We start from the raw sequence: 144,179 nt of genomic DNA, 5'->3' as shown, positions 1-144,179 counted from the left end.
TTTTTATCAATTTGTGCCCTGATCTTTATTCTCCCAGGGACCAAAATGATGGGGAAAATGCAACTGGGATTGTGTAGGGTATCTTTTCCCATCCCACCTTCTTTCTTAATCACCTAGTCCACATCTCACTTCCCCTCTCACACTATAATCTCACCTTGAATAATTTCATTCATTCCTAAAGGTTTACCTACTACCTACCTAAGGATTCCCAAGTGTGTATCTTCAGTTCTTTTTCATGACTGCCTGCTGCTCATCTCAACCTGGATCTCCGCAGACAACATACACAGCTTCACCAAAGTGGAACTTATCCTTCCCTTTCCAAGCCCTTAGGCTCCTGTATTCTTTATGGCAGTACATGTTAATCATTTCTTTTCTTTTTAAAAAAATTAATTTATTATTTTAATTGGAGGCTAATTACTTTACAATATCGTGGTGTTTTTTGCCATACATTGACATGAATCAGTCTCTCGAACCACCCTCCCACCTCCCTCCCCATCCCATCCCTCTGGGTTGTCCCAGTACACCAGCTTTGAGTGCCCTGTTTCATGTACCAAACTTAGACTGGTGATCTATTTCACATACGGTAATACACATATTTCAATGCTATTCTCTCAAATCATCCCACCCTCGCCTTCTCTAACAGAATCCAAAAGTCTATTCTTTATCTCTGTGTCTCTTTTGCTGTCTCGCATATAGGGTCATGGTTACCATCACTCTAAATTCCATATATTTGTGTTAATATACTGTATTGGTGTTTTTCTTTCTGACTTACCTGACTCTGTATAATGGGCTCCAGATTCATCCACCTCATTAGAACTAACTCAAATGTATTCTTTTTAATAGCTGAGTAATATTCCATTGTGTATATGTACCACGACTATCTTATCCAAGAGTCTGCTGATGGACATCTATGTTCCTTCCATGTCCTAGCTATTGTAAATAGTGCTGTGATGAACATTGGGGTACATGTGTCTCTTTCAATTCTGGTTTCCTCAGTGTGTATGCCCAGCAGTGGGATTGCTTTCATATGTCAGTTTGATTTCAAGTTTTTTAAGGAATCTCCACTCTGTTCTCCATAGCAGCTGTATTAGTTTGCATTCCCACCAACAGTGTAAGAGGGTTCCCTTTTCTCTACACCCTCTCCAGCTCTTATTGTTTGTAGAAGCTATTCTGACTGGCATGAGGTGGTACCTCATTGTGGATTTGATTTGCATTTCTCTGATAATGAATGATGTTGAGCATCTTTTCATGTGTTTGTTAGCCACCTGTATACCTTCTTTGGAAAAATGTCTGTTTAGTTCTTTGGCCCACTTTTTGATTGGGTCATTTATTTTTCTGGTATTGAGCTGCCTGAGCTGCTTGTATATTTTTGAGATTAATTCTTTGTCAGTTACTTCATTATTTTCTCCCATTCTGAAGACTCTTTTCACCTTGTTTATCGTTTCCTTCATTGTGCAAAAGCTTTTAAGTTTAATTAGGTCCCATTTGTTTATTTTTGCTTTTATTTCCATTACTCTCAGAGGTGGGTCATAGAGGATCTTGCTGTGATTTATCTCAGAGAGTATTCTGCCTATGTTTTCCTCTAGGAGTTTTATAGTTTCTGGTTTTACATTTAGATCTTTAATCCATTTTGAGTTTATTTTTGTGTATGGTGTTAGAAAGTGTTCTAGTTTCATTCTTTTACAGATGGTTGACCAGTTTTCCCAGCATCACTTGTTGAAGAGATTGTCTTTTCTCCATCATATATTTTTGCCTCCTTTGTCAAAGATAAGTTGTCCATAGGTGTGTGGATTTATTTCTGGGCTTTCTATTTTGTTCCATTGATCTATATTTCTGTCTTTGTGCCAGTACCATACTGTCTTAATGACTGTAGCTTTGTAATATAGTCTGAAGTCAGGCAGGTTGATTCCTCCAGTTCCAGTCTTCTTTCTCAAGATTGCTTTGGCTATTTGAGGTTTTTTTGTATTCCCATACAAATTATGAAATTATTTGTTCTAGTTCTGTGAAAAATACCTTTTGTGGCTTGACAGGGTTTGTATTTGGATGTATAAATTGCTTTGGGTAGTATACTCATTTTCATTATATTGATTCTTCTGATCCAGGAACATGGTATATTTCTCCGTCTATTTGTATTATCTTTGATTTCTTTCAACAGTGTTTTTTTTTAATTAATTTACTTATTTTAATTGGGGGCTAATTACAATATTGTAGTGGTTTTTGCCATACATTTACATGAATTAGCCGTGGGTGTACCTGTGGTCCCCATCCTGAACCCCACTCCCTCCCCATCCCATCCCTCTGGGTCATCCCAGTGCACCAGCCCTGAGCACCCTGTCTCATGCATCGAACCTGACTGGCAATCTGTTTCACATATGATAATATACATGTTTCAATGCTATTCTCTCAAATCATCGCACCCTCACCTTCTCCCACAGAGTCCAAAAGTCTGTTCTATACATCTGTGTCTCTTTTGCTGTCTCGCATATAGGGTCATCATTACCATCTTTCTAAATTCCATATATATGTGTTAGTATGCTATATTGGCGTTTTTCTTTCTGACTTACTTCACTTTGTATAATGGGCTCCAGTTTCATCCATCTCATTAGAACTGATTCAAATGCATTCTTTTTAATGGCTGAGTACTATTCCATTGCGTATATGTACGAGAGTCTTCTTATCCATTCATCAGCCAATGGACATCTAGGTTGCTTCCATATCCTGGCTATTGTAAACAGTGCTGTGATGAACATTGGGGTACACATGTCTCTTTCAGTTCTGGTTTCCCAAGTGTGTATGCCCAGCAGTGGGATTGCTGGGTCATATGGCAGTTCTCTTTCATCAGTGTTTTATAGTTTTCTACATATAGGTGTTTTGTTTCTTTAGGTAGACATATTCCTAAGTATTTTATTCTTTGTTTCACAATGGTGAATGGGATTGTTTCCTTAATTTTTCTTTCTGTCTTCTCATTGTTAGTGTATAGGAATGCAAGGGATTTCTGTGTATTAATTTTATATCCTGCAACTTTACTATATTAATTGATTAGCTCTAGTAATTTTCTGGTGGTATCTTTAGGGTTTTCTATATAGAGGATCATATCATCTGCAAACAGTGAAAGTTTTACTTCTTCTTTTCCAATCCGGACTCTTTTTTTTTTTTTTTTTTCTTTTCTGATTGCTGTGGCTAAAACTTCCAAAACTATGTTGCATAGTAGTGGTGAGAGTGGGCACCCTTGTCTTGTTCCTGACTTTAGGGGAAATGCTTTCAGTTTTTCACTATTGAAGATAATGTTTGCTGTGGATTAATCATGTATGACTTTTACTATGTTGAGGTATGTTCCTTCCTTGCCTGCTTTCTGGAGAATTTCTATCATAAATGGGTGTTGAATTTTGTCAAAGGCTTTCTCTGCATATATTGAGTTAGTCATATGGTTTTTATCTTTAATTTGTTAATGTGGTATATGACACTGATTGATTTGCGAATATAGAAGAATCCTTGCATCCCTGGGATAAAGCCCACTTGGTCATGATTTATGATCTTTTAAATATGTTGTTGGATTCTGTTTGCTGGAATTTTGTTGAGGATTTTTGCATTTATGTTCATCAGTGATATTGGCCTGTAATTTTCTTTTTTTGTGGCATCTTTGTCTGGTTTTGGTATTGGGGTGATGTTGGCCTCATAGAATGAGTTTGGCAGTTTACCTTCCTCTGCAATTTTCTGGAAGAGTTTGAGTAGGACAGGCATTAGCTCTTCTGTAAAGTTTTTATATAATTCAACTGTGAAGCCTGGGCTTTTGATTGTTGGAAGACTTTTTTTTATTACAGTTTTGATTTTTGTGCTAGTAATTGGTCTGTTAAGATTTTCTATTTCTTTCTGGTTCAGTTTTGGAAGGTTATACTTTTTTAAGAATTCATCCATTTCTTCCAAGTTGTCCATTTTATTGGCATATAGTTGTTGATAGTAGTCTCTTATGATCCTTTGTATTTCTGTGTTGTCTGTTGTGATTTCTCCATTTTCACCTCTAATTTTGTTGATTTGATTCTTCTCCATATTTTTCTTGATGAGTCTGGTTAATGGTTTGTCTCTTTTATTTATCTTCTCAAAGAATCAGCTTTTAGTTTTCTTGATTTTTGCTATAATCTCCTTTGTCTCTTTTTCATTTATTTCTCATCTTGTTTTTATGATTTCTTTTCCTTCTACTAACTTTGTGGCTCTTTATTTCTTCTTTTTCTAGCTGTTTTAGGTGTAAAGTTAGGTTATTTATTTGGATTTTCTCTTGTTTCTTGAGGTGATCTTGTACTGCTATGAACCTTCCTCTTAGGACTGCTTTCATTGAATCCCACAGGTTTTCAGTTGTAGTGTTTTCATTTTCATTTTTTCCATGCACATTTTTATTTCCTTTTTTACTTTTACTGTGATTTGTAGGTTATTCAGAAGCATGTTTTTTAGCCCTCATATGTTTGTATTTTTAATAGTTTTTTTTTTTTTTTTTGCCTGTAGTTGACATCTAATCTTACCACATTGTGATCAGAAAAAAACGCTTGAAATGATTTCAATTTTTTTGAATTTACCAAGGCTAGATTTATGGCCCAGGATGTGATCTACCCTGGAGAACATTCTGTGTGCACTTGAAAAAAAGGCATAATTCGTTGTTTTGGGGTGAAATGTCCCATAGATATCAATTAGGTCTAACTGGCCCATTGCAGCACTTAAAGCTTGTGTGTTTCCTTGCTAATTTTCTGTTTGGTTGATCTATCCATAGGTGTGAGTGGGGTATTAAAGTCTCCCATTATTATTGTGTTACTGTTAATTTCCCCTTTCATACTTGTTAGCATTTGCCTTACATATCACAGTGCTCCTATGTTGGGTGCATATATATATTTATAATTGTTATATCTTCTTGGATTGATCCTTTGATCATTATGTAGTGTCCATCTTTGTCTCTCTCCACAGTCTGTATTTCAAAGTCTATTTTATCTGATATGAGTATTGCTACTCCTACTTTCTTTTGATCTTCATTTGCATGAATTATCTTTTTCCAGCCCTTCATTTTTCAGTCTGTATTTGTCCCTTGGTTTGAGGTGGGTCTCTTGTAGACAACATATACAGGGGTCTTGTTTCATTATCCATGAATCCAGTCTTTGTCTTTTGGTTGGGACATTCAAACCACTTACATTTAAGGTAATTATTGATAAGTATGATCCTGTTGCCATTTACTTCATTGTTTTGTTTATAAAAGTTTATAAACTTTTTTTGTGTTTCCTATCTAGAGAAGATCCTTTAGCATTTGTTGAACAGCTGGTTTGGTAGTGCTAAATTTTTGCTTGTCTGTAAAGCTTTTGATTTATCCTTCATATTTAATGAGATCCTTGTTGGGTATAGTAATCTGGGTTGTAGGGTTTTCTCTTTCATCACTTTAAGTATCTCCTGCCATTCCCTTCTGGCCTGAAGAGCTTCTATTGAGAGATCAGCTGTTATCCTTATGGGAATCCCCTTATGAGTTATTTGTTGCTTTTCCTTTGCTGCTTTCAATATTTGTTCTTTGTGTTTGATCTTCATTAGTTTGATTAATATGTGTCTTGGGGTGTTTTGCCTTGGGTTTATCCTCTTGGGGACTCTCTGGGTTTCTTGGACTTGGGTGGCTATTTCCTTCCCCATTTTAGGGAAGTTTTCAGCTGTTATCTCCTGAAGTATTTTCTCATGCCCTTTCTTTTTGTCTTCTTCTTCTTGGATACCTATTATTCGAATGTTGGTGTGTTTAACATTGTCCCAGAGGTCTCTGAGATGTCCTTTTAAATCTTTTTTCCTCTCTGCTTCATTTATTTCCACCATTCTATCCTCCACCTCACTTATCCTCTCTTCTGCCTCAGTTATTCTACTGTTGGTTCCCTTCAGAGCACTTTTCTTCTCGGTTATTGCATTATTCATTATTGACTGACTCTTTTTTATTTCTTCTAGGTCCTTGTTAAACATTTCTTGCATCTTCTCAATCCTTGTCTCCAGTCTATTTATCTGTAACTCCATTTTGTTTTCAGGATTTTGGATCATCTTTGCTATCATTATTCTGAAATTTTTTTTCAGGTAGACTCCCTATCTCCTCCTCTTTTGTTTGGTTTGGTGAGTATTTATCATGTTCCTCTACCTGCTGAATATTTCTCTGCCTTTTCATTTTGTTTATATTGCTGTGTTTGGGGTGCCCTTTTTGTAGGCTGGAAGTTCATGGTTCCTCTTTATTGTGAAGACTGCTTCTTGTGGGTGGGGTTGGACTAGAGGCTTGTCAAGGTTTCCTGTTCGGGGAGCTTGCATCTGTGTTCCAGTGGATGGAGCTGGATCTCTTCTCTCTGGAGTGCAATGAAGTGTCCAGTAGTGCATTTTGGAGTTCTAGGTTTTTGGCATGGCTTTGGGCAGCCTGTCTTTTAATGCTCAGGGCTGTGTTCCTGCTTTGATGGAGAATTAGCATGGGATATCTTGCACTGGAACTTGTTGGCTCTTGGTTTCAGTGGAGCTTGGGTGGAGTTTTGTTTCAGTGTAGGTGTGGAGACTTTTGGGTGAGCTCTTGTCTATTAATGTTCCCTGAAATCAGGAGTTCTTGGATGCTCTCAAGTTTTGGAGTTAAGCCTCCTGCCTCTGGCTTTCAGTCCTTCTCTTACAGTAGCCTCAAGACGTCTCCATCCACACAGCACAGATGATGAAACATCTAAGTTAATGGCGAAACAATTCCCCACAGTGAGGGACACCCAGAGAGGTTCACAGAGTTACATGGAGAAGAGAAGAGGGAGGAGGGAGATAGATATGACCAGGAGGAGAAGAGAGGGACTCCAAAGGGGAGAGAGCAATCTAGCCAGTAATCAGTTCCCTAAGTGTTCTCCACAGTACGGAATACTGAGAGAGATTCACAGACTTAAGTAAAGAGAAGGGGAAGGAAGGAGAAAGAAGTGACTTGTGGGAGAAAAGGGAGGGTCAAAAGGGGAGAGAGCAATCAAGGCAATAACCACATCCCTAAGTGAAAATGGACACTGAAGATTAGATTCTTAAAGGTACAAAATTGATAACAAATACCAAAAAGCAAAGATTAAAAATCTAGTATAGAGGTTAGACTCTCAAAAACACAAAATAAAATCAATCACAAAAATTAAAAAATATGCATACATGAAATTTGCTTTAAAAATAGGGTCTTTTTTTTTTTTACAAGGTGATAGATTATAAAAATGAAAATTAAAGGAGTAATAAAGAACTTAAATTTTTTTAAAAAATTAAAAAGTGATAATAGTAAAAATATATCTAGGAATTTCTCTGGAGCTGCTTTGGGCAGTGTGGGGTCAGTTCAGTTTCAGATAATTCTTTGTATCTGCTTGTACTTGGTCTCAAGGTCTATAGGCCCCTCCAATGCATAGTCAATGTTAACCACAGGGTTTTAATCTGTTGCACCTGTCACTTCCAGAGTGGTTCCCTCTTCTTCGTTTATTTTGGCTTCCTGTGTTTGCAAGTCTCTTCAGTGTCTAATTTCTGCCTTGACACAAGGGGGCAAAGGTGGTCACTTATTTAGGCTCACTTGCTCAGTTGTGTTGTGGGGAGGGAGGGACACTGCAGACAAACATCACTGGTGTGTGTGGGGGGTCCTCGCAGTGTATGGACCGCACAGGATTTGCCCCCGCTCAAGGCGGCGTGTGCTTCCTGGGTCTACATGCTCAGGCTCCAGGGTGCTCTGCGAGGGCGTTGCCTGAAGCGGACCCTGCATTTCCTGCACTTCCCAGGTCTAAGCTGTTCAGGTTCTCGGGTACTCCCTAAGCTGTTCAGGTTCTCGGGTACTCCGCAAGGACACAGGCCAGGCTGGCTGTGCGTTTTGTGCCCTTCCCAGGTCTGAGCAGCTCAGGTGACCAGGTTCTTGGCAAGCTCGCCGTCCGAGGTGGGCAGTGCGTCTTATCACCTCCTGCATCCGGCCGCTTGGTTTCCCAGGTTCGCCGTGAGAGCACTGTCTCAGGTGTCCCGCGTCTCCTCTGGGGAGCTGATCTCAGGCTGTGACCCTCCTGGTGGATGTCAACCATCCAGGATCTCAGGAAGACGTGGTTAGCAACTGGGAGCCTGCTCACAGTTTGGTGGAAGACGCCATCTCTAGGGCCGAGATTAGAGCAGCCGCTTGCCTTCCAGCTCTGGCCTCTTTGCCTCCGAGGGGGTGGGGTGGGGGGAGGGCCTGTATGCAGCTGGCTAGCTCTCCTTTGGTGTTTATCCAATCCTTTGTTCTGTAAATGGCCAGGCTGTGCGTTAGGTTAGAGCCTTTCATGGGAAAGTTCTCCCTTTATTTTTCTCTCTGGCAATTCAACAGTCCAGGCTGCTATCTCCTGTTAGCTCCCTCAGATTGTCCTCAGGGCATTCAGGCCCCGTCCTTACCCTAAGCACCGATGATGCCACCCCCGCCTCTCTTCCCAGCCCCTGCTTGCTGGTGGTGGACTCAAGTGTCTGGGCTACTTCTCCGCTGGCGGTTTTGGTTAGGTGCATATTCCGTGGGGTTTTTTTCCTCCCAGTTATGTTGCCCTCTTAGATTCCAAAACTCCCCACAGACCCACCTGTGAGAGGGTTTCCTGCTGTTTGGAAACTTCTCCTACTTCATGACTCCCTCCCCACGATGGGTCTCCGTCCCTAACTCTTCTGTCTCTCTTTTCGTCTTTTGTATTCTGTCCTGCTTCCTTTCAAAGAGAATGGGCTGCCTCTCTGGGTGCCTGGTGTCCTCCGCCAGTGTTCAGAAGTTGTTTTGTGGAAGTTGCTCAGCATTCAGATGATCTTTTGATGAATTTGTGGGGGAGAAAGTGGTCTCCCCTTTCTATTCCTCCACCATCTTGGGACCACCCTCCTACATGTCAATCCTGATAGAAACTGGCATGTCACCCGCCACTCCTCCAAATCCTTCCTGCCACCCACAGCCATTCTCTGACTGAAACTTGTTGGCTTGACTCTTAATGTGTCTCATATCTGTCCACATACAAAGCTACAATAATAGGATAACCTGTGGGTTAGTGTATTAGTCGCTCAGTCACGTCCGATTCTCTGTGACCCCCATGGATTGTAGCCCACAAGGATGCTCTGTCCTTGCAATTCTCCAGGCAAGAATACTGGAGTGGGTAGCCATTTCCTTCTCCAGGGGATCTTCCTGACCCACGTATTGAACCTGTGTCTCCTGCATTGGCAGGAAGATTCTTTACTGTTTGAATCACCAAAGAAGTCCCACCTATGGGTACAGTTAGGCATTTAAAAAACAGGATGGCCAAGTCAGTCTGGGTTAAAAGGAGGTGAGTCACATCCTCATGGAGAGTCTTGCCTGGAAAATCCCATGGACGGAGAAGTCTGGTAGGCTGCGGTCCGTGGGGTCGCTAAGAGTCAGACATAACTGAGAGACTTCCCTTTCATTTTTCACTTTCATGCATTGGAGAAGGAAATGGCAACCCACTCCAGTGTTCTTGCCTGGAGAATCCCAGGGACAGGGGAGCCTGGTGGGCTGCCATCTATGGGGTCGCACAGAGTCGGACACGACTGAAGTGACTTAGCAGCAGCAGTAGCATAGAGAGAGGGATCTTTCGATTGGGACATAAAGGGAGGTAGATGTGGAGGCCATTCTAGCGGGGGTGGTAACATAGTCAAGGGCTGGACAAGACACAGTTGCAAGCATTTCAGCCTAGCTAGAACATAAAGCTGAATTAACGTTATGGTGAGAATTTGGCAAGTGAGGAAAGTAACTCAGTAGGCAGTGCCTTGGGAGCATGTGTTAGTTCACATAGGCAGTTGGGAGCCATTGCAGGGGACCTAAACAGAGGAAGGACAAGATCAGACTCGCCTGTTTGAAAGTCGTGCAGTTGGAGGGTGGATGAGCAAGGGGACAAGCTAGAAGAGGAGGCTGTTGCTATGACCCAGGTGCAGGGGAGGCCAGCTTGCACCAGGAGGGTAGCGTAGGGATGACAAGGGCAGAGGCAGGGGTGAGGAGGCAGGACCTGAGCTCCACTCTGGCTATAACTAGAGCAGACTTGCCATCCCTGGTATATAAAATAACCTTTTCACTTGAAGAAATGTTTCTGCAGTTTGAAAACCTCTGATCTGCAGGGTAACACATGGCTCATGGAGCCCTCAGTCTTGTGACTTCTGACAGGTTCCTCCCCTTCTTCTCTTTCCACTCTGCCTGGCCCTCCACCTCCGGCTGCAGGAACTGCTGGCGGCCTCTCCCGTGTACTGTGCATGCTCTTTCTTGTCTTCTCTGTTTGAGGTGTGCATGCCCTTCCCCCATTTTCTTTGCCCTAACTGTGTGGCCATCACCTCTCCTAAGAAGACTTCTCTGATACCCTCAAATCCTTAACTTCCATCCTGCACCAGCTCGTCCCACCACCTACATTCTTCAGGATCAGAATCTCCCTGATCCTCTCACTGCAGAGTGATCCTCTGAGCATTAATTGCACTGCCTTTCTAACCCAGTTACTCAATGCTTAACACAAATGGTCATTTCTTTTTAATGTACTTTTCATTTAAATGGTTTTCACTTCTTAGCTCCTCAAATAAATCCCAAACTTCTTAGAGCAAAATCAACGCCTTTCTCGTTTTTGTTTGTTTATTTTAAGGGAGGGAAGATATATCTTTTGTCACTCCTGGCTGTACACTGTACTCAGCAATTAGTTTTTAAATGCTTATTGATTTACTTATCTTCTCTTTCCATCCCTCTTTTCTCCCTCTCCTTCCTTCCATTCTCTCTCTCTCTCTCTCTCTCTCTCTCACAAACACATTTTAAACTCTCTTAATTATATTGAATACTTGATGTCTTTGTAATCCATGTCACAGGAGCAGATGACAAGCATGATGATGTCACAACGAATTTTTTCCCCATTCTTCCACTGAGAGATGTCCAAGATGCTGCACAAGGTTTACAATAGACATTTGCTACATTGCTATGGACTGAACTGTGTCTCTCCAAAATTCATATCTTGAAGCCCTAGGCTCTAATGTGACTTATTTGGAGGTGGGGCTTTCAGGAGGTAAATGAGATTAAATACGGCCATAAGGATGAGGTCCTAATCTGTCAGGACTGAAGGCATAAGAAGAAAAAGATCTTTTTCTCTCTCTTCCTCTGTCTCTCCACACACACACACTCACACGCACACACTCACACACACACACACACACACACACACCAAGGAAAGGCCATGCAAGGACACAGTGAGAAGGCGGAACTCTGCAGGTCAGGGAGAGGACTCTGGCCAGAACCTGACCGTACCAGCACACTGATCTCAGTCTTTCAGCCTCCAGAACTGTGACAGAATAAATTTCTGCTGTTTACAACCCAATCTATGATATTCTGTTATGGCAGCCCAAGTTAACGAAAACATACACCAAAGTCAGTGCCATGGGAAAACTTCAGAGTAAAGGATTTCAGACTGTGCACAGCTTTTGTCATGAGGGATCCATTTGGAATATAATCCTGGATGCTAAATGCCATCACGTTTTCTCAACCTGAAAATTCATACCTTATAAATTCACCATGGATAACAACAGATAATATGGTCTTAAGAAAAAGAATACTTTAATATATGAACTCTCAAATAGAAAATGAACATGCTTGAGGGGAAAAAAAAGAAAGTACTTGGGAAGACACTTAATTCAGATACCTTCTTTCTGTGAAGGTCAGACTGTAGCTCAGTCTTCCCAAATGACAGCAGTCAATTCCCAGTGGATAACGGGGCACTTTTAGATATGGGGAAAGAGGTTACAATTCTCATGTAATGGCATCATAGGTATCTAAGGCCACACACGAAACAAGCGATGTTGGAGAGTGGAAGCCCCATCTCAGCACAAACGAAAACCACTCTCCTGGGCACAGGCACAGGGGAGAAAAGAAAAGACATCTCAAAGTTTTCTTCTTGTGGACCAACTAAAATTTCTGTGTACTTGCAGAATTTCTAGCACAAAGGTCCTGCCACAGAGAGCAGAAATGCCTTCTAAATTACTCTTGACAGATAACGTAGCATCCTTCTCTTGAATATAAACTTTTTGTCTTCGAAGTCAGCCAATTCTATTGTTGAACAGTAAATCTTAGGGCCTGAGGTTTAACCAAAACATGTTTTAAAAAAACAATCTTCCTTTGATGATTCTGTGGTTGTTATATCCCCACAAATGTCCTTGAAATATTTTGAGTACAATCATGCCTAGTTAAACATAACCTATTCCTTCTGGTCTAAATCCTTTGCATACTCATTTATATTTTCTGAAATGTTTTATTTTATATAGGAGTATAGCTGATTAACAATAGATTCAGGTGGATAAGAAAGGGACTCAGCTATATATATATGTGTGTGTATATTCATTTATAATGGTAAACTTCTCAGTTTTATTACATTGGGAAGCAATTAAGCCTATGTATAATTATTTTAATAAATAAGACTATGAATGTGGTTAACAGCTTTTAAAATCATCAGCAGAGCTTGGCCTTTTCTTTATTTTAGTAAATTTGCAAAGAAAGGAATGAGAAATATGCAGTGGAGTAGTGGTGTAGCAAGGGAGCAGAGAGATTCTCACCTTCCCTTCTTCGCTGTTTTTTCCTTGATCATTAATTACTCAGACCAACTATTGAACAACTCAACACGGAGGGTGGGAGGAGGGGAAGAATCACAGATCTTCTGAAAAATGAACACATGAATTTATCATCCACTGGATTCTCAAAGAGATCCAAGAATTCAAAAAGGTTAAGAATCCCTGAGGGAAAAAGTCTTCAATAAATCTGAGACTCTAGAATCAAAAGGGTTAAATGTATTAACAGTCACCAAGTTGGTTTAGAGATAGAAATAAAGAGACTTCATTGGGCTTTCAACCTCTGTAGACAATGGAAGGTGTTTGTTCGGTTAACTTTTCCAAAAACGACTTCCTGCCAGGCAGTGGGCTGCAACGCTTGCTCACAATAGTCTGCACTTCCCACACAAGCCGCTGAGAAAACCCTGATTTCCGTGGACTGTTTCTGAGTGGTGCCATTATATCGCAGTCGAGAAAAGGAGTGGGAGGGAGGGGGGAAGCACTGCATTCAATTCTCATGCAATCTATTTTTAACATGCCTGAGAAGGTTTCCAGCCATTAATGTAATGAGGCTAGATTTAAAAACAAAAAGAGCAGTAGGGCAGCAAAGGCCCCCTGTGGAGAGAGCGGTCCTGACTCCTTAAGATGCTAGCGGCTCCTTTAGTGTCATGTACATGCTTACAGTGTCATCAACTTACCCCGAGTTAGAGGGTATCATGGTAAAAAAGCAAATGTGTAATATGAATGACTTAGCTTCTCCCTGATTTTGTTTCACTGTCTCACAACTCTCTGCAATCCATCTACTGAGTTTTATGTTTCACAGACTTACTAAGAGAAATTTCTGCAATCTTGCATCCTGGAATTGCTCTAGGTTCTTATATATATATAACAAATTTGATGACCATGGCTGGGATTCAGGACAGGTATTGATTGCTAAAACACTCAAAGAACAGTTTAGCTGGTATATCATCATTCAAGGTCAAGATGTACCAAGTTTTATGACACTGTGGTGACTACACAGTAATGCTCTGCTGTTAAACCTTGAAACAACACTGCAATCAAGAGTCACCACTTGTACAAAGCAGACATCTTAGGGGTATTACTTTTTAATCTTTCTTTTTTTCAAGTTCTCTCTCTCTTCCTCCTTCAGAAAACCAGCTTGTCGGCCTGACTGCTAGAGAACTAAGCAGGTATTAATTAAGAAAATTATCACAGTGGTCATAAGAGCAGCCAGAATTTGTTAAATGCTTGATAGTGATACTATACAACACTGAACATTTTACAAATGGCATCTCATTTAACCCTTGTTTCTCCCATTTACAGATGATAAAAGTGAGGTTCAGGAAAGTCAGTTACTTGACAAGGCAATACTGCTAGTAAATGGTAGAGCTGAAATTTAAATTAAATTGCATCTTTCTCCAAAGCCTCATGTTCTTAACCCCTATGCTATACAACCTCAACCACGAGAAACTTGTATCAGACAAGATAAGTCACTTACTTCTTAGAAAAATCTACCTGGCACTGAGACCCAGAAATCACAGCTCAGCCTCTCCAGTCTCCCAGTGGAGGTGAGGATGGGGGAAAAGAGGAGGTAGATGAATGGAGAAAACATGTCATCCAACACATCTCATGTTGCATAGCTGGCATCTTATCTTTGCTTGGCCATTTCAGTCATGTAACTAACATTCAACCTAGGAGAAGCAGCTTCATGCAATTACTCCAGTTTCTCTAAGTGGAGCTTAGTAATCTGCCAAATACAAAGCCATCCTACTCTTCTTATTGCTGTTACGGTATTCTGTGACTGGTATCCTACAGAATCAAAAATGACATTTCTTAACCAGGGAGCTATTTATGTTATTTAATGTTCCAAATGTCTTTTATTTTTCTATTCTTTTTATTATAAATGAAAAAGTACATAACTTGAATTGTCTTAAAGTTCAGGAATAATTGTTGTTGTTCAGTTGCTCAGTCATGTCCGACTCTTTGCAACCCCATGGACTATAGCATGCTAGGCTTCCCGGGCTTTCACCATTCTCCCGGAGCTTGCTCAAACTCATGTCCATTGAGTCAGTGATGCCATATAACCATCTTATCCTCTGTTGTCTCCTTCTCCTCCTGCCCTCAATCTTTCCCAGCATCATGGTCTTTTCCAATGATTCAGCTCTTTGCATTGGGTGGCCAAAGTATTGGAGCTTCAGCTTCAGCATCAGTCCTTCCAAAGGTTGATTTCCTTTAGGATGGACTGGTTGGATCTCCTTGCAATCCAAGGGACTCTCCAGAGTCTTCTCTAACACCACAGTTCAAAAGCATCAATTCTTTAGCTCTCAGCCTTCTTCATGGTCCACCTCTCAAATCTGTACATGATTGCTGGAGAAACCACAGCTTTGGCTATCTAGACATGATGTCTCTGCTCTTAAATACGTTGTCTAGGTTTGTCATAGCTTTTCTTCCAAGGAGCAAGCATCTTTTAATTTCATGGCTGCAGTCACCGTCTTCAGTGGTTTTGGAGACCAAGAAAATAAAGTCTGTCACTGTTTCCATTGTTTCCCCATCTACTTGCCATGAAAATACGGGACCAGATGCCTTGATCTTCGTTTTTTGAATGTTGAGCTTTAAGCCAGCTTTTTCACTCTCTTTTTTCACCTTCAAGAGGCTCTTGAGTTCCTCTTCTCTTTCTGCCATAAGGAATAATTAGAAATAGGAAAACTTGGCAACACTTCGGAGGCTGGAAAAAAAAAAGAAAATTGCCCATATTCCTACAGCGACTTATGGAACAGATTCTGGGATGTGATTCTCTTACTCAGTCCTCACAGCTCTCAGCTTCTCAGTTTTCTTTCCTTGACCCACTTGCCTTCTGTTTTGAGCCTCGTTCTACCCACAGATCCTTTTGCCACAATATAAGCTAGAGCAAAAATTATGCTTACTGATAGATAGACAACTTCAATAATATTAAAATAATAAGGAAAAGAATGCTGAAATTTCTGTGTGTAGTCAAAGCAATTTTAAAAGTTGTTTGTTTTCATTAAATACATCATATAATTTATTGTGAATAATTTAGAAAACAGAAAATATAAAGAAAACTGTCACTCATATTCACAAAAAGTGGAGACACACTATTCATATTTTCTGGACTTCTTTTTCATATTTATTGAAATATATATATATATTGATGAATTCACTCATCTAACAAAAATCGAGTAACCAATATGTGCCAGGCAATGTTTAGCTGTTGAGGATATAGCAGTAAACAGGCAAAAACTTCTTCCTAAAGGAGCTTATATTCTAATTGAGGAAGACAGATGATAACCCTCCCAAATGAGTCAGTTATATGGTATATTAGAAGATGGCAAGTTCTGTGGAGAAAAGTACAGTAAGGAAGAGGGATCAGGTATTCAGTTCAGTTCAGTTGCTCAGTCGTGTCCGACTCTTTGCAACCCCACAGACTGCAGCACACCAGGCTTCCCTGTCCATCACCAACTCCCAGAGCATACTCAAACTCATGTCCATTGCATTGGTGATGCCATCCAACCATCTCAGCCTCTGCTGTCCCCTTCTCCTCCTGCCTTCAATCTTTCCCAGCATCAGGGTCTTTTCAAATGAGTCAGTTCTTCGCATCAGGTGGCCAAAATATTGGAGTTTCAGCTTCAACATCAGTCCTTCCAATGAACATTCAGGACTGATTTCCTTTAGGATGGACTGGTTGGATCTCCTTGCAGTCCAAGGGACACTCAAGAGTTTTCTCCAACACCACAGTTGAAAAGCATCAGTTCTTTGGTGCTCAGCTTTCTTTATAGTCCAACTCTCACATCCATACATGACTACTGGAAAAACCACAGCTTTGACTAGACAGACCTTTGTTGGCAAAGTAATGTCTCTGCTTTTTAATATGCTGTCTAGGTTTGTCAAAGCTTTTCTTCCAAAGAGCAAGCATCTATTAATTTCATGGTTGCAGTCACCATCTGCAGTGATTTTGGGGACCCCAAAAATAAAATCTCTCACTGTTGGACTGGAATGAGGACTATCATTTTTAATTAGCATGAGTCAATCACTAAGAATGTGGCATTCTTAGCCAAACTTTGAAAGGGATAAGAGACAAATCCATAAATATATCTCACAGAACAACCTCAAACTAACATGGAAAATGCAACGAAGCATTGATTACTTGCTCAGCTTCACTGGTGACTTGGAGTAGCTTAGTCTCAGGTGGCAGTCACTGGCTCTCTTCTGCATGTCTCTTATCCTTTTCCTGAGACCAGGAGACAATCAGAGGCTTTTTCTTTCCATGACAATGGCAGGAGCACAAAAAGGCAAGAGCCACAACTCAAGCGATTTTGAAGCATTTGCTTGTACCACACTGAGCATTTTTGGCACTATACCATTTGCCAAAACAATCCATATGGCCAAGTTAAGGTCAAAGTGGAGAGAGATACTCTTTCACATGAAAAAGAGGTGAGAGAATAAAGTGAATATTTTCAACAATAGTCTAATCTATCAAAGACTGCCCTATTATTTATAGTCATATTCCTTTCATATGCAAAATATACTCACTCCCACCTCAAGTCACCCCTGCCAAATTTAATCTATTAGATAACAAGAGACTCAAAGTCCAGAATCAAGTCTATATGTACCTGCTCTTTTTCAGAGACTCATGATATAAATAAACAGACCATCTCTCTTATCTCATCCAAAATACAGTAATGGGATGAAGACAGGATGACCATAATAAACAATCCCATTTGAAAAAGGGAAGAATGAAAGACATCTGACAAGCCATGGTCCACTGCAATTCTGAAAGACCACTATATATGTGTTGCCATATTCTTCTCAGGGAAGAAAATGTTCCTTGATTTGGTCCAAGTTCTGATCCCTGAAAGTTTCTGCCCAATCTGTGATTCTCCAGAACTATTGACAAAGCCCTCCATGAGTGAGGTGGAGATCCTTCATTTTGGATTCTTTTCCTCGGCCTTCCAACAAGGAGTTTGGAAAATTTACCATCCTAGAATTCTGAGATTTCTCAGCCTGCTTCCTGCCACAGAATGTTAAGATGTCGTTTTTATAATTCATATAGCCTTAATTTCTTTTAGTCCAGCTGAGGTTAGTCCAACATAATATGCTCAGAGACTTTGGGGGTATTTCCATGTCTTTGGTTCCAATAGAAATTAATGCTCCAATCTTTTACCTGTAGCCTTTATTCTTAATAGATTCATATTGACAAACAGTCACTATCATCTTCTGTTTGGTCATACCTACCAACAGAAGAAGACTGAATGTGTACTATCCAAACTATTCATTTAAATCTGTTCTCATGGAGGTAATTTGTAAACTAGAGTTCAAGAATTTCCTTTTAAAATGATTTCTTACCACTAGTGAAAATGAAGTCTTCAATCACCAGAAGCCTAAATAAATCATGACTTTCAAAGTTTTTCTTCAAGTTTTACTTGCCTAAATCAATTGTTTTAAGCCCCATCTTATTTTTCTGTCACAGAATCCTTGCCAATTACCCCCAATAAGGAGGATACTTTTCAGAGTGTTACAAAGTATAGATGGACAAAGTACAAATCAAATCATCAACAGTTCATTTCTCCAAGAAAGTTAATATCAAGTTGGGAAAATAAAGTATATGTAGAAAATTATCTAGAAACTTCAATAATACAGTAGCATTATTAGTATAGTCACATCCCATGTGATTCAAAAAAGTAAGAAATCTCCCTCATGGAGCTCCCGGTCTCCCTCTGAATTATTCAGAGTCCTAGATGTTCACATGTGCAATAGGGTATCTGTGATCCACCTCCCAGATGGGAGAGGTGGTTTATATGTGCAATATATGCAGTGGCTATGATATGGTCTCCAGAGAGAGACTGCCTAGGTCTCAGTCTTTTAATTCTGGTTCTGTAACTTTCTAGACTGGGTAATTTATCACCTCTCTTGGCTTCACCTTACCTCACCTAAAAAATATGGAGTGAGACACTTGAGGTCTCAGGGCAACAAATGAACCCCAAACCTAAAGAAAGATAGGTGATAAGGAGAGCCCTTGCTTACCTAGGAAAGACACTGGGAAACATGTAAGATGATAAGAAGAAAGCAACTGAATTTTTTAACAAATGGCTGAAAGTCAAGCACAATGTTGTATGAGAATACAGAAACCCAGAGAACCACACAAAGAGATTTGCACCTGCTCACAGGCTCTCCTCCAGGAACCTCACCAAATACAAGAAGATTTGGGAAAAGTAAAGAGTTAGGAGAAAACCTTCCTTGTAGAGAAGACTGAGAAAGGGAAATATCTTCCATTAGAGCAAGGGATTCTGCTCCACTTCTTCAGGCAACAAAAGCCTTAAGCCACTGAGGAGAAATACAGGGAACTCTGTCACTCTTGGGCTGAATGTCAAGGCCTATTGCACCTAGAGAAAGCAAATATTCTTCTGTCCCTCCAGGAAGGGCAGGAAGTCCTCTGGGCTCAGTGGTTAGCTGTCTCCTACAAACAGAAGAAGGGAAGAATCACTTGAAAGTCCTACCCCCAGGGCTGAGGGACATAGTACTTACCGATGACTGAGGCTGAATTAGGACGACAGAGAATACCCTGATAACTAGCTTGAACAGCCAAGCTGGCAAGCACTGATTAAAAAGCCACAACAGTCCATTGCTGGGAGAAGGGCAAGAGATGGGAAAGAGACCCTGTCTGAGACACAGGCACAAAGAGAAGACCTAAAGCTGAAGCTGGAGCAGATATTGAGAAAAATTCTCCAAAAGGCTAATTACCGCCCTAAGGACAAGGAATTTAATGCCTGTGGTGTGCCAAGGGTCACAATAGCAATAAAACCATACCCAGGTCAACCCCTGATTAGATTAACTTGATATTTCTCCTCTCTCTCCAAAACCAAGCCAAAAAATGTGGACATTTCCAAACACAAATAATATTAATTTGTCTTTACTGTTTTACATCAAATGCCCAACATTCAAATAAAACATAAAACACACAAAGAAGTAAGGAAAAGTAACACTCTGCCAAAAGACAAAGCAAGCAACAGAACCAGACTCAAATATAATTTAGATTTGTAGGTATCAAAGAATTTAAAATATGATATGTTAAAGGCTCTAGTGGGAAAAAATGGACAATATGCATAAACAATTCAGGAATTTCGGTAGAAAGATGAAAAAATATAGCACTGAAATCAAATGTAAATGCTAGAAATGAAAAAAATAAAAAGGTAACAAAGATGAAGTATGCCTTTCGTGGGCTAATGAGCATATTTGAGGCAGCTGAGAAAAAAAATCAGTGAAATTAAAGAGTGGAAAGCTCTTAGAGAGATGGGAATACCAGACCATCTTACCTGTATCCTGAGAAACCTGTATGTAGGTCAAGAAGCAGCAATTAGAACACTGTATGAAACAACTGATTGGTTCAAGATTGAGAAAGGAGCACGGCAGGGCTGCCTGCTGTCGCCCTGTTTGTTTAACCTATACGCTGAGCACATCATGAGAAATGCCTGGCTGGGTGAGTTACAAGCTGGAATCAAGACAGGTGGGAGAAACATCAACAACCTCAGATATGCGGGTGATACCACTCTAACAGCAGAAAATGAAGAGGAAATAAAGAGCCTCTTGAAGAGGATGAAGGAGGAGAGTGAAAGCCAGCTCAAGACTAAATATTTTAAAAAGCTAAGATCATGTATCTGGCCCCCTTACTGCATGGCAAATAGAATTAGAAAAGGTGGAAGTAGTGACAGATTTCCTCTTCTGGGGCTCCAAAATCACTGCAGACAGTGACTGCAGCCATGAAATCAGAAGATGATTACTTCTTGGCAGGAAATTGATGACAAACCTAGACAGTGTGTTGAAAAACAGACAACTCTGCTGACAAAGGTCTGTAAAGTCAAGGCTACGGTCTCCCCAGTGGTCGGTCATGAACGGTGAGAGCTGGACCTTGAAGAAGGCAGAATGCCAAAGAATTGATGCCTTTGAACTGTGGTGCTGGAGAAGACTCCTTAAAGTCCCTTGGACAGCAAGGAGATCAAACCAGTCAATCTTAAGGGAGATCAACCTTGAATGTTCACTGGAAGGACTGATGCTGAAGCTGAAGCTCCAGTATTTTGGTCATCTGATGTGAACAGACGACTTATTGGAAAAGTCCCTGCTGCTGAGAAAGATCAAGGGGGAAAGGAGAAGAGAGCATCAGAGGATGAGGTGGCTGGAGGGGATCACCAACGCAATGGACATGAACTCGGGCAAACTCCAGGCAATGATGAGGGACAGGGAGCCCTGGCATGCTGCCGTCCATGTGGTCGTGGAGAGTCAGACACGACTGGGTGACTGAACAACAATAAAAATCACACACACACACACACACACACACACACACACACACACACAAATCCACAGAGAGAAAAAGTGTTTAAGAAAAAGGGAAAGAACAGAACAGAAAATCTGAGTTGTGCAATATTAAGCAGTCTAACTTTTACGTAATTGGAGTCCTAGGAGAAGAGAGAGAGAAAGAGGCAGAACAAATAAACTGTGGACTCTGGGTGATTATGATATGTCAATGCCAGTTCAGCAATTATAACAATGTACCCTCTGGTGGGGGATATTCATAATGAGGGAGCCTCTATATGTAGGTGGGGGGGATAGGTAGTATATGGGAAATCTCTGTACCTTCCCCTCAATTTAGCTGCGAAACTTAAACTGCTCTAAAAAATAAAGTCTCAGCAAAAAAATTTTTTTAACTTTACAGAGAAATAAACAAATTTACAGTTACACTTAAAAATATCAGTTCTCTCTTGGTGATTAACAGAATTAGTAAGCATAAAAATAGCTTTGTAGTAACTACTAGTAGTTTAATAGTAAACATGAAGTTGCTAACATACTAAATAGTGAAAGGCAGAGTGCTTTTCCCTAAGACTGGGAAAAAGACAAGCATGCCTACTTATACTACTCCTATTCAACATAATACTGGAGGTCCAAGGCAATGCAATAATACAAGATAAAAGATATAAAAGAGAAAAAAGGTATACAGACTAGAAAAGAAGAAATAAAACTCTATTTGAAGAAAACGTAATTGTCTATGTAGAATATTCCAAGGGATCTATCTACACATACACACACACACACATACTCACTCTACTAGAACTAGTAAGTGAGCTTAGCAAGAACACAGGATACAAGTTCAATATACAAAATGTATTGGATTTCTATATAGTACCAATGAACAATTGGAAATTACAATAAATAAATAAATTGGGAAAATAAAAAATGTCTTTTCCCAACAGATAGCTCTACTAATTAGAGTAAGAAGCTAGAATAATACTTAATATTTTAAATATATAGACAAAAAAAATCTTAAAGTTTGGAAAAGGTTACTTTCTCCCCTCAAGGTGAATTAAACTAGATTATTTGTGTTATTTTCACTTAATAAGCTAAAATAAAAGCAAACTTTCTGAAAAAAAAAAATTTGTTTCAAACTCAATATCTTGTATCAGCTAATGAAATAGAAAATGTATTTTTATCTATACTGTCTCATGTTCAACAGCATCTGTATTGATAATGTTCTTATCTTCATTTTCTACATTTCAAATTGTATAGTAACAAAATGCTTGATGAATGGACACTTTCAAACTCATATTTAAGGTGACTTGCCTCTTAAAAGAATCTACTGTTGTGTTGCCTACTGCATCGTAGACCACTGTGTACCAGTTACGATAAAACTTTCCCTGCCATGAGCATGGCAGGCATCATTAAACACGGCACCTTGGTCCTTTATCCTTTGACTAGGCTTAGAATCCTTCTCAATACAGCCACCACCTGACAGTTATTAACAATCAAACAAAGCTGGCACACAATTTGAAACCTATTTAATGCATCCTAGAGCTACAACTGGTAGAAGGCAATGGCAACCCACTCCAGTGCTCTTGCCTGGAGAATCCCATGGACGGAGGAGCCTGGTGGGCTGCAGTTCATGGAGTCGCTAAGAGTCAGACTCGACTGAGCGACTTCACTTTCACTTTTCACTTTCATGCACTGGAGAAGGAAACGGCAACCCACTCCAGTGTCCTTGCCTGGAGAATCCCAGGGACGGGGGAGCCTGGTGGGCTGCCGTCTATGGGATCGCACAGAGTCGGACACGACTGAAGCGACTCAGCAGCAGCAGCAGCAGCATCAGCATCAGCAGAGCTACGACATCATATCCAAATTCCTTTGGAAATTAAGCTTCCATAATTGATCACATCCTGATCTGCTTATCCGTCCAGTAACATTTTCTTTGGTCTTCTCTCTGTCTTTTCCAAATTTGCCTTTCTTCAAGGTGCAGCTCAGTCTCAATATCAACCATAAAGCTCTCCCCCAAATACTTAGGTTTACAATGAGTATTCACTTTGGTGAGCTCCTATCCCACACACAAGCAATACCACATTTTAATACTTAATCTGTCCTACGCTGGAGTCATGAGTTGCAACTTTGATTCCCCAAAGTGACAAGTGTTCTGTCCCATGATTATTGTATAGTTCACTCATCACAGAACTGAAGGCAATATAGAAACTCAACTACAGTAAGTAATTAGTTCTGTTAAAATGCTTAATAAAAGGACCCTGCTGATTCTGTGTAAACTGCTGCTGTTTTTCTCTAAACAATATACTCTAGAACTTGTTCGTAAAGTTCTAAATTGTTCATATCATTCTAATTCTGTTCATATAGCTCTAGATATTTTTTTCGAAGCTTTCCTAGAATTTCCACAGCTTCCAGATTTCTTCACAAACATCATTTTAATGGGTGCTCTGCTTCATTATATGCATATTGAGAGGGGGAAAAAAAAGATGGGAATAAAGTGAACCAAATTGTTGACAGTGATTAACTTTAAGTGGCAAACTTACTGTGACATTTATTTTCATCTTTATTTTTTGTGTTTTACAAGTTTTCAGCAGTTATAATATACTACTTCATACTTGGAAAAATAAACTATGTAATTTAAAAAAATATTCTCACTCCTCACTCTATGAGGCTGAGCTTCTTATCAGGAACAGGATCCCATTCTAGATCTCTGTAAGATTATTGAGGTTTCTGCAAAGCTTCTATTACTCCTTGTGGTAAGAATAAAGTGAAAGATGCTGGGCGTTTCACTGAAAGAACGTCTAGCACTTTAACAACATGTGCAGACACACACAGAAACCTAGACACACACAATAGCTTCTTCTTTAAGAATCAGAGTTTCTCTGTGGGACAATCACAAATCAAATATTTTCTAACCTCCCCTTTAACAAATTATATATGTTGCCTCTTTTCATTTTAAAACTTTTGCCTCTTCTCTCTCCTTTTATAAATTTCTAGTCACTTTTTCTCAGCTTACTCTTTGATGGCAAGGAAATATTACAATTAATATTCTAGGTTTATTTTGCCAAAATACAGTATTATAATGTGTTTATAGTCTCAGAAATTACAAAAGCAGATATATTTCCAATCTTTAAATTACACCAGGCAGAACTTGGATAGAGACAAAGATAAAAAGTAGGTAGGTACAGTGATAGGTAGACCTCTTATATCAGTCAGCAAGTTTCAGCTAATGAACCTAAAGAAAAGGGAATAAAATTAATTTTATCTTGGGAATATATAAAAGGAATATTCATAGAGCTTACTCTTTTATTTCTGTGAAGCTCAGAAATGATTATTCAAATGGTAGCACATAAATCCTAATTTTAAAAGCAGTATCTGTGATACCTTAAAATAGTGTCATAATTTTAGCTCATTCCTATTTTGTGCTAATTTTACTAATCAAGGGCTTCCCATGTGATGCTAGTGGTAAAGAACCTACCTGCCAATGCAGGAGACATAAGAAATGCAGGTTCAATCCCTGGGTCAAGAAGATCCCCTGGATAAGGGGACACCCACTCCAGTATTCTTGCCAGGAGAATCCCATTGGACAGAGGAGCCTGGTGGGCTACAGTCCATGGGGTCGCAAAGAGTTGGATACTGCTGAAGTGGCTTAGCATGAATGCATGATCTGTCTTTTAAACAATAACAGAAATCAAACAAAAAAAAGCTGAATTTTATTTCACCACATTGACTTTAACCTGTTATTTACATATATATGCGAACCCTAAGAACTGAGGCCAAATAAAAAGACATTAGGGCTTCCCTGGTGGTCCAGTGGCTAAGACTCGGAGGTCCTAACACAGGGGGCCTAGGTTCAATCTCTGGTCAGGAAATTAGATCCCACATGCTTCTACTAAGACCCAGCACAGTCAAATAAATAAAATTTTTAAAATATCTTAAGGTGAGGGTGGAATGATTTGAAAGAATAGCATTGAAATGTGTATATTATCTTATGTGAAACAGATCGGCAGCTCAGGTTCGTGTACAAGACAGGGTGCTCAGGGCTGATACACTGGGATGACTCTGAGGGATGGGATGGGGAGGGAGGTGGGAGGGGTGTTTAGGATGGGGAACACATGTACACCCATGGTTCATTCATGTCAATGTATGGCAAAAACCACTACAATATTGTAAAGTACTTAGCCTCCAATTAAAATAAATAAATAAATAAAAATATTTTAGAGATAAAAAAGAAGACACTGATATAAATTCTGTTGCCTGGTTGTCTGTTCAACAATTGAGTTAATTTAGTTTGTAATTTCTCTGTTCAGAGCAGAACTTGCAACTTTTTAAATGACCATAGTAATCCCCTAGAGCCATTGTTTCCAATGATCATTTTATTCACATGCTATCACTGAGGGAGTTTTCTTCTCTAGTACACTGAACTTTTGACAGTCCATATGGTTTTAATGAATTCCCCAGGTGCTATTCACCATCCAACCTGTATTTTTGGCAGCCTGCAGAGGTACTTAAGTCTGCCTCTGTCTTTCTTCCTAATGCTGCTTAAGATGTTTTTTAGAGGAGAAAGTTTGAAGTGGTTACTAGAAACAATTGTGTTTTGCATGCTTATATTTATCAACGCAAAAGTACTGTCAAGGAGGATTTACTCCTAAGAGAAGGAAACAAAGCATTCACTTAATAACTACAGAGAACTACGATTGGACTATGTGTCTGAGGTTATTCTTCATACTTTTAGCTTGAGTTTACTGCCTTTGTGGGCTTCCCTGGTGGCTCAGAGGTTAAAGCATCAGCCTGCAATGCGGGAGACCTGGGTTTGATCCCAGGGTCAGGAAGATCCCCTGGAGACAGAAATGGCAACCCACTCCAGTATTCTTGCTTGGAGAATCCCACAGACAGAGGAGCCTGGTGGGCTACAGTCCACGGGGTTGCAAAGAGTTGGACATGACTGAGCAACTTCTCTTTCACTTTCACTTTTCACTTTCACTGTCTTTAGTTCATTATAAAAAGCACTGCACAATATTTTCTTCCCCTAACTGATAAATCTCAGAAAGTTCAGGGTGAGCACAAAATCGGCCCAATCATCAGCCTTGTTTATTATAGGATTACAGATTAATTTTAGAATATCTGCATATATTATTGGCTAGCTGAATTGAAATAATAGCTAATAGTTAATGATAAAGGTGGATAGATAATATTAAGACTACTTAGAAAGGAAAAAATGTTTTAAAATCTTCAAACTATATTTAAAAGTTAATGTCTAAACCTATCTCTTTTATGTCTATTTTTAAAACCTCTACTTTACAAATGTTGCCCACAAAACCCTAGGAGGTAGGCATTATGAATACATTTACAGAGCAAAGACTAGAATTCTGTATTCTCTAACCCTGAAACCAGGCACTTAAGTACTTATGCTATTTTTGCTCAATCTGAAAAATATGTTGGTCATTATAGTGCACATTTTGACATTTTTAAATGGCTGATCAGAAAATGAACTCCCTGTCTGTGCTTTGGGTCCAACATTGTACAAGTCAGTCTCTGCAGGAGGCAGCTCTATCTTCCATTGCCAGCACCCAAGGTCCACACAGTCATGCTCCCAGATGCCTGGCAGCTCAGATTCAGACCCATGTGCTAGATTCAACATTCTGGCCTCTCAACCTAGGATTTTTAATCTGGCACAAAGATTGAAGGAAAGAGAGAGTTTAAAATTCATTTCTAGCCTTGGCAGCATCCAGGGATGATATTTCAGTTTCCAGTGTTGATATTCACAACAAAATCAAGAGTCTCACAGCCTAATCTAAGCCTCTAAGACTCAGATTAGTCACCAGTGGCATTATTATCAGAAGATCATTCCATGGTGTGATTCGCAAGTGCCTCTGGCTACACTGTCTTAAGCCTAGTTCTGTGCCTTGGTCTCCAAAATTTTCATCAGTTCTATGATGTCTAGCCAGTCAGTATCTTTTCAACCTCAATTAACTGTAATTGGTCTCTGTATCTTATGTCCTTACATGTTGCCAGAGCTAAAGGATAATCATCTGTTTATCCCTGTACCATGTTATTTCTCTACTCCCTCAGTTTTACCTGAAGTTATTATAGTATTATCCATTCTGTCTCAAAATACATCCCTCACTTTTCCCTTCAATTGTAAAGCCTTTGATTTTCAGCTAGACAGGTGGCCACCCAACCAAAGTCTACATTTCCCAAATTTCCTTGCATCCACATTGGTTCATGTGACTAAGTTCTGACTGGTGGGATGTGAGTGAAAATGAGTGGAATGACTTCTGCATCATGACACCGAAGGAAAGACGCATTCTCTCCACTTCTTTTTTCCTCGCAACTTACTAGAAGGCAGACATGATGGTGAAAGCTGAAGCAGCTATTTCAGACCCTAAGGTGAAAACCACAGGTTGAAAAGGCAGAGCAACAATGTAGAAGGAGTGTGGGTCATGGACAAAGTGTAGCCTTCAATCCTGGTCTGCTTACCCTTGAATTGTTACTCATAAAATAAATGAACTTCTATCTTTTTATAGGTCATTGCTATTTTGGACTTTGTTGAAGAGCCAAACTAATGCGACCATTAGCATTTTCTTTAAAAAAAAAAAAAACAAAACTCCATAGCCCCTTTTGGCCACATCATGCAGCATGTGGGATCTTATTTCCGTGACCAGGGATCAGACCTGTGGCCCCTGCAGTAGAAGCACAGAATCTTAACCACTGGACTGCCAGCCAAGTCCCTTGGCATTTTCAACAATATTCTATAACTTCTTGCCAGTTATCCTCTACCTCGGTCATACTGAAGCTTTGTCACGAGAAGAGGAACACTGCTTCATGTGCCTACCACTTGAAATTCATTTACGCTGTTAAATTTTCAGCAGTAACAGAAGGGAGAAGACACGACAGTGACCACTTCTGCCACAGTGGCAGAAACAGAAAACCCAGTGTAGCATGAAGACATGTAGCAAATTCTAATGAGCGTGGAAAGGTCAGGCATTAGTTTTACATGCTTCTTGAAAAGTGGTATGAGGCCCGTTAGCAGCTCTTAAATAATGTGACAGTATTGGTTTTCATCCTGAGGTTCGTGGCACACTACCTAAATAGAACAAATAAAAGAAAACAGCTGTGTTGTGGTTTATGATACTCATGTTTGCTATTGACAAAACTGCAGTTGAGGTTTTCTTTTAACTAATCACACTAAAGAAAGGCTCCAAAAGTAAGTCTCTCTTTTTCCAATTTAACATAATCTCTATGCCATAAATTAAAATTTAAAAAGTCAAATGCAAAGCAGTTCTGAAGAGCATCCTTTCTTTTCTAAGCTTACAGTTTGACCATTCCCACATGCATAAGATAAGAGAGTAGGGGAACAAGTAGCTTTGCTAAACATTTTGGTATGTGGAGAAACCACTTCAGCACTAATGCCATGGGACTGCAAAACAGTTCAGACACAAATGAAACCACCTACTGTAATAAATTACTGGGCGGGTTAGAGCCTTGATTTGACCCAAAATGCTTCACAATGGGTGTTTTACTGTGTCTAAGCCTCTACTTTCCTTGAGTTTAAAAAAACTGCATCTTTTCCCATCTGTGGTTCATGTTCTATAGCTAAGGGGAATAAAAAGAAACCCTATTTCTGTGCTGTTGGTGTCGCAAAAATGTAAAAGTTTACTGCTCCTAGGAAGTCAGATCAAGTCATTAGTAATCATAAGCACTAAAATTACTATCACTATTAATGTTCTTTGTATTTCCCTGATGGCTCAGAAGTTTTCTTTATCCACCTGAAATACAAGAACATTTTTAAGTACTGCTGAAATTGTCATTTAAACACACACACACACACACACACACACGACATATCATAAAATCATCTTCTTCAATCATTATCAACTTCCTTCCACACATATTAGAAATCCAAGAGATTCAATGACTTCTTCCCTCTATTCTGATACTTATCTGGACAAGTATCTCTTAATAGTATGAAGATGACCAGCTAAGAGCTCAGCTGCCAAAGAATACTACTTTAAAGTCCTTGTAATATCAGTCTAAGACAGCCCAAGAGATGAACAAGGAGATTAATCACAGACCTTTCAAAATGGGTAAGCAAACCACAGCCAAATGGATAATGTTTCACAAAGAACATGTAATCTTTGGATACTGGGGTTTATTTTACCACATGTATTCCATCAGGCTATGAAGTCTTCTACCACGAAATACCCACTGAGCTCTAAGCCAAGAGGAAAAATGAAATCCTGTCTATACAAAGTCAAGATAGCAACTGATTCAGTTTACTTCACCAAATATTTAATAGTACTTTTCATATGACAGGCATTAAGGGTAGGTGATAAGGATATAGCAGTGAATTAAACACAGCTCTGAAAAACCTTGCTGTTTTTTGTTCTGTTTGTTTGTTTGTTTTTGCATTTCTTGGGGATGGTCTTGATCCCTGTCTCCTGTACAACGTCATGAATCTCCATCCATAGTTAATCAGGCACTCTGTCTATCAGATCTAGTCCCTTAAATCTATTTCTCACTTCCACTGTATAGTCATAAGGAATTTGATTTAGGTTATACCTGAATGGTCTAGTGGTTTTCCCCACTTTCTTCAATTTAAGTCTGGATTTGGCAATTAGGAGTTCATGATCTGAGCCACAGTCAGCTCCTTGTCTTGTTTTGGCTGACTGTATAGAGCTTCTCCATCTTTGGTTGCAAAGAATATAATCAATCTGATTTTGGTGTTGACCATCTGGTGATGTCCATGTGTAGAGTCTTCTCTTGTGTTGCTGGAAGAGGGTGTTTGCTATGACTAGTGCATACTCTTGGCAAAACTCTATTAGCCTTTGCCCTGCTTCATTCTGTACACCAAGGCCAAATTTCCCTGTTACTCCAGATATTTCTTGGCTTCCTACTTTTGCATTCCAGTCCCCTATAATGAAAAAGACATCTTTTTGGGGTGTTAGTTCTAAAAAGTCTTGTAGGTCTTCATAGAACCGTTCAACTTCAGCTTCTTCAGCATTACTGGTCAGGGCATAGACTTGGATTACTGTGATATTGAATGGTTTGCCTTGGAAACGAACAGAGATCATTCTGTCGTTTTTGAGATTGCATCCAAGTACTGCATTTCAGACCCTTTTGTAGACTATGATGGCTACTCCATATCTTCTAAGGGATTCCTGCCCACAGTAGTAGATATAATGGTCATCTGAGTTAAATTCACCCATTCCAGTCCATCTTAGTTCGCTGATTCCTAAAATGTTGACATTCACTCTTGCCATCTCCTGTTTGACCACTTCCAATTTGCCTTGATTCAAGGACCTAACAATCTAGGTTCCTATGCAATATTGCTCTTTACAGCATCAGACCTTGCTTCTCTCACCAGTCACATCCACAACTGGGTGTTGTTTTTGCTTTGGTTCCATCCCTTCATTCTTTCTGGAGTTATTTCTTCACTGATCTCCAGTAGCATATTGGGCACCTACTGACCTGGAGAGTTCATCTTTCAGTGTCCTATCATTTTGCCTTCTCATACTGTTCATGGGGTTCTCAAGGCAAGAATACTGAAGTGGTTTGCCATTCCCTTCTCCAGTGTCCACATTCTGTCAGACCTCTCCAACATGACCTGTCTGTCTTGGGTGGCCCCACACGGTACGGCTTAGTTTCACTGAGTTAGACGAGGTTGTGTGATCAGATTGGCTAGTTGTCTGTGATTGTGGTATCAGTCTGTCTGCCCTCTGATGCCCTCTCTCAGTGCCTACCATCTTACTTAAATGCAAAAAAGAAAAATGGCTGTCTGCGGAGGCCTTACAAAGAGCTGTGAAAAGAAGAGAAGCAGAAAGCAAAGGAGAAAAGGAAACATATACCCATTTGAATGCAGAGTTCTGAAGAATAGTAAGGAGAGATAAGAAGCCTTCCTCAGTGATCAGTGCAAAAAAATAGAGGAAAACAACAGCGTGGGAAAGACTGGAGACCTCTTCATAAAAATTAGATATACCAAGGGAACATTTCATGCAAAGATGGGCTCAATAAAGGACAGAAATGGTATGGACATAACAGAAACAGAAGATATTAAGAAGAGGTGGCAAGAATACACAGAAGAACTATACAAAAAAGATCTTCATGACCCAGATAATCACGACGATGTGATCACTCACCTAAAGTCAGACATCCTGGAGTGTGATGTCAAGTGGGCCTTAGGAAGCATCACTACAAACAAAGCTAGTGGAGGTAACGGATTTCCAGTTGAGCTATTTCAAATCCTGAAAGATGACACTGTAAAAGTGCTGCTCTCAATATGCCAGCAAATTTGGAAAACTCAGCAGTGGCCACAAGATTGGAAAAGGTCAGTTTTCATTCCAATCCCAAAGAAAGGCAATGCCAAAGAATGATCAAACTATCGCATAATTGCACTCATCTCACACGCTAGTAAAGTAATGCTCAAAATTCTCCAAACCAGGCTTCAGATATATGTGAACTCTGAACTTCCAGATGTTCAAGCTGGTTTCAGAAAAGGCAGAGGAACCAGAGATCAAATTGCCAACATCCATTGGATCATCAAAAAAGCAAGAGAGTTCCAGATAAACATCAACTTCTGCTTTATTGACTATGTCAAAGCCTTTGACTGTGTGGATCACAATAAACTATGGAAAATTCTGAAAGAGTTGGGAATACCAGACCACCTGACCTGCCTCATGAGAAACCTGTATGCAGGTCAGGAAGCAACAGTTAGAACTGGACATGGAACGACAGACTGGTTCCAAATCAGGAAATGAGTACATCAAGGCTGTATGTTGTCACCCTCCCTATTTAACTTATATGCAGAGTACATCATGAGAAATGCTGGGCTGGAAGAAGCACAATCTAGAATCAAGATTGCCCAGAGAAATATCAATAACCTCAGATATGCAGATGACACCACCCTTATGGCAGAAAGTGAAGAAGAACTAAAGCATCTCTTGATGAAATTAAAAGAGGAGAGTGAAAATGTTGGGTTAAAGCTCAATGTTCAGAAAACAAAGATCATGGCATTTGGTCCCATCACTTCATGGAAAATAGAGAAACAGTGGAAACAGTGGTTGACTTTATTTTGTGGGGCTCCAAAATCACTGCAGATGGTGATTGCATCTATGAAATTAAAAAACGCTTCCTCCTTGGAAGGAAAGTTATGACCACTCTTGACAGCATATTAAAAAGCAGAGACATAACTTTGCCAACAAAGGTCTGTCTAGACAAAGCTATGGTTTTTCCAGTGGTCATGTATGGATGTGAGAGTTGGACTATAAAGAAAGCTGAGCACTGAAGAATTGATACCTTTGAACTGTGGTGTTGGAGAAGACTCTTGAGAGTCCCTTGGACTGCAAGGAGATCCAACCGGTCCATCCAAAAGGAGATCAGTCCTGGGTGTTCATTGGAAGGACTGATGCTGAAGTTGAGACTCCAGTACTTTGGCCAGCTGATGCAAAGAACTGACTCACTTGAAAAGACCCTGATGCTGGGAAAGATTGAAGGCTGGAGGAGAAGGGGATGACAGAGGATGAGATGGTTGGATGGCATCATCGACTCAGTGGACATGAGTTTGGGTAAACTCCGGGAGTTGTGTTGATGGACAGAGAGGCCTGGTGTGCTGCGGTTCACGGTGTCACAAAGAGTTGGACATGACTGAGCAACTGAACTGAACTGAACTAACAAACCTAGACAGTAGATTAAAAACCAGAGACATCACTTTACCAACAAAAGTCCAAATAGTCAAAGCTATGGTTTTTCCAGTAGTCATGTAAAGATGTAAGAACTGGAATTTAAAGAAGGCTGAGCACCAAAGAGCTGATGCTTTCAAACTGTGGTGCTGGAGAAGACTCTTGACAATCCCTTGGACTGCAAGATCAAATCAGTCAATCCTAAAGGAAATCAACCCTGAGTATTCATTGGAAGGACTGATGCTGAAGCTGAAGCTACAATACTTTGGCCACCTGATGAGAAGAACTGACTCATTGGAAAATACCCTGATGCTGGGAAAGATAGAAGGCAGGAACAGAAGGGGATGACAGAGGATGAGATGGTTGGATGGCATCACTGACTCAATGGACATGAGTTTGAGAAAACTTCAGAAGATGGTGAAGTACAGCAAAGCCTGGCATGCTGCAGTCCATGGATTCACAGAGAGTGGGACACAACTTAGTGATCAAACAAAATAACAATCCAAACTCTACATTCTTACAGGCTTGTGGTGACTACAGGCTCTGAAATAGATCACTTCAATGTGTAAAAAGTCCAGCTATCAGCACATAGACATGTAGTAAAAGTGTCTGGGTTCAAAATCTAACTCTACAGTGTACTTATATTTATTTGTTTGTACTTTTACATTACTTGAATTTTGATGCCTCAATTTCCTGATCTGTAAAATGGGAATAATAATTGTATGTGCCTTAAAGGACTGTGGTGAAAAGTAAATTAGAAATACATTTAAATCACTTAGAACAAACCCTAGTTAGAGTAAATCCTCATAAGTATGAGCCATGATATTTAAAGAGAAATGAAATCTCCAGGGAGACAAGAGAAGAGGGGTCTAGGATACAGCCATAAGGAGCTTCAGCATTTGAAAATTAGGAAGAGAAGGTGAAATCTTCAAAAGAAAATAAGTAGCCAAAGGTGCTAAGAAAGGAAGAGGGTGTCATAGGAATCAGGGGAAAAACATATTTATCAGGAAGAAGTTGGTAAAAACATACCAAAAACTAAAAAGAGCTCAAGGAAGGTGGGGATTGAATATTGTCCTTTGAAGTCTTTAGGTCCTTGGTGGTCTCGACAAGAACCAATCGATGAAATGATGTGAGAGTGGAAGTAAATGGTGCTCAATGAAGACCCTAGGGGAGACGAGGAGGTCTGGCTGTGATGGGCAGAAGCCTGCTGGGGAAGAGCTGAAAGGTCTTAGAGGACCCCAGGAAGACTTTTTTAGAGACTAAGAAGAGACTAGAGTATGTTCAAATGCCTGCAATCCATGTGTGCGTGCTAAGTTGCTTCAGTCGTGTCTGACTCTGTGCCACCCTATGGACTGCGGCCCGCCAGGCTCCACTGTCTATGGGATTCTTCAGGCAAGAATACTGGAGTGGGTTGCCTTGCCCTCCAACAGGGGTTCTTCTAGACCCAGGAATCAAACCTGCATCTCTTAAGTCTAACTTGCATTGGCAGGCGGGTTCTTTATCACTAATGCCTCTGGGGGAGCCCATGAAATCCATAAATGGGTGGCAAATGTTCGAATCCTGTCACAGCCTTCTCAACTTACAAGGAACAGAAAACTACTCTTACTTCTCCGGAACTCTTGCTGATAATCTAAGTGAAGTAATATACCCATAGAAAAATGCCTACAGACCTCTACTAAACCACGTATCATGCTGAAATTATACTTGGTATTTCACTCACTAAAACAGAATGCATTTCAGTGTAGGGATGGCTTATCTACTCCCATGTCTGGCATGTTCAATTCACTAGTCAAACAAGAAAGTCTAGCCCATGAATTAAATTAGTTCCATTTACTTGTTAAACACACTTGTCCAGTTCTCCTCATTTTCAAAAAAAATAGTCTGGCCAGAGAGAAAAACTACAAACTTTTTTTAAAGGCCTAGATAAAGAGATTTCTAACCTAGACTTGAACTTAACTTTTTAACATGTGTTAGAACAGATAAAGCTACACAGACTGTAAGATTCCCTCTCTAACTTTCCTGTAAGTACTGTATTTTATACATTTCTGTACCTTCCAGTGAGTCCAGCAAGGCACTAAACATAAAGAAAGAGGTTCAATAAATATTTATTGACTGATCTTTCTTTTACCTTCATGAAATTTTATATATATGAAGCAGAAACACAGCCACTGAATATTCTGATAAAACAGTAATTTCTTTTCAGTACTGGTCGAACAGCTTGTGTCTCTCAACCATTTTACAAAAGAATGTTCGCACAAAACAGCAGGTAAACGAATCATGGTTAAGACCGTTCATTTGCCACATAAAATAGATGCATTGGTCTCTATGCAATATGCAATCGTTTTAGCTGTCGGGTGATTAAATTGCAAGCTTAAGTTCTAATTGTTTACATTTGTTGTGTTGAAAATGGATAATAAAGTTAATCTGCTCTCAGAAACCCTCCTGATGGGCAGAGAAGTTGTCTAGCAGTATAAAAACAAGATCTTCTCAGTAAGAAACATTTACACAGTGACCAATCTATTGTTCTCTAGAATGAATCAGTACAGCGACATTTTCTCTCTGTGCAAAATATAGTTATTTTATAATATTTTGTTGCTTTTGCTCCTTCTGCCTCAGGCACAGATGCAGTAAGAGAACTAAAAAGTCAGAAAAACAGCTAGAACTCAAGTGTTCTGACATTCAATCTTTCTTGACTAAAGCAACTCAGCAAAGGATGTTATTTCCAGTCCCAGTACATCAGAAAAGTGTCACTAACTGCACATTTCTGTGGCAAAGGTCACTGATTCACCTCTATCTGTGTTTTCAGACGCAAAATAATATTTTCTGGAAGAAAAAAATTAATGGGGACATTTAAGCTGTGAATTCAGGAAAATACTTGGTTAAAAACATGGGCCCTGTCATTAGGTGAATGGTATTTTTAGGTCTGGGGCAGAAGAAAACCCTTCTCCCAGTCATTCTGGCATACCTGTGCTCCCAAAGAAAGTGCAGAATTGCATTCTTACTTAAAGCCATAAAATAAGCTGCTGTGCTAGACTAGGGCATTAAAGTCTATGTGACTTCTGGGAAAGATTATATAAACACATGAGTCTAGCTCTTCTTCCAGAATCCCACTGAAGTGACCCATGGAATATTCAAATAGAAATACTGCCTGAGCACCAGATGCTAGAAGAGATCTCCATTGCTCTATTCCAGAAATTTAAAAAAAAAAAAGATGGAAAGCTTCCATGTTAATCAAAATATTGGGTAATATGGGGACTTCCCTGTTGGTCCAGTGGTCAACAATCTGCCTTCCAATGCAAGAGATGCATGTTTGATCCCTGGTTAGGGAACTAAGATCCCACATGCCATGGGTAACTAAGCCCAAGCACCAGATCTACAGAGAAGGCCAAACACAGTAATGAGGATCCTGTGGACCATAACTAAGACCCAATGCAGCCAAGTGACCAGATAGATAAAAATAAATAAATATTTTTTAAAATATACTGGCCAATAAGAGGATACTTCAATCACCCTTATAAACTAGAGAAAACAGCCAGGGACAAGGGCAAAAAAACATGACCATGGGTAGATTTCTTCTGTCTGCTGTTATAGACCCACAGCCAACACCAAAAGGCTTCTAACACAGGTAGAACCAAAGCAGGCATGGGAGTAGACATATGGAATATGGGAAACAACTAATTTGTAATATAGCACAGAGACATAGCCCTGTGCCATGATCCCCCAGCACCATTTCCCTTTAAAACATTCTCACACTGATCAGTTCAGTTCAGTTCAGTCACTCAGTCATCTCCGACTTTTTGCGACCCCATGGACTGCAAACCCAGGCCTCCCTGTCCATCACCAACTCCTGGAGTCTACTAAACTCATATCAGTTGAGTAGGTGATGCCATCCAACCATCTCATCCTCTGTCATCCCCTTCTCCTCCTGCCTTCAATCCTTCCCAGCATCAGGGCATTTTCAAGTGAGTCAGTTCTTCGTATCAGCTGACCTGGAATCTCAGCTTCAGCATCAGTCCTTCCAACGAACACCCAGGACTGATCTCCTTTAGGATGGACTGGTTGGATCTCCTTGCAATCCAAGGGACTCTCAAGAGTCTTCTCCAACACCACAGTTCAAAGGTATCAATTCTTTGGTGCTCAGCTTTCTTTATAGTCCAACTCTCACATCCATACATGACCACTGGAAAAACCATAGCCTTGATTAGACGGACCTTGGTTGGCAAAGTAATGTCTCTGCTTTTTAATATGCTGTCTAGATTGGTCATAACTTTCCTTCCAAGGAGGAAGCTTCTTTTAATTTCATAGATGCAGTCACCATCTGCAGTGATTTTGGAGCCCCCCAAAATAAAGTCAACCACTGTTTCCACTGTTTCTCTATTTGCCATGAAGTGATGGGACCAAATGCCATGATCTTAGTTTTCTGAATGTTGAGCTTTAACCCAACATTTTCACTCTCCTCTTTCACTTTCATCAAGAGATGCTTTAGTTCTTCTTCACTTTCTGCCATAAGGGTGGTGCCATCTGCATATCTGAGGTTATTGATATTTCTCCTGGCAATCTTGATTCTAGCTTGTGCTTCTTCCAGCCCAGCATTTCTCATGATGTACTCTGCATATAAGTTAAATAAGCAGGGTGACAATATACAGCCTTAACATACTCCTTTTTCTATTTGGAACCAGTCTGTCGTTCCATGTCCAGTTCTAACTGTTGCTTCCTGACCTGCATACAGGTTTCTCAAGAGGCAGGTCAGGTAGTCTGGTATTCTCATCTCTTGAAGAATTTTCCACAGTTTGTTGTGACCCACTCAGTCAAAGGCTTTAGCATAGTCAACAAAGTAGAAATAGATGTTTGTCTGGAACTCTTTTGTTTTTTTGATGATCCAACAGATGTTGGCAATTTGATCTCTGGTTCCTCTGCTTTTTCTAAAACCAGCTTGAACATCTGGAAGTTCAGAGTTCACATATTGTCTGAAGCCTAGCTTGAAGAATTTTGAGCATTACTTTACTAGTGTGTGAGATGAGTGCAATTGTGCAGTAGTTTGAGCATTGTTTGGCATTGCTTTTCTTTGGGATTGGAATGAAAACGGACCTTTTCCAATCTTGTGGCCACTGCTGAGTTTTCCAAATTTGCTGGCATACTGAGTGCAGCACTTTCACAGCATCATCTTTTAGGATTTGAAATAGCTCAACTGGAATTCCATCACCTCCACTAGCTTTGTTCATAGTGATGCTTCCTAAGACCCACTTGACTTCACATTCCAGGATGTCTGGCTCTAGGTGAGTGATCACACCATCGTGATTATCTGGGTCATGAAGATCTTTTATGTGTACTTCTTCTGTGTATTATTTCCACCTCTTCTTAATATCTTCTGCTTCTGTTAGGTCCCTACCATTTCTATCCTTTATTGTGCCCTTCTTTGCATGAAATGTTCCCTTGGTATCTCTAATTTTCTTGAAGAAATCTTTAGTCTTTCCCATTCTATTCTTTTCCTCTATTTTTTTTTTTTTTTTGCACTGATCACTGAGGAAGGCTTTCTTATCTCTCCTTGCTATTCTTTGGAACTCTGCATTCAAATGGGAATATGTTTCTTTTTCTCCTTATGTTTTTCATGTCTCTTCTTTTCACAGCTCTTTGTAAGGCCTCCTCAGACAGCCATTTTTGCTTTTTTGCATTTCTTTTTCTTGGGGATGGTCTTGATCCCTGTCTCCTATACAGTTTCATGAACCTCCATCCATAGTTCTTTAGGCAGTCTGTCTATCAGATCTAATCCCTTGAATCTATTCCTCATTTCCACTGTGTAATCATAAGAGAATTGATTCAGGTCATACCTGAATGGTCTGTGGTGTCTTGTTGAGTTGGTGGTTTGTTTTTCCCTACTTCCTTCTGTGCAGAGTTGAAGGAACTCTGTGAAACATTTGGGGAGAACAGGAAGCATTCCAATTTCCAGTAGTACCCACTCAACTCCTACAAAGATTGGCAAACACAGGCAACCTTCTGGGAGTAAAAGAAAACTGAAAATATCATGAGATCAAAAAATGTTAAGAGTATATAAGTGAAGGGAAGCACTTAGGAAAATGGCACAGCTGTTGGCTCAACAGGTATTTTTGAGCATACCATGCACCAGGTGAATAAAGGAAATGAAGCAGTAAAGACATTTTTCTTCTTTTGAGGAAGTAGTTGGCTACCTTGTACATTGACTTACTGACTTACTACTCAAATTGAATAAGCCTTTGCATGCCTAGGAGCTCAGTCGTGTCCAAATCTTTGCGACCCTATGGACTGTAGCCCACCAGGCTCCTCTATCCATGAGATTCGCCAAGCAAGAATACTGGAGTGGGTTGCCATGCCCTCTCCAGGGGATCTTCCCAACCCAGGAATTGAACCCCTGTCTCCTATGACTCTTGCATTGCAGGCAGATGCTTTACCTGGTGAGTCCATCAAATAAGCCTTTAGAAAATGTCTAACCCGTGTATAGTAAGATTCAAGGGAGCACTGAATTGATAGTGTAGTGAGAGGGACAAATCTAAGACTAAAAACTCACTGAAAATGAAAACAGAATCACTAAAGTAAAGCCACAAGGGAGGCAGTTAAGAACAGAAAATCAAGTCACTGTTAGATAAAAGTGAGAAATTCACTCAGAACTCCCATGAAAGCCCTAAAAAAAATTAAATTATGAGAGAAAATAAGTGAGAGAGACAGAGAGAGATCCCAGTGTCTAAATCTTTGGTTCATTGGAATTACAGAATTCCAGAAAGAAAGAGACAAAATAAAGAAAACTTTGCTCATATAAGAAAGACCTACTTCTTTGTGAAATTAACAAACTATTTCTAATATTCATATATGAAATATCTAAGCCCCTAAAAAAAAAAAAAACTGTTGAAAAAGAACCAAATTAAGGATTAACCTATCTGATTACAAGACTTCCTATAAAGCAAGAGTATTTAAGATAATATTGTATTGGAGTAAAGATAGACAGAAACTGTTTTGGGACAGACTGAGGAGTACAGAATGGACTCAGTCCTATATGTTCAAAAGACTTCTGACAAAGGCAAAAAATCACTTCAGTAGGGGGAAGGAAAGTCTCTTCAAAAAAATGTGAATAAATAATTGGATATTCATATAAAGAATCTTGATCTTTGTGTGCCATACCATAAAAAAATTAATTCAGAATAGATTATGGGCCAAAATTTATAAGTTAAAATTATAAGGCTTCTACAAGCAAACACAGAAGAACATTTTCACAAGAATAGTTGAAATAAGCATATAATTTTTTTACAAAGCAATAACCGGAAGAGAAAAAATTGAAATATTAGAACTTATCAAAATATAGAACCATTGTTCATTAAAAGACCTCATTAAGTAAATGAATAGGCAAGCCATAGACTGGGAGATATTCTCAGAGGATGAGGTGGTTAGATAGCATTACGGACTCAATGGACATGAATTGACTCCAGAAGACAAACAATTGAGTCCAAACAAACTCCAGAAGACAGTGGGGGACAGAAGAGGCTGGTATGCTTCACTCCATGGGGTCACAAAGAGTCAGACACAACTCAGCAACTGAACAACAATAACTAATATATAATAAAATTTGTGTATACAGAATATATAAGAAATTCCTACAATTCAAAATAAAAACACATATGATACAATAAAATTGAGCAAAAGATTTAGACAGCTCACAAATGAGATACACAAATGGCAATAAGAAAGAGAATTTTGTGCAATACCATCAAACATTAGGGAAATGCAAAATAAAATCAAACAGGTACATACCACATATCATAATGGATAAAATAATACTGACAATACCAAATAGAGGATGTGAGACAACTAGAATTCTCATACACTTCTGACAGGGGTGTAAAATGTTACAACTATTTCAGAAAATAGTTTGGCAGTTTTTTTAAAGAATTAAAAAATTCACCTACTCTACTGCCCATATATTTTCCCCAGAGAAATAAAAATGTATGTCCATAGACAACTTGCATAAGAATGTTCATAGAAGTTCAGTTCATAATAGCCCAAACTGATAACAACCCAAATGTTTAGCACCAGATTTTTGCATTTCACTCTATGTAAATTTTGTATCATAAAAATAAAAAGTTACAAAAGGAAGAAAGACCTGAGTCTGAAAATTCACAATGTGTTTCATGTTCAAAGAAAACCTAATCAACAAAATCACACTTGGTATAATTGAGTCAGATGGCTCAAAATGGAGTGAAATCAAGTTGCATACAGATTTCTTTCAATGACACTCAATCACAGAACACTATGTAAGAGTATTTCTACCATTACGAATTAAAGGGTAATCATGCCAGAATTCAGTATTTGGCAAAGTTGTCATTAATGTGTGAAGTCAATTAAAATACAACCTCAGGTATGGAAAGACTCAGAAAATACAGCAACCACCCAAATATTCTTCCAGAAAAAATCTAACCCAGAAACCAAAAGTCTAGGTTTATAATACCAACTTAAATTAACAACAATCAGGAAGGAATTTGGATCGGAATCCAAATCATTGTAGGAAATAAAACAAGCAGTAAAAGAAAAATTGGATTAAAAAAAATGTAAGAAACACAGGCAGAGAAAATATGATTTTAAAAAGGACTTACAATCCTTTATTGAAGAGATTCTTAAAAGGACTAAGTAGTTGGCATATACAGAAACATGTGAGACGCAATTCTATTGCAGAGGAGAAACAGAAAACCATACTGATTTCCTATTTACCATGTCCATGTAGTGTCATTTACTAGAGGTTCTTCCACTGTAGAGTGGATCCTTCATGCCCCTCATGAGGCTGACCCTCAAAACGGTGGCTTTGGCAGCGCGAGCAGGAGGGCTCCGGATCCCTGCCTTCTCCCCAGACCCCAGCGCTCTGCAGGTCAGCGGTGGCCGCCGCAGAGTTCTGCCTCCACGTCCCCGCCAGCCCGGAGCCCGCGAGGGCAGAAGGTTGGTCCCTATCCGGCGAGAGGATGGTCATCCGTGTGTTCATCTCCTCCTCCTCGGGCTTCGTGGCGATAAAGAAACAGCAGGGTGCGGTTAGATTTCTAGAAACCACAAGAGAGAGGTTTGAGGAGGTGGACATCCCAATGTCAGAAAAGCAGAGGCAACGGATATATAATAACATCCCCTGGAGAAGACACCTGCTCAGGCAACCCTCTGCCACCTCAGATGTTTAATGATGACCAACACTGGAGATTATGACAGTTTTTTTTTTAATCCAAGGAGAGCAGTACAGTCCTTTCATTCTTGGGCCTGAAATCACAGTTGGCCTCAAAGGCAGAACCTGAGTGAAGACAAGTGGAAGAGGATGAAGATGCATTTCCGAGTCTCCGCTGGTACTCAGCACACAGCTGCTAACCTGATGCATCACTGTGACGGAAGCCACATACATGATCAGTGACTCTGCTCCTCATGGAAAAGGTGTTTGGGGAAGACGGGTCTAATGGGAGTACATGATTGCTTTAAACCAGATCAGGACTCTGGTGGGTTCCTTCTTATTTTTCAGAATCACCTGTAGCTGCCTCACTTTACCCAGAGGATCTGCCACCTGCTCCAGTTGTGCTTCCTGAATGACTGAGTAATAAGCAGGTGGAACCATCAGAGAGAAAATACTGGATCTGCCCTGGTTTATAGTCGATGCCAGGATTGCTCAAACCTGCTTCTCTTCAAGCTACCTAGGTGATAATCCTTGAAATTAGTCTGCCAGGCTATTAGAATATTTTGATAAGAAAGAAAAATAGCAATGTTGGTTGACAAAGGGCTGAAGGTCTTTGCTGCAGAATCAAATATCACTATTCCAGTGCTTTGTCATAACTGTAGAAAAAATTAGATGTTCTAGCCTCCTTTTGGTGATGGAAATTCTTACCCCCATAAATCCTCCAAGCCCCTCCTGATGTGTCCAGAAATCACAGTTGATTACAGTATGTGATCAGAACCAAGTTATAGGGATGATTTGAAAAATATATGCTTCTTTATCTCTTGCCAGGGGCAAGTCTCACCTAATGCATAAGATTGCTTAAAAGATATATTTTAAAAGGTGCACTAATCAGATAGTAAATGTATAAGGGCATTATCTGACTTGTATCTGAAAGTATTTCAGCTCTGGCAACTTAGTATGCATAAGTGCACATATATTTTAAAATGCAGCCCCCCTTAACTAGTAGCTGCTTATATATTTTGCGAAAGGATTATATTTTTTGAGAAAGGAAGATCTTGGTTAGATGTATTTTGTGAACCCTTGATGAGGCATATTAAAAGATACCTAATATTGCTGTACATTTTAATATTTTTCCCTGTGTTACTGGCCCTCTAACTCTGCCAACTCATACTTCTGGCCACTGCACAGTCCCAGATTTTCAGAGTAATGTAGGCACATGTTCTCATTCCCTTATAAGTACCAGTGATTTTTCAGAACAGAGTACATACAGGAAAGAGGCTGTCAGAGATTCACTCTGGAGTGTACACGGCATGTGAAATCTCTCTTTGAAGCGGTTGCAAATAATTACTGAACCTGTCTACTTCATTAAGGCAGAGGTTCCTTTTTCTGTAACCTTGTCCCTTCTCACACTTTCTAGAGTTTTTAGTTGCCAGCCTGGGAATAGTCTTGCACAGGATAAACTCTCAGAAGGCTGCCTACAATACTCTGTTCTTCTCAGCATCCTGATGGTGGACTTGCCTTTTAGATTCTGAGCAGGAAGTTTGTAAGAAAGGAAAAGAGCAAAAGAATTACGTTCCTGTAACCTGTGTTCTCTCTCCCTCCAACTTGCTAAATGTGGACTCTAAAGAACTTGCTGAAGCTGACATCCCAGCTTGAGGTTTTCAGTACAGGACTACAATCAGAAGAAAAGCATTCCACTGATTCCTACTTGACTAGAACAGACACATAATCCACAGTTTTCTCTGCAAGGAAAGCTGCTGTGAGTATGAGTGCTTAGTTGGCATTAAATACAATCCAGGTCACATTCCACTTGATAAATCCCAGGGACTATTCAGGAAATTGTTTTTGAACTGGGTATTGTGTTCAAGTCTGATAAGACTTAGTATTTCTTTTTAAGATACAGCATTTTAAAAAATTAATGTTACAGTGATCTAACATATTTTGTCTGCTCTTGCTGGTGAGTACAGAGGAAGAACAGGATTCTGGGATTCAAGGAAATCAGAATTTCAGTCCAAGCCTTGATCATTTCCCAGCTTACCCTAACATATATGTATTTTTTCTGAGTCCACTTTTCTCTTGTATAAAATTAAGATAACGTTCCCCTCAAAGAGGTATTTGTGACAATTGAGTGATACCCCAGTATCATGCCTCAAATATGGTGATTAATGAAAAAATGTGTCTACTGAAAACATTTTGAAAGATTAACTTTGGTACATTTGCCTTTCAACTAGAGTTTTGATGTGTATCAATAAGTGTATTAAGGGATTTCATATAAATTAAATCGTTTCATTTAATTACTCAAAAAGGAATGCATTTCTAAAGGTAGAACTTCAATTTGGGAGGAAGTCCTAAAACTTGGGCCAGTTTATGACATTTCTGTGTCCTCTTGATAATTAAAAAGGTGTCAAGAATATAGAAATGAGAATTTAGGATTCATCTCATTAGAAATTTTCACTTTTGTAATATCAAGTGTCATGGAATTGAAGTCTTGAGAGCTGTCCAAAGAGTATAATTATTACATATGGAAGCAAACCCAAAGAATAAGTATCTGTGGATAGAATTCACCTGAACCAAGGGAAAAGATATGGAGACTTTCTTCCCTTCTGCTCTGTTGAAACTTCCTTGCTAGTGTTTAGCAGAATGATACAGCTTAGGAACAGCATATTGAGTGGGTATTTTCAAGTGTTTTGTTCACACAGCTCAAGAGAGGATATTGCAAAAAAAAAAAAAAGAAAAAAAAAAAACTCTATTGCAGTTAGAAATACAGTGGATCAGTCAAAGATCCTGAAAGAATTTACAATATCCCCACACTAACTGGACTTCAAGAAGCTCCTTCACTTGAATTGACACCCTTATGTTAACATTTAAAGTCAGACAACATTTAGAAAAACATTCAACCTTCCATTGTCCCAATTCACAGAAGATAAGTAATAAGGCTCAATGAGTCTGCTTGGGTCAAAATGTTGAAAACCTTCATTTGATCACAGTGACATCTCTCTTTATTTAATGCTTTTTAAATACATCTGAGTTCTCACCACTTCCAGCATTTGTGATCCACTGAGAATCTCGGTCTCACTGTTCTTAGTCTGCTCTTCAGTAAAAAATGAATTGTAATACCCATACCACTCACCTCACTGAATTATTTGGGAAGATGACTGAAGATAATATAAGCAAAAGCACTGGACATTAACACTCTGTAGCAAATTATAAAAGTGTCCACAGTTTTTTTCCTTCCTTGCAGCCATTTATTTTTTGCTATGTGTATTTGCATCTTTTCCCATCAACAAGTGCATTTTCCCACCTCTAGAAGATGGACTGACCTTTTGGCTTGTACTGACCAATAGACTGTGTCAGAAATCACACTGTAACAGTTCTGACCCACCTAGACCTCAACAGACTCTGCAATCGTCTGATCTCAAGGACTGGGGTTGGGGGGACGTGGTCAAGGTCCCCGTGAGCCAAGTCAGCAGTGTGTAGCTAAGCCTAGATCCTCAGTGCTCCCCGATCAACTCAGACTCATGAGCCAGCCGTACATGGACTACAGAGCTGAAGACAGGACAACTCTAGAAGTCTTGATTATGCTTTCTTTTTATGATAGTGGTTGGCATCCTTAACGAGTTAAATATGAGTTTGTAGAGGCTCAGACACGGAACAATCCATGGGACAGAATCTGGCCTAATTCATTAAATTATGGACCTTAGAATTCTTGTTAACCTCCCATGTAATTCTCCACAGTCGTGTCCTCCTGCCCTTAACAGTTCATTAGAAACTCAATTATATTCTTTGGGAATGAGTTCTTTCCTCCAAAGCACCGGAAGTCCTCATGCAGTGAGAGCAGGGGTTCCAGATAATGGCTTGCATTTTTTTTGAAGTGTCAGAAAACTCTTTTAACTACAGAAAAACACATAAAATATCCCTCCTACAAGGGGAGAATAAACAAGCTTTTACTCCCTGTGGTTTCTATCACTAGTATTTTTTCTAATAAACAGGTGAATTGTTAGGAAAGAAAAATAAGAGGAATACCACTTATGAGTTAAAAACAGATTAAGAGTGGCATAGTGGTACCCAGGGAATAAGATAGAAAGAAGGAAATGGGCTGATGCTCTGGGTCTGAGAGAGAGCAGACAACTGAGCCCAGTAATGGGATCCATTTAAGGTATAAGAGTGGACAGGGGGAGGACTTTCATGACCAAGATGACGCTGCAGTGATGCCAACTCAAGCCAGCCCAGAGGACCCAACCCGGAACCCTGGTTTAGAAGAGGCAACTTACCCATTCAGGCATCTCTCTGCCCTCACACTGATTCTCTGCTCATCCTGCTCTAGGGTACCCCATCATCATCTTCAGCCCTGGAGAACACGCTGCTCCCCAGCACCACCCCTGGACAACGAACAGGAAGAGAGGGAGGCTCACAGCAGAGCTGTTGCTCCACTTTCAGAAGGTGAGAACGTCCAGGACGTGGGGCCAGACTCAGGACACTGATGAGCTCCAAACCAAGGGTAGAGGGGAATGAAAACCATGACTATCCTCTTACAAACGGACAAGAAGGGCTACTCCCTCCCTGACCCTCCACAAAGTCCTCCAGGTCATTCCAGGCAGCACTGAATCCTATGTCAACCGCAACTTACACTCAGTATGGTCTTCCCATTTCATATTCAATCCTTCTTCCAGATGAAAGGCTTTAAAATACTTGTAGCAGCTATCATGCCCTCTCTGTCTTCTTTCCTCTAGGCTAAGTTTCCTGTGATCTTTCAATTAGCAAATGAGTATGCCTGAATGGAGCCATTTGAATAAAGCTCCCAGTAGCCTCACTGAAGCGGGGAACCCATCCGTAACTAACAGTAAACATTAAATAGGGGAATCCCCTTGATACTGTCTGCAAGACAGCCATCAACACAGTGGGCCCTGATAAACAAAGTCATCAGCGCTAGAGTGACAAAAATTAGACAAATTAAAAAGCTACTCCCGAGTGAACAAAAGATTGTCTTGTCTTACAAGGGAATTGTCTGGTATTGTTCAAAATGTAAGCCCTTTGAAGGCAGACCCAGCATTTCCTATTTCTTCCCTGAGACCATCCTGCCCAGATGAGGACACATAATTTTCATTTAGTACATCCTTAAGGAGATGTTTGTAAATTGAATGTATGCTCTGTCTCCCTTCCATCATCTTTAAAGTCAAAGGACAGAAGTGTCTACAAAAGGCTGCAATGGGGTACATATTTGTGCTGAGAAAATGGCATGCTGAATGGTGGGATTCCAAGATGAAATAAATTCACTTTTATGCAGAACAACCAAATTCACAGACTTCCACACAGCCCTAATGAAACTATACCCTGTATTTGATTAACACTGGAATTATAGACGTGAAAATGTACATGAACTTTAACTGCAGAGAGTCTTAGAATCCAATTTTCCAAAAGAATCTATATTATCAATAGGATAACAATTTTTCCAGTTTTAATTTTTAAAATGTTGGCATACATCACTGTATAAATTTAAGGCATAAAATATGATGGTTTAATTTACATACATGATGTACGACAGTAGGTTCAGCTAAAATTCATCTTACATGGATATGGTGAAAAGGAAAAAATGCCTTCTTTTGAGGAGAATACTTAGGACTTACTACTCTCTTAACAATTTTCTCCAACTCTTTGTGACCCCATGGACTATACAGTCCATGGAATTCTCCAGGCCAGAATACTGGACTGGGTAGCCTTTCCCTTCTCAGGGGATCTTCCCAACCCAGGAATTGAACCCAGGTCTCCCTAGGACGATGCTGAAGCTAAAACTCCAAAACTTTGGCCACCTAATGTGAAGAGTTAACTCATTGGAAAAGATCCTGATGCTGGGAGGGATTGGGGGCAGGAGGAGAAAGGGACAACAGAGGATGAGATGGTTGGATGGCATCACCAACTCAATGGACATGAGTTTGGGTAAACTCCAAGAGTTTGTGATGGACAGAGAAGCCTGGCGTGCTGCAATTCATGGGGTTGCAAAGAGTTGGACGTGACTGAGCGACTGAACTGAATGAACTGAACTGAACTCCCACACTGTGGGCAGATTCTTTACCAGCTGAGCCACCAGGGAAGCCCAAGAATGCTGGAGGGGGTACCCATCCCTTCTCCAGGGGAGCTTCCCAGCCCAGGAATTGAACCGGGGTCTCCTGCATTGCAGGCGGATTCTTTACCAATTGAGCTATCGGGGAAGCCCATGTCATACAGTTGTGTTAGCTATAGTCATTGTGCTGCATGCTAAATCCCTAGTTACTTATTTATCTTATAACTGGAAGTTTGCATCCTTTGACCACCTGCTCTAATTCCCCCCTCCCTCCCCTCCACCTCTAATAACCACATTGTTGGTTCTCTCTTTTTTTGGTTTTATAGTTTTTGGTTCCACATATAAATAAGGTCATAAACTATTTGCCTTTCTCTGTATGGCTTATTTCACTTAGAATAATACTTTCAAGATTCATCCATGTAGTCACAAATGGTAGCATTATCTAGCTTTTTTATGGCTGAATAATATTCCTGTGAGTATATGTGTGTGTGTGTGTGTGTGTGTGTGTGTGTGTGTGTGTACCACAATTTCTTTATCCATATATAGTATCCATCTCCAGTTACATATACTGAATATATTTTAAGATGACATTTGCTGCTGTTGGGAGAACAAGGGGCAGGAATGTAATCAGTTAGAAGTTATAGCAATTGCCTGAGTGAAAGTTAATGTTGGCCTGTGCCATGATGATGGCAGAGATGAAGCACAGTAGACAGAGGTAAGGTACATGTTAGTGAATTTGGCTGGTCATTATTAGACATTGTGGGTGGAGATGAGGCATGTTTGAAGAAGCTCACTTGAGTTTCTGACTTGTATATCAAAGAACTTCAAAAACATCAAAATGTCAAAGGAACATGAAAGGGAGAGTGTCATATTCTTCACGGTTAATCACCCCAATTACTTCTTTCAAAATGATTGATAAATCCAAGCCAGTAGCCCTAAATAGGGCATGTTCTTATCCTCTACCTCTCACTCCCCACTGCCCCAGGGTAGTTGGGGTGGGGGGTGTGTCTTAGAAAAATGTGAGATGGGGGAAGTTTGGAGTTTTCCTAGGGACTGAGAAACGTTACTGGTATTTTTCATCCAGTGTTCCAGAATGGTAAACATCCTGAGATGTATAAGACAAGATGACAAAACAAAGATGTGAATTGTCTGTCTTGCCTGAAGCACCAATACATCCTGTTGAGAAGCCATGGCCAAGGCCTCTTAGGACAATCTCATTCCACACACTAATAACTGGATTAGGGGTAGACCTGAGACTCTGTTTTACATAAGGAGAAATGTCCTAGAGACCTTCCATGAAAGTTTCCTCCTTTCTCATGAGAGAGACAAAGGAAGAAAGGGCCCCCTTTTCCCTCTGAACAGTGTTTTCCCTCTGAACACTGTTTAGATGTGCTATCTGCCACTTCTACAGACATCTTAGGAACAAGAGGCAGACCAATCTGAGGGTAGGGCTAATGAGGATGAAACAACAAAATAGTAAAAACAAATAGGACCTTGGCAACTTTAGTGAGCTGCTGAATCAAGTAATCTCAGTTCCCCAAACCCAATCATGATGTTAGATAACAGTCTCCTTACAGTTTAAGTTAGCTTGAGCTGGATTTTTTTTTTTTTTTTGTTACTTGAGTAAGAAAAGATTTAAGGGACTAGATTTGATAGAGTGCCTGAAGAACTATGAACGGAGGTTTGTGACATTGTACAGGAGACAGGGATCAAGATCATCCCCAAGAAAAAGAATGGCAAAAAAGAAAAATGGCTGTCTGAGGAGGCCTTACAAATAGCTGTGAAAAGAAGAGAAGTGAAAAGCAAAGGAGAAAAGGAAAGATATACCCATTTGAATGCAGAGTCCCAAAGAATAGCAAGGAGAGATAAGAAAGCCTTCCTCAGCCATCAATGTAAAGAAACAGAGGAAAACAGTAGAATGGGAAAGACTTAGAGATCTCATCAAGAAAATTAGAGATATCAAGAGAACATTTCATGCAAAGATGGGCTCAATAAAGGATAGAAATAGTATGGACCTAACAGAAGCAGGATATTAAGAAGAGGTGGCAAGAATACACAGAAGAACTGTACAAAAAAGATCTTCATAACTCAGATAATCACGATGGTGTGATCACTCACCTAGAGCCAGACATCCTGGAATGTGAAGTCAAGTGGACCTTAGTAAGCATCACCATGAACAAAGCTAGTGGAGGTGATGGAATTCCAGCTGAGCTATTTCAAATCCTGAAAGATGATGCTGTGGAAGTGCTGCACTCAATATGCCAGCAAATTTGGAAAACGCAGCAGTGGCCACAGGACTAAGTAAGTAAGTGTTAGTCGCTCAGTCATGCCCGACTCTTTGTGACCCCATGGACTGCAGCCCACCAGGCTCCTCTGTCCGTGAGATTTTCCAGGCAAGGATACTGGAGTGGGTAGCCATTTCCTTCTCCAGGGGATCTTCCCGACCCAGGGATCGAACCCGGGTCTCCTGCACTACACGCAGATTCTTTACTGACTGAGCTACAAGGGAAGCCTGGAAAAGGTCAGTTTTCATTCCAATCCCAAAGAAAGGCAATGCCAAAGAATGCTCAAACTACCACAGAACTGCACTCATCTCACACGCTAGTAAAATGATGCTTAAAATTCTCCAAGCCAGGTTTCAGCAATACATGAACCATGAACTTCCAGATGTTCAAGCTGGTTTTAGAAAAGGCAGAGGAACCAGAGATCAAATTGCCAACATCCACTGGATCATCAAAAAAGCAAGAGAGAGAGGCAGTCCTAAGATGGCGGAGGAATAGGACGGCGAGACCACTTCTTCCCCCACAAATTCATCAAAAGAACATTCGAATGCCGAGCAAATTCCACAAAACAACTTCTGAATGCTGGCAGAGGACATCAGTCACCCAGAAAGGCAGCCCATTGTCTTCAAAAGGAGGTAGGACAAAATATAAAAGGAGAGACAAAAGAGGTAGGGTCGGAGATCCGTCCCAGGAAGGGAGTCTTAAAAAAGAGAGAACGTTTCCAAACACCAGGAAACACTCTCTCTGGGGGGTCTGTGGCGAGCCTTGGAATCTCAGAGGGCAAAATAACCAGGAGGAAAAATAAATAAATAAATAAACCCCACAGATTACCTGCCTAAGAGCAACCCCCAGCGGAGCAGCAGCCCAAACACTCACATCCCCCGGTAGCAAGCGGGGCTGGACAGGGAGGCGCCGGCTGCATTGCTTAGGGTAAGGACTAGGCCTGAACGCCTTGAGGGCAATCTGAGGGAACTAGCTTGAGATAGCAACCCAGGCTGTGGGATAGCTATCCTGCGAAAAGCCCTAACCTAAGACAGCACCAGGCCCGCTCACAGAACAAAGGACTGAGCAGAGCTAGCTGGCTGCGGACAGGCCCATCCTCCACCAGAAACAGGCAGGCAGGGGCAGCCAGAGCTGGAAAGGGGCAATTGTGGCCCCAGAGAGGCATCCTCTACCAAACTGCAAGCAGACCTCTCCGCTAACCACGACTTCTTGGGATTCTGGATGGTCGACATCCACCGGCAGGGTCGCAGCCAGAGACCAGCTCCCCAGAATAGACACACAGCACGCCCGAGAAGTCACGCTCCTTGTACACCCAGAAAACCGAGCGGCTGGGACAGGGGAGGGGGTAAGCCACAGCCTCCAACTCGGGACAACTGTGCTCAGACCTGAGACGGGCATAAAACGCAGGCCCAACCAAGTCTGCGCCTTTGTGGAGTACCTGAGAACCTGAACCTGAGCGGCTTAGACCTTGCGAGGGCACGCAACCCAGGGATGGCATCAGACAGTTCCCAGCAGAGCAACCTAGTCTGCACAGTGCAGACTGGGAAAGCACACACGCCTGAGCGGGGGCAAACCCAGTGTGGCTGAATCACTGTGAGCACACGCCAGTGATATTTGTTCTGTGTTCCTCCCTCCCCACAGCACAACTGAATAAGTGAGCCTTAAAAAAGTGGCCAGCACCAGCCTCCTTGTGTCAGGGCAGATATTAGACACTGAAGAGACCAGCAAACAGAAGCTAAAATAAACAGAGGGAACAGCTTTGGAAGCGACAGGTGCAATAGATTAAAACCCTGTAGTTAGCACCAACTACATAGGAAGGGGCCTATAGACCTTGAGAAGTACAAGCCAGACCAAGGAACTATCTGAAAATGAACTGACCCCACACTGTCCACAACAGCTCCAGAGAAAGTCCTAGATATATTTTTATTATCATTTTTTAAATTTAAAAAATGTTTTTTTTAAATTTTAAGTCCCCTATTACTCCTTTAATTTTCATTTTTATAACCTACTATTACCTTGCAAAAAAAAGACTATTTTTAAAGCAAACTTATACATATATATATATATATTACAATTTTTGTGACTTTGTTGTTGTTTTTTTTAATATTGTATCTTTGAGAATCTAACCTCTACTCTAGATTTTAAATCCTTGCTTTTTGGTATTTGTTATCAACTTTGCACCTTTAAGAACCCAATCTGCAGTACCCACCTTTACTTGGGAGCAGGGTCACTGGCCTGATTGCTCTCTCCCCCTTTTGACTCTCCTTTTTCTCCACCACATCGCCTCTATCTCCCCCCGCCCCCTTCTCTTCTCTACCCAACTCTGTGAATCTCTTTGTGTGTTCCAGGCTGTGGAGAACACTTAGGGAACTGATTACTGGCTGGATCTGTCTCTCTCCTTTTGATTCCCCCTTTTATCCTCCTGGTCACCTGTCTCCTTTCTCCCTCTTCTCTTCTCTGTGTAACTCCATGAACATCTCTGAGGGGTCCAGACTGTGGACAGCACATAGGGAAGCGATTACTGGCTAGCTTGCTCTCTCCCCTTTTGATTCCCCCTCTTCTCCTGGTCACCTCTATCTCCCTCCTCCCTCTTCTCTTCTCCATGTAACTCTGTGAACCTCTCCGGGTGTCCCTCACTGTGGAGAAACTTTTCATCATTAACCTAGATGTTTTATCATCAGTGCTGTATAGATGGAGAAGTCTTGAGGCTACTGTAAGAATAAGACTGAAAACCAGAGTCAGGAGGCTTAAGTCCAAATCCTGAGAACACCAGAGAACTCCTGACTCCAGGGAACATTAATCAATAGGAGCTCATCAAACACCTCCATACCTACACTGAAACCTAGCACCACCCAAGGGCCAACAAACTCCAGAGCAAGACATACCATGCAAATTCTCCAGCAACACAGGAACATAGCCCTGAGCTTTGATATACAGGCTGACCAAAGTCACACCAAACCCACTGACATCTCAAAACTCATGACTGGACACTTCATTGCACTCCAGAGAGAAGAAATCCAGCTCCATCCACCAGAACACCAACACAAGCTTCCCTGACCAGGAAACCTTGACAAGCCACACGTCCAACCCCACCCACAGCGAGGAACCTCCACAATAAAGAGGAACCACAAAGTACCAGAATATGGAAAGGCCACCCCAAACACAGCAATATAAACAAGATGAAAAGGCAGAGAAATACCAGCAGGTAAAGGAACAGGATAAATGCCCACCAAACCAAACAAAAGAGGAGGAGATAGGGAATCTACCTGATAAAGAATTCTGAATAATGATAGTGAAAATGACCCAAAATCTTGAAAACAAATTGGAGTTACAGATAAATAGCCTGGAGACAAGGATTGAGAAGATGCAAGAAAGGTTTAACAAGGACCTAGAAGAAATAAAAAAGAGTCAATATATAATGAATAATGCAATAAATGAGATTAAAAACACTCTAGAGGGAACCAACAGTAGAATAACGGGGGCAGAAGATAGGTTAAGTGAGGCAGAAGATAGAACAGTAAAAATAAATGAAACGGAGAGGAAAAAAGAATTAAAAGAAATGAGGACAACCTCAGAGACATCTGGGACAATGTTAAATGCCCCAACATTCAAATCATAGGAGTCCCAGAAGAAGAGGTCAAAAAGAAAGACCATGAGAAAATACTGGAGGAGATAATAGTTGAAAATTTCCCTAAAATGGGGAAGGAAATAGCCACAAAAGTCCAAGAAACCCAGAGAGTCCCAAACAGGATAAACCCAAGGCGGAAACACCCCAAGACACATATTAATCAAATTAACAAAGATCAAACACAAAGAACAAATATTAAAAGCAGCAAGGGAAAAACAACAAATAACACACAAGGGGATTCCCATAAGGATAACAGCTGATCTATCAATAGAAACTCTTCAGAACAGAAGGGAATGGCAGGACATACTTAAAGTGATGAAAGAAAATAACCTGCAGCCCAGATTACTGTACCCAGCAAGGATCTCATTCAAATATGAAGGAGAAATCAAAAGCTTTACAGACAAGCAAAAGCTGGAATAATCCAGCACCACCAAACCAGTTCTCCAACAAATGCTAAAGGATCCTCTTGAGACAGGAAACACAGAGAGGGTGTATAAACTCAAACCTAAAACAGTAAAGTAAATGTCAACGGGATCATACTTATGAATAATTACCTTAAATGTAAATGGGTTGAATGCCCCAACCAAAAGACAAAAACTGATTGAATGGATACAAAAACAAGACCCCTATAAATGTTGTCTACAAGAGACCCACCTAGAAACTAGGGGCACATACAGACTGAAAGTGAAGGGCTGGAAAAAGATACTCCATGCAAATAGAGACCAAAAGAAAGCAGGAGTAGCAATACTCATATCAGATAAAATAGACTTTAAAACAAAGGCTGTGGAAAGAGACAAAGAAGGACACTACATAATGATCAAAGGATCAATCCAAGAAGAAGATATAACAATTATAAATATATATGCACCCAACATAGGAGCACTGCATATGTAAGACAAACGCTAACAAGTATGAAAGTAGAAATTAACAATAAAACAATAACAGTGGGAGACTTTAATACCCCACTTACACTTATGGATAGATCAACTAAACAGAAAATTTACAAGGAAACACAAACTTTAAATGATACAATAGAACAGTTAGGCCTAATTGATATCTATAGGACATTTCACCCCAAAACAATGAATTTCACCTTTTCCTCAAGTGCACATGGAATCTTCTCCAGAATAGATCACATCCTGGGCCATAAATCTAGTCTTGGTAAATTTTAAAAAAAACTGAAATCATTCCAGGCATCTATTCTGACCACAGTGCAGTAAGATTAGATGTCAATTACAGGAGAAAAACTATTGAAAATTCCAACATAAGGTGTTGGACAACACGCTGCTGAATAACCAACAAACCACAGAAAAAATCAAAAAAAGAAATCAAAATATGCATTGAAACAAATGAAAATGAAAACACAACAACCCCAAACCTATGGGACACTGTAAAAGCAGTGCTAAGGGGAAGGTTCATAGCAATACAGGCTTACCTGAAGAAACAAGAAAAAAGTCAAATAAATAACCTAACTCTACACCTAAAGCAACTAGAAAGGGAAGACATGAAGAACCCCAGGGTTAGTAGAAGGAAAGAAATCTTAAAAATTAGGGCAGAAATAAATGCAAAAGAAACCAAAGGGACCATAGCAAAAATCAACAAAGCCAAAAGCTGGTTCTTTGAAAAGATAAATAAAACTGAGAAACCATTAGCCAGACTCATCAAGAAACAAAGGGAGAAAAATAAAATCAACAAAATTAGAAATGAAAATGGAGAGATCACAACAGACAACACAGAAATACAAAGGATGATAAGAGACTACTATCAGCAACTATATGCCAATAAAATGGACAACTTGGAAGAAATGGACAAATTCTTAGTAAAGTACAATTTTCCAAAACTGAACCAGGAAGAAATAGAAAATCTTAACAGACCCATCACAAGCATAGAAATTGAAAGTGTAATCAGAAATCTTCCAACAAACAAAAGCCCAGGACCAGATGGATTAACAGCTGAATTCTACCAAAAATTTAGAGAAGAACTAACATCTATCCTACTCAAACTCTTCCAGAAAATTGCAGAGGAAGGTAAACTGCCAAACTCATTCCATGAGGCCACCATCACCCTAATACCAAAACCTGACAAAGATGCCATGAAAAAAGAAAACTACAGTCCAATATCACTGATGAACATAGATGCAAAAATCCTTAACAAAATTCTAGCAAACAGAATCCAACAACATATTTAAAGGATCATACATCATGACCAAGTGGGCTTTATCCCAGGGATGCAAGGATTCTTCAACATCCGCAAATCAGTCAGTGTGATACAGCACATTAACAAATTGAAAGATAAAAAACATATGATTATCTCAATAAATGCAGAGAAAGCCTTTGACAAAATTCAGCTTCCATTTATGATAAATATCCTCCAGAAAGCAGGAATAGAAGGAACATACCTCAACATGATAAAAGCTATATATGACAAACCCAGAGCAAGCATTACCCTCAATGGTGAAAAATTGAAAGCATTTCCCCTAAAGTCAGGAAAAAGACAAGGGTGCCCACTCTCACCAGTACTATTCAACATAGTTTTGGAAATTTTGGCCACAGAAATCAGAACAGAAAAGAAATAAAAGGAATCCAGATTGGAAAAGAAGTAAAACTCTCACTGTTTGCAGATGACATGATTCCCTACATAGAAAACCCTAAAGACTCTACCAGAAAATTACTAGAGCTAATCAATGAATATGCTAAAGTTGCAGGATATAAAATCAACACATAGAAATCCCTTGCATTCCTATACACTAATAATGAGAAAACAGAAAGAGAAATTAAGGAAACAATTCCATTCACCATTGCAATGAAAGGAATAAAATACTTAAGAATATCTCTACTGAAGAAACAAAAGACCTATACATAGAAAACTATAAAACACTGATGAATGAAATCAAAGAGGACACAAACAGATGGAGAAATATACCGGGTTCGTGGATCAGAAGAATCAATATAGTGAAAATGAGTATACTACCCAAAAGCAATCGATAGATTCAATGCAATCCCTATCAAGCTACCAAAGGTATTTCTCAGAGAACTAGGACAAATAATTTCACAATTTGTATGGAAATACAAAAAACCTCGAATAGCCAAAGCAATCTTGAGAACAAGAATGGAACTGGAGGAACCAACCTGCCTGACTTCAGGCTCTACTACAAAGCCACAGTCATCAAGACAGTATGGTACTGGCACAAAGACAGAAATATAGATCAATGGAACAAAATAGAAAGCCCAGGATAAATCCACGCACCTATGGACACCTTATCTTTGACAAAGGAGGCAAGAATATACAATGGAGAAAAGACAATCTCTTTAACAAGTGGTGCTGAGAAAACTGGTCAACCACTTGTAAAAGAATGAAACCTGAACACTTTATAACACCATAGACAAAAATAAACTCTAAACGTAAGAACAGAAACTATAAAGCTCCTAGAGGAAAATATAGGGAAAATACTCTCTGACATAAAACACAGCAGGATCCTCTGTGACCCACCTCCCAGAATTTTGGAAATAAAAGCAAAAATAAACAAATGGGACCTTATTAAAATTAAAAGCTTCTGCACAACGAAGGAAACTATAAGCAAGGTGAAAAGACAGCTTTCAGAATGGGAGAAAATAATAGCAAACAAAACAATGGACAAAGAATTAATCTCAAAAATATACAAGCAACTCCTGTAGCTCAATTCCAGAAAAATAAACAACCCAATCAAAAAGTGGGCCAAAGAACTAAACAGACATTTCTCCAAAGAAGACATACAGATGGATAACAAACACATGAAAAGATGCTCAACATCACTCATTATCAGAGAAATGCAGATCAAACCCACAATGAGGTACCAGTTCATGCCAGTCAGAATGGTGCTATCCAAAAGTCTACAAGCAATAAATGCTGGAGAGGGTGTGGAGAAAAGGGAACCCTCTTACACTGTTGGTGGAAATGCAAGCTAGTACAGCCACTATGAAGAACAGTGTGGAGACTCCTTAAAAAACTGGAAATAGAACTGCCATATGACCCAGCAATCCCACTGCTGGGCATACACACCGAGGAAACCAGATCTGAAAGAGGCACATGTACCCCAATGTTCATCACAGCACTGTTTACAATAGCCAGGACATGGAAGCAACCTAGATGCCCATTCGCAGATGAATGGATAAGGAAGCTGTGGAACATATACACTATGGAATATTACTCAGCCACTGAAAAGAATACATTTGAATCAGTTCTAACGAGGTGAATGAAACTGGAGCCTATTATACAGAGTGAAGTAAGCCAGAAGGAAAAACACCAATACAATACACTAATGCATATATATGAAATTTAGAAAGATGGTAACGATAACCTTATGTGAGACAGCAAAAGAGACACAGATGTGTAGAACAGTCTTTTGGACTCTGTGGGAGAGGGCAAGGGTAGGATAATTTGGGAGAATAGCATTGAAACATGTTAATTATCATAAGTAAAACAAATCGCCAGTCCAGGTTTGATGCATGATATGGGGTGCTTGGGGCTGGTTCACTGGGATGACCCAGAGGGGTAGGATGGGGAGGGAGGTGGGAGAGGGGTTCAGGATGGGGAACACATGTATGCCAATGGCGGATTCATGTCAATGTATGGTAAAACCAATACAATATTGTAAATAAATAAATAAAACTAAAAAAAAAAAAAAGGCAAGAGAGTTCCAGATAAACATCTATTTCTGCTTTATTAACTATGCCAAAGCCTTTGACTCTGTGGATCACAATAAAGTTGGGAAATTCTGAAAGAGATGGGAATACCAGACCACCTGACCTGCCTCTTGAGAAACCTGTATGCAGGTCAGGAAGCAACAGTTAGAACTGGACATGGAACAACAGACTGGTTCCAAATAGGAAAAGGAGTACATCAAGCCTGTATATTGTCACCCTGCTTATTTAACTTATATGCAGAGTACATCATGAGATATGCTGGGCTAGAGGAAGCATAAGCTGGAATCAAGATTGCCAGGAGAGATATCAATAACATCAGAGATGCAGATGTCACCACCCTTATGGCAGAAAGTGAAGAAGAACTAGAGAGCCTCTAGACTAAAGTGAAAAAGGAGAGTGAAAAAATTGGCTTAAAGCTCAACATTCAGAAAACTAGGATCATGGCATCCAGTCCCATCACTTCATGGCAAATAGATGGGGAAACAGTGGAAACAGTGGCTGACTTTATTTTTCTGGGCTCCAAAATCACTGCAGATGTTGACTGCAGCCATGAAATTAAAAGATGCTTAGTCCTTGAAAGGAAAATTATGACCAACCTAGATGGCATATTAAAAAGCAGAGACATTACTTTGTCAACACAGGTTCATCTAGTCAAGGCTATGGTTTTTCCAGTGGTCATGTATGGATGTGAGAGTTGGACTATAAAGAAAGCTGAATGCAGAAGAATTGATGCTTTTGAACTGTGGTGTTGGAGAAGACTCTTGAGAGTCCCTTGGACTGCAGGAGATCCAACCAGTCCATCCTAAAGGAGATCAGTCCTGAGTGTTCATTGGAAGGACTGATGTTGAAACTGAAACTCCAATACTTTGACCACCTGATGCCAAGAGCTGACTCATTTGAAGAGACCCTGATGCTGGGAAAGATTGAGGGCAGGAGGAGAAGGGGACGACAGAGGATGATATGGTTGGAAAGCATCACCAACTCAACGGACATGGGTTTGGGTAGACCTCAGGAGTTTGTGATGGACAGGGAGGCCTGGCGTGCTACGGTTCATGGGGTCACAAAGAGTCGGACACGACTGAGCGACTGAACTGAACTGAACTGAACTGAGTAAGAAACACTCTAAATAATAGAAGAAGGAAACAGGTTTAGGAGGAAAAAAAAATTGAGTCCCATTTTGTGATAGAGTGGAATGAAACCAGATCATTGAATATGTGGGTTTGGAGGGCATAAAGAAGACTGGGCCTATCCTTGGTATCAACAGTGGCAGGATGTGTGTAATTAGTATATCACTATACATATTGTGAACCAGCCCTTCACAGTTTACACCATTAAAGATGGCATACCTAAGCCTACTGAGCATTTTGATGAAGTGTTCTGGCCTCTTCCTACAGTATAGGCAAGATAATCACTCATCTCAAAGTTGAGGCCATAGATGTATTTATGTGTTCTGATTGTTGCATGGATACTTGGTTGCTTCTCCCATACTAAATTGTAATCTGGTAAAATTATTTAATCCATATCTACCATACCACCAAATAAAATGCAAGGCACTCGGCAGGTACTAAACAAGTGTTCATTGAACTAAAATTGCTCAAAACATGTATCATTTTATAGTTGTTACACATGAAGGATAATTTTGTGGATTGTACCATGTGTCTTAACCCAAAGATTGCAAATTGGAGAACCACAGGTGTGTAACTGTGTGGCTTAATGTTTCAAAAAGTTTGAATTATACAGTCACCAATATTTAAATAGTGGGAGATTTCACCTTTAAACCTGGATGGTTGCTTCAGCGGATGATCTGATAGCAGTGGTCCCATCTTTTTGCGCATCAAAGAACTAGAGTTGAGTAAAGGGCGCTGCCCTCCCTCCCACAGCTCCAGTAGCCAACCTCACTCACACTTGAGTGAGTTCCCCTTACTTAATGTCTCTACAATCAACGGGTTGAACAAAGTGAACTTGTTCTAACATTGTGTGCATCTGAAAGCCTGTTTCCATCAACAGAGGAATGGATAAAGAAGGGTGGTGCATACATAAAATGGAATATTACTCAGCCATTAAAAATAATTAAATAATTCCTTCTGCAGCAACATGGATAGACCTAGAGATTATCAAGCTGAGTGAAATAAGTCAGACAGAGAAGGAGAAATATCCTATGACATCCCTTATATACAGAATCTAAAAAGAAATGATACAAATGAAGTTATTTATGAAACATAAACAGATTCATAGACTTAGAGGATGAACTTATGGCTGCTAGTGGAGGAGGAATGGAGGGAAGAGATAGGGAGTTTGGGATGGACATGTACACACTCCTATGTTTAAAATGGACAGCCAACAAGGACTTACTGTATGGTACAGGGAACTCTGCTCAGTGTTGTGTGGCGGCCTCATGGGAGGGGAGTATAGGGGAGAGTGGATACAGGTACATGTATGGCTGAGTCCCTTGGCTGTCCACCTGAAACGATCACAACGTTGTTAATGGACTGTGTGTTGTACGCTCAGTCGTTTCAGTTGTGTCTGACTCTTTGCAGCCCTGTGGACTATAGCCCGCCAGGCTCCTCTGTTCATGGGATTCTCCAGGCAAGAATACTAGAGTGGGTTGCCTTACCCTTTTTCAGGGGATCTTCCTGACCCAGGTATCGAACCCGCATCTCCTGTGTCTCCTGCATTGCAGGTAGATTCTTTACCCACTGAGCCGCTTGGGAAGCCTGTTAATTAGCTGTATACCAATATAAAATTAAAAGTTTATAAAAATAAACAAAAGCCTGTTGTTATAATAACACAGTAAATTAGTGAAATTTTGGATTGCTTTTTCCCTTCTGTCCATCACTCCTGAGTATTCAGCCATAAAACTACCTGTCCCTAGTTTTAACCTACATATAATACCTGGTGAAAACCGAGCAGAGTTGTTCTATTCAGCTGCCACATGGTTTGGTTAAAGATAAACCTACATTTTCTCCTGTTTACCACAAGAGAGTACCTTCCATTAGTAAGGTGAAAATCTAATAAACCAGGTAAAAACCAAGAAATGCTGAAATGATTCAACCAGCAAGAACATAAACAGACTCACCCCTCCATCTTACTACAGAAAGAGAAATAGCTTTAAAACAGTTTTCACTTGTGGGTTGACCCATTTAAAATTTACTTATAAGTCAAGATAAATGTAATAATATTTATTATTAGATTGACAATAGCTCAACTGGATACTGTGAACTTCATATATGACTCATTTTCACTTTTGATGAAGGAGCAGTATTACCTATTTTCAGTCCCCTTGAGACACTCTGAGGATGCATTTTTCCAGCTTTCATACCATCCTGCTGTTCTATTCACTCTATTGCACTAACAGTCCACCCTCATTGAATCCATTTGAAAGACACACAGTGAGGTGAGACATCAGGATCTCAGCTTATTTTCCCTTCTCCTCTAAGGTTTACTAAAATAAAATGAAGCCATGGTCAATAGCTGTATTAAGCAACAATTGTACATTTTTGTACAGGGGTGCCTAGGGCCACCCTCTTAACTCTGGTAGCTGCGTATCTAAAAGCCTCTTCTGCAAAGCACTATATTTAAAGGCTTTGTATTGACACCTAGTAGATGATATTGATATTGAAAAGGAAGAGTTGGTGTTTCTAATTGCAGAGAAAATAGGAAGCCAACCCCTGTGAACAAGGAGTTAGACAAATACCCTTTATGTCATTTATGTCAAGCAAGGCAAAAAAAAGTAGGGAAGGAGAAATGTAAATAAGCTGCTCGGATGGTCATGGAAACACCATGACTGTTAAGGCTAGCCTGTAATAAGGAAGAAAACCGAGATCACCACTCCATTTATCTTCAAAAATTTCTCTTGCTGTCTTGAACATACAATATCATGATGCATTTACTTCACAAATATAATGCACTGTTTTTTATCCTCACTCAACAATGTGCTTAAACAGTGTGCAATTAGGGATAGACAAGCAGCAATAAGTAGCAACAGAGAGAATGAGCTTTTATTCATTTAAAACATTAAAGAAAAGATGTCTAAGTTTTACAATTATGTTGACCTGAAAATTCTTTTCAGCTATGAAGGAAGGTATTTAAAATAGAGAGTGCATTCTAAAGTTTTCAAATGTAATTATACCAAAGAGCAATTACATAAAACAAGTCTCAACTTCCATATCTAAGGAGAGATACCTTTTACTAAGATACTTGGAAAAGAGGCTTTAGCTTCTGCATTGTCTAAGCACTGCAGCCAGGATGCAATGTGATTTATGGGCATAGCATTATCCGGAATGAGGCTTCATTATTCTGTATTCTCCTTACAGCCTCCCTTGAAGAGACAACAGAATATCCAATAAAGCTTGAATCGATAGAAAAGACAAATTAGCATGGGTGAAATGCTTACTTGCTGTTGTCTCAGACATGGAGTTAAAGTTTCAAGATGCTTACTTTGTCTACATTTTGATAAATTCCTTTCACCGTCATATTTTCTACAATTTTGACCTGGTTCTGCATTGTCTTTAAGCTTCAAGAATAGAGTTTGAATCCCATTATTCCAAATTGATTAATCTTTTCTACACTTATTTGAAGAATGTAAGTATCTACTCTGAGTATGAAATATATATTATTGATGTAATCTAGAATATAGTGATGGAGTCCATTATTAAAATTTTATTCTGGAGCAAATTACTATAAGGCATGTACAGACATATCTGTCCAAATTAAAAAGTTGTCCTATGAATTCTTTGGTTTAGAAATTTCTAAACATGAAATTGAGTGATTAAATAATATATTCTTAAGAAGCAGTTTCGAAGCCAGGGTTATAAAATTAAGAGAAGATAAAAAACAAAGCCATGACTGTTTAGGTCTTTGGTTGGATTAATAAAATATATGTCAAATATTTAAGAGCTTTCAACCTTATTTTAAAAGTAAAATATGGTGAAATACTTAAACTTTTTCAGAGAATTACTTATGTTGGCTACTCGATACTTTTCTCTCTTCACACATTCATTCATTCAATGTTTATTGAATCCTTACTGCATACTAGGACCCAACAGAAGTTTTAAAAATACCAACTGAATGACATTTTCCATAATCATAAAATATATAGACACACTGCTCTTATGTTTCTGTGTCTGTTCATTAAAAATATAAAACATGTATTGATCTACTTGGCCAGCCAAGGAAGTAGGCAGGGCAATAGTGTATGGCTTAGCCCTTCTGCTACCTAGAGAGAAAGCTTTGGAGCTGCTGCCTCCCTAGGGGAGATGCTGCCACATATGCCTTTCTGGGAGGGATTAAGAAAGCCAGAGCAGCTGGGACCAACTTTCAAATATAAAACTGGCATGAAAGGCTTTATGTGAACGACTAAAATGCTAAGTTCAAATAAGCTGGAAGAGCCTAAGAAGGGGAGGCATTAGCCTTGGTGTTAAACCAAAGAAATTGATTAGATCATGAAATGGGCAGGTTTAACTTCTGATCCGGTAAGCCTGGGAAAGTGAAAAACAGAGATCTGTACCTTTATTCCTCAGTGCTCTTGCATACTATAGCCAGAAGGTGGTAAGAACTGAAGGCTGTATAAGAAATGCCCTAGGCCCAACTAAAACAATCAATACTACTATTTGGGTTAAAAAGCTTTCACTTTCCGAAATTCTAGATAACTTTTGGCATATCCCATTTTTGAAATGTAAAAGATGAGATTTTCACTAAGACAAGGTAGCATTAGTCACTTTCCATCCCTTTGTCATCTCCTTCTAGGAGCAGCCCTTCACTGGTTAAGTGATACTTTCTGGGAAAAGTGTCTATATCTTCATACAGAAAACAAGTTTACTGTCAACTGATAACAGGATTTTATGTTATATTCTCAGATATCAAAGTATTTTGGCCCTTTGTTTAAATTTGAATTACAGTCAAATGAGATGGCAAAAGCCCTACAGTCTAGTGTGTATGTGTTAGTCCTTCAGTCGTGTCCGACTCTTTGTGACCCCAAGGACTGTAGCCCACCAGGCTCCTCTGTCCATGGGATTCTCCAGGCAAGAATGCTGGAGTGGGTTGCCATTTCCTTCTCCAGGGGATCTTCCCAAACCAGGGATCGAACCCAGATCTCCCGCATTGCAGGCAGATTCTTTACCTGTCTGAACCACCAGGGAAGCAGAAGCTTAGAGTGGGGTCAAATTACAGTGAAAATAATGAGACAGTTATACTTACTGTCTTTCTATAGTCAAGTGATGATAGTGATGATTATTAAATTTCTAGACGTATGGAAACAAACACCACCTATGAAACAGCACTTTGATGTTTCTGAGGTGTAAATTTCCTAAAACAAATATAGAAACTCAGAAATTATTGTAAGCACTTTCCGCCATCACATTGCAGAAGTATATAGAATAAGAGAAAATAAAGAGAAACAGTATACTACTTAATAGTTGACAGCCAGAAATGTTTGTTCATGAATGCTTTGCTGACTTTTGTCAAATACAGTCTTTCACTGAGCTGAGCTCCAGATTTTACATGATATGAATCCTATAGAATACAGGTATCGTTTAAATGTCACAACTTCAGGTTCTAAATAAAAAGTCACTTCTAAATTACACACATTTCACTTACTTAGAGAAATTACATTCCAATGTTTTTTGATGGCAGTAACGTGTAATTCTCATATTCCCTAAAGTTTTCTTCTGCTAAGAAACCAAAGAAACATTCCCATTCATGAAGGAAATGAAATTATTGGTGTTGGAGGGTCTAGAAAACATACTCTCTCATCTTTTCCCCTATGGGTTCTGATTAACTTGAAGAACAAATAAAGGAGACTAAATGGGGGTCAAAAAAATTGCTGAGTGGATTTAGCACTCTCTAGCACTGGCTACATTATTATACTAGTAAAGTTCCCTAATACTTGTCCCACTCTTTCCCCAAATTTTGACCTTGGGGTCTATCTTGGGAAAGGCTGAAGCTACAGAGCTATCTTAGACAAACACCCGTGTGGAGCAAAATGGACTCTAATACCCTCTGTGACACACCAGAGACCAGGGTGCATGGTGACTTAACCCACCGATTACTACAAGCCAGTGAGTGGCTTTCTAATCCCATCTCACCAACCAATATGTCATATAGAAAGGAATCAGCCATAGACAGAGACTTTTCCCCTCCAGTACTGCCCTCCTCTCAGGCTTTAGGGCACAAGCCACTCAAGAAAATCAAAGAAAAGATGACTAAGTATTCCCCCAAAGCTAATTTTATTAGCGTATTTTTATTAGAATATTTATTATAGCTTTCATATTACTCATGTTTTTATGTTTTCTTGGCTGCACTGCATAGCATGTGGGATCTTATTTCCCCCACCAGGGATTGAACTCACACCCTCTACATTGGAAGCACAGAATGCCAACCACTGGACCACCAGGGAAATCCCTACTCATGTTGTTAAATAAAAGAAACTCTATTATTTTTGCCATAGTACTTTCCAAAATTAATGGATTACACAAGATCATCTGGCCATTTTCTCTCTTCCCCAGTGAAAGTCACAAACAATTATTGACCATCTGTTCTATTGACTTGATAGAAAGTCATCACAGGATGTACAAATTGTATCAAGTATATCACTTCACATGTGCATTTGAATATCTGTTGGGTGAGAACCCTTGTTTGTATAGTGGCAGCTGAGATGATTCTGAGGGATACTGGTCCATGTGGTAACACTGGAGGAAGCTTTCTTTCAGGGTTCCTTCATGCATGAATTCACCCACCACATGCCAGGTAGTGTTCAAAGCACTGGGGCAACAGGCTGGGCCCTGTTCTTATAGACATTCTTTAGAAAACATTATTCTCTGTTCATTATGGATTTTTTTGCATCAATTTTTATTTTTATTTAGTTTTTGGCCATGTCTCATAGCATGTGGGCTCTTAGTTCCTCAACCGGGCACTGAGTCCATACCCCGTGCAATGGAAGCACAGAGTCTTAACCGCTGGACATGTCCCCAGGGAAGTCTCCTCATAGACTTTCATTCTGTAAGGTGGTAATAGTCAATAAGCAAAAGAAATGCATATGCAAGAAAAGTTTATGTAGTGATAAGTACGGAAAACACGAAATCCACTTGATGTAATAGCTGCAATCAGCTAGAAACAGGAGAAAGGGGAGGAATTTGAAGTAAGCGGTCAAGAAAGGCTCTCTAAGGAGAAACCATTTGGACTGAGAACTAAATTGAAAGGAGCCAGCCAGACCCAAAAGGGAGCACATTAAAAGTCACAAGATGCCAAGGTCTAGAAATGAGAAGCTACGGTTTCAAAGATCCAGCCTATTTTATTCCAAGAAAATTGCTCTATAAGGTGCTACCATACAGTCAAACACATTACTGCTTTGTAAATAACACATGGTAAACCAGTGGGAAATAGCAGATGACTAACGATGAATCCTGTGGTGTTGATCCGTGATGAGGGATGAATGAGTGAACATATACCCACTCTCTACTAAATGCCAGGCGCTGATAATGGTTGTTTTATACTCTTTTCCCTTTGAACAAATATGTCCATTTTTCATTCAGTGAATTTGTTTCGGGTCCCTCTGTGTGCCAGGCACTGTACATGGCATCTGATTCAGTTGTGAACCTGACAATACTCCCAACAGGGCACTTGTGTCCAATTGATGGAAGTTGACAATTAAAGAAACAATTGTTAAAAAAAAAAAAAGAAAAGAAAGAAAGAAAGGAAAGAAACAACTGTGATATAGCTTGATCAGTGCTAGCGTATGAGTAAAACAGGTACTTCAAGTGGATAGGGCATTTCTCTTAGGCTCCCTGGTGAAGAGGGTCAAGAAAATCTTTCTGGATGAAGTGACACTTAAGCAGGGCTTTACAGATGTGCTGGAAATAGCCAGGCTGCGTGCCTAGAGAAAAGAGGTTAGGAAATTATAAGTTCTTCTCCAGGTCTGGAGCCATAGAAGGGAAGAAAAACTGCTAAGAGATAAGACTGCAGGATCAGCAGCAGCAGATCAAGCAGAGCCCTATATGCTGAGCAGAGGCTTTATGTGGGAGCAACAGAGAACCACTAAAGAGCTTTAAGCAGGGGATTGACAGACTTGTGAGTTTTTCAGAAATATCTCTAGCTTCAATGTGGAGATTCCAAGGTGGGGAGGAAGAAAAGCAGGTTGAACACAAAGTGAACATGACCCATTCCAGTACTTGCCTACAAAAACTTGAAAACCTCTATAGAGCTGGATTTCTGCCCAAATCTCACAGTGTGTTGCTTTAAATGAGCTTAAACCTTACTTATAAATTTCACTCACATTTTTAATACTCAGGTGGTGATTTTAATCACATGAGGGTGCATTGTATCACCTACTTCAAGTATTTTTGGAATGTGCATTTTTTGCTGGGTCAGCACAGTCATATCACTTAGCTCAGGAAAACATGTCAATCTTTATGCCCCTCAAAACTGCCATTAACACATATGGCATCAGATCTTTTTAAGTGATAAAAAATTAAATCATGACTCTCTGCAATGTAATCAACTACTCCATTAACTGTTTTCAAATGGTAATCAATTTGTCTCCAAATGAACAGTTTCATATTCAGTTTGCTCCATGAAATCTATGAATGCATTTATGATTACAAGTTATAATTATATTACTTTCAAAAGTCACTTACAGCAATTGAACAAACTAAGGAGAAGAGATTCTTGTGTGACAGTGCAGTTGAACAATATGAACTGTAAGACTCTACTTTATACTCAAAATTTTAGTTATGATGTATTTTCTGAGAAATGATATTTTGGAACAAATATAGACATTGTTCAGGTTAAGAGTTTATGACTTTAAACTATGGCCCACCAAGCAAAATTATCAAATAATACATTATACTTCATTATATGCCAAATCAAGTACCTCTCGAAAGGAGAGAAATCTCTTTCAATAGGGAGGCAGGTGGAAATGTCTGCAGCAGAAAGACTGTTTGGGAAAAGGCAATTATAATTTTACAACACCTACTATGTGCTGATGCTGAAGGTGAAGCTCCAATACTTTGGCCACCTGATGCGAAGAACTAACTCATTGGAAAAACCCTGATGCTGGGAAAGATTGAGGGCAGGAGAAGGGGACAACAGAGGTTGAGATGGTTGGAAGGCATCACCAATTCAACATACATGAGTTTATGAGAAAACTTCAGGTGTTGGTGATGGACAGAGAAGCCTGGTGTGCCACAGTCCATGGGGTCGCAGAGTCAGACACAACTGAGCAACTGAACTGAACTATGTGCCATGCACTGCACTCTTGACTGTATGTATTTTGACCTGTGTCATCTATTTCACCTAAATACCTGATAGAAGAACCCATCTTCCTCAGATCAGAATCCATCTATTTCAGGTAGTTAGGTAGTTATAAAAGGGACTACAACATTATTTCAACTATCCATTGTTACATAACAGCACTCTCAAACTTTAGGAGCTTAAAAGAGCAACCACGATTCATTATCTTTCATGATTCTCTGCACTGAGCAGGCAGTTCCACCTCTGTGGTGATGGGTAGGGTACAGGGCTAGTTGAAAGGTCTACAGTGGCCATGCTTACAGGGCAGGGAGCTGGTGTTGGCTGCCAGATGGAAGGTCAGATAGAAGTGCTGCCCTGAGGCCTTGATTCTTCTATGTGGAGGCCTCCCTACATGGTTGCTTGGACTTTCCCACAGTACAGAAATTATGTTTCAAGAGGGGGAGTTCAAAGAGTGAGCATTCCAAGAATATAAACAAACAAAGCAACACTTTAGGGGTAGGTACTATAATGCTCCCTATAAATATACCCTTGTTCTAATCCTCCAAACTGAATATGTTATCTTACACTGCAAAAGAAATTGTGCATATGTGATTAAATTAGGGTGAGGTGGGAGAATTGGCCTGGCTTATCCTAATGGTCCTAATGTAATTCAAGAGCCTCTATAAGAAGGAAGCAAGAGTAAGGGAAAATTGATAATGTTATATTGATGTCTTTGAAGGGGCAGGAAGGGGCCATAAGCCAAGGAATGCAGGGACCTTTAGAGCTGGACAAAGCAAAGAGATAGATGCTCCCCTAGAGCCTCTAGAAGGAATGCAGTCCTGCTGAGATCTTGACTTTTGGCCCAGTGAGACTTCTGATCTACAAAATTATGTCTGTTTTCTTTCAAGCCAGTAAATTTGTGTAATTTGTTTAAAAGTCAATAGGAAACAAATACATTTGTCAAGTCTCTGTCGTTATTACATTTGTTAATATCCAGTGGCTACAGCCCAAAGTCATTGGACAAAATTCATGGAGGCATGATTCATTGTAACAGTCCACTACCAAAGTCACAATCCAACACAAATACCATTTTCTTCCAAATGTTTTCTGATTTAGTTTTCCATTGATACTTTGACAAGTTGCCACAAACTTAGTGACTTGGAAACAGCACAAATTCATTATCTCAGTTTCTGTAGGGCATAAGCCTGCCATGTGGTTCACCAAGCTAAAATCAAGATGAGGTCAAGGCTGCACTCCTTACCTGGAGGTCTGGGGAAAAATCAGGTTCCAAGTTCATTCGTGTTTTTGGCTGAGTTCACTTCCTTGGGGTTGTAAGACTAAGGTCCCCATTTCCCTACAGGCTGTCAACGAGGTATGGTCCTAGCTCTGTAAGCTTCTTTTCAGCCCTCACATGTGACCCCTGACATCTTAGAATGACCAGCAGTGCACAGACTCCTTCTCACACTTGGAATTCTCTGGCTTTTCCTTCTGCTACATCTTCCTCCAGCTGGAGAAAGTTCTCTGCTTTTAAGGGATCTGTGATTAGAATGGCCCCAGTACAATCATCTCCCCATCTTAATATCTATAACCTGAATTGCTTCTGCAAAGCTCTTTTTTTTTTTGCCATGAAACAGCATATTCACAGGTTCCAGAGATTAGGGCACGGACATGTTCAGGGTCATTATTCTGCCTACCACAGTTATCAGCAACCAGAATCTTCATGCCAAAGAGAGGTTAGAAGTGCAGCATTGATCTACTTTGTGCTCTGTCCAGAAAAAAAATCTCTCAAAGGCACAATTAGCACAGATAAACTCATCATCATTCTGCTGTTCACTTGCTCCAACAGCATCTCCAGGAGACAATTTATGTGAGATGTTACTCCTCCAAAATTAGTCACAGTTGGGTATTTCATAACTAGCTCTGCTACATCATTAAAGGGAAAGACTTCTCAAAAGAGCAACAATGCTGTTTTCTGCAACAACCACATAAACTGCCCTCCAAGACAATGAAGAGGGATGACAACTCAAAAATCCATTGGTCCAAGATGATCTCATGACATCATATGGCAGACTGTACTTACAGTGATGGTTGCATCTTCACACCCCTCTTTACTCTCCAAGGATTTTGGACCTTCTGTTCAGTATTCTGAATCTACTAGTGGCTTTTTTTTCTTCTTTCTTTCTTTACATGAAATAACAGAAAATTATTCTCTTACAGTTCTAGAGGCCAAAAGTTCTGAAATCAAGGTGTCAGAAGGGCCCTGCTAAGAGGTCCTAAGAGGTAGAGTCGTTCCTTACCTCTCACCGTCTTCTGGGGCCACGATCCTTGGTGCCCCTGGGTCTGCAGCGGCTTCCCTCCAGTTTCCACCTCTGTTGTCACTTAGCCTTCTTTCCTGTGCCTTCTCATGGCATCTTCCTCTTCTTATATGGACTCCAGTCATATTAGATTAAGGGCCCACCCTGGTGACTTTATTTTAGTTTGGCTATAACTGTAAGAATCTATTTTCAAATAAGGTCACATTCACAGATACCTGGGTTTAAGACTTCAGTGTATCTTTTTGGAAGGCACAATTCAACCTATGACACATTTTATTCATTTTTCAAAGCTCTAATACCCTTGGGAAACATACCTGCCACTGGGTGGCTTTTTTTAATTGATAAAAGCAATGTAAATAGAGCATCTGGGATGAGTGAGATTATCCTATGTTATACACATGAGAAATGTCTCTTACTTACAGATACATAGACTATATCTTACTTATACATATATACAAAGAGGGATAAGTAGGAAGAAGCAATAGCTATACTTTTAAAAAATCCAAATGCCTTACTGATTCATTTCAAAATACTCTTAAAAATCATATTGGAAATTTAAACACAGTCTTGAAAACAAAGCCATAAGAATTAAGCTAACAAATGTTGAAATAGCCCAAGTTCATGGGGAGTGTTTTATCCTAACATTTTTATTAATTGTTACTCAACTAGGAGAGAAATATATGATTGAGCTGGAAGGAAAGAACACTTAACACTCACTTCTTATCCATGCTTGCAAATTTAAATTCTGTTCTTCCAGGGAAAATTTCAGGGTGCTTCCCCTGCCACCACCAATGACAGAGATGGCTTGGGACACTTTAGAACCACCTGGAAGAAGTAAGTTCAGAAGTTTTGAGTCTAACTTCATACAGTGAGGCGGAAGAGAGCCTCCTTCTGGTCAACTAAATAGAAGAGAATTTTGTTTTGCACGGAAAGTTCTTTGCCTATTTTACAGTTGAAATTGCAACCAGCTTCTCTTATTGAAAAAGTTTCTGCAGTATTAATAGAAGAAAAGCAATGAAAATGATCACACTGCACTACCTCAGCGGAAATGTGTCCAAAACATATATGCACTTCAAAGTAAAGAAAATTCCGCACTATTTCAATTACCAGATAATCATTTCACGCAACAGTTAAATTTAAAAAAAAAAACAAAACACAACCTATACATATGTTCTCAAATTATGGGTAGATTTGGGACAAATCTTATAAGCTAAGTGACTTGAAAGTGAATTTTTTAAATGACATTTTCTTTATTAAAATATTCATTAATTTGATGTAGCCTAGATGTAGAGTCTAATGGATTTTTAAAAAATATGGAATGCCTCACAAATTTGCATGTCTTCTTTGCACAAGGGCCATGCTACTCTTCAATGTAATATATATTCCAATTTTAGTATATGTACTGCTGAAGTGAGCACTAGATTTCTAATATTTATTATAATAAATGTACTATAGGAGCATAAATCCTGATTCATATATTTTAATTTGTAAATATATCAGTTTGATGAATGGAGTCATTTTTCTGTCCAATCACATTAAATTACTTCCATGGCCAAATCCCTGGAGGAAGTTATGAGCTCATTCAGGAAATAGCCTGCCAAGAGAAGATTTGGCACACAGTAGGCAGTCAATAAATACTGGAAATAACATGTATTCTATTAAGGCATCCATAGTATAGATTTTCAACCACATGTAAACTCTCCAATTGAAATGTTAACAGCAGTCATTAGCCTCTCATCCAACACACCTGAGAGTTGCTTCCCCTTCCATTAATTGAAATGCTTTCTGGAGACACACATTAATGACTAATAATCTAGCTTCTGTGCAAGTAAGCAGTGATTTTACCAAGGTACTCTGAGACCATATAATAATGATTTTAGAGTCACTGCATTCCTTGTTCCCTCAGTTTATGTTGATATTGAATTACATGTCATAATAGAAATAATCACTTATCAAGAATAATCAGGGAGGGTGAAGTTCAGATGAGTCCTTTCCCATCATCTTGGAAGGCTTCCTAAATCCTCATTCATAGATATTGAATGCCGGAGCAGGGTGGTGGGGGTGGTGGGTGGTTCCCTGTCTAGGCATTGAGTATACAGACATGAAGAGATTTGATTCCTGTCCTCAAGAAGCTTCTAATCTAGTAAACAGAAGTTTAAGTTCATAAGTACAACAAAATATTACACTAAGTGCTGAGAGACAGAATGAAAATATCAATAAGGGGGACTTCTTGGTGGTCCAGTGGCTAAGACTCTGCGTTCCCAATGCAGGGGGCTGGCTTCTGTCCCTGGTAGGGGAACTAGACCCTACAGGCTTCAACGAAGATCAAAGATCCTGTGTGCAGCAACTAAGACCCAACCAAGTCAATAAATAAATATAAATATTAAATACACACACACACAGATGAGGAAGCTGTCAGTTCAGGGTTAGGTCTAGGTGAGAAAAGCTGGAAAAAGCATTCCCATCATACCTGAGCACATCAGTTCCCTGTTGTAAAAGGCATCTAAATGTTCCATCTTCCTGTGAGAGCTGTAGGAAATGTTGAAGAAAATTAAATGCAGGAAAAGAAGGCCTGGGAAAACTTGACAAGGACTCATGATCAAAGCATGGTCTGCAATAAGCCATTCCTTAACCAACAGGCATAAACTTTCAGAAGCTGGCAGCAAAAAGAAGACTCTAAGTTCCTACTGGGTGTTGCACCGTGGGCATCACTATAAACACGTGATATACTGCCTTACACTGTAGCTAGTTTTTCACTTTGGCTTTCACTCATCAGCCCTAGAAATAATCAAGGGCTTGGGCCCCTGACATACCAGGCTCAAAACCTCCAAAAGAGTTGTATGTCCTACAGAAAAAAAAGGACTTTTGGAGGTATGTTTCAAAGTCCCAAGTTATCCGAGTTTCAGGGGCCAGTGAGCTCCCTGTCTCACTCTCGCCTCCCTGAAGGCCTTCCCCAGCCAGTCCTGACCACTAGCATGTCACCCCAGCATGGATTATGTCTCACATTTCTTTCTTGGTACCCTCCATGGCTCCTGCCACAGTGCCCTGCAGGTATCTCATTTGATGGTTGATAATAATGATGATGATAACAAGCACAGAAACTCTCCAAAGATGCCCAGAATGGTAAATTCTCAAAACGTTTCCATGTGTTAGAAGTTCTGCAAAAAGTGCAACTGGTTGACAGGTTGGCCTGTTAAATACATTCTGTGCATTTTCTTTTCCCATCCTCTCTTCCCTACAGTATTGTAGTTGATAGCAGTTAGGCTGACATATGCCTTCTTCATTTACACTGCCCATAAAGAAACATCGAGGCTCCTGTTGGTGCCAAACAAGCCTTTTATCTGCTTAACATAAGTCAGCATATGGAGCAGGTCTTTCCTGAGGCCTGCCTGGGTGAAGTCCAAGTCATTGTGAGACCTTATGTCCAATTTATCTAGGGTTCTGATTTACCAAGGAATTCCCAAGGAACCGCCACAGATGCCAGGCCTGTGTTAGTAAAATGAGAACAAGTGCCCTAACCTGGGTCCAATAAGCAGAGGGAAATCTTTGATCTCTCTGGGCAAGTCACACTTCTGTTGCATGTAGTCCTTTTTGGACCTGTAAAGCTCCTATTTGTTGCAATAGCACTTATTTGTAAAATTAAGGGACAAAGGGCTTGCTTGCTTTAATAAAAGCAAAGAACAAGCTCAGGCATTTATGGGAAATTTCATTTGACTCCTGGGTCAGTGGTTTAATTTTGCATATGTTCTCATAAATGTAACTGCTGTGTTTTGTGAGACGATCATCTTGTAAACTAAATGTGCTGGCAAAGGAAAATAAGTTTGTGGCACCCAAGATGCTAGGGGAACTGGCAGACATGGAAAACACCTGACATGCTTTCCTTCCCAGCCTCATGGCTAAAGCAGAAAAGCAACACCCTCCCTCCAACACTCTCCTTGCAAGGGGTGAGCTCTTCCACTGACCGTCACCCTCTGGGTAATTTTTAATATCGAGAAGAAGCTGGAAGTAACACCAGCACTTGTCTCAGTGCTGTTGCACTGACGAAAAATGTCTATGACCTAGTCATCAGTCTCTCATGCATTTCTTGCCTGTGTTCATGCTCAGTTGCTTCCATTGTGTCAAACGTCAGTGGCAAATAGAGTAAACACAAATGAAATGGAGAAATTCTCTGGTGTGTGCATGTGTATGTACATGTGTGTGTGCATGCACATGAGCACATGCCTTGTTCCCAAGAAGTCAAGACCCACATCAGTTCAGTTCAGTTCAGTCGCTCAGTCGTGTCCAACTCTTTGTGACCCCATGGACTGCAGCACACCAGGCCTCCCTGTCTATCACCAACTCCTGGAGTTGACTCAAACTCAAGTCCATTGAGTCGGTGATGCCATCCAACCATCTCATCCTCTGTCGTCCCCTTCTCCTCCCACCTTCAATCTTTCCCAGGATCAGGGTCTTTTCAAATGAGTCAGTTCTTTACATCAGGTGGCCAAAGTATTGGAGTTTCAGACCCACATAGTAAAATATATTTATGGCAACTTTAGAGCCTTGTACATTTGCCTCAACCTTACCAGGGCTGGAAAATCCAAAAGTGCAGACAACCTCCATCTGAAGTTGCTGCTATTAAATGTAAGTTGGTGTTATCATGAAATTGACTCAACACAGCCTCTTTGGTTTCTGTAAGCAATCTTGTTACTGGGGTTCCCTATTGATAAGACTGGAGCTATGCCTGGAGCTACCACTTGGGATTAGCACCTACCAGATGACACTGTACTAAGCATATTATCTCTAACCCTTTTCCCATACTGCTGAAATCTTACAGGACATAAATACTAATCCTTGTTTTACAGATCAGGAAATTGAACCTCAGAGAACTTAAAAAGTGGGAAAATATCATACACGAACATAAATTAGTCTGACCCCATGGTCAAGTTTTTCCTACACACACATAGCCACTAATTTTTTATACATCTAGGACTACAGCCAGTCACCCAACCTTATTTCCAAGAAATATTGCTTTTCTGAGTGGTTAATACTCGAGTATTAACTAGAATTATAGTCAAAAGTGATATACCTCTGGCTTTCCAGCTAGAAGCAGACACAGTTACTTATCCAGTCTGCTAGCTAGGACAAGACAACATTCTTCCTCTGCCTGAGATTTCAAGACACTAGGGGTAAGATTTATGGAACATCAGCCACTTTTATGAAAAATCTACTGTTCATCACACAGTCATTCGTTCATTCAACAAATATTTACTGAGGGACAGATCCATGCTAGGCACTGTATAAAGGGCTAGACTTGACAAGTACAATATAGCACCCACCTTCAGAACACTCACAGTATTAGGGAGAAAATCAAAGTGTTAGTCGCTCAGTTGTGTCTGACTCTTTGCAACCCCATGGACTGTAGTCCACCAGGTGTCTCTGTTTGTGAGATTTCCCAGGCAAGAATACTGGAGTGGGTTGCCATTCCCTTCTCCAGGGGATATTCCTGACCCTGGGATCAAACTTGCATCTCTTGCATTGCAGGCAGATTCTTTACTGTCTGAGTAACCAGGAAAGCCCAGTACTAGGAAGAGAGACTATGAAAAGAACGATTCCTGTGCAAAGTGATAGAAGCTAGTTCTGGAACAAGCAAGAGATTATTGGACACAGAACAAGGACTTCCACTGGTCGTGGAGTGCTTCAAAAATTTCCAGAAGAAAAACAGCATCCAGATAGAGTCCTAAAGAACAAATTATGGTGAGCCTGGCCATTGAAGGGAGGTGGTTAGGAGATTTCCAGGCAGAAAGTACAGGATGTACATGGACCTAGAAGTGAGAGAAAGCCTCCATGTCCCCAAACCTGCAAGCTCTTCCGTGTTATGTGAGGGGGAATGGGGGAGAAAATAATGACATTGGACAACTGAAAACAGGACAAGTGGTGAAGGTCCTGATGAGAAATGTTAGGACTCCATTGTGGAGGGAACAGTTTCCCTAAACAGACAGTTTAGGATCTACTCAGTCATCCAAGGAGAGTCTCAGGGAGCTCAGAACGTTGCTCACCTGACCCATTTGGGAGCAAAACATGGAACTTGTAAGGTTTGTCTCCATGTGCTCCTCACTCAGCCCTAAAGAGTGATGGTGGTGGTGTCTCCCCATGCAGGGATGTGATTCTCTCACAGTCTTGTGAATATCACGAGCGAACTGAGGGGACCAAATCAGGAGATGGTTGGCTGCTGTCAAAGAGGTTGTCATTAATTCATTTGTCCATTCATTTAATCCAAGCAATACAACAATAATGATTTAAATCAGGGGTTGGCAGTCTGTGCCTTTTGAGTCAAGTGTGACCTACCATCCTTTCTTGTAAATAAAGTTTTGTGGAGACATAGCTATGTCTGTTCATTTATGTATTGTCTGTGACTGCTTTCACACTGTTAAAGCAGAGGTAAATTGTAGTAACAGACCAAGGGTATATATCCGTGCTAGTCAATCACACATATTTAAAGACACAAAACTAAGTGGAGCACTGGAGGGAAAAGGTATATGTAGAAAGTAGTTCAGTTCTGTTCAGTTCAGTTGCTCAGTTGTGTCCAACTCTTTGCGACCCCATGGACTGCAGTGCACCAGGCTTCCCTGTCCATCACCAATTCCCAGAGCTTGCTCAAACTCATATCCATCAAGTCAGTGATGCCATCCAATCATTTTATCCCCTTCTTGTCCTGCCTTCAATCTTTCCCAGCATCAGGGTCTTTTCCAGTGAGTCAGTTCTTCACATCAGGTGGCCAGAGTATTGGAGTGGCACCTTCAGCATCAGTCCTTCAAATCCTATTGAGATTTGTGGGTATAAATGTAAGGATAGAGCAGTAAGCATTGCTGCATTTTTCCAGATATATACAGTTGTGTTGATACAGAGGTGAAATAAGGAGAAAGTTGAATTTACTGAGGGTTGGAATTTTCCCAGGCAAAAACAGAGGCGATGGGGCAAGGGAGCTGATTCAGTGTACATGAAAACCACTTAACAAAAGACCAAGAAATCTTAACTAGGTAAAGATGGATGTTTGCCAGTGGGAAAACAAGAAGGTCAATGGACTGGAGTTCCTAAGCGTGCCCAAGAATTACTGGAGCAGAATCATTTTCTGCTTACTCACTTACACTAGAGTAGGTGAACTGGAGAGACAATAAGAGGTGGGCAAAGAATAGACAAAAAAGTGATGTGAGAAATTTAGTAAACTAATGACTAAAATCCTTAGTGCATGGGGGGGAGGTAATGGAGAAGAAAGTAGATCACTGTAAAAGTGGGGTGCGGGGCAAAGTGGTGTGCCTAATTCCATGTGCTTCAAAGAACCAGAGGGAGCAGAGAGAAAGTGGAATTAAGTGTATAAAAGCAGTCTGAAGGAAAAGGTAGGCACCTCCCCTAAATAATTTCAGCCAGGGGTAAGCAACTAAGAGAGAAATACTTACAAAGTAGAGGCTAAATGTAAATAATGTAAAGAGAGTACCTAAATAGACAAAACTCCAAAACTCCAGGGCTTAACTTTATTTCTTATTTCTTATTTATTTCTTGCTCAATAAACTCAATAGAAGTTTATCTCTTGGAAGAGGAAGGACTCTTTTCAATGTAGATATTCAAACACTCAAGCAAGTTGAGGGAGGCTTTCTCATTTGCAATATGTGGTTTCTAAAGCTGTTGGGGGTGTTGACATGAAGACAGTAAGAGAGAGGGAGAAGAGCATTGCATTATGGGCCAGGCCCAGAAGTGGCCAACATCACTTTCTCCCGTTTAGTAATCTGGCTGGGAATGGACTCTGTATTTTGTGCTGAGATACAAAGGGAAATAAATTTGATTCCTTACAGTGGAAGTCGAAGGAACAGTTTAAGCAGTATACTTCGGTGGAACTTTATCAGAAAAAAAGAAACCACAGTATAATTTTAAAAAATTATGGACTTAGAAGAATTTGATTTAAAAACCTAGCTTTGTCAAACACATGACCTTAAACAGGTCACATAAACCTATTAATCCTTATTCATAAAATTGGGATAAACAACACTTCCACTGCTTTAAAGGGTACAAGAAAATGCCAAAATGAAATATGTATTAAAAACATAAAAAACGTCTTATGAACTCTGAAGTACTGCATTTTTGTTGTTCAGTCACTCAGTCATGTCCTACTCTTTGTGACCCCATGGACTGCAGCACACCAGGCTTCCCTGTCCTTCGCCATCTCCCGGAGCTTGCTCAAATTCATGTCTATTGACTTGATGATGCCATTCAACCATCTCATCCTCTGTCATCCCCTTCTCCTCCTGCTTTCAATCTTTCCCAGCATCAGGGTCTTTTCTAATGAGTCAGCTTTTCACATCAGTTGGCCAAAGTATTGGAACTCCAGTTTAAACATCAGTCCTTCCAATAATATTCAGGGTTGATTTCCTTTAGGATTGACCAGTTTGATCTCCTTGCAGTCCAAGGGACTCTCAAGAGTCTTCTCCAACACCACAATTTGAAAGCATCAGTTCTTCAGCAGACAGCCTTCTTTATGGTCCAACTCTCACATCTGTACATGAATACAGGAAAAACTATAGCTTTGACTAGAAGGACATTTGTCTGCAAAGTGATGTCTCTGCTTTTTAACATGCTGTCTAGATTGGTCATAACTTTTCTTTCAAGGAACAAGTGTCTTTTCATTTCGTGGCTGTAGTCACCATCCACAGTGATTTTGGAGCCCCCCAAAATAAAATTTGCCACTGTTCGCACTTTTCCCCCATCTATTTTCCATGATGTGGTGGGGTCAGATGCCATGATCTTGGTTTTCTGAATGTTGATTTTTAAGCCAACTTTTTCACTCTCCTCTTTTTCCCTAATCAAGAGGTTCTTTAGTTCCTCTTCCCTTTCTGCCATTAGAGTGGTATCATCTGCATATCTGAGGTTGTTGATATTTCTTTTCTGCATATCTCATAATACTGAGACCCAAGTTGTGGGTTTCCATCCTGGTTTTGCCCTCCGATACATCTACAGGACACAAATCTATTCCTGTTAACACCTGTGCCTTTAAACACAGTGACCCAGGTGGGCTGCTCCATTTCTGTTCACTGTCTTTATTCTTTTGAAGGACCTCTGCATACAGTTGTCCAGGGTGTGTACTGCATAACCCTAGAGGACATTGTTCACATAGTTGTCCGAGTTATTATAATGTTCTAGCAGATGGCAGCAAAGCATTTTGCTCTATCAAGGTAATATTCTGTCAGAGAGAAGCTATGTGTCTTAAGAGAGGAGCCACTTTTCCTATTCCACACTAAGGCGGCATATAGGCGTGTGGTGATTCCTCATTTAAGATCTGTTCCTGCCTAAATGTGAAGGAGAGTTGCGTGTTCTGTGCAGTAAGATTAAGCACAAAACTAAAGAAGAGACTGTACCTGAAGGAACCAGAGCTGTAGAGCCTTGTCTCTTTGCAAGTCATAGATAAAAAACATTTATTCTTAATGACATGGAATTGTTGATTAAAAGTAATACAGCATGTTGAAATATATGTGCTATATTTGTGCCTATATTCATTATTACATAAATCCATACATAAAATTTCCATTGTAATGTTTGTTTCTTCAAAGAAAAAGAAAACAACAAAGACCTTTGTTTCCAAGCCAAATCAAACTACCCCATTCCATCACATTTCAAGCAAAGACAAATGAACCCAGTGTCCATACTTCTGGACTCTAGGCAAGAGCTTCTTTGTCTTCTGGACCATGATTTACACTGATGAGTCTTATACAAGTGATGCTCCCCTGAGTTAGGAACTGCAGCTAAAGTCACATGGAGACAATCACAGCAAACAGTACCCAAAATATCCATAACCTGAGAGTATTATCCCAGATCAGTCAGTTCAGTTGCTCAGTCATATCCAACTCTTTGCAACCCCATGGACTGTAGCACACCAGGCCTCCCATTCCATTGCCAACTCCCAGAGCTTGCTCTAACTCATGTCCATTGAGTTGGTGATGCCATCCAACCATCTCATCCTCTGCTGTCCCCGTCTCCTCTTGCCTTCAATCTTTCCCAGCAACAGGGTCTTTTCAAATGAGTCAGTTCTTCACATCAGGTGGGCAAAATATTTGAGTTTCAGCTTCAGCATCAGTCCTTCCAATGAACACCCAGGACTGATCTCCTTTAGGATGGACTGGTTGGATCTCCTTGCAGTCCAAGGGACTCTCAAGAGTCTTCTCCAACACCACAGTTCAAAAGCTTCAATTCTTCAGAGCTCAGATTTCTTTATAGTCCAACTCTCACATCCATACATGACTACTGGAAAAACCATAGCCTTGACTAAATGGACCTTTGTTGGCAAAGTAATGTCTCTGCTTTTTAATATGCTGTCTAGGTTGGCCATAGCTTTTCTTCAAAGGAGCAAGCGTCTTTTAATTTCATGGCTGCAGTCACCATCTGCAGTGATTTGGGAGCCCCCAAAAATAAAGTCTGTCACTGTTTCCATTGTTTCCCCATCTATTTCCCATGAAGTGATGGGACCGGATGCCATGATCTTAGTTTTTTGGATGTTGGATTTTAAGCCAACTTTTTCACTCTCCTCTCTCACTTTCATCAAGAGGCTCTGGAGCAGTGCTGGAGTGACTTTGAGGAGATACCCCACATCCAAGGGCAGAGAAACCCCAGCAAGATGGTAGGTGCTGGAGCAGAATGTCACCCCTTTTATCTGCCTATTTAGTCCTCCCATCTTTAACTGCGTAGCTCAAAATCAGCATCCTTCTTTAAAAGACAAATACTGTATAACCCTGTTTCTTTAAGGGACCTAAAATAGTCAAATTCACAGAAACAGAAAGTGCAAAAGTGGTTACCAGAGACCTAGATGAGGGGAAGGGGAGGAGGTTGTTCTTTAACAGGGTTAGGGTTTCTGTTTGGGCAAGACAGAATAGTCCCAGAGAGCTGCTGCTCAGTCATGTGAATATGCCTAATGCCACTCACTGCACACTTAAAGATAGTTTAGATGGCAAATTTTATGAGTTTTTTAACCACAATTAAAAAATAAATTTTTAATAACCGAGTCACTTTGCTGTACAGCAAAGGTTAACACAATATTGTAACTAAACTACATGTCAATAAAATTTAAATGAACAAATAAAAATTTTGAAGTTCTACATTCTTCTTAAATCCTTTGTTCAGCCACCCTGTTTTAAAATCTGGCTGCACTGGGTCTTCTTTGCTGCAAGCAGGCTTCTCTCCAGCTGCTGTCAGCAGGGTCTACTCTCTAGTTGTGGCCCCCAGGCTTCACACTGCGGTGGTTTCTCTTGTTGCAGGGCACAGGCTCTAGGACGTGTGCGCTTCAGTAGTTGCGGCTTGCAGGCTCGAGAGCACGGGCTCAGTAGTCGTGGTGCCCGTAAGCGCTTAGTTGCCCCATGGCATGTGAAATCTTCCCAGACCAAGGATCGAACTCATGAGCTCTGCACTGGCAGGTGGAATCTTTTTTTTTCTATTTATTTTTATTAGTTGGAGGCTAATTACTTTACAATATTGTAGTGGTTTTTGTCATACATTGACATGAATCAGCCGTGGATTTACATGTATTCCCCATCCCAATCCCCCCTCCCACCTCCCTCTCTACCCGATCCCTCTGGGTTTTCCCAGTGCACCAGGCCCGAGCACTTGTCTCATGCACCCAACCTGGGCTGGTGAACTGTTTCACCCTAGATAATATATGTTTCAATGCTGTTCTCTCGAAACAGCCCACCCTCGCCTTCTCCCACAGAGTCCAAAAGTCTGTTCTGTACATCTGTGTCTCTTTTTCTGTTTGCCTATAGGATTATCGTTACCATCTTTCTAAATTAAATCCCATATATATATATGTGTTAGTATACTGTATTGGTCTTTATCTTTCTGGCTTACTTCACTCTGTATAATGGGCTCCAGTTTCATCCATCTCATTAGAACTGATTCAAATGAATTCTCTTTAATGGCTGAGTAATATTCCATGGTATATATGCACCACAGCTTCCTTATCCGTTCGTCTGCTGATGGGCATCTAGGTTGCTTCCATGTCCTGGCTATTATAAACAGTGCTGGCAGGTGGATTCTTAACCGCTGGACCACAAGGGAAGTCCCAGTTCGGTTCTTGCCTGAAGTTACCTTGCCCTCGTCCCCAAAATTACTGTTTGTCCTTTCACTTGTTGCTTAGTCATGTGCCTACTTGGAACAACTACTTTTGTCTGAAACTGTTAATTTAGCATTTTAGCATAATAACTTTTATCCATTTGAGTTTCAATTAGTCACTATTGATGAAATTGTTTTAAAATCAGTATCTGCATCTTCCATTATACCCTCTAGGTGCCCTTCTGATAATGGCATTCAATAAGCACCTGCTGGTTTAACTCAGCTGTGTTATAGTGGGCACCATCAGATTTGGAGAGCTGAGGCTGAATCTGAATTCAGTAGAAAGGCCAGTGTGGGGAAAAGGTTAAAAGTAAAAGTCATCAGAAAAGGCGGGATGGGCTGTCAAGGCCAACTAAGCTGATGGTGGCCACTTTCATTTGCTCATCCTTTTATTCAATAAAATATTGAGTTCCCATGTCTAAGACATAATACTTATTCTATGAGATACAAGTCTGACACAGCATCTGCCTTTAAGAATTTATCATCTTATAGTATCTGACTCTTTCTTCCAAGAAAAGTTGGAGGAAAAGGGCCAGCCAGGTTGGGTCACGTCAATGTAGGTTTTGGGAGGTGAAAGCCAGGTACAGTAGCAACTCAAGAAGGACAGAAACATGAATACACAATGGTAAAAAGACAACCTCTTTAACAAGTGGTGCTGGGAAAATTGGTCAACCACTTGTAAAAGAATGAAACTAGAACACTTTTTAACACCATGCACAAAGATAAACTCAAAATGGATTAAAGATCTAAATGTAAGACCAGAAACTATAAAACTCCTAGAGGAGAACATAGGCAAAACTCTCTCCGACATAAATCACAGCAGGATCCTCTATGACCCACCTCCCAGAATATTGGAAATAAAAGCGAAAATAAACAAATGGGACCTAATGAAACTTAAAAGCTTTTGCACAACAAAGGAAACTATAAGCAAGGTGAAAAGACAGCCCTCAGATTGGGAGAAAATAATAGCAAACGAAGCAACAGACAAAGGATTAATCTCAAAAATATACAAGTACAGCCGCTATGGAGAACAGTGTGGAGATTTCTTAAAAAACTGGAAGTAGAACTGCCACATGGCCCAGCAATCCCACTTCTGGGCATACACACTGAGGAAAGCAGATCTGAAAGAGACACGTGCACCCCAATGTTCATCGCAGCACTGTTTATAATAGCCAGGACATGGAAGCAACCTAGATGTCCATCAGCAGACAAATGGATAAGGAAGCTGTGGTACATATATACCATGGAATATTACTCAGCCATTAAAAAGAATTCATTTGAATCAGTTCTAATGAGATGGATGAAACTGGAGCCCATCATACAGAGTGAAGTAAGCCAGAAAGATAAAGACCATTACAGTATACTAATGCATATATATGGAATTTAGAAAGATGGTAACGATAACCCTATATGCAAAACAGAAACATGTGCTAAAATATGTGCAAGGAAAAAAAATAAAGTAACAATATGAGAAGTTAAATTTGTCATCAGGTAAAGAAGCAAGTACATATGCCAATATATGAAATGAAGACAAAGGTAAGGTAAATGCAGTAATGGAGCAAGAATTAAGAAACAAGACATGTATTAGACATACACTAATATGTCTAGACTAGACAGAATTGAAAAGGATGCTAGCCATTGTCAGAAACAGGGTACCCCAAATTCTCCCTTCATGGGTTCATTTACAGTTATAATAAGTGAATTCACCAGGCAGGGCAGAGCAGGCAAGTAGGGTAAATCTACAAGCAATCAAATTAAAAGTACTCAGTCCCATTAGGAAGGAGCAAAATAATACAAAACTGCACAAGAGACCACAGAACAGGTAACAGCACAGATGTTGATGTCAGAGAACCTAGTTTCAAATCTCAAGTATGATAGTTATTTGTCATATGACCTTAGATGAGATAAGGATATTCCTCTGTTTTCTTATCTGTAAAATAGGAACAATATTATGCCTGTCTTAGAGGAGATGTTTCAAGGATGAAATTAGTTAATATATGGGCAAGCATGAGGAGAGTGCCTAGCACAGGATAAGCTGTATGTCAGTGTTAGGCGTTGTGACTTAAATGCAGGAGGAATCACCTCGGGCTGTGAGGGATAACTTACTTTGTACAGGAACTGACATTTGAGCTTGCTTTTGAATTACAGAGACAACTTGAATATATAGGATGGGAGTGTGGGGACAAGTTCAAAGTGGCATGAATGTTCAAACTGTGTTTAGAAGCATAGATATAAATACAGGCTATATGCCAGAGAATAATAAGAGACAGGGCTGGAAAGGTGATTGGTAGCCAGCTAAGTTGAATGTCAGGCTAAGGGGCCCACCTCACTCAGAAAGTAATGGAGAGTCATCATGGGCTTCTGAACAGGGAAGCAGTCTTCTCAGAGCAGTCAGATGAATCTGGTAGCCGTTGACAGCATGGAGCGTGGCGTGAAGAGACTGGAAGCACTGTGTCCAGAGAAGTGGCAAAACTTACCAGGTGAGGTATTAAGAATCAGAGAAAAACAGTTAGGTGCAAAGGACATCACTAAAGCCTTGCAAAGCAGAGAGTTGTAAGAAAAGTGCCCTTGAAAAGAGATTAACACAGAAAGTATATACTGCATGTTCTAAAGTGACAATGAAAAATTGGAATCCCTAGTCATCACATTTTTCTCTACTTGGATTGTTCATTTCTATGAAAATTCCTTAAAAAAGAATTCAGACTCCTCCAAAATACTGTCTTAACCTGGGTCTCCAACCTTCTCCCTTTCCTGCCCCAACAGCATAACCTGTGCTGCTGTCAAATTGTATTAATTGTTACTCCTGCTCAGTGAACATATTATAAATCACGAGGCAATGTGAAAACCTAAGGTCTTATTTACTCTTTCCTTCACTTTGGGCATTGGCTCACCCAGGTTTCTCTCCCTGGAAGAATCTTCTCATCTCCAAGGACCAAATTCCTATGTACCCTTCGAGGACCATCTGAAACTCTGCTTTCACATGAAGCTTTCCTCATGTGAAGGACTTTCACATGAAGTCTTCCAGCAGAAAATGATTTCTCTCTTATCTATACTTTCAAAGCACTTGCTATATTACCCTCACAACACTATAATGCAAACAAATTAGATTATCAGTAATTGCTTTAAGTTAATAGCAATAAACATTGTTTGTGAACATGTCATAACTATGGCATTACTGGCAACTTTTTCATTGCAATATTGCTGGAGAGTTTACAAAGTTATTTTTTTTAAATCTATGCATAGGCTATTGATGTTGGAGAAGACTCTTGAGAGTCCCTTGGGCTGCAAGGAGATCCAACCAGTCCAGCCTAAAGGAAATCAGTCCTGAATGTTCATTGGAAGGACTGATGTTGAAGCTGAAACTCCAATACTTTGGCCACCTGATGTGAAGAATTGACTCATCTGAAAAGACCCTAATGCTGGGAAAGATTGAAAGTGGGAGGAGAAGGGGACAACAGAGGATGAGATGGCTGGATGGCATCACCAACTCAACGGACATGAGTCTGAGTAAACTCCAGGAGTTGGTGATGGACAGGGAGGCCTGGTGTGCTGCAGTCTTTGGGGTTGCAAAGAGTTGGACACGAAGCAACTGAACCGAACTGAACTGAAGAGGATAATCTAATCTTTTTAACCATTTGTTAATACAACATGACTTAGCAACTGAATAGTAACAACACAAAAGATAAGAAAATTATTATGAGTCTCATTCTGTACTGCTGATAAAAATAAATGAATGACCCAAATCACACAGCTAAACCCAGATCCAGGGAATTTTCCACCAAGTGCTTTCCCACCCACTAAGCTCCTCTTGTCCTTCCCACCTGAACGGCTGACCCCAACACCTCTCGGGTAGCGCCCCTGATGTGTTGGTCTGGTCCAGTGGACAGGGTTTCCACTGTGTGCCATTCCAATGGCAGAGGCTCTGTCATTTTCACTTTTCAGTTTCCAGGTCACATTACGCCACCTGTCCACCAGAGGTTATGCCCACTGTCACAGTGCTCTGTCTCCAGCCCATTCACTGAAATGCCCCAAGCGGCCAGGACCAACTGACCAGAGATGCAGTCAAAATGAAGACTATCTACCTCCCTGGATGCAGGAAACATGGAGGAATCACACTGCCAGTCTCAGGAAAGCAAAGACTGAGCCAGATTACATAGAATCTGACTACCACCGGCTTAGCACAGTCTTCTTAGCACAGATGCTCAGCAAGATGTTGGATATTCTGCCCAGATTCCACTTAGTGCAGGAAGGAGAAATGAAGAGGAAAGTGAAGAAGTTTTCAGAATTTTGCACAAATTTATAATATTCTGTGACTTCACTCAAGCATCTTGCTTTTTCTCTCACTGAGATATAATAGATAGTCATTTTCATTTTCTAGCTGAGTTAGACCAAAATGGACAGTCTAAGGGAGAAAAAAAAAAATGATTGATTGGTACAAGGACCTAATTTATGAAGTATAACATTTCTCCCTGCCAAATGCTTTTCCTTGTCAAAATTTTGCCAGAATCAATTGGTTATTTTTGGAATTATTAAATATAGTACTGAATCAGGGAAATTATGCTACAAATAATATCACAAATACTATGCAGAGACAGAAAATAATAGATGATTAAATGTCTCCATGCGTTCTTCCTGGGATAGTGTTTTCTAATGAATTGTGTAATTTAGATATTTAGGAAACTATTTTCCCTCCAGAGGAATGCTCCTTTACTGGCTTACAAAAAATTAGAATAGCATCTCACACAAATAGTACAAATTCTTGGTTTTCAAGGAGTGTTTTCATTTAAATAACAAATGCACAGGGAGAATAATGCTCAATGATCTAATTTCACATTTTGTGGACTTTTCTCCCTTTGATTTTTAAAAATCTTTACAGAAAATCTAGTGCTTCATCGCATCTTTATTTTAATCTTCACTGCTTTTTCGGATTATAAGAATGATGCATGCTACCACAAAAATTCCAATTTTTCAGAAAAGCATCACATAGAAAGCCAAGAATCCTGCAGTTACTCAGAATTGCCGCGCTTCTAAAAATCTGTAACTATGACTTCAGATTTTCCCAATCTATTAACCATCTTCTGAAGTCTCAAAATCAGCCCAGTTGCTTCTTTCACATTACAGCTCTTCCTTCCTGTCCACGTGCTGTTAAACATCCCCCATAATTTAAAAAAAAAAATGCTCTTTGACCCTTCCATTTCTTAGACCTACAATTTTTCTTTTTCTTCTCATTTAAACATCTCAAGAGTAAGTTATATTCATTCCTCAGATTAGTTTGATTTCGTTTCTTTCCCTTTTATTCAACTGAAGCCATGAGGTTCTAATGTCCAAATACAGCAAACATATTTGGTATCTCAGAAATCCTCTCTTCAACTTTAATACTGCTCATGGTTGGCCAAAGCAGTTTGTTCAGATTTTTCTGTAAGACGCTAAGAAAACCCAAAAAACTTTTTGGCCAACCCAATACATATCCCACTGGTTTACATTTCTCTGTCCTGTTCTCTTCCTGCTTCTCCGACAATATTTTCTTGATCTCTTTTATTATTCCCTCTCCTCTACTTGCCCTTCCTATGTTGCTGTTTTGTCTCTGGTTCATTTCCTTCTGATTCTATGTGAAGTGTCTCATCTGAGTTGTCTAATTGATAAGTGATAACTCCCAAATCTTTTTCATCTCCAGCTTTTAACCTCAGGCTTCCCGGGTAGCTCAGTTGGTAAAGAATCCACCTGCAATGCAAGAAAGGCAGGTTCGATTCCTGAGTTGGGAAGTTCCCCTGGAGAAGGGATAGGCTACCCACTCCAGTGTTCTTGGGCTTCCCTGGTGGCTCAGATGGTAAAGAATCTGCCTGCGATGTGGGAGACCTGGGTTCAATCCCTCGGTTGGGAAGATCCCCTGGAGGAGGGCATGGCAACCCACTCCAGCATTCTAGCCTGGAGAATCCCTAAGAACAGAGAAGCCTGGTGGGCTACAATCCATGGGGTCGCAAAGAGCTGGACATGACTGAGTGACTAAGCTGTCTGTCCATACTCATACACGTACCTGTGTTTCCCAAACACCTTGATTCAACATTGCCCAGAGTATATTCTTCTTTGTCTCCTCTTTTTCCAAGACCAGAGATCTCCTTCTGCTATATTTCCATGTCAGATATTGACAGCATCACCCATCTGATCACCCAAGCAAGAAACTGGGCAGTCATTTTTTACTTTTTATTCTTCTTTGTTCTTTATATAGACTTAACCATCCAAACATAGCATGAATCTGTACCCTTTTTTCTAACCTAGGCCATAACCCTCCCATTATACCTTTTTAAAAATTAATTAATTAATTATAATTGGAGGCTAATTACTTCACCATACTGTAGTGGTTTTTGCCATACATTGACATGAATCAGCCACGGGTGTCCACATGTTCCCCATCCTGAACCCCCTCCCACCTCCCTCCCCATCCCATCCCTCAGGGTCATCCCAGTGCACCAGCCCTGAGCACCCTGTCTCAGGCATCGGACCTGGACTGGCGATCTGTTTCACATATGATAATATACATGTTTCAGTGCTATTCTCTCAAATCATCGCACCCTCACCTTCTCCCACAGAGTCCAAAAGTCTGTTCTATACATCTGTGTCTCTTTTGCTGTCTCACATATAGGGTCATTGTTATCATCTTTCTAAATTCCATATATATGCATTAATATACTGTATTGGTGTTTTTCTTTCTGACTTACTTCATTCTGTATAATAGGCTCCAGTTTCATCCATCTCATTAGAACTGATTCAAATGCATTCTTTTTAATAGCTGAGTGATATTCCATTGTGTATATGTACCACAGCTTTCTTATCTATTCATCTTCCAATGGACATCTAGGTTGCTTCCAAGTCCTGCCTATTGTAAGCAGTGCTACAATGAACATTGGGGTACACGTGTCTCTTTCAATTCTGGTTTCCTCTGTGTGTATGCCCAGTAATGGGCTTGCTGAGTCATATGGCAGTTTTATTTCCAGTTTTTAAAGGAATCTTCACATTGTTCTCCATAGTGGCTGTACTAGTTTGCATTCCCACCAACAGTGTAAGAGGGTTCCCTTTTCTCTGCACCCTCTCCAGCATTTATTGTTTGTAGACTTTTTGATAGCAGCCATTCTGACTGGCATGAGATGGTACCTCATTGTGGTTTTGATTTGCATTTCTCTGATAATGAGTGATGTTGAGCATCTTTTCATGTGTTTGTTAGCCATCTGTGTGACTTCTTTGGAGAAATGTCTGTTTAGGTCTTTGGCCCATCTTTTCATTGGGTCATTTATTTTTCTGACATTGAGCTGCATGAGCTACTTGTGTATTTTTGAGATTACTTCTTTGTCAGTTTCTTCATTTGCTATTATTTTCTCCCATTCTGAAGGCTGTCTTTTCACCTTACTTATAGTTTCCTTCATTGTGCAAAAGCTTTTAAGTTTACTTAGGTCCCATTTGTTTAGTTTTGCTTTTATTTCCATTTATCTCGGAGGTGGGTCATAGAGGATCCTGCTGTGGTTTATGTCAGAGAGTGTTCTGCCTATGTTTTCCTCTAGGAGTTTTACACTTTCTGGTCTTACATTTAGATCTTTAATCCATTTTGAGTTATTTTTGTGTATGGTGTTAGAAAGTGTTCAAGTTTCATTGTTTTACAAGTGGTTGACCAGTTTTCCCAGCACCAATTGTTAAAGAGATTGTCTTTTCTCCACTGTATATTCTTGCCTCCTTTGTCAGAGATAAGGTGTCCATAGGTGCATGGATTTATCCTGAGCTTTCTATTTTGTTCCACTGATCTATATTTCTGTCTTTGTGCCAGTACCATACTGTCTTGATGACTGTAACTTTGTAGTATAGTCTGAAGTCAGGCAGGTTGATTCCTCCAGTTCCATTTTTCTTTCTCAAGGTTGTTTTGGCTATTTGAGGTTTTTTGTATTTCCATACAAATTGTGAAATTATTTCTTCTAGTTCTGTGGAAAATACTGTTGGTAGCTTGATAGGGATTGCATTGGATCTATAGATTACTTTGGGTAGTATAGTCATTTTCACTGTATTACTTCTTCCAATCCATGAACATGAATATTTCTTCATCTATTTGTGTCATCTTTGATTACTTTCATCAGTGTTTTATAGTTTTCTATATATATATGTCTTTTGTTTCTTTAGGTAGATTTATTCCTAAGTATTTTATTCTTTTCATTGCAATGGTGAATGGCAATGGCTTTCTTTACTTAATTTCTCTTTCTGTTTTCTTATTGTTAGTGTACAGGAATGCAAGGGATTTCTGTGTATTAATTTTATATCCTTTAACTTTACTATATTCATTGATTAACTATAGTAATTTTCTTATGGAGTCTTTAGGATTTTCTATGTAGAGAGTCATGTCATCTGCAAACAGTGAGAGTTTTACTTTTTCTTTTCCAATCTGGATTCCTTTTATTTCTTTATCTGCTCTGATTGCTGTGGCCAAAACTTCCAAAACTATGTTGAATAGTACTGGTGAGAGTGGGCACCCTTTCTTGTTACTGACTTTAGGGAAAATGCTTTCAATTTTTCACCATTGAGGGTAATGTTTGCTGTGGGTTTATCATATATGGCTTTTATTATGCTGAGGTATGTTCCTTCTATGCCTACTTTCTAGAGGGTTTTTATCATAAATGGATGTTGAATTTTGTCAAAGGCTTTCTCTGCATCTATTGAGATAATCATATGGTTTTTATCTTTCAATTTGTTAATATGGTGTATCACATTGATTGATATGTGAATATTGAAGAATCTTGCATTCCTGGGATAAAGGCCACTCGGTTATGATGTATGATCTTTTTAATATGTTGTTTCATTCTGTTTGCTAGAATTTTGTTAAGGATTTTTGCATCTATGTTCACCAGTGATATTGGCCTGTAGTTTTCTTTTTTGTGGCATCTTTGTCGGGTTTTGGTATTAGGGTGATGGTGGCCTCATAGAATGAGTTTGGCAGTTTATCTTCCTCTGCAATTTTCTGGAAGAGTTTGAGTAGGATAAGTGTTAGCTCTTCTCTAAATTTTTGGTAGAATTCACCTGTGAAGCCATCTGGTCCTGGGCTTTTGTATGTTGGAAGATTTTTGTTTCAGTTTCAATTTCCGTTCTTCTGATGGGTCTGTTAAGATTTTCTATTTCTTCCTGTTCAGTTTTAGAAGGTTGTACTTCTCTAAGAATTTGTCCATTACTTCCAAGTTGTCCATTTTATTGGCATATATTTGCTGATAGTAGTCTCTTATGATCCTTTGTATTTCTGTGTTGTCTATTGTGATTTCTCCATTTTCATTTCTAATTTTGTTGATTTGATTTTTCTCCCTTTGTTTCTTGATGAGTCTGGCTAATGGTTTGTCTATTTTATTTATCTTCTCAAAGAACCAGCTTTTAGTTTTGTTAATTTTTGCTATAGTCTCCTTTGTTTCTTTTTCATTTATTACTGCCCTAATTTTTACGATTTCTTTCCTTCTACTAACCCTGGGGTTCATTTCTTCTTTTTCTAGTTGCTTTAGGTTATTTATTTGACTTTTCTCTTGTTTCTTGTGGTAAGCTTGTATTGCTAGGAACCTTCCCCTTAGCACTGCTTTTCCTGAGTCCCATAGGTTTAAGGTTGTTGTGTTATCATTTTCATTAGTTTCTACACATATTTTGATTTTTTTCTTGATTTCTTCTGTGATTTGTTGGTTATTCAGAAGCGTGTTGTTTAGCTTCCATATGTTTTTATTTTTAATAGTTTTTTTCCTGTAGTTGACATCTAATCTTACCACATTGTGATCAGAAAAAAATGCTTGAAATAATTTCAATTTTTTTGAATTTACCAAGGCTAGATTTATGGTCCAGGATGTGATCTATCCTGAAGAATGTTCCATGTGCACTTGAAGAAAGGGTGAAATTCATTGTTTTGGGGTGAAATGTCCTATAGAGATCAATTAGGTCTAACTGGCCCATTGCATCACTTAAAGCTTGTGTGTTTCCTTGCTAATTTTCTGTTTGGTTGATCTATCCATAGGTGTGAGTGGGGTAATAAAGTCTCCCACTATTATTGTGTTACTGTTAATTTCCCCTTTCATACTTATTAACATTTCCCTTACATATTGCAGTGCTCCTATGTTGGCTGCATATATATTTATAATTGTCATTTCTTCTTCTTGGATTGATCCTTTGATCATTGTGTAGTGCCCTTCATTGTCTCTTTTCATGGCCTTTATTTAAAAATCTATTTTATCTGATACGAGTATTGCAACTTCTGCTTTCTTTTCATCTCCAATTTGCATGAATTATCTTTTTCCCACCCTTCACTTTCAGCCTGTGTGTGTCCCTTGTTTTGAGGTGGGTCTCTTATAGACAGCATATATAGGGGTCTTGTTTTTGTATCCATTCAGGCAGTCTGTGTTTTGGTTGAGGCATTCAACCTATTTACATTTAGGGTAATTATTGATAAGTATAATCCCATTGCCATTTACTTTGTTGTTTGGGGTTTGAGTTTATACACCTTTTCTGTGTTTCCTGTCTAGAGAAGATCCTTTAGCATTTGTTGAAGAGCTGGTTTGGTGGTGCTAAATTCTCTCAGCTTTTGCTTGTCTGTAAAGCTTTTGAATTCTCCTTCATATTTGAATGAGATCCTTGCCAGGTACAGTAATCTGGGTTGTAGGTTTTTCTCTTTCATCACTTTAAGTATGTCCTGCCATTCCCTTCTGGCCTGAAGAGTTTCTATTGAAAGATCAGCTGTTATCCTTATGGGGATCCCCTTGTGTGTTACTTATTGCTTTTCCCTTGCTGCTTTTAATATTTGCTCTTTGCATTTGATCTTTGTTAATTTGATTAATATGTGTCTTGGGGTGTTAGGCCTTGGGTTATCCTGTTTGGGACTCTCTGGGTTTCTTGGACTTTTGTGGCTATTTCCTTCCTCATTTTAGGGAAGTTTTCAACTATTATGTCCTCAAGTATTTTCTCATGGCCTTTCTTTTTGTCTTCTTCTTCTGGGACTCCTATGATTCAAATGTTGGGACATTTGACATTGTCCAGGAGGTCTCTGAGATTTTGCTCATTTCTTTTCATTCTTTTTTATTTTTTCCTCTCTGCTTCATTTATTTCCACCATTCTATCTTCCACCTAACTATCCTCTCTTCTGCCTCAGTTATTCTACTGTTGGTTCCTTCCAGAGAGTTTTTGGTCTCAGTTATTGCATTATTCATTATTGACTGACTGTTTATTATTTCTTCTAGGTCCTTGTTAAACATTTATTGCATCTTCTCAATCCTTGTCTCCAGTCTATTTATCTGTGACTCCATATTGTTTTCAAGATCTTGGATCATCTTTACTATCATTATTCTGAATTCTTTCTCAGGTAGACTCCTTATCGCCTCCCTTTTGTTTGGTTTGGTGGGCATCTATCATGTTCCTTTACCTGCTGAATATTTCTCTGCCTTTTCATTTTGTTTATATTGCTGTGTTTGGGGTGGCCTTTCTGTATGCTGGAAGTTGGTGGTTCCTCTTTGCTGTGGAGGTTGCTCCCTATGAGTGGGGTTGAACTAGTGGCTTGTCAAGGTTTCCTGGTTAGGGAAGCTTGCATTGGTGTTCTGGTGGGTGGAGCTGGATCTCTTCTCTCTGGAGTGCAATGAAGCATCCAGTAGTGAGTTTTGAGGTATCTGTGGGTTTGGTGTGACTTTTGGCAACCTGTATTTTAATGATCAAGGTTATGTTCCTGTGTTGCTGGAGAATTAGTGTGGTGCGTCTTGCTCTGGAACTTGTTGGCTCTTGGGTGCAGCTTGGTTTCAGTGTAGGTATGGAGGCTTCTGGATGAGCTCTTGTCTATTAATGTTTCCTGGAGTCAGGAGTTCTCTGGTGTTCTCAAGTTTTGGATTTAATCCTCCTGCCTCTGGCTTTCAGTCTTATTCTTAGAGTAGCCTCAAGACTTCTCCACCCATACAGCACAGATGATAAAACATCCAGGTTAATGGTGAAAAGATTCCTCACAGTGAGGGACACCCAGAGAGGTTCACAGAGCTATGTGGAGAAGAGAGGAGGGAGGAGGGGGATAGAGGTGACCAGGAGGAGAGGGGGTCAAAAGGGGAGAGGTCAACCTAGCCAGTAATCAGTTCCCTAAGTGTTCTCCACAGTCTGGAACACCCAGAGAGATTCACAGAGTTACGTAGAGAAGAGAAGGGGGAGGGAGGAGATAGAGGTGAACTGGGGAAGAAAAGGGAGTCTCAAAAGGGGAGAGAGCAATCAAGCCAGTAATCACACTGCTAAGTAAAAATGGGTACTGAAGATTCAATTCTTAAAGGTACAAAATTGATAACAAATACCAAAAAGCAACGATTAAAAATCTAGTGTAGAGGTTAAACTCTCAAAAATACAATTGGCATTAAGGTCTTTTATAAATGGCTTCTATATTTTTTCTTTTATTATCTCACAATTTATGATCTAACAACACTAAATTTCTTACAATTCCTTGTACATATCATACTCTTTTCTTCATGTATGCTATCTCTCTTGTCTTTCTCTGTGTATTTCATTCACCTGTCTAACTTTTACTCAGTCACTTCTTCTTTAAGAATAAAGTAAAAGTTAGCTTTTACTGTTTCTGAGGTTCAAAGGACATCCGTAATAGGTTTCCAATTTCAGTAATAGTCGGTTAGACTACTGCAGAACCACCTCCTGCTAGGGCAGGCAAGAACCAAAAAAGCTAGACAAAATGTATGTGCTTAAGTTTTGACTGCGCTGGGTCTTTGTTGCTCTGTGAGCCTTTCTCTAGTTGTGGTGAGCAGGGGCTACATGCTAGTTGTGGATCACAGGCTCTATAGCAGTGGCTCAGTAGTTGTAAGGTATGGGCTTAGTTGCTCCACAGCAAATGGGATCTCCCCGGTTAAGGGATCAAACCCATGTCACCTGCATTGGCAGATGGATTCTTTACCACTGAGCCACCAGGAAGCCCAAGACAAAATATTCTTAAAGATTTGATTAAAGACATATGAGAGGTTCCAAAGCAGTGAAGATTGAGGTAACAGATATCCAAGAAAGAAGGAAAATATGGAGAGGTGAGCCCAATTTTTCCTATCAAAGCATTTTGTGGTGGGCATATACATTATACAACCCTTTCAAAAAGTGTTTGGGAGTATCTACTAAAGCTAACTTCTCATGCCCTATAACAAGCAATTCTACTCTTAGATTTTTACTCCATAGAAATGTATATCAGAAGCCATGCAGAAGAATTTACATAGCACTGTTATTGATAATAGCCCCAAATTACTTCCATCAAATACCAGAATGAATGAATAATCTGTATTATATTTACACAATGGAATACTACACAACAATAAAAATGAACTATTGCTAAACACAGCAACATGAATGAATTTTCTAAACAAACTTAGGATGAAAAGTGCCAGACACAAAAGAGTGGATAAGACTTCATTTATATAAAGTACAAAGACACAAAACAAATGCATAATGTTAAAAGTCCAGATAGCGGATTTCTCTGCAGAGAAAGGAGAGTAAAACACTTGGATCCTGGTAACATTCTAATTCTTGATACTTTGCTTACCTAAAAGTATTCATGATTTGTCAAGCTGCACATCTACAATTTGTGCAAATTTGGTATAGATGTTATACTTCAATAAAAATATTATTTAAAAAAAGAAAATAGGGCATCTATATCTAAATAGAAAATAGTATTATGTACAGTTGAAAAAGATATAAATATAAAGCTATATTTTAGAGAAATAAACAGTTTTGGAACTGGGTTTCTCAGCATCTGTGCGTTAACAGCTATTACCACTAAATTACTGGAGAATACCAACCACAGGGAAGTGTCTGACACACACATATTATTTGCCATCACAAAGAACTCATGCAGAAACTTTATTTAGACATGATCAGAAAGTTTTCCTTCCCATAATATATACTTTACTTTTCAAAGAAAGCCAAAATCAAGAATAGTTCTAAGTCATTTTTTCCACTGACATCACCTAGGAGTTACTATCCGATTTCTTTTGTTTTAGAGTCTGGTGAATGCTTTGGACTCAGGCTTCTGGAAGGCCTTTACCGGACCATACAACAGGTAATTATTTTCACTGAATATGAGTACCTAAAGACCGTTCAGGACTTTTGCCTTTGTGTTATGATACAGAGTGGGCCTGCATAAGGCAGTCTGTGCTTATCAAATTGCAAGAAAATATTTCAACATATTCCAGATGTTTTCCTAGTCTCAGGGAGGTGGGGTGGGGTGAGGAAAAAAATTACATTGAAAGATCTTTATCTTTAAAAACTAAGGCCCAGATTAACTATGAACATTAGATCAGTGCATCCAGTTAGTAAAAATGGTGTCCAAGTAAGCACATTCAGCTTGTGGTCCAACAAAAATAGAGGAAATGGCATGCAGGGAGATGCAGGAGTCGTCATCCACCCTCTGGCTACCCGTTGCAGAAGTTAGTGTTCAGCAGCCAGTCATTGCCCCATCTGACCCCACGCCTGCTCAAATCCAGGCACAGCACCAGTTACTTGGGCAGATGTAGACAGGTGGCCTCGGCCAATGGCAATAAGCAGAGAACCCACATGTGCTTTCCCTCCTAGAGAGAAGCAGCCTCCCCACTCTGTCACCTCCTCAATTAATATCTAGCATATTTATTGACATATCCAAAGACACATTCTCCCTCATCTACAGAATTCCAAGCCTAGGTGGGAACTCAGATATTTAAAAGTTTCTTCCTCTGCAGTCCTAATAAATAGGCCTTTTCTTTGTTCCCCTAAATACAAGTTTCTACTTCAGTAAATTTATAGGAAATTTTTACTTCCTATAAATATGTGGTTTCTCTGCCTTACTTTTGTCAGGGTCCCTCAGGGAACCAGAATCTGCGCCTTCCTCCCTTATCATGTGTTACTGAAATATTTCTCTGAAGTCGGCTACTTTCCCATTAGTCTGACTTTATGCCTATCTATCTGCCTGGCCACCTAGAACTCCAGATGAGTTGTGCACATCCCATTGCTTGTTCACCTACCAGTTGGGATTTGCTTATCACCTTGCATTGGGCTCCCACTCCCATCTTAATATCAAATGCTTTCTGACACTGAGACTGATCAGGAAGACAGGACACCTCCCAGACTCTAGCAATTGTGTCTAACGTTCCTGTCAGAGACCAACACTGCAGTGGCCTTTAATCATCCCTGCCCCCTGGTTTCCACACCTTTGTTTTAGTTTCTAGCATTAATCACGTGAACCTGGAAGAGGCTCCTTCCTCAGTCAAGCCTCAGATGAGACCGCATGCCTGTCAACAACCTTGACTGTAGCCTTGTGAGAGACTCTAAAATAGGAGACCCAGCTAAGTTATGCCTAGATTCCTGAGTCACAGAAGCTGTGGAACAATAAATGTATGTCGTGGTAAGTCACTGAGTTTGTGATAATTTGTTACACAATCATAGATCATTAATATAGTTTCCATTATCTAGCCAAACCCCAAAGATCACTGAAGCTAAGTGGGTTAGTCCAGACCCATTCCAAGTTGTCACGTTTTTAATAATAGATTTCTCTCTTGATGTGCTTGTGAATGTGAGGAAATATCAGTATATTTACAGAGATCAATGTCTAATGTTATTAAATTCTGCCTTTTTTGAGTGTTTGAGGCAAGGTGGTAAACAATTGATGAACTCCAAAATATTTCTCTTATTCCAATTGACAGAGATATTCATTTTTATATTCTATAGCAGAGTGTGCTTCTCAAAGATGACTGCAACAATATCCTGCATCCTACCTGCTCTCATGCAATACGACTCGTTCATCAAAGATGGAATCCAATTCCCTCCTCTTGGGTCTGGGCCAGCTTTGTGATGTTTGCAGTCAAAAACACAACTAGGACGTAGTTCTAAAAGACAAAAGAATTGAGACTTCAGTTGGAACTTAAAGGAAAGATGTTGAAATCCAGTAACTGAAAATGTCATCACTCAAGGAGAGGCAAAGTATAAAGAAATAAAGGCCAAATGCACAATTATTGAACATGCCTCAGGAAGGTGAAGGGGACTTCCCAGGTGACACAGTTGTAAAGAATCAGCCTGCCACTGCAGGAGACATGGGTTTGATCTCTGGGTCGAAAAGATCCCCTGGGAAAGGGAATAGCAACCCACTCCAGTATTCTTGCCTGGAAAGTCCCATGGGCAGAGGAGAGTAGCAGGCTATAGGCAATGGGATCTCAAATGGTCAGACACAACTGAGCATGCACATGCAGAAAGGTGAATGATAAAGCAGAAGTTCTTCAGCCAATTGATGAGTCACAAAGGATCAAGATGAGCTAACTTCACTTCACGCTGCATTAGAATGAAAGATCTAAAGTGTGAGTATTACAAGAATAATTAGCCAAATATCATGGTGGCAGAAAAGGGAAAAGAAACTCTGAATTTGACTAGTTTAAATCATTTCATTAGTCTCAGGTCAACAGAAAAATTAAAGCTTTCAGGGTTTTGCAAAAAATGTGTATATTTAATGCTGGGCAACTGCGAAACTATACAGTTTTTGTTGAAGATATTTAAAATAATTAACTCACTAACAGTCTACAATTTTCTATCCTTTTGGCTTAAAGTTAAAGGAAGAAAAAATAAAATTACAGCAGAACTCAATGGTTATTGTTTACTTCCCATACTTTTTGTCACTTTAGTGGGTTTTTTCTTTGTTTGTTTTAAAGATTTTTTTTATTGCTTCTGTTTCATTTTTTGGTGGTTTTAACTGCTAGGCACGTTAGATCTTAGCTCCCCCAACAGGGATTGAACCTACACCAGCTGCTGCTTTGGAAGGCAATGTCCCAACCACTGGACTGGCAAGGAAGTCATGTCACTTTACTTTCTCATTGGTCAATATAATCTATTTGCTCTTCCAAAATATAATAATATTTATTATTATTATAACTATTATAATATTATATTATAAATATCATAATGTTCTAAATCTTGCCTGATTTGTAGAGCTAGATCAGAAAAGGCCACACAGCTTCTGCCTAGTTCTCTTGATGCTTTGCCTGTCAGTGCATTTCCTTTTCAGTTTATCTCAGAACTCTGCTACCAGGCTGTGAGAAACCAAAGCGAGATGAAGAGGCCATGGGTAGGAGCTCCAGATGAAAGAAACTGCTGTGCCAAGCCTTTAAGTCAGCTACCAGTCTCATGAGTAGAGAAGCTTTCTGACAGTTGCCCTGTCAGAACACCATCCAACATCACCCCAGCCATTTGAGGTTTTCTGGCTAAATTCCTGAACATTGTGGAGCAGAGACAAACAGTGATGTTCAGTTCTATATGCCAAACTTGGCTAGGCCACAGTGCCTGCTTATTTAGTCAAACATTAATGTAGACGCTTACTCCTTGGAAGGAAAGTTATGACCAACCTAGATAGCATATTAAAAAGTAGAGATATTACTTTGCCAACAAACGTGTGTCTAGTCAAGGCTATGGTTTTTCCAGTGGTCATGTATGGATGTGAGAGTTGGACTGTGAAGAAAGCTGAGCACCGAAAAATTGATGCTTTTGAACTCTGTGTTGGAGAAGACTCTTGAGAGTCCCTTGGACTGCAAGAAGATCCAACCAGTCCATCCTGAAGGAGATCAGTCCTGGGTATTCATTGGAAGGACTGATGCTGAAGCTGAAACTCCAATACTTTGGCCACCTCATGTGAAGAGTTGACTTATTAGAAAAGACCCTGATGCTGGGAGGGATTGGGGGCAGGAGGAGAAGGGGACGACAGAGGATGAGATGGCTGGATGGCATCACCGACTCGATAGGCATGAGTTTGAGTAAACTCCGGGAGTTGGTGATGGACAGGGAGGCCTGGTGTGCTGCGATTCATGGGGTCGCAAAGAGTCAGACACGACTGAGCAACTGAACTGAACTGAATGTATGTGCTGCTATGAAGGTAAGATGTGAGTAACATCTACAGGTGGCTTTATATAAAAACAACAACAACAAAGATTATCCTGAACAATTTGCATTAGCCAAATCCAATCAGTCAAAAGGCTTTAAGAACTGAGGTTTCCCTGAGGAAGAAGAAATTCCACCTGTGGACCACAGCATCAGCTCCTGCCCAAGAGTTTCCAGCCTGCCCTTCCTAACCACCTACCTAGCAGATTCCAGCTAGTTTAGCCAGTCTCCACAATCATGTAAGCCAATTCCTCGCAATAACTTTCTTAATATTCATGTATCCTACTGGTTCTGTTTCTCTGATGGAAATCTATTACAGAAATCATCTGTCTGTGCCCTGTCTGAATTCCATAACCATAGAATCCACAGCATAATAAAATGGTTGCTTTTTTATACTATTAATACTAAGATTGATTTTTTTGTTACATAGCAATGGGTAACCAAAACATTTTCTGTTATTTAGCCAGCTTCTAAAGAATTCTCTAAATCAGGGGGAAACATTGGTTGTGAGTATGTACTTTGCATCTCTCTTATACTTCAGTCAAAATCAAAGGAAAAGTAGAATATTGTTCCTGAATCCAAACACATTTTCATTCATTATATGGTTGAGCTCAAGATCTAAGACATCTTTCTTCATCTTCAGTCTAGACTATACTAAAAATAAACAAGACAAAAAGCTTCCTAATTATTCTTAGAGAAGGCAACTACATCAGTAACCTGGATTTTCTCTTGATAATATCAATGTCTCAGAGTCACATAAATAATAATAACAACAGCATTGATAGTAATAAACAGTACCTCTCTAGCTGTAGCCCTACCTTCTTTAAGAGAGCCTCCATTCTCTGAATTTCCCCTTCCCATTCCCCAATTTTTCTGAGAATAAACACATTCTCTCTGCTTCCACCTGCTGCCCACCATTTTTCCTGCACACTTTGTCAGCACCGTTTGGAGTATCTAATGCTGAACTTCCCACTGACTGCAGCCTGTGAGGGTGGTGCCTCAGCACACCTCCAGCATCTGCTGTCCATGGTGCTAATTTTTGCACCAAGGCACAGTACCCTAATGACACAGAGCACTGTCTCATGTTACCAAAGATTCCATTGACCTCAGACATCATAGCCCTACACTCAGACACTGGATTTTGCCAGGTACTGTTATGAAAGATCTTGAGTATTCCCAGGGTACCAGAAGCAGTGTTTAGCTGAATGCACCAGTGTTATTAACATGTCAATACCCTAAATATACCAAAATTCCATATAGCCTGCACCCACCTTATCCATTTCTCCATTCGTCGAACCATACTCTTTGTTAATGGACACCCGTGCTCTTAATGTCCAACTAAGTATTTAGTAAAAATGAATTTTCCTGTTTTATCTTTAGCCCTCAGTCTCCTAGAGATTCATTCATGGGCATCGTGCTGAAAAGCAAATCTCCGTAGCAAACAGTATGTTGTACTCAAAATTGGTCCTCACTTCGAATTACCAAGCTTGTTGTTAATTCTCTCTTGGACTAATCTCACTATCAAGTTTTATCAGACCTTCTTCCAGACACGCCCTGAGTGAACCTGCCCTGATGGGGCTAATTCTAAGGTGAGCAGCACTTAAGTTTTCGCCGGGAGTGCCTACACCACAGTTCTGCAAAAATTTAGTTTAGTTGAAGGAAAGTTGTATGTTCTTATTCCATTCTGACAAGTGAAGAATCCAGAGCACCAATTTTAATGAAAATATTTTGGGGGTGTTGGCTTATTCGGATTTACTGATTCTAGTCTTACAAGAAGTGTAGGAGTCAAAAGATGGATTCTAGAGCCAGACTGGGTTGATCTCAGGCCTGCCAATTATTAATATCAGATTCGAGACCTTGGAAAAGTTGCTCATGACCTGTGCCTCAGTGTTCCCAGAAATAAAATGAGGGTATTGATAGTGACACACCATAGAGTTTTAGTGGAGATTGGTTCACATAAATAAGCAGCACTGGCATAGAACAGTGACTGGCATCTAGTAAGCAGCGCTATCGGAGAAGACAATGGCACCCCACTCCAGTACTCTTGCCTGGAAAATCCCATGGATGGAGGAGCCTGGTAAGCAGCGGTCCATGGGGGCATTAAGAGTCAGACCCAACTGAGCGACTTCACTTTCAGTTTTCACTTTCACGCATTAGAGAAGGAAATGGCAACCCACTCCAGTGTTCTTGCCTGGAGAATCCCAGGGATGGAGGAGCCTGGTGGGCTGCCGTCTATGGGGTCGCGCAGAGTTGGACATGACTGAAGTGACTTAGCAGCAGCAGCAAGCAGCACTATATGTGATTCACTAATAGTATTTAACAATTGTTTAGCTGCTGTAACTTTACCAACGATTGTTCATGCAAAGTTTCTCATTTAGTGATACTAGATGAGTAAGAATTGATGTGGCCTTGGCATGTGCCAAGGACTTTATTTATTTAACACTTCCGTGCATTTTGAATTGGAGAAGGGGGTACATGGAGGAAATTGTGCAAATGTTTGTGCTTATTTGTAATAACGCATTAAATTTTAGCACATGTTGCAATGGGAAGAGGGTGTTGTTTGGGAGATAGACTATAAACAAATGTGTTTTCTCAGCATATAGACATCTTTTCTATGTAAATACAGCCACACAATCTAACCAGCAGCTGGCATAGTTACATGATGTTAGTACATTATATATACATATAATATATACCAATATACAAGCTCCTGTGTGTCAGGTACTATTATTTAATTATTCCACTGACATAAATATAAAAAATATTCCTACTTTGAACAAGAGGAATACCTCCAACAAAGACAGGCTCTCTAGTCACATGATAATTTGTTTATATTAACTTATTCATTAGCTAAAGATACTAAGTACCTCAAACAAATTAATTAAAAAATTAAAAAATGAAGTGCAAGTGAAAACATTCACACACACACACACACACACACACACACACACACATCTGTACACAAATATTCATAGATGTTTCATTATTCTCTATAGCCCAAACCTGGAAGCAACTGAAATGTCCCTCAGTGATTGAAAAGATAAACTATTGTACGTAACATTATTAAACACTAATTGACAATAGAAAGTATTGAATTTTTATATTATTGAAGTATTGTTGATTTTCAACGTTTAGGTATAGGAGCCTGGAGGACTGCAGTCAATGGGGTCGCCAAGAGTCGGACATGACAGCAACTGAGCACCCACGCACACCCACACATGTATATGTACATATACACACATATACATGTACATATACACACATACATATGTATATATACACACATATATATGGGCTTCCCAGGTGGTACTAGTGGTAAAGAACCTGTCTCCCAATACAGGAGATGTAAGAGATATAAGTTTGATCACTGGGTCAGGAAAATCCCCTGGATTGCACAGCAACCCACTCCAGTATTCTTGTCAGGAGAATCCCCATAGCTAGAGGAGCCTGTCCATAGGGTCGCAAGGAGTTGGACATGACTGAAGTGACTTAGCATGAACTGGCATGCATGCATGCATACACACACACACAGACACATAGGTATATATATATATTCTTTTTCAGACTCCTTGCCATTATAGGTTATTACAAGACATTGAATATAATCCCTTGTGCTATATAGGTACAGTAGGTTCTTGCTATTTTTCTTTTATATATAGTAACATATGTGTATATGTTAATTCTAAATTCCTCATTTATCCATCCTCCCCAATATTTCCCCTTTGGTAACTATAAGTTTGTTTACTATGCCTGTGAGTCTATCTCTGTTTTGTAAATAAGTTCATTTGTATCATTTTTTTGATTCCACATATAAGTGATATCATATATTTGTCTTTCTCTGTCTGACTTACTTCACTTAGTATCTCTAGGTCCAACCATGTTGCTGCAATTGGTATCATTTCATTCTTTTTTATGGCTGAGTAATATTCCATTGTATATTTGTGCGCGCGCATGTGTGTGTGTGTGTGTATAAAACACATCTTCTTTATCCATTTATCTGTAGATGGACACTTAGGTTGCTCTTATGTTTTGGCTATTGTAAATAGTTCTGCCAGGAACACTAGGGGTACTGTATCTTTTCAGATTAGAGTTTTCAGCTTTTCTGGACATATGCAGGAGTAGAATTGCTGAGTCATATGGTAACTCTATTTTTAGTTTTTTAAGGCATCTGTAACATTCTCCATAGTCGCTGTACCAATTTACATTCTCACCAACAGTGTAAGAGTGTTCAAAAATGAATGAACTATTGATACATGCAACAACTTGGATGATTCTCAAGGAAATTGTGTTAAGTGAAAAATAGTTAATCTCAAAAGATTATATACTATGTAATTTCATTTATGTATACATTCTTGAAATGACAAAATTATAGAGGTGGAGAACTAATGAGTAATAACCAGAGGTTGGAGGAAGGAATAAGTGCATCTAGCTATAAACAGGTAGCCCAAGGAATCCTTGAGACAGAACACGCTGATGTTTTCAAATGAATCTACACATATGACAACAAAGGTCCGTCTATTTAAAGCTTTGGTTTTTCCAGTAGTCATGTATGGATGTGAGAGTTGGACCATAAAGAAAGCTGAATGCCAAAGAATTGATGCTTTTGAACTGTGATGTTGGAGAAGACTCTTGCGAGCCCCTTGGACTGCAAGAAGATCAAACCAGTCAATCCTAAAGGAAATCAATTCTGAATACTCACTGGAAGGACTGATGCCAAAACTGAAGCTCCAATACTTTGGCCATCTGATGCGAAGAACCAACTCATTGGAAAAGACCCCGATGCTGGGAAAGACTGAGGGGACAACAGAGGATGAGATGGTTGGATGGCCTCACTGACTCAAAGTACATGCGCTTGAGCAAGCTCTGGGAGATGGTGAAGGACAGGGGAGCCTGGCATGCTGCAGTCCATGGGGTCGCAAAGAGTCAGACAGAACTAAGCAACTAAACAACAGCAACACATATGACAAAATTGCACAGAACTAAATAGTATACAAAAATACAAATGAGTGCATGAAAAACTGGTAGCAAAATATAAATAAGGTTGATTCATTTTATCAATGGCAATCTCCCAGTTGTGATACTGCACTATGGCTATGTAAGTTATTACCATTAGGAGAAATGGGGTCAAAGGTATACAATACTGCTCTGTATTATTTCTTACCACTCTATGTGGATTGGCGATTATTTCAGAATAAAAACCTTGCAAAAAGAAAAGAAAGTACACCTAAGAACTTTCATAAGATGTTGCATAAAATGTCAAAAATGCAAGATCTACGTCTCTCAGTAGTATGAGTTGATTACTCATAGACTTACAATAGTTGCTATTTTAAAGCAGCAATCCCATGATTCTGATTTAATAAATATTTACTGAGCTAAGCGTGCCGGCTGCGACGGACCGCGCAGAAACGCGCCGGCTGCAACAGACCAAGCGTGGCCGTGAGGAGCTACCCCTCGAACAAGGTCAGGGGTAGTGACCAAGAGCGCCAGGCTGCGACAACGCAGGAGCGGCGGCCGAGAGGAGCTTCCCCACACCCGAGGTCATGGGCGGCGGCTAAGAGGAACTACCCCACCCCGGAGGTCAGGGTCCCAGCCCGAGAGGAGCTACCCCACCTCCAGGGAGCGGCTGCTGCGCGGGCGCAGGAGGGCCGAGAGGAGCTACTCCACGTTCAAGGTCAGGAGGGGCGGCTGTGAGAAGACACCACTCGTACAAGGTAAAGAGCAGCAGCGCGCTTTGCTGGAGCAGCCGTGAAGAGATACCCCACGTCCAAGGTAAGAGGAACCCAAGTAAGATGGTAGGTGTTGCGAGAGGGCATCAGAGGGCAGACACACTAAGACCATACTCACAGAAAACTAGCCAATCTGATCACAGGACCACAGCCTTGTCTAACTCAATGAAACTAAGCCATGCCGTGTGGGGCCACCCAAGACGGTCAGGTCATGGTGGAGAGGTCTGCCAGAATGTGGACACTGGAGAAGGGAATGGCAAACCACTTCAGTATGCTTGCCTTGAGAACCCCATGAACAGTATGAGAAGGCAAAATGATAGGACACTGAAAGAGTAACTCCCCAGGTCGGTAGGTGCCCAATATGCTACTGGAGATCAGTGGAGAAATAACTCCAGAAAGAATGAAGGGATGGAGCCAAAGCAAAAACAATACCCAGTTGTGGATGGGACTGGTGATAGAAGCAAGGTCCGACGCTGTAAAGAGCAGTATTGCATAGGAACCTGGAACGTTAGGTCCATGAATCAAGGCAAGTTGGAAGTGGTCAAACAGGAGATGGCAAGAGTGAATGTCAACATTTTAGGAATCAGCAAAATAAAATGGATGGGAATGGGTGAATTTAACTCAGATGACCATTATATCTACTACTGTGGGCAGGAATCCCTTAGAAAATATGGAGTAGCCATCATAGTCAACAAAAGGGTCTGAAATGCAGTACTTGGATGCAATCTCAAAAACGACAGAATGATCGCTGCTCGTTTCCAAGGCAAACCATTCAATATCACAGTAATCCAAGCCTATGCCCCAACCAGTAACGCTGAAGAAGCTGAAGTTGAATGGTTCTATGAAGACCTACAAGACCTTTTAGAACTAACACCCAAAAAAGATGTCCTTTTCATTATAGGGGACTGGAATGCAAAAGAAGGAAGTCAAGAAACACCTGGAGTAACAGGCATATTTGGACTTGGAGTACAGAATGAAGCAGACTGGAGTACTGAATGAAGCAGGCAAAGGCTAATAGAGTTTTGCTGAGAGAATGCACTGGTCATAGCAAACACCCTCTTCCAACAACACAAGAGAAGACTCTACACATGGACATCACCAGATGGTCAACACCGAAATCAGACTGATTATATTCTTTGCAGCCAAAGATGGAGAAGCTCTATACAGTCAGCAAAAATAAGACCAGGAGCTGACTGTGGCTCAGATCATGAACTCCTAATTGCCAAATCCAGACTTAAACTGATGAAAGTGGGGAAAACCACTAGACCATTCAGGTATGACCTAAATCAAATCCTTTATGACTATACAGTGGAAGTGAGAAATAGATTTAAGGGACTAGATCTGATAGACAGCCTGATGAACTATGGACAGAGGTTCGTGACATTGTACAGGAGACAGGGATCAAGACAATCCCCATGGAAAAGAAATGTAAAAAGGCAAAATGGTTGTCTGAGGAGGCCTTACAAATAGCTGTGAAAAGAAGAGAAGCGAAAAGCAAAGGAGAAAAGGAAAGATATTCCCCTTTGAATGCAGAGTTCCAAAGAATAGCAAGGAGAGATAAGAAGCCTTCCTCAGTGATCAATGCAAAGAAATAGAGGAAAACAACAGAATGGGAAAGACTAGAAATCTCTTCAAGAAAATTAGAGATACCAAGGGAATATTTCACGCAAAGATGAGTTCGATAAAGGACCGAAATGGCATGGACCTAACAGAAACAGAAGATATTAATAGGTGGCAAGAATTCACAGAAGCACTGTACAAAAAAGATCTTGACGACCCAGATAATCACCATGGTGTGCTCGCTCACCTAGAGCCAGACATCCTGGAATGTGAAGTCAAGTGGGCCTTAGAAAGCATCAGTATGAACAAAACTAGTTGATGTGATGGAATTCCAGTTGAGCTATTTCAAATCCTGAAAGATGATGCTGTGAAAGTGCTGCACTCAATATGCCAGCAAATTTAGAAAACTCAACAGTGGCCACAGGACTGGAAAAGGTCAGTTTTCCTTCCAATCCCAAAGAAAGGCAATCCCAAAGAATGCTCAAACTACCACACAATTGCACTCATCTCACACGCTAGTAAAGTAATGCTTAAAATTCTCCAAGCCAGGCTTCAGCAATACTTGAACCGAGAACTTCCAGATGTTCAAGCTGGTTTTAGAAAAGGCAGAGAAACCAGAGATCAAATTGCCAATATTTGCTGAATCATCAAAAAGCAAGAGAGTTCCAGAAAAACATCTATTTCTGCTTTATTGACTATGCCAAAAACTTCGACTGTGTGGATCACAACAAACTGTGGAAAATGCTGAGAGATGGGAATACCAGACCACCTGACCTGCCTCCTGAGAAATTTGTATGCAGGTCAGGAAGCAACAGTTAGAACTGGACATGGAACAACAGACTGGTTCCAAATAGGAAAAGGAGTATGTCAAGGCTGTATATTGTCACCCTGCTTATTTAACTTATATGCAGAGTACATCATGAGAAATGCTGGGCTGGAAGAAGTACAAGCTTGAATCAAGATTGCCCAGAGAAATATCAATAACTTCAGATATGCAGATGACACCCCCCTTATGGCAGAAAGTGAAGAGGAACTAAAAAGCCTCTTGATGAAAGTGAAAGAGGAGAGTGAAAAAGTTGGCTTAAAGCTTAACATTCAGAAAACTAAGATCATGGCATCTGGTCTCATCACCTCATGGGAAATAGATGGGGAGACAGTGGAAACAGTGTCAGACTTTATTTTGGGGGGCTCCAAAATCACTGCAGATGGTGATTGCAGCCATGAAATTAAAAGATGCTTACTCCTTGGAAGGAAAGTTACAACCAACCTAGATAGCATATTAAAAAGCAGAGACATTACTTTGCCAACAAAGGTCTGCCTGGTCAAGGCTATGGTTTTTCCAGTGGTCATGTATGGATGTGAGAGTTGGACTGTGAGGAAAGCTGAGCGCCGAAAAATTGATGCTTTTGAACTGTGGTGTTGGAGAAGACTCTTGAGAGGCCCTTGGACTGCAAGGAGATCCAACCAGTCCATCCTAAAGGAGATAAGTCCTGGCTGTTCAACTCCAATACTCTGGCCACCTCATGTGAAGAGTTGACTCACTGGGAAAGACCGTGATGCTGGGAGGGATTGGGGGCAGGAGGAGAAGGGGACGACCGAGGATGAGATGGCTGGATGGCATCACTGACTCGATGGGCATGAATTTGAGCAAACTCCGGGAGTTAGTGATGGACAGGGAGGCCTGGCATGCTGCAATTCATGGGGTCACAAAGAGTCAGACATGACTGAGCCACTGAACTGACTGACTGACTGAGGCCTAAGCATAGACATTCAAGCTGAGAAAATATCATATGACCTTTAAGGGTACTCTTGTGATAGGTACTATGGTTCCTGTTTACAAATGAAGACACAGATTCAGTGATGTCAAGGAACTTGCCTAAAGCCCCACATTCAGTATTCAGCAGGTTGGGTATCTGCCTCCAAACAGTGCTTTTTCCAGTAGTAAATCAGAGCAATGTCTGTTGTAGGTAAATGTCCTTGTTATTACAGAACAGCAGCTATTTAGAATGAACTTAGGGGACTTCCCTGGTGGTCCAGTTGTTAAGAATCTGCCTGCCAATGCAGGAGACACGGGTTCAATCCCTGCCCTGGGAAGATTCCATGTACTGCCAGGAAACTAACCCCATGTGTCACAACTACTGAGCCCGAGCTCTAGAGACTGCATGCTGCAACCCATACGCCCTAGACTCTGAGCTCCACAACAAGAGAAGCCAGCACAAGGAGACGCCCACACCCCACAACTAGAGAGCAGTCCTGCTCATCACGGCTGGGGAGAGCCCACGTGCAGCCAGAGACTCCCCACAATCAGAGGTAAAATAAATAAACAAAACTTTTAAAATAAATAGAAATAGAATGAATTTAGGAACTTAAATAGTGGATTTTGTGTTTGGATTTTCTGTCACAACAAGGGGGTAGTTAATTTCGTGTCACTACCACCTCGAATTGTATTTTACTTTCCTTTGCCCTTTAACCACAAGAAAAACCTGATCACTGTCCCAGCAACATATCTAAAAGCCATCCCAGTTCATTCCCACTTTCATAAAATGTCATGTAAAATATTAGCTTAAAAATCCAAATTCTAAAAGTAGTACAATTTCATTTACAACAGAACTATCACTCCTGATAGTGGCTTCCCAGGTTGTGCCAGTGGTAAAGAAGCTGTCTGCCAATGCAGGAGCTGCAGGAGACACAGGTTCGATCCCTCAGTCAGGAAGTTACCCTGGACGAGAGCATGGCGATCCGCTCCAGTATTCTTGTCCGGAGAATCCCATGGGCAGACGAGCCTGGTGGACCACAGTCCACAGGGTCGCAGAGTCAGACGTGACCGAGATGACTTAGCACGCATCACTCCTAACTCCATCATTAAATTGCTTTGTTTGCCACAGCCAGTCTCTGAGTGGCCGAGCTGTTGCAGACTGGACTGCACTCCGATTGGGCAGAGTGGACCATAGTGAAGTCATGGGACCCATAGTTCATTTCCCAGCCAAGTGTTCCAGCTGGTTCCAGTCGTCCCCTTGATCTCTAAAGTGCAACTCTATTGCCTTTTCTTACAATGTCACTCAAATATTTGAAATTAGTCATCAAATTGTCCAAATCATCTTTCTCCAAATTGCTGAATACACTACAACTGGTCTATGGCTCATTTGAGACATGAGGACCATATAGTGACTATATAGTGACTCTAAGTGGAATATTCCCACCATAGAGCAAGCTTATTCTCCAGTCATTCTAAACACAGTGCTTCTTTCTAGCACAGACAAGTTCACATGAGTCTCCTTGACATCCAATCACTACTTATAAATTGAAATTTTACATGCTACTTCTAAGCCATATTTCCCTTTTCCTTTAACTATGCAAATGGGTGTTGTTTGTTTCTTTGTATTACTTTCTTTTTTACCAAGGGATAAGTCATTCATACATTCAAAGATATTAAATGCCTTAAATATCTATTTAGTCTTTTTATTGGTGCTAAGGTTGTAGAAATCGACAGGCTCCATTTTCAAAAAGGTCAGAGTTGAGGGGGATTGGGAGGGAAGACAAGCAAAACAACCTGATTTTCCTCAGAGTGTGATGAAAGTTTACAAAGAAGGAAGAACAATAGTGTTACTGGTGTCAGGCTGTCATCCTTAGTCAACCCGGGTTGGGGAGAAGTGGAGAAGTGTTCACAAGAGACTGCAATTCTCAAGCTGGGTCTCAAAGAACAAGAAGGCAGCCAAGGAAATCCCTGAGGGGAAGTGATCAAGGGTATTCCTGTTCTGCCCGATGTCTGAATCCCTGAGTGGGAAGAGAGAACTTCCAAGACAATGCAATTTACAAAAAGGGAAGTTTTATTACTGGCTCGAGTCAGGGCTTTCTGCTGCAACCAACACAGTGGCGCAAGGTCAGAAAAGCCTTGAGCAGAGGCTGTTACCCAAATTTATAAGGTATGCATAAGAGGTTAGTAGCTGGCTTAAGCGGATTGGTTACATGTTTGCAAAGCAATTTTATTGGTACAAACTTTCGTGGGCTTTTTTCAAACCTGGGCATTTGTGGGCTTTTCAGCTCTTCCTTTGTTTCTTACTGGGCGCATATTGGCTGGCTTCAGGTTACCTGATGGAGGTAGGGAATCTTATCATTTCGGGGGAAGCCAAAACTTAGGTTCAGGCCGCCTGTCATGGTATTAACCCTGGCAGCCTCACAATTCCCAGTAGAGCAATCAGCATGGGCCCTTCATGAAGTTGCATGTTCTCAGTGTGACTGGAGTCCATTCTGTTAGGCTCAATACTTATTCCATAGAAACCTTGGATCTCAATACCACTGCCTAATATGTTAGTATCTTGTCAAGCTTTATCCACAAATTTGATAAGCATTTCTTAGATTTTTTCCATCCAAGTCTCTGATGAAAAAGCTGCTTGTTCTATTGCACAACCTGTATTTCTGCTCTTCTCTGAAAGATTATTATGAGGAAACTTCCCAAATGTCTGCCTAAAAGTCAGACACTAACCACTGAGTTATCCTGATCATCAGACCAATAACTTTCTAAAAAGAAAGGAAGGAAGGAAAAGAAGGGAGGAAGAGAGGGAGGCAAGGAGGGAGAGAGTGAGGGAAGAAGTACAGAACAAGGTACCTTCATTAATTGATTTGTAAAATATGCTAACTTCCAGTGGTGGCAAAGTGCCTTCTGAACTGGCTAGAAGAATTAAACACAGGCCATTTAAATTCTTTAACTCAGCCACAGGTACAGGTGAATTGCCCAATCAATGCTGGAAACTAAAGATGTTTAGGAATCCTAGTTTTTCGTGTTGTGAATAATGAAGAAGGTCGCACTAACTACTCACCTCCTTGTTCCAGACCTTCACCTTCAGCTGGCCCTCAGGTGGCCTCACAGTTGAGGCATTCCCCCCACCCAGGGGTGTTAGTGAGCCCCCCAGACTAGGATGTGCTTGTAGTGGATTCCTGCCAAGGGCCCCACCCAGGAAAAGCAAATGGGGAGGGGTAGGTATTAGGACATCTCTCAACCAAGAAGACTGTGCCTGACAGAGCAGCCTCGCCTTCTAACTGAGGAAGGGTCTTTCTATAGGATCATCACTGCCCTTACCTACCACTATCACCAACCCGGCTTGAATTCCTGTCCATCAGAGCCAGGCCTGATCTTCACTGATCCCTCTTCCTTCTGGTCCCTAGCAAAGACTTCTCTTTACTGGTCATTTACCCCTAAGACTCAGAGAAATTGGAAACTTAACCATCACTGAATGAATTGGTCCATGGTAGGAACCTTGAGACACTTGCTCCTTGGAAGGAAAGCTATGACAAACCTAGAAAGCATATTAAAAAGCAAAGGCATCACTTTGCTGATGAAGGTTCTTATAGTCAAAGCTACGGTTTTTCCAGTAGTCACATATGTTTCTGAGAATTGGACTATAAACAAGGCTGAGCGCTGAAGAATTGATATCTTCAAATCGTGGAGCTAGAGAAGACTCTTGAGAGTCCCGTGGATTGCAAAGACATCAAACAAGTCAATCCTAAAGGAAATAAACCCTGAATACTCATTGGAAGGACTGATGCTGAAGTTGAAGCTCTATTTGGCCAACTGCTGCAAAGAGCCAATTCACTGGAAAAGACCTTGATGCTGGGAGAGATTGAAGGCAAAAGGAGAAAAGGGCGGCAGAGGCTGAGATGGTTAGATAGCATCACTGACTCAGTGGACATGAATCTGAGCAAACGCCAAGAGATAATGAAGGACAGGGAAGCCTGGTGTGCTGCAGTCCACGGGGTCACAAAGAGTCAGACACGACTTAGAGACTGAACGACAAAAACAACAGGCACCTTGGGGTCGAAAGGCTAAGAAAAATGGTCAAACTTGCTAATAACCTTTTAAAAGTTCAGGCTTCTGTCTTCTCTTGGAAAGCTATACATAGCAATCAAAGGCAGACTCTGAGTGGAATGCATAAAATGCATTCTATGCAGTGGAATACAATAGACACACAGGTTTTCCTTCCAAAATGCCAGGCACTCAATAGAACTCTACAATACCAGCAGGGCCTGCCTCACTCATGGAAGTTGCTATCTGGCCCCAGCAGGCATTCTAATCCACAACCTTTGCCGTAGGGAGGCAAATTTTCTTACTCTTTTAAATGACACCTTCAACAATGGGTCTTAGAGAATCTCTCCTGGGGCATCAGGCTAAGTGTCCAACAGTTCGCAGGATGCACTTATCCCTTGTGAAGATTCAGACTATCATTTAGACATTAGGAATACAAAAATGGAAGGTAGTAAAATAGAAAAAGGATGTAATACAGAGATTTGGTCAAAGGAGTTAAGGATTTAAGAAAAAAAAATAAGGTACATTTGTTTACTGACCACTAACTATGGCAAGGCAGCATACTAAGTGTTTTAACGTGAATTTTTTTCTTTTTTCAGTATTTTCCAAATTTTCCTAGTGTTGCTTTATCTTCTCAGAGTCTTAATCTTGGAGATTCTGATTCACCAGGTCTGTGCTGAAGCTGGAAATGTATCTTTAACAATGACTTCTAGGGATTCTTATCATTAGGGTATTTGGTAAATATTGCATAATCTTATTTAATCTTGAAAATGAAAGTCATTCAGTTGTGTCCAACTCTTTGCAACCCCATAGACTGTAGCTCCCAGGCAAGAATACTAGAGTAGATTGCCATTTCTTTATCCAGGGGATCTTCCCGACCCAGGGATCGAATCCAGGTCTTCAGCATTGCAAGCAGACTCTTTACTGTCTAAGCCACCCAGGGAACCACTGGACCACTGAGGAAGCCCCCCTGTTAACCACTTTAAGTGTACAGTTCAGTGGCATTAGGTTGATTCACACTGTCATGTCACCATCACACTACGCATCTCCAGAATTTTTTCATTTTCCCAAACTGAAACTTCATACCCATTAAACAATAAGGCCTCATTCTCCCGTCCTCCCTCTCCCTGTAACCAACATTTTATTTCCTGTCCCTATGAATCTGATCACTTCAAGTATTTCATATAAGTGAAATCATATACCACTTGCCCTTCTGTGACTGGCCTATTTCACTTGGCATGATGTCCTCAAGGTTCCTTTATGTTGTAGCCTATGTCAGAATTTGCTCCCTTTGTAAGACTAAACAACATTCCTCTGTATGTATACGTTACATTTTTTGAGGAGCTGAATGTTAAATTTCATTTAATTTTAATTAGTTAACTTTTATTTATTTTTAATTGGGGGATGATTGCTTTACAACATTGTGTTTGTTTCTGCCATATATCAACATGAATCAGCCATAGGTATACATATGTCCCCTCCCACCTCCCACCCCATACCACTGCTCTAGGTTATCACAGAGCACTGGCTTTGATTTCCCTGCATCATACAGTAAATTTCTGTCGTATATGCCACAGTTTAAAAATCTATTCATCTGTCAGTGGACACTTAGATTTCTTCCAGCTTTTTGGCTATTGTGAATGATGCTGCTAGCTGCTATGAACATGGGTGTACAAATATCTGTTTAAGTCCTTGCTTTCAGTTCTTTGGGGTAAATAGCAAGAAGTGAAATTGCTGGATCATATAGCAATTTTATTTTTAATATTTTGAGAAACTGCCATACTCTTTTCCACAGTGGCTGCAGCATTTTATGTTCCCAACAGCAACACACAAGGATTCCAATTTCTTCATATCCCCACTCACACATGTTATGTTCTGCACTTTTTATAATGACCAATCTAATGGGTGTGAAGTGGCATCTTACTGTGATTTTGATTTGCCCACCTTGTATGTATAGGTTATTTGTAACTCTTATTTGGAGAAATGCCTACTCATTTGTCTATTTCTTTTTTTTTTTTTTTTTAAGTTTGAACATCATTATACTATTAATTGAAGTAGAAAGAGCTTGAAAATTTTTTTACTGCAAAACTTCAGTCAAATAAATGGAAATCATGGATAATAAAATGCTGCTCCTTATTTTGATTTCCTAAATCATGATTTACCCCAATTATAACTTAGGATAATTACATTGAAATTTTCCTGAAAGATAAACAGTATTAATAATGGGCTTTACAGAAACCAGTTTCTTTACAAAGTCTTGACCAACTGTTACCTGACTACGCCAGTAAGGAGAACCTTCCTTCAAAGATATTTTTAGAGAAAATTTTTGTTTCTTTGTTTGTTTTTCTTTTTAAAATCGGGAAGACTTTTCCTCTTGCGCTCAGTCTCGCTCAGCCTCCGCTTCATCTGCAGCACCTTCTGGGCAGTGCTGGCCTTCCTGTCCTCCCGGAGGCGCTTGCGAAGAGCACTCTCGCTGTCTCCTCCAGAGTTTCCTGTGTTTTAGAGGACAGACTTGAGTATCTGTCTCCTGTCAGTTTTTCCTCTTCTAGGCCTATCCTGCTCCCATTGTATTTTTCAGTCATTATTTTGGTTGGTGAATGATCAAAAACAGGACATACGTCTTCCTTAGAAAGTTCTTTCCAACGTTTCTGTATACTTGAGTCTCCTTTTATAAACTTCGCTCCTTCTACTATCGTCATGTAGGAAAATCTGAGCTGATCTGGAGTCTGAATCAGCCCCATTCGGTATTTTCTCATATTCAGGAACAGTTGTTTAATGTTAATATTGTCTCCTTTTTCTATCAGAACAAGGCAGCTGTCCACCAGAGAAAAGGTGCCCGACCGCCCAATGCCGGCACTGCAGTGAATCACCGCAGGCCCGTGCTCAGGGTTCAAGGAGCCAGATTGCCGCACTTTGAATAAGAAATTGAGAAACGAAGCTGGTGATTCAGGGACTCCAAAATCTGGCCAGGTAGTATAATGAAAGTGAGATATTGTTCTGGTTTCACCAGTCCTGGTGTTTCCTAACTGCAACAGATGGACCGTGTAATAGGACTTCACGTCCTCTGACAGGAACTTCACATTGAAGCCTGTTTCCTTAAACAGCATCTCCCGGTCATCTTTTGTAGGCCAGTACTGTGCACATTTAACCGATTCTTTCTCCACAATTCGGTTTAGCATGACAACTGCTTTGGTCTTTTGCTGCCAAACCATGAGCCAGAAATGACAACATGTATTAGGAAGTGGACCCTGGGTTAAGATGTAGCTCCTCTGTGCCTCCTCTATGTCAACTAAGCTGGCATTGATATAATCATTTTCAGCATTCTGCAGTTTAACACGACTGTGATCATATGGGCTCACATCTCCGTATCTGTTTCGATTTCTGTTTTCAGGGAACTTGGCCACTCTATGAGGATAGTCATGGGACTCACTGCGAATTTCCGAGCTCCTTCCGGAAAGCTCTGAGGGGGCGACCGCGCGCCGAGGGCGCCCAGGCAGCCGCGAGCCGGCCGCCTAGCCACGGTCCCGCGACCCTCCCAAGACCCCCGACCCTCAGCCGCTCCCTGCCCGGTCCCGGCCACGCCCGCACCCGCCTGTCTATTTCTTAATTGGGCTGTTTGCTTTCTGTTGCTGAGTTGTAATGGTTTTTCATATATTCTGAATACTAATACCTTAATCAGATATATGACTTGCAAGTACTTTTTCCCCATCCTGTGGGTTGCATTTTTACTCTGTTGATATAGTCCTATAATGTGCAAAAGCCTTTAATTTTGATGAAATCCAGTTTATTTTGTCTTTTGTTGCCTGTGCTTTCTGGCGTCATTTTTACAAAACTATTGCCAAATCCAATGTCGTGAAGCTTTTCCTCTATACCTTCTTCTAAGTGTTTTAAAGTTTTGGGTCTTATGGGTCTTTGATTCATTTTTTTTTTTTGGTTAATGTTTATGGTATAAGGGTATAAGTCCAACTTCCTTCTTTTCCAGGTACATATCCACTTTTCCAATACCATTTGTTGAAAACACTGTCCTTTCTCCATTGAATGGTCTTGGCACCCTTGTCAAAAATTATTTGACCATTTAAGCAAGAGTTTATTTCTGGCTCTATTCTTTCCCATTGGCTTAGATAGTAATCTGCCTGCAATGCAGGAGACTTGGGTTCGATTCCTGGGTTGGGAAGATCCCCTGGAGATGGGAAGGGCAACCCACTCCAGCATTCTTGCCTGGAGAATTCCACAAACAGAGGAGCCTAGCAGGCTGTAGTCTATGGGGTTTCAGAGTTGGACATGACTGAGCGACTAACACGTCCATTGCACTTCACTATGCTAGTACCGCACTATTTTTACCTTAGTTATGCAGTAAGTTTTGAGACTAGGAAGTGTGAGACTTCCAACTTTGTTTTTCTTCTTCAAGATTATTTTGACTATTCGAGGTCTTTTGAGACTACATACGAATTTTAAGATAGGCTAACCTTAGAATTCAATGTGTGATCAAGTCCTTGCTGACTCAGAATAATCAGCTCTTCATTGTGTGTTGGTGACTCAGTCGTGCCCAACTCTTTGTGACCCCACGGACTGCAGCCCATCAGGCTCCCTGTACCTGGGATTTCTCAGGCAAGAATACTGGAGTGGGTTGCCATTTCCTTCCACAGGGGATCTTCCTGACCCAGGGATAGAACCCAGGTCTCCTGCACTGTAGGCAGATTCGTTACCATCTGAATCACCAGGGAAGTCTTTTCCCCAAAATTCTCTCTAATACTGATGCTCTCTTTCAAAGAAATTTGTTCATATAAAATTTCAGTTTATGTATATCACATTCTTTCAGTGTCTGCTATATATCAGTGAAAGATTTTTTTCTTTAAATTTATGATTCCCTTCACAATCCAGTAGCATTATTATGTAATATTCAAATTTTTTCCAAGATATTACTTCCTAATGAAAAAAAGAAATCCATTATCTGAAGTTTTAAAGAAGTTTGCCATTACCATTATATGCACTAGCAACAATGTCATTGATATATATGTTATCATGCTCAACCGGACTATAATTTCCATAAATAGATCTTGTTTATGTACCACCTGATCCCAGGAAATATCTAGACCTTTCCAGGTGCAGTCTCAAAGCAACACAGGGGAATAATCATTATCATCACTCCCAGCCTTCTCTGTCTCAATAATGGCACTTTAGTCCACCAATTACTTAAACCAGAAACCTGGGAATCATCCTTGACATCTCTTTTTTCTTCATCCCTGCATTCAATTCATTGATGAGTTCTGTCCATTCTGTCTTTAAAATACATCCTAGGCCTTTCCCCTTCTCTCCATTTATACTGTCAATTCTAAATGGAAGTCCACTACCATTGTTGTCAGCTGGACAATGTATTAAGTGTGTTAATCGGTCTGCCTGTTTCCTCTTGTCTCCCTTCAATCCACTCTGCACACAGCAGCCTGAAGTCTCAGTCTCCCTCCTCATCTAACACTCAGTGGCCGCCCATGTCATTTACAAGAAAATCCAATCCCCTGAGCTTGACTCAGGTTTGAGAGGCCCTGAACTGAACCAAGCTCCTCAAACCTAAGACAGTCTATGACCATGCTCCACTGGTTTCCTAAGCTACAACCACATCACCTTCCTCTAGGTTCCTCAAACATGCCACATCCTCTCCCACAGGGGCCTCTAGAGGTGCTGGGCCCTTGTCCTGGCACAGCCTTCCCCATTTTTTCTCTTGAAATTGGCCATGTCCTATTCAGCCTTCAAATCTCTGCTCAAATGTCACTTCCCCAGAGAGACTTTTCTAACCAGCAAAGTTAAGATTGGTTTGCCATCAGCCTCCGGGTTCTCCCTCATAGCATCCTGCTGTTGTTTGTTGTTTCTGTTTCATCACTAAGTTTTGTTTGAGTCTTGTGTGACCCCGTGGAGTGTGGCTTGAAAGTGAAAATCACTCAGCCGTGTCCAGCTGTTTGTGACTCCATGGATTGTAACCTGCCGGGATCCTCTGTCCATGGGACTCTCCAGGCAAGAATACTGGAGTAGGTAGCTGTTCCCTTCTCCAGGGGATCTTCCCAACCCAGGAATTGAACACAGGTCTCCCACATTGCAAGCAAAGTCTTTACTGTCTGAGCCGCCAGGGAAGACTGTAGCTTGTCAGGCTCCTCTGTCCCTGGAGTTATTTTCCTCCAAAAATCCTCTGCAATCTGATACATTTTTGTTTACTTCTTTCTCCCCCATTATATAAATTCTAATAAGGCAAAGACTGTTTCTGATTTCATCAATCTATAACCATGCCTAGCACACTGTTGTTTAATTGTTCAGTCATGTTTGACTCTGTGAGACCACATGGACTGTAGCCTGCCAGGCTCCTCTGTCCATGGGATATCCCAGGCAAGAATATTGGTGTGCACTTCCATTTTCTTCTCCAGAGGATCTTCCTGACCCAAGGATTGAATTTGCATTTCCTGCATTGGTAGGCAGATTCTTTACCACTGAGCCGCCTTAAAAAACCTCACACATTTTAGGCCCTCATTAAAAAATTGTTAAATGAATCAAAGGACAAAAGAAGACATCAAGGCTTGAAACTAGACAGTATTATTAAAGGTAAGAGTTAAATAATTGTCTGAGCCGGAAACAGAACCATAATACTCTCCATTTTCATCTAGCACTGGAGTCATTGAATCATACTTTTCCTAAAGAATATAAAGCCTTGCTTTTCTCATAATACATGGAATGAAACTGTAAAAACTAAAGACTTTCAGAATCCAAAATGCTAATTCCAAAGCTGCTGCATTCCATCACTAATATGAACCATATACTATCAGTGCTATAGATCCAACTATTTGAGTATGACTGTTAATTCTTAATCAGTAATTATTCACAGCTATTTTCAAACTGGAAAAGAATATTTGCCACTTTACTGCATGATTCACTGATGCATAACATCAATATCATCCCTTATTTTACTGCTAAGTTCAAAATAATGAAAGTTCTAAGGAGGAGTTAATATAAGCAGCTTTCATCATACTATCATAAATATTTGTTCTGATGACTCTGGGTACTGTGGTTCATTTGTACCTATTAGACTTCTAGTTATCTCTTTGTGTTTAAATTTGAGAAATCCTGAAAAAGCGAATTTTATAAGTTCTACCAGAAATGTCAAAGATTGCATGGCAAATTGGTTTGAAGGTTTTCTATTTTATATCACTTATTAATCACAGACTGTACAAGTTTGGAAAACATAAAAGCCATAATGCTTGCATGAAGTCATAAAAATGTCTAATAAGCATTTGTATTCAACAGACTTCTTTGATTTCCAACTTTATAGAATTTCTTTAAAACTCTTCTCAGAATGGATTACTTTTCCATATTCAGTCTATGAGGAACGTTCCTGCTTAGTTATGACAACTCTTATAGTCTCCAGATGTGTATCTATCCCTTTTATAATCATTGTTTCACAGTGGTGCATATATAACCTCTTATTATACATGAACTCCTGTTCTCGCTTATTCTTATACATCATGTCCATCTTCTTCGTTAAATCATAGCCCTCTTGGGATGGAAGTCACATCTACACTTATTTCCTTTGGAACTTTCCACCCAGCCTTGCAAAAACACTCTGCCCATTGTAGCTACTTAATAAACATTGGCTCATTGCCTGAAGGAAGCAATTGACAACCCAGTCATAAAGAATTCACAGTGGTGCATAAATTTACCAATTTAATTTTTTTATGTTCCTCTGAGAGGTGATTAACAAAATATTTTCTAATCTTAGTTGAGATCAACTCTGGTAACCAGACAAGAAAAGGAATAGTGTCACTTACACTCATGGCTGGCTGAGTTGGTGACAACAGGCTTCTCAGTGTGTGAAAGTTTAACTTATATAAACTAAAGCATAAAACAATGTGCTTGTTGCTGTGGATTTTTTGAATGTGCTTCTTTCCTTACTGTCCAGATTTGTAATATATGATATCAACTTGGAAGGCATACTAACAATCATACTTCCTAAGAGAAGGAAAACATTTCCTCAAATAATACGAAAATGCAAAATATTAATAGCATGTTGCTCATTTGTCGGAGGGAGGATGGGCTTTGAATCTGGATACTCCTATATTTAGATCTTGGTTCTGCCACTTCCTCATTATGTGACCTTGCATGAGTCACTTTTTCTATCAGAGTCTTGGTTAATTCAACTGTAAGAAACATTAAAAAAAAAATTTTTAAAAACCTCCCACACAGCATTGTTATAAGGATTAAACAAGTTAGAACCTGTAAAATGTCAAGTACTGTTAGTGTGAACCAACCCCTAGCTAATATTTTTATTAAATTTTCTTCCACAACAGCTTCTATTTTGTTACAAATATTGGTTGCTAGAGAGGGAGCTGGTGAGGGGAGGAAATTATGTAATCTTTTCATGATCAGATAATAGCTGTAACAGAGAGCAATACTCCCCACGCCAATTTCTCCCCACTACTTCTCTGCCTCCTCACTACAAGCAAGGTTCATCAGCGACAGCAGTCAAAATATCAGTCTGCAGCATGCCCTGCACAACATTTATTTGCATAGTTTTCCTTTCTGTTCTTATACTACTTTCATTCTAAAACAGAAGATAGGGTTATGGCAACCTCTAGGGACTGCTTGCCAAAATCTTCAATCATTCAGGCTCATCAGTCTCAAGTCACGTCAAATGCCCCCCAAATGTCTCCTCCCAGGCCTCATACATGTCACCAGAAATCTTTATCACACAGTTTGTGTGTGCCCAGCATCCACCACCAATTCTTCTACTCATGTCCACAAATGTATTTGCTGAGTGAATAAACCTCTCTATGAAGCCTGCACTATTCTCCCCCAGAATCTATTCAATAAATCTCTTTCCTTTTTTTTCCCGTGGGCCCACCTTTCTGCTTGAATTAACCCAACCTCATTATTCTGTGATGTGTGGTTACGTGTTTCCTTGTCTTTTCATTTCTACAAGACGGTGAGCTCCATGAAGGTGAGGAGGGGGTTTCTCCCAGGAGGGGCTTGTGCCAGCTTCTCACACAGCAGTGTTTAGTGAGGACTAACAATCTGGGAATTTTTAATATGCAAGAAGGGCCATCAGAAGTGGGACTTGTGATCACACTTAGAGAAAACACTGTCAGTCACAAGAGTTAGTACCACATAAGTCTACTTTTTAATTCCCTAAAATAAGACAGATCCACCAAAACTCTTTAGTCCAGGAGTGAAAGAATGATACACTTTGGCATAAAATGTGCTGCGCTGTGCCGTGTTGCTCAGTCGTATCCGCCTCTTTGCGACCCCGTGGACTGTAGCCCGCCAGGCTCCTCTGTCCATGGGGTTCTCCAGGCAAGAATACTGGAGAGGGTTGCCATGCCCTCCTCCAGGGGATCTTCCCAACCCAGGGATAGAACCCAGGTCTCCTGCATTGCGGGTGGATTCTTTACCATCTGAGCTACCAGGAAACCCATGGTGTAAAATAATAAAGGATAATGGTGATTAGGACAAACCTGATAGAATTTTTGACCACTGTCAAGTACTGTTGCCAACACTTCCAACTTTTCAAAAGAAGTGTATTTTATATAATAAAGTGTATTTTACATATATTTTATATAATATCTCCCAAATTTTTAAATGTTGGGAACCAATTCATTTAAAAAGAATCAAAAACATTGTGCAAGCCAAGCTAAAACCATTTTGGGTCAAAGGAGACCTATAAACTGTCAGTTTTTTTAACTCTCCTGCCTGGATTGATAATAATCCTTCCTAATTATTGAGGGATAACTTTAAGCAGTGCCCCATGCTAGGAATTTCACATTAATTATATTTGTGAATGTGCCTGCCTACGATCAGAGTACCACTGATCTGGAAGACATTGACACCCACTTCTCAGATGAAGAAACTGAGCTTGCAGAATTTAAGTTACGCACATTAGATGACAACATCAAACACGTCACATTTCCACAGGCACACGCTGATTTTTGTTTGACCACAATATTAAAATAGCTTTGCGTCATGAGCAATTCCAAACATGCTATTATTTCACATCTTGCTCTCCCACTGATTTCTGAAATACCTGATCAAAGCAAAGTCAAGGTTGGAAACTGCTGCTCTGTATTCTGAAATTGCTAAAGTTTGCTATATACCCTCTGAAAACCTCACCTTAAGTTTACAACTATTAGTCTTCCAGAGAAGGAAATGGCAACCCACTCCAGTGTTCTTGCCTGGAGAATCCCAAGGACAGAGGAGCCTGGTGGGCTGCCGTCTGTGGGGTCGCACAGAGTCAGACACGACTGAAGCGACTTAGCAGCAGCGGCAGCATTAGTCTTCCAAAAGACAGTCCACCACAAATACTGAGTAGAAAAAAAATCTTAACTATCTTTATCCAAATATGAGATTGGAGCCAGGAAGAATATACAGAAACGGAGGAAAAGTGAGAAAGATGGTGCAGACATCGGGAAAAGATTAAAACTAACGTGTTGCATTCAGCAAACGTTTTTGAGTACAGACCAAATTCAAAGCTCTGTGCAAGAAGTTATTTTAAAACCCTGAAGCTAAGATGATTACAGATTCGGAAGACATTTTAAACTTAGAATCAATAGGAATTGGTGACTACTATGAAGTGGAGGGCGTGGGAGAGGGAATAATCAGAGATGACACCTCAGAAAGCAAGGCGAGGCTGGTGGAGCCATTAACCAAGATGCAGGCACGCAGGAGAGAGAGCGCAGCTTGGTGTCGAGAGCAGGAGGGATGCGCTGACCGCAGAAGCGGGGTCCCACAGGGCGCGGCGAAGCAGACAGATGAGCCGTCAGCAAGGCAAGAGAAAGCTACGGCGACCTGAGCTGGAGAACAACGACGTGGCGCCGAGGGTCTGGAGGAAGACAGCAGTTCCGGCATCTCTGCTTTCTGGGTGATAATTATGAACCACGAAAAGAAGAGTCGGAAAATCACCAAATTTCCTGGAGGGACACGGGGATGATGGCGAGGAACGGCACATTGGGAGTTGAGTCTCTATCTCCCAAAAATAGGAATCCAAATATAGGCATTTGCTGCCACAGTTTCACAGTGTCCTTCTAAAACACTTTCCTAGGGACTTCCCTGGTGGTCCATTGGCTCAGACCCCACACTCCCAAAGCCAGGGGCCTGGGTTCAATCTCTGATCAGGGAACTAGATCCTACATGCTGCAGCTAAAGACCCTGTGTGCCCTAAGACCCAGCACAGCGAAATAAATAATAAAATAATAAATATTTTAAAAACAAATAAAACACTTTCCTAGATGCTTCATACTGAATGAATTCTCACTGTAGTTCAATTTTATTGATCATTGTTTGTAGCTTAAAATGTAAGCAAGGGAAATGGGTTTTCAAACTGTGCTGTTCAAAGCCCTAAGGATTTTATGGAGGGGCTTAGGATTCAAAGACCACTGAAGGACAGAGTTCTGGGCCCTTAATCCAACCAGTGAGATTCCCTCTTGATTTGTTTTACATGATGGGCTTCTCAGATACAGGTCCCAGCTAAAAAGAATTCCAGTGTTAAGACATTTTTTTAAAAAGAAAAAAAGCTTTAAAACTCACTGAAGTATCTTGGTCAATTATAAAGTGAAAAGTAATTTGTTATGCCTCATAATGTAATGCAGTTTATAAATTTTCCATAAATTACAGTAGATTTAAAGGTATCCAATTAATAATGTCACTATAACTAACATTTCTAGTTGCATTCTTGAGTGAGAGAGAAAAGAATAAAGATGTAACTAGTATGTTATGAATTTCACAAACTCTGGCTACATTCTCGGGAGTGTGTTGTTTACCTGAAAGTTCTCCTTCACAACTGTTGACAGAAGTAAAGGTTGAGAACTAGTGATCTCAATGATATTCAAAGTCCTTAATGCTTATAGAATGTCCAATCCTCTCACTTCCAGTCCAGAACCAGGGAAGAACAAATGGTTCTCTAAAGGGTCAGAGACTGAGGCCCTTTTTAAGAGCCACAGGTCAGATCTCAAAAGCCTGGTATGTCATTTATCCCCTTTCAGAAAACAGCAACAAGTCTGGAGACCCAACAGCATCCCTCTTGTCATGCCCTGAAATAGTCATCGGCTGTGGACTCGTTTTTGTGATTTGGTTTCCCATCTCAGCATATGTGCGATTTTGTTTTCCCTCTATACTACTTTTGCTATGCTGTGTGCTTAGTCGCTCAGTCGTGTCCAACTCTTTGTGACGCCGTGGACTGTAGCCCGCCAGGCTCCTCTGTCCATGGGATTCTCCAGGCAAGGGTACTGGAGTGGGTTGCCATGCCCTCCTCCAGGGGATCTTCCCAGCCCAGGGATGGAACCCAGGTCTTCTGCATTGCAGGTGGATTCTTTACTGCCTGAGCCACCAGGGAAGCCCTTTTGCTATATCACCTTAAAAATTCCCCAAAAGACAGGATCCAATTTGGTTGGTAGGGCACTATCCCAACTGAAACTCCCCTGTGGTATGTTACAAACATTTGAGAGAAGTCTCTGATATGAAAGACAGGGACACAATAGACAGGCAGAGGAAAGAAAACCAGAGAGGCAATGCAGGGTGAAGAAAACCTTGGAAATATATGAATACATTCACAGAGATGGAGAAAAGAAAATATACAGATCCATGAAACAATAGGATGATATAAAAGGATATCGAGAAATCAAAAAAGAGTTCTTTAAAAAAATGAACAGTGGTAGTAGCGTTATAGTGAATCAGAGAACAGTGAAAATAGACTACTAAAAAATTCACTGGTTCCAGAAGGAAGCAGAAAAATGTGAACAGTGAACTGTGATTCAATAGGACAGAAAGGAAACCAAGAGTATAGTGGTAAACTTAAATTCAATCAGTTAGATAATTATATTGAATGAAAATAGTCTAAACACTCCAATTAAAAGGCATAGATTATCAATCTGGATGGGGGAAAGACACAACTATATGCTAATATATAAAAGACACTTTAAATATAAAAATAGTTGAAAGTAAAAGGATAAAAATGATGTGCCATGAAACCCTGCAAAGGAGCATGAAAGAATGTTTTGATATAATTGAAATGGCTCATGTATTAATTGAACATACATTGTCAAAATCTGGCAAACTGTATACTTAGTGTCCTACTTTCTACATAAATTATATGGTGGGAAAGAAGATGTTTAAAAATTTAAAGATGATTGTTGAAATTCAAAACACAAAATAAACCTTAAAATAAATATTACTTACTCCTCAGAAAGTAGAAAAATAACATTAGTGCATTAGTGTTCTAAAGTAGAAGACTGATAAGAAAATGAGAGCATTAATACAACAGATCCAATTTCATTGTAATAGGTATGTTCCATATGAGAATGTAGAAAGCAAAATTCAAAATTAACTTCAAAAAGTATCAGCAGAACTGAAAAACATGTTTCCAGATGAATGCCTAACAACAGATGAAAATAGACCCATATTAATGGTACATTCTCGAAAAATATCAGGACACTGGGTAGAGCAGATATAAAAAATCAATCAGAGAGAACAAGTTTTGCACACAAACCATCAAAAATAATGATGATATTTTGTTTTTTTCGTTAACAACAGTAGAAACTATGAGACAACAGAGCAACATCTTTAAATTGTAAGGAAAATTGATTTGCCATCTGAATTTGTATCCAGCAAAATATCAATCCAAACTGTTAATTAAGTGTGAAGGTGGAATAAATACATTTCAGAGTATGCAAGTCTCAAAAATTTGACCACCCATCCTTTCTTTCTCAGGAAGCTACTGAAGGATATGATCCACTAATATGAGAGAGGAAATGAAGAAAAAGACTCATAACTAAAGAAACAGATGCTTCAACACAAAAAAGAGATGAAGGAAATCCCAAGATGCAATCCTAGAAGAACAGCAGACTTTAAAAGACACTATCTAAATTTTAGTGGGTTAGAAGTCCCTGGGAAAGAAAGTCATCTCCAAAAGATGATATTGATAGAATATCCAATATATTAATAAGAAATTTAAACAACAGTATGAGAATTTGTGATAAGTACCTAAAAAGAATTACCATCAGCAAAAGAAAGGTACTTGTTAATTCTAGGAAGAATAAAATGTGCAAACAAAGAAAAATAATTACAGTATACCACATTACTCAAGTGTAGCGAACATTTATATAGTTACAGTTGTTTAAATGCTGCATATGGATCGCTTGAGATTTTTGAATACTATAAAGCTTTACTGAGAGAATGGAAGAGTGAGTGGATGGGAAGTGCATGTGTGTGGTTTGGGTGGACAGGGTGTCCATATGTAGAATAACCACAACAAAATATCCAACAACATGTGAAAGTGTTTGCCTCGTGGTAAGGAGGAATGTGAACATGGGGAAGCAGAATTGGAGGGGCGGATTTTTTCGTAACAAGCCTGTTCACTCTGTAAACAATGTGAGTGTAGTACTTTGACACAATAAATTAATTTTTAAAATACGAAAAAGCCTAAGGGATATTTTTAAACAAAGCCAGAAGAAATTGAGAGAGGAGCGGACGAACATAGGAATGGATATCACATGGCCTCTCTCTGAACCCCTCCTTAACTCATTTATCAAGTAGAGGTAACATAAAAATATGACCAGCAGCAGTGAAGGCATATCCCCTCATAACTAGTTATATTACTGGTGAGACTGACATTCTTTCCCCTAAACAGATCAGCGGCTTCACCAAAGAATGTTAAGCATGGAACATCTTAACACCATGAAATTAAAAACAAAGGAAGTGTATGGAAAGAAAAGTGAGATTGAGAGATTGCAAAGAGCAAATGAAATCAAATCTTCATTAGAAAGTAATTAAGACCAAGCCCCTGAATAATTCTGCAACTTCCCCAGAATGCTAATGGTAGGAATTGGGAGTGTTATTAGTTTCTTCATGAACCATTCCCACAGTATGGCACTATTTATCACTTCTGCCTTTTGTTTTCCTGAAAACACTTACATACTCTTTGACCATCCAAAATTATCAAAAACCAATCTACACTTTGTTTTACTAAGATTACCTGAGTCTCCGTTGGAGAAGTACGTAATCAAGGCTGACTGAGGCTTGCTGCTGTCTTATTTGTGCTTTGCCCTGCCCTTTGGAAGGCCAAATAACTGCTTAAATCATCTAGGCTGCCTCAGTTCTGGATGCCTGGAACTTTTCTTTCTGATTTGGCCTCTACCAGTAGACATATAGGCATGGACTTGGGAAAAATTAGGAATACCTGGTTAACTCTTTGAGCTCAAAAATGTGTCTACTATTGAACAGAATGGCTAAAAATCATTAGCCAGAGCCAAGAACATCTCATTCTCATTATAAGATAGTCTATTGACTTTCCCTTTTCTGAGACTCAAAAAAAAAAAAAAAAATTAGGCCTGGAAGGATAGAACAATGATAATTAATTTTATTCTGACTTTAAACTCAAAGAGTTTAATCAGAGAGGACCTGACATAAATTTCCTTTTATCGTGTACTCTCTCTATGCTAGCCATTATATTAGACCTTTTATAGACTGAGCCTGGCGGGCTACAGTCCATGGGATTGCAATCAGCCGGACATAACTGAATGACTAAGCACACATGCATAGTCCTCAGTATACCTCTTCAAGATATCTATTCTATCTGCAGTTTACTGGTGAGCACACCAGGGCTTTGACCATCGAGTCTTCTCTAGATCACCTGAGCAGCTTCAGCAGCATCATGACCAGTTGGAGTCCCATCTTCCCATCATTATTATCCACCACTGCCTTCTAGGGAGGGGTGTCCTTGCAACAGAAAATTATACCTAACCTATCGTTCTTCAAGGATTAAATAAATAAAATAACACAACTAATGAAGATGAAATTAAGAGATGCTTGCTCCTTGGAAGAAAAGCTATGACAAACCTAGACAGCATATTAAAAAGCAGAGACATTACTTTGTCAATAAAGGTCCCTATAGTCAAAGTTATGGTTTCTCCAGTAGTCATGTACGGATGTGAGTGTTGGACCATAAAGAAGGCTAAGCACTGAAGAATGATGCTTTTTAATTGTAGTGCTGAGAAGAGAGTCCCTTGGATAGCAGGATCAAACCATCTTAAAGGAAATCAACCCTGAATATTCATTGGAAGGACTGATGCTAAAGCTGAAGCTCCAATACTTTGGCCACCTGATGTGAAGAGCTGACTCATCGGAAAACATACTGATGCTGGGAAAGTTTGAGGGCAGGAGGAGAAGGGGACGACAGAGGATGAGATGGTTGGATGGCATCACCAACTCAAAGGACATGAGTTTGAGCAAACTCTGGGAGATGGTGAAGGACAGGAAAGACTAGCGTGCTGCAGTCCATGGGGTCACAAAGAGTCAGACATGAGTTTCAGACGAAACAACAAAAAAGCACTGAGACCAGTGCCCTAAACATAGTGAGCCCTTTATACAGACCAGCTGTTAATGTGATTCTGTCATTAGATATTTAAGATGCTAGTAACCCTCCCTTCTTCTTTTTATTTTCTCTTCTTTCCTGGCCAAAAGGAATTAGGAGACACAATATGTCTGTAAGTAGAAAGTGGCAGCTCCATGACTTAGGGTATTTATATAAATGCCCTTCCTCCTCCAGAAGATCTTCTCTACTGATCAGGGCACAGTTCCTGCAGGACACAGCCTGTTCTCTAAGTCACAATCTGGCTATTTAACAAGAGTTGGCACCCAGTATGAAACGTATTTTCCTTTGGTCAGACCAGGACTGAAGGACCCATACTGCTCCCTGTGACTTCCAAGACCAGCATCATAAATAAAGTGATGCTTGTTGAAACAATTTACTCTTGCTCATTCCCTTCTCTCACATACACAGACTGAGTGGTGATGAGCCCCAAACAGGGTTTGCATGGATTTCTAACACTCTTTGATTAGCAAGCTATGGCACTGTTTTACGTGGATGTAAGCACAGCAGGCATCCTACTTTGAGCAGATAGTAGGCTAGAGCTAACAACTGCTTTAATGCAACAATTCCCAGCAAGAGCCTCTTGCTTTACACCCTCAATCAATCACTGTTTCACGCACTTATCATACAATTTTTCCTATGTGCTCCCTTACATATCCCCATATAATCTAAACCTTCATGTAAACTCCTTCCCTTCATCCTTTCCCAACAAATACCACCCAGTTACAGATGAGTTCTCTCCCTCCTTTTTCTCCTCACATGCCTGGGTCTTTAGGTAAATCTCGACTGCTTTTCTGAGTCAATTCTTATCTCCCATCTCCAGGCTGTTGGTGGATGCACAGCTGCTGGGAAGCTGCTCATCTCCCCGTCTCGTCTTTAGTCCTCTCTCAGAGTTTCTTCCAACAATACGTGAGAAGGGAGTTCTCTGGTCTCTTCCTCAAGTGTCTGCCTGCAGGAATGATGAAAGGCGGCCCAAAATCTAGGACACATTCTATTAATCACCACTTGGCACAACTCTTTGCCTTAGTCCTGACAGCACACGAATGAGTACAGGCATAATTCTTCTGCTGTGACAGAGCAGACAATAGTGCCTCTCGTAAGCCCCACATGAGCGCACATTCAACCTTACACGAATCGATCCAATAAAGCACCTTACTTGCCTGCCACGTGTTAACCACCTTGGTAAACGCCAGAGATACAAAGGTGAATCAGAAGGAAACTGGACTAGAGGCGGAAGGAAGCCAATTAAAACAACATGACAGTTCAGGCAAGAGATGATAAGGTCCAGAGTGAACCCAAACGGTGCAAGTGAAACCAGGAAGCAGAGCCGGAGACATGAGATATAAGAAGGGTGTCTCATAAGGGTGCGTTTACAGTAAGTCCCCTACATACAAATGAGTTCTGTTCCAAGAGCACTTTCATAAGTCCAGTTTGTAAATCCAACAAAGTTAGGCTCTATATCCAACTAACACAATCAGCTATATAGTACTGCAGTGTAATGATACTTTTCACACAAATAACACAGAAAATACAAACAAATGCACAGAAGACCTTTTTAACCTTATAGTACAGTTCCCTGAAAAGTACAGTAGTATGCTGTATGTTGTACCTTGAAAAGTACATTATTACAACAACTGGCATAGAGGGGCATGTTTGTATCTTTGAAAATTTACAACTTGAAAGTTTGCATACAGGGGACTTACTATATTGCGTGTGAGGAACAAGGGGAAAAGCAATGGAAGCCTAGAATGACTCCAAGTTTTATGATGAGACTGAGCTAACAATATTGTCACTCCTGGGTCAGAGGGCCAGGAGAAACCGGTTTGGAGGGAAGTAATGAGTCCAGTTTTGGAAACTGAGATATCTGTGGGATCTGGGATCTCAAGGTATCAATAGCTGTGAAGTATTTAGACTAGAGCTAGAAATATAAGTTTGTGAGGTTGAATACTCACCTCAAACTAGAATCTCATGCTTGATATCCTCAAAAGGAATCAGACATTTTTTTTTTAATTTTTTTTAAGACAATTATTTAAGACCTTTATTAACAGGTGCTTGCAGTTTGTTGACTTTTTTTTTGAAAAAATCAAGCTGTAAACTTTTATTACAAATTAAAAATGAGGTTCTTAAAAATCTCAACTTGACCAGATATGAAACAATTTAAAAACCTTTAAAAGTGTATTGAAAAAAACAGGCTTTTTTTTTTAAAAACACGTTTGTCATTACCAAAAAGAGACGTCTTTAGGTAAAAATAATAAAAACCCCATGCTGCATAGATAATGCAGATAGTTCTAGTTATCTGGTCAAAGAATATTTAATAAGAATTGCTTGCAAGAACACAATTATCTTCACTTCAAGATACTCTACAACATTTCTTTAGGAACATGAACCATATTGCTTTGGCTTCATGTTGTCACAGAATTCCTTTAACTCAACTGAATCTTGTTCTGATGACATTGTCTGATGAAACAGAAGGCGTTTAGAAGATATAGACCCTGGGAACTCATGAACACATCTTCTGTAGTGACTTTAAGGATCTGACCCTTATCTCTTGGAGGCTTCCTCACCCCATTATGAGAGAAATGCTTGTTCCTTCCAGTAGCAGCAATGGTTGCATTTCTAAACAGCTGGTTTGTGTTTCTTGCATTGTGCAACCATGATGAGACTTCACTCTCATCTGTTTTCATTGGTTCAATAGCTTTGAACCAAATTTGAGACTTAGAACATATTTAGCCTCACCCCTGGGTAATGTTTTCTCCCTTACTTTTCTTCACTCCTTTTGCCTCATACTTATTTTGTGCTACTCAGCTGGATTTCTTTTTTATATCCTTATTAGCAGTTTTAAAAACCATTCCTGAGACAAGATGTATTATTTAGAAAGTAATTATTCATTCATTCATGATCCTTTAGAGTTCACGGATCCTCAGCTTATAGATGAAAGTCATGGAAGAGGATGAGATGTCTTGAGCACATGCACAAAAAAGAAGAAAATGGATCATTCACATTTCAGAGTGGACAATGGGAGGAACTGTTAAAGAGACTGGAGAGAATTCATGAGATGATCCTGAGAGAACTGTGGCATGGAAGCCAAGGAAGGAAAATAGACTGTGGGTCAAATGCTGCAGACAGATCAACGAAAATCAAGTCTACAAAGAGCCCATTAGATTTGGTGATCAGGTGACAATGAACAGAAATAGAAATTTTATTTATCTGGAGATTTCATTTCTTTGCCTAATTCCCAGAGAATGCATCAAGGCAGAAAATAAAGATAATTCTTGTGAGGCATCTGGCTCAGAAGGGAACAGGAATATTAAGAGACAGGTTAATTTGTGATCAAGGATGAAGTTGTATTTCATTAATGTATTGAAGAGATTTGGGCATGTTAAAACTACAAGGAAGAACTAATTGAAAGAGTAGAACAAAAGCACAGGAAAGAGCAATAAGAAGCAGTGGATCAAGTTTTGGGTGATTAAAGGTCACCGGCAAAGACTGAGTAAAGGATTTCAGAGGTGGTGCTGACTGGGTCCAGCTAGTAGCCATGTGGGTAGCTGGACCATGTGAAGGTCAAGGTGCTTTAAAACTGAAGTACTGAATTCATCATCCGTGTAGATGGTAAAGTGACCCAGGATCATGGCTTGACTTGGATTACTGTGATCCAGATGGCAAAGCGGAAGTGAAAGTGAAGTTGCTCAGTCGTGTCCGACTCTTTGTGACCCTGTGGACTTAGCCTACCAGGCTCTCTGTCCATGGGATTTTCCAGGCAAGAATACTGGAGTGGGTTGCCATTTCCTTCTCCAGGGGATCTTCCCAACCCAGGGATTGAACCCAGGTCTCCCGCATTGTAGGCAGGCGCTTTACCGTCTAAGCCACCAGATGCCAAAACTCTCAACAAATGAGGAAGAGAGACCTCAATTGGATAACAGCCAGAACAAGGTTAGATGGTGATATGGTCAGAAGGCAGAGTTCAAAACAGAAGGAGGTTTTGATTAAAGACAGAAGAGAGGTAGTTTGCCAGAAGTGATGGCAATTTGGGGGATAGTCCAGTGCTGCCTCAGAGCCTATGAGATATGCCTGTGACAGGAGGCAACATTTTGCACTATATCTATGTGAGATGTCTGCAGTGAGGAGGGACCCACCTGGAGGAAAGCTGAACTTCAGTTAGGGCAAGGAGGTGAGGGGTTAACTGCCACTCTGCTGTGTACTTGGAGGAAAGTTAGAGATGGGGGTTAGAAGGGAAAGTTCATTTCCATCCATCTCCCACTTCTTTGGAAAAGTAGAGATGACCACAACACACACAAGTCTCCAAATGAATACCTACAGTTTAGAGATGTCAAGTCAGGAAAGCAGATCTGAAATATTGATGAAATGGAAACTTTCTCCCAACACACAAATGGCAGCCACTGCCACAGCTTTTACTGTGACATGACCCATGCTAGGAAGCTTCTATTTATTTGGAAGAGGAAAGAGACAGAGGGGGACCACATCACCAGTGAGTGTCTAATTTGTCAGAGTGGGGGAGGAGGAAGCAATGATTTTAAGGCATTAGTAAAAGAACAGTCCTGATTAGAGACACAGGGAACCCAATTCTTTCCCTTTAGAACTCATGGGAGTGAACTGGGTGAGGAGATCTACTATCACTCAGGGAAAAGAAAACCTGGGCTTGTTCCTGTCTTTTCACAAATCAAAGGAATCAAATATACATGCTTGTCTTGCTCATAAATTTTGTTTTAAAAAACAGTTTGATTCATATTGCACTGTTAAAATAGCTACTTGTTACTAGCTATGGTCACTTTGATGTACTAATAATTCTCAGTAGTGTTTTTAAGTGAAATATAGAAGTTCATAGATGGTTCACATGAGAATCAAACCTAGGCATTTGGGCAAGGAGTGAGAGAATGCAAGTGATCAGATTTTTCTGTGAAGATCATTCTGTATTGTATTCTATCACACTTACATCTTAAAGAGTTTTAACTCCGAGCTTTGAATATGGCACAGGTTAGGTAGCAGCCAGATTTATACAATAAAGCCTAATATCTCTAAATTAAAAAATCAGTAGCTATTTGCCAACTAAATTTCCAATCTGCTACATCAAATTTTTGCATAAAAACTATATCCTCAGGTGGAGAGGGAGGTGGGGGGGGGAGGATCGGGAATACATGTAACTCCATGGCTGATTCATGTCAATGTATGACAAAACCCACTGAAATGTTGTGAAGTAATTAGCCTCCAACTAATAAAAATAAATAAAAAAAACTATACCCTCTAGAATTCTACATTTTTATAGCTCTCTTCTTCATAATAGTGTATATTCAGTACAGTATCAAGTTCACCCTTTTTGCTTTAACTTTTTACATTTAAGTTAATTTCTAAATGAATAATTTTCTATAAAGCTTAAAAAAGGACTGTTGCAATGGTTATTTCCACCATATTAAATGTACATTATAAAACAATTATGATATTAAAAAATATCACTGTTTTCTTTTCACCAAAACACCCACTTCCAATTTAGAATCTGGAACAGTCAAATTGCTCTAATATTGCTACCTTATACATTTTATTTGCAGTCATTATGTTTTCCCCATCATCATCTAATTTTTTGAAACCATAAGCATTTATTGAATACATAATTCAAAGTAAAAGCAATAATTTAAAACAGACTTGCTTAAAACAAATATTCCTGAAAAATTAAAAGCAAAAGCTCATTGATATTTTCTGCTACCAAAGGGCAGCACTACGAAACAGAAACCTGAACCATATATGAACACAGTTCACAAAAGAAATGAGGCTTAACATTCTTTATTGTGTTAAATACACTTTTTCTGATCTCTCGCCTGCCCAATCACTCTCTTTCACATCACTACCATCCCACCCACCACTTTAGCTCAGGTTCCTTTTAGATTGGCAGTAAAATCTGACAGTATATACTTGTATAGTTTATTGCATTGGTATCATATTAAAAATAAGAATAATACATCAAAATACCATCCACACTCCAAGAATACCTTAGAAATTCTTCCTCTTTTTTCTAATACTTTTATGGGGTTTTTTATAATTAAATATTTAATCTATACTATTTAATTTAGAATGAATGTGAGCTAGAGTTCCAATTATCTTTCTTCTTTCCCTCCTTGCTCTCTTTCCAAATGTCAGTCAATTACTCCAACACCATGCATTAAATAATATACTCTTTTTCCCTGTTGATTTTAATAGCACTTTTGCCTTATATTAAATCCTAGCATTAATAATGGTTTATACTTTTACAGTGCTTACAACATGCCAGTCATTGTTTTAAATACTTTATGTATAATATCACTACAATAACTCTATGCAGTATGAACTACTTTATCCCCTTTTATAGATGAGAAATTTGAAAGACAGAGGATTTAAGAATTTGCCCAAGGTCACATGCTATACTGCTCTCATCTGTTATATACACCTAATCCTGCACTCTGCTGTGGCCCATTATCAACCCCTTAGCAGGCAGCATACTTTTTTCCAGTTTCTTTCTTTTTTTTTTTTGATTGATAAAAGTTAAACTTTAATTCCTGCTACTTTTATCATTATTTAATTGGAGGATAATTGCATTACAATATTGTTGTGGTCTCTGCCATACATCAACGTGAATCAATCATAACCATATGTATACCCTTTCTTGAGCCTCCCTTCCCACTCCCATTCCACACCCTACATCATCACAGAGTGTTGGGCTGGGCTGCGTTATACAGCAGCTTCTGCTAGTTATCTATTTTACCCATGATGGTGTATATACGTCCACAGTGCTTTCTCAATCTGTCCTCCCCTCTCCTTCCCCCACTGTATCCACCAGTCCACTCTCTATGTCTGCACCTTCATTTGCTCTCTGTTAACTGGTTCACCAGCACTCTTTTCCTAGATTCCATATATATGTGTTAACATACGATACTTGTTTTTCTTTTTCTGACTCACTTCACTCTGTATGACAGGCTCTAGGTTCATCCACCTCACAACTGACTCAAATCCTTTCCTTTTTATGCCTGAGTAATATTCCACTGCAGGCTGGTATGCTGCAGTCCACGGGGTTGCAAAGAGTTGGACACAATTAAGTGACTGAACAACAACAATATTCCATTGGGTATTATCATACTTTTAATTACTGTAACTACATATATTTTAATGTCTCCTGGGGAACCTGTCCCTCATTGTTCTTTTAATGCTTTCTTGCTATTTTCAATCTTTAATGTAAATTTCACCATTAACTTGACAAACTAAAAAAATGTATTTTGAGTAGAATTGTATGAAATTTATAATTTTGGGAAAACTAATGTCTTTATAACACTGAGTCATCCCATTCAGGAACATGCCAAGATTCTTCATTTATCTGGATCTTCTTTTACAATGTGTTCTTCAATATAATGTTGTGGTTTTCTTCAAAAAAAGTTTCATACATTTCTTGCTAAATTTATACATGGGTGTTATATTTTTCCTTGGTTTTTCCACTAATTTCCCATCACTCACAGGTTAAAAGCTCAATCAGAAAGTTCTTGATTTTTTATATGTTTCCCACACCATACTGAACTCTCATAGTCACTTGTAAAAGATTTTCAGTTGATTTAATTGAATTTTGAGGCATTTAATTATATCTTCTGAAGTGAAAAATAATTATGCTTGCTTAGTGCTTCTTTGTCTTCCCATTTTATTGCTATGATTAAAACCTTTAGAACAGTATTAAATAGCTGTTAAAGCAGAAAGTATTAATTGTACCCCAGTATCTACGCTCTTCTTCATCCACAGGAAACCCTAGTTTTTAGAACAGCACAAGCCTCCTCAGAATAAAGGCTACAGTTTTCTGCATCCTTCACACCAAAATGAAGCCATGTGACCACCACCTGGCCAGTATCAGCAGATGTGGCAACTTCCATGAATATTTTTTAGAAACAGCAGGTCTCCTTTCTTCTTTACCCATTGTCCTTTTTTCCATCATTCTGCCTTAAATACAGACATGATACCTGGAACTTGAGTTGTCATCTTAAAATATGAGAATGAAGACCACACCTGATGGGATTTTTTGTTTCCACACTTGGTATCCTCAGGTACCAGGAGTGATAGAATGAATATGGGTACCTGAAGAGGACACTTGACCACCCTTAACTGTCTTTCTCCAGTTTTCTCAAACAGAAGGAGAGAAACAAAACCTAGGAGAGAATAAGATGGTGGAGGAGTAGGTGGACGTGGAGTACATCCTTCTCCATGGATACATAAGGGCTACACCTTTGGACACAGAAGTGCATTCAGAACACCAGCTGAGAGCAGACAGGAGGACCTGATTAGTGGAAAAGAATACATAGAACCACGCAAAACTCGGTAGGACAAAGGAACTAGGGGGGAAAACAGGAGTGTTAGTAGGACTGAACCTGCCCTCAGTGGGTGGGGGAACTGAAGCGGGGGTCCGATCCCCACATCGGGGCAATTGTCTGAGTCAGAGGAGGAACACTGAGAGTGTTCACTGAGAGGAACACTCTCACTGAGGCTGAGAGTGAAACAGCTGATCAGTCGCAGCCGAAATGGAATGAGAATCAGACAGTCCTTGCCGCAGCCATACATACCCCATACATACCATGTCCGACCTGCGTCGGACAGGGACGCAGGTCCCCTGGAAGGCGCAGTGGCTGGGAGCTGGAGTTTAGGGATTGTGGAGCAATCCCAGGGTGAGGGCGGCTGTTGACTGTGGAGAGACGGATCCAGGGGATGTGAGGGAGAAGACTGTGGTGGGAAATGCCTGTGGAGGAAAGCCGGGCAGCCACGGAAGCAAGGCGATACTGCTGAGTCACGCGTAGGGGGTGGAGCCCTCACCATAGCCTCTCTTACCCCACACGCCAGCATCCGCAGCAGAACAATAGAGAGGCTGGCCCATCAAATGCCTGACGCACTGAACTGCAGAGTAGGACCCCACCGAGGTGCCCCTTCAAGTGCCTGATGCACTGAGCTACGGAGTAGGACCCCAGCCAGTGTGCTCTTTTAAGTGCCTGACAGGCCGATCTACAGAGTAGGACCCCAGCCAGGGGGCCCCCCTCTAGGTGCCTGAGCCGCCAAACGATAGAGAAGGACCCCCGGCAAGGGAGCCCTCTAAGTGCCTGAATGAGCAGAGCTACTGAGAAAGACTGGCCAAAGAGGCCTTCTGATCGCCAGCTACAAGAGGCCCCAGAAAGGACTCTGACAGGGCCATAACTCCTGCGGCCGAGGCAGTCCACATCCCTGCACGCCTGGTGGGGGAGGTGCCGGCAGGGTCACCACACCTGAAGCAGCTGCACCGCCTTCACGTTCAACCCTCACTGGGGCAGAGCTGCCACAGGCAAAAAAAAGAAAAAGTCTTGTGTTTATGCAGACAGGGTCACTTCGGTCGTGTCCAACTCTGCAACCTGTGGACTGTGACCTGCCAGGGGCTTCTCTGTCAGGGGGCTTCTTCAGTCAAGGATACCAGAGACTATTGGCCAACACTGGTTGCCATACCTTCTAGAGCACTGTATCTCCTGCCTGCCCCAGCCGCCAACCCACCTGAGGACCTGGAGCTGCCGAGCCCCTGAGACCCACGCAGCTGCACCACCTCCACACCGGGCCCTCACAGGGGCAATCCAAGCCCCCCCAGGGCAGCCTCAGGAGCAAACCCCAGTGGGTGACCCCCATGCAGAGGTGGGAATAAAACCAGAATTGAAACCCAGGGGCAGTGTGGCTAAGGAAGAAGACTCAAAACCTTCCCACCGGCTGTACAACCTGCAGATTAAATCCACATGATTAACTAGGAGACTCTGTGTCTATGGAATATATAAAAGGCCACTGAGAGCTCCCACAGAAGAAAACACACCAGTTCTGATAGCTGTGGACACTGGAGGCAAGAACACACAGGCGTAGGACCAGATTAGACTCTGAGCTGCCCCCACAGCAGGTCCAGAGACCAGCGCAGCATTGGAGGGCGTCCTAGGGAGGTGAGGTGGACTGCGACTCCCAGCGAGGAAAAGGACTCTGACAGCAGTGACTCAAGGAAAACATTTATTATTCTTATGCTTTGACTTGTTCTATAGTTTATTTTGGATCTTTTTTTTTCTTTTTTCCCCCTTCCCCCACCCCTCCCTATTGTAGTTGTTTATTTTATTGACACTATGAAATCTAATTAAGCTTTTGAGTTTTTTTCTTTTTTCAGTCACACTTTTATTGTTGTTATAAACTTCTGCTTCTGCATTAGGCTTTTGCAGTACTGTGGAGTTTTCCTTTTTTTTCCCCTTGCTTCTTCCTTTTTTTCCCCTTGCTTCTTCCTTTTTTCCTTTCCTTTTCTTTTTAATTTTAATTTTTAATTTTTTTAAACCTATTATTATTTTTTCTACATTTATTCCTTTGTTTGCTTTCCCTACTGTCCTTTTCCCCTTGAAATTAATCTTTAATGTATATAAAGCTTCTTTATTTACCTCTATTTAACTTTGCTTAATGCTTGGAAGGAAAGTTATGACCAACATAGGTAGCATATTAAAAATCAGAGACATTACTTTGCCAACAAAGGTCCATCTCATCAAGGCTATGGTTTTTCCAGTGGTCATGTATGGATGTAAGAGTTGGACTGTGAAGAAAGCTGAGTACCGAAAAATTGATGCTTTTGAACTGTGGTGTTGGAGAAGACTCTTGAGAGTCTCTTGGACTGCAAGGAGATCCAACCAGTCCATCCTAAAGGAGATCAGTCCTGGGTGTTCATTGGAAGGACTGATGCTGAAGCTGAAACTCCAATACTTTGTCCACCTCATGCAAAGAGTTGACTCATTGGAAAAGACCCTGATGTGGAGAGGGATTGGGGGCAGGAGGAGAAGGGGACGACGGAGGATGAGATGGCTGGATGGCATCACCGACTCGATGGGCATGAGTTTGAGTAAACTCTGGGAGTTGGTGATGGACAGGGAGGCCTGGCGTGCTGCGATTCATGGGGTCACAAAGAGTCGGACATGACTGAGCGACTGAACTGAACTGAACTTCGCTTATCTAGTCGTTCTTTTCTTTCCTCTCAACCTATTTGTTAGTTTTGTTTTCATTATTTTATTCACCACTTGGCACCTTGCTTAGTTTTGTTTTCTAGTTTGTGCTCTAGTTAGTTTTATTCTTAACTGGTAGATACAAGTTTTGGTTTCCTTTGTTCTCTGGGTCAATCTACTGTACTTTATTTTTGTTGGACTGTTTTGATTTTGTTTATGGGTGTATAGGTATATGTGCATATTCCATTATTTTAATTATTATTTGCCTGACTTTAACAGCCATTTGTCTGGGGTTCATTTTAATCTCACTTAATGCCATAATAAACCACTTGTGGAATCTTATTCCTGACCAGAGATCAAGCCCTGGGCCTTTGGAGTGGGAGCACTCACTCCAAGACCCTAGACTAAGAGAACTAACCCTAGGGAGCATCAAATAGTGAAAACTCACACAAAGAAAATCACTTGGATGTGAGACCTGGCATCACCCAACCACCAGTAGCACCCTGTGCAAGACGCCTCACCAAAAAAACAAAAAACAAAAAGACCCACAAAAATACAAACCTAATCATCAGCAGACTGGATTACCACCTCACTCAGCCTTGCCCATAAGAAGAAAAAGAAAAGAAAACAAAAAAACTCAGCACAAATCTCACCCTATACAAAGCTTATACAAACCACTGGACCAACCTTAGGAGGGCAGCAACCAAAAGAAAGAAAGAATTCAATTTTGAAGCCTGGGAAAAGGAGACCTCAAACACAATAAGTTAAATATATATATATATATATATATATACATATATATATATATATATATGTATATATATATATATATTGAAAGGGCAGAGAAATACTACACAAATGAAGGCACATACTAGAAACATAGAAGTCCAAATAAATGAAGAGGAAATAGGCAAACTACATGAAAAAGAATTCAGAATAATGATAGTGAAGATAATAAAAAATCTTGAAAACAGAATGGAGAAAATACAAAAATCAATTAGTAAAGACCTAGAAGAATTAAAGCATAAACATACAGAGACAAACAACACAATTACTGAAATTAAAAATACTCTAGAAGGAATCAGTGGCAGAATATCTGCAGTAGAAGAACGAATCAGTGAACTGGAAGATAAAATGGTGGAAATAACTTCTGAAGAGCAGAATAAAGTAAAAAGAATGAAAAGAACTGAGGATTGGCTCAGAGACCTTTGGGGCAATATCAAATACACCAACATTCAAATTATAGGGGTCCCAGAAGAAGAAGAGAAAAATAAACTTGATGAGAAGATTTTTGAAGAGATTATAGTTGAGAATTTCCCCAACATGGAAAAGGAAATAGTCAATCAAGTCCAAGAGGTGCAAAGAATCCCATACAGGATAAACACAAAGAGAAACACGCCAAGACACATACCAATCAAACTAACAAAGACTAAACACAAAGAAAGAATATTAAAAGCAGCAAGGGAAAAGCAACAAGTAACATACAAGGGAAACCCCATACGTTTAACAGCTAATCTTTCAGCAGAAACTCTGCAGGCCAGAAGGGAATGGCAGGATATATTTCAAGTACTGAAAGGAAAAAAATCTACAACCAAGATTACTGTACCTGGCAAGGATCTCATTTAAAATTGATGGAGAAATCAAAAGCTTTTCAGACAACCAAAAGTTAAAAGAATTCAGTGCCACCAAACCCGCTTTACAACAAATATTAGAGGGACTTAATATAGTCAAGAAATACAGGAGAAGAAAAGGATCTACAAAATCAAACCCCAAACAGTTAAGAAAATGGCAATAGCAACATGGTGGTGGTGGTCCCGACACTAAGTTGTGTCTGACTTTTGCAAACCCGTGGACTGTAGCCCGCCAGGCTCCTCTATCCATGGGATTCTCCAGGCAAGAAGACTGGAGTGGGTTGCCATTTCCTTTCTCCAGAGGATCTTCCCGACCCAGGAATTGAACCTCAGTCTCCTGCATTGCAGGTGGATTCTTTACTCACTTAGGTATGAGGGAAACCCTCAATAGGAACATATATATCAATAATTACTTTAAATGTAAGAGGATTAAATGCTCCAAACAAAAGACAAACTGACTGAATGGATACAAAAACAAGACCCATAAATATGCTGTCTACAAGAAAACCACTTCAGTTCTAAAGACACATATAGACGGAAAGTGAGAGGATGGAAAATATATTCCCTGCAGATGGGAAGCAAGAGAAAGCTGGAGTAACAATCCTCGTATCAGACAAAACAGACCTTAAAGTAAAGAGATCACAGGAGATGAGGAAGGACGCTACACAGTGACCAAGAGCTCAGTCCAAGAGGGAGACATAACAATTGTAAATATCTAGGCATGCAACACAGGAGCACCTCAGTACATAAGACAAACACTAACAGACATAAAAGGAGAAACTGACAGTAACACAATAATAGTAGGGGACTTTAACACCCCACTCACACCATGCACAGATCATCAAAACAGAAAATTAATAAGGAAATGCAAGTCTTAAATACATTAGATGAGATGGATCTCACTGATATCTTACGGGACATTCCTTCCAAATGCAGAAGAATACATCTTCTTCTCAAGCGCACATTCTCCAAGGTAGACCACATCTTGAGTCACAAATCAAACATCAGTAAATTTAAGAATATTGAAATAGTATCAAGCATCTTTTCTGACCACAACACTGTGAGACTAGATATCAATTACTAGGAAAAACTGTAAAAAGCACAAGCACATGGAGATTAAACAATATGTTTCTAAATAACCAACAGGTTATTGAAGAAATCAAAAGGGAAATCAAAAAATTTC

The 144,179-nt window shown here is 40.1% G+C and overlaps 1 long non-coding RNA gene, 1 other non-coding gene and 2 pseudogenes across 2 annotated transcripts; 1 reads left to right on the top strand and 3 right to left on the bottom strand.

Annotated features, from left to right (window-relative positions):
• The first annotated feature begins 41,500 nt into the window (after window positions 1-41,500).
• Window positions 41,501-41,822, top strand: LOC139030948 (SH3 domain-binding glutamic acid-rich-like protein 2; annotated as a pseudogene).
• Window positions 41,823-62,381: 20,559 nt separating this feature from the next.
• On the bottom strand, window positions 62,382-139,266 carry LOC139030903 (uncharacterized). The gene is made up of 4 exons (XR_011483343.1): window positions 138,971-139,266; window positions 98,762-98,872; window positions 64,537-64,645; window positions 62,382-62,659 (listed from the first exon to the last, which is right to left on the bottom strand). It is a non-coding gene; the product is annotated as an uncharacterized lncRNA (long non-coding RNA).
• Window positions 72,188-72,298, bottom strand: LOC139031011 (U6 spliceosomal RNA). Its single transcript, XR_011483441.1, has one exon. It is a non-coding gene; the product is annotated as a U6 spliceosomal RNA (small nuclear RNA).
• LOC110124671 (tyrosine-protein phosphatase non-receptor type 2 pseudogene) lies at window positions 116,072-121,801 on the bottom strand (annotated as a pseudogene).
• Window positions 139,267-144,179: the final 4,913 nt, after the last annotated feature.

Source organism: Odocoileus virginianus, chromosome 24 (assembly GCF_023699985.2).
Source record: "Odocoileus virginianus isolate 20LAN1187 ecotype Illinois chromosome 24, Ovbor_1.2, whole genome shotgun sequence".
NCBI lineage: Eukaryota > Metazoa > Chordata > Mammalia > Artiodactyla > Cervidae > Odocoileus > Odocoileus virginianus.
This window is presented reverse-complemented; position numbering and strand designations above follow the sequence as displayed.